The sequence below is a fragment of the Ciconia boyciana genome, chromosome 10 (genome assembly GCF_034638445.1).
Source record: "Ciconia boyciana chromosome 10, ASM3463844v1, whole genome shotgun sequence".
Lineage (NCBI taxonomy): Eukaryota > Metazoa > Chordata > Aves > Ciconiiformes > Ciconiidae > Ciconia > Ciconia boyciana.
In genome coordinates this window covers 21,160,704-21,304,882 of record NC_132943.1, presented here as the reverse complement: position 1 = coordinate 21,304,882, position 144,179 = coordinate 21,160,704, and the positions used below count along the sequence as shown (strand labels likewise).

Genomic DNA, 144,179 nt, shown 5'->3' with positions numbered 1-144,179 from the left:
CAGCAGCTTTCCCTCTAAATAAAAACAGAGCAATCGAAGTTAGCAGCAGACAACTTTTTAAGAGCAAGCTTCTCTGTAGTGTTCCTTTGTCTGTGCTTTAATATTACAAATATAATGTTCAACTGGCTTGTGAATTTCATTTGATATATTTAGCAAACTGTAGTTCTGGAAAAGGATGTTTAATGTCCTTCTTCTTTCCTTCATTTTTGGTTCTTTATCCAGAGAGGAAGTTCATGCATCAAGTAGATTTTAACAAAGTTTGCTGATGGTTTTCTGTGATCCTCCTCTAAGAATTACAATTACCACAGGTCCAAAATTGGGAGCATATCTTGGAGGAGCAGATGTGGGGGATATTACATTCTTGCCTGATTATAAAAGTCTCCATGTACTCTCTTTATTTTATCACTCCTTTGGGAACTAGCAGAATCCCTTTACTATGAGGAATAGTTGGAACAGGTGTAAAGAAAGGCAAACTGCCTCACTTGATTTGTAGCCTAGGAAGAAAGTAGCTCTCGACTGTATGGATTACATGTGGAAATTCAATGGAAGAAATTGCCTCTAAATAGTCAGAAGAGATTTTGGGTTGAGATAACCTCGGTCAGAATCAGTAACAGCTTTTACCTTCCCTGTTGCTGTTTCTTGGTATATGATGACTTGAAGAGTTTATTTACAAAACTGGTCACTGAAACAGGCTGACATTTTTGGCTGTAAAAACTGATTACAAAAATACTTTAATCAAAACAAGGGAGGTGAGAAGGGTATCTCCCTAGTTTCAACTTATTGTTGATTAACACTGTGGCCTACTTCAGAGAATTCTGGAGATCTGACTAGCAGTTCTGTATTACAGCATAGTATGTTAAATATTTTTTGATAACTGATAGTTGAAAAGAGGATAATCTATTAAAACAAATGTTTGGTTTAGACCCAAATCAGAAAATGCGTGGATATTTGCAAAATCAAATGCAGTACAAGCTGTTGGGGTGATGTCATTTGGTAAGTAATTTTTTTGTATTTTCAGTATTCAGATCAACTGTAAGAAATGACTTTATTAATATTTTGGACCTAGAAATTGCGTATTTTTAATTTTAATTCTTTTATATACATGTTAAGCTGGTTTAGAAAAAAATGAAGTTGACTTTGAGTCATCCGTAGGTGAATTTAATTGTTATGGTTTGAGAGATTATCCCCATCTGTTGCCCATCTGGCCCTAGAGGCTATTGCCACTGTAGCAGAGACAGTGATGTGGCACATGAATCCAGCTCAACTGTCCAGGTCATCTTAAAACACATGCACCAGTAGAGTTAGTCTAGTTGATAAACTGAGGAGGCTGTGATCGTTCTGCGTTCTTTTGGATAACCTCTAACAGAAAAATGTTAGGCTGCAAAGCATACGTACACTAGAGAGTGCCTGTTGCTTCCCGTTTCTCACAATGAACCATTCAGGTGCGTCTCAACTCACCTCCATTATCCTCATTCTAAAATCTGTTCCTGCCTGGAGGATCTGGTCTATTACTTCTTCTTAACGCTGTGGTAATCTGAGGCCTCCCAATGCTTGCTGCTGCCTAAAATGAATGTCATAGGAAGTCTGAAAGTAGCAAATGGCTTTGTGGATTTAAAAAAAATCTCAATACTGCTGTTGGATTCTTAAGCAAAAGAAGAGCAGGGTGAGGAAATAGAGGTGGAATGGAGGTGAGGAGGGTGGGAAACAGCATGGCATTTTAGGGTAATGTGATCAGAATCATGTCAGGGTTCTTCATCAAATCAAATAAGTAAGTAAAAGTTCAAGCCATTTATCTTTGCCACTCATTGCAGGTTTAATGTTTGTATTTAATAATGAGTGGACTCAAACTGTGCTGTCTCTCCCCTACCTTGGAATATACACTCCGTAAATTTATTTTATATGCATGAATTCATACATTTGCTTTAACTGTTATGTGTGTTTCAGCATTCATCTGCAACCATAACAGCTTTTTAATATATGGGTCTCTGGAAGAACCCACATTAAAGAACTGGTCTCGAGTCACACATGTGTCTGTTTCACTCGCTGTTGTTATCAGTGTAGTGTTTGCTGCATGTGGATATATGACTTTTACAGGATACACAGAAGGTAAACTGCTCGATACCCCAATTTTGGTGCTTGCTGTAATCCTTACATTTCCACCTTTCTGTCTGACTTTTGTTTTTAATATCTTAGTGACTGTAAAAATGCCAAAATCATACTATGTTTGGACAGAAATATTTAGGATATTCCGTGTAGTTACCCAACAACCAAAACAGGATACAAAGATGTCAGCTACATGCTAATAGGTGTCAGATTCCCAAATGTAGGCCTCACTGGTGAAAGCCCCCTTTGAATACTTCCATAATCAAAATACTTCTAAGTTCTAAACATCTATAATTTAGCCACATGGTCCACTAGCAGAGAACAGTAAGAACAAAAATGGCCTTGATTTTTCTACAGTGTGCCTGGCATATATTTTAGTACATTCTCCTGGATCTTTTCCTGTCTGTACTAATATAGCATCCTAGCTCTGTCTTAGAGATATTTCCTATCTTTACAATAGCTGTTCTGCTGTAACTAATCCTACTGTCACCTCTGTGTGTGTATGAATATACATATATGTATAAATGTATATAATCAGTTACATCATACTATTGAACATCATTTTATTGAAGTGGAAAAGGTGCTTTCAGAAGAACACGGCATAAATTTGTTCAGTGCATTAGCTTCTTCAGGAAAAATACACATTTCATAAGCAAGCAGATTTTTTGTTATTTAATAATGCTGTTCCAGATTGTAGGAGAAGGCTTCCAAGCTTTTTCTTTTCCTGATGACCAGCAGCATGTAGTTGAGAACAGAGGAATTGTAGGATGGGGGTTACTGGTTGATCTGTCCTCCTTTTTTCCTGCTTCCAGTGCTGTTTATGCATAATAACTTACTGTCCTAGCTGCAACTGTAGCTAGACTAAGTGCAAACTGGCTGAGGTATTTCACATACAGAAAGCTCTGACTGCAGCTATCCCTCAGGATATGACTACTGTAAGCAGGTTCCATCTTACCTTCTGTCTCCCCTGTCAAAATCTTTTGGCTGTTTTCTCTAAAGTACACCTTATTGCTTCTTCAGTGCCACTGTGATCCTAAAAGTAGTAAATCATAAGACAGTAATCGGGTAGAAAAGACCTGGTAGATCATCTGATCACTGTCTTGCAGTGTCTCTTGTGCCTCAGAGATCATTATTCCTGATTCTTTGTGGTAAGCACTAACCAAGATGATGATTTGAATTCTCTAGCAATGCTTTTGTTGTTAGATGTAACAAGATTTGCTAGATAATAATCCATATGTTTATAGTGGGCTTTCAGGGTCAGAATATTTGAAATTCTTCACTGCAGTTTACCAGCTATGATTAGATTCTAACAGGGAAATGCAGTTCTCCAGAGGTAACTCCCTAGTCTTCCTTGTGTAATTGTTGTTCTAGGAATTACATTTTTAAAGGAAATGTATCTTTTATACACAAGCTTTCTTTGTGAATCTGTCACATATTTATTTAAACAAACACCAGCATCTCGCACAAAACCTGTGCTAAGGGGAAGATAACAGATGACAAACTCTAATGTGTATATGTTAAAATGTTTTTGAAAGATAAATGCCACTTGAAATAAAACACTGCTACTAGCAGGATAGGGTGAAAATTCCTCCATGATGTAATTTGTGACTGTAACTACAGTTTCATGATATGTGTCAGGAGAGGGGATCAGAAAGTCTCAATTACTCCAGTAACTCCAGTAATTTACACTTCAGTTTGCAAATAGGCAAATGACATAAAGTTCAAACTAATTGATGTTTTGCTATGCCTCAGGAGATATATTTGAAAACTACTGTAGAGATGACAACCTTGCTACATTTGGAAGGTTTTGTTATGGAGTTACTGTAATTCTGACCTTCCCCCTTGAATGTTTTGTGACCAGAGAGGTAAGAATTTATTACATTCTCCCTTTAACAATGTTGATATATATTAATAATATTCTCACATTATTAATACATATTGTAGCTGAAGTCAATGGTTGATCTGTAATAAATATCAGCATATCCTATCCTGCTGCATGTAATGAGTATGAGGTACTAGTTGTACTGTTTAGATTCTGGCAATATAATGTTGTATTATATTTATTGTAATATTATCCAATATTATATTAATAATTACTTAATAATATCAGGACTGCTTAAAATTCCAAGTTTGGCACAAATGTCACTGTTGTCATGTTGAGAATAGCCAAAAATAGCATATTTATCATGCTTACTAATTTTGCTTTATGAAAGTATCTCCAACTAGGAAATCCATCTGTTCAATAAATAATTGTAGGTGGTTTTTATTCTGTAGTGGGCAAATGAGAAGAAAGTAAGTATACCCTAAATCCTGCAGGTATAACTAAGTCAATCTTGCAAGTGTTCTGCAATTTTAGTAATGCTTGTTATGAGTTATTTCTGGAAGCGGATGAAGATGTTTTCTTGAAGCAAGATAGGTAAAGTTCAGTCAGTGTATTCTCACCCATTCTTTTAGTTTCCTAAGGTTAGAAGGTTAGATTTGGAATAAGCTGTTTGTTAACATAAAGAGCAAAATCAAGGTTTAAAATTGTGGTTCTGTTTCAGGTGATTGCCAATGTGTTTTTCCATGGGAGCCTCTCAACAGTTTTCCATATTGTTGTGACAGTAGTTATCATTGCTGTGGCGACTGGTGTATCATTAGTGTATGATTGCCTTGGAATAGTTTTAGAGCTGAATGTAAGTGAACCTGTATACTCTTTTATTTAATAAATCACTTTTTTATAAAACAGAACTCTGAAAAATCCACAGCTCTACTGAAAATCTTACATAATTTGACATAGCAGTCAGTAGAAATGTTAGTAGGAAAAAAGAGAATTATTCACTGCTTCAAAATCAGATAATTAAAGGAGAAAGGAAATTCAGGAAGTAAAGTTCATATGGTTGGGAAGGGCTTTTAGAACAGTTCTGGAGATACGATAAGTGGCTGTGACTTACCAAATGTATTTAAACTGCAGTGGAAATCACTAAAATACTCATCCTAACTGTATTGCAGGACTGAATCTAACATTTCTTTCTCTAATCTCTGCTTCTGATGAAGTTGACAAATTACTAAACACTGGGGCAGATCCTAATGACTGCCTTGTGCCAAAGGGGCAAAAAACAACAGGGGGGGAGAGAAAGAACCAGTAGTAGTAAGATCACAGAGATAGTAACTAGAATTTTTCCCTGCTTTGGGCTTAACAAGGAGCAAAACTGAGTAATTTCATAACCTGAGTGTATGATTTTTAGGAGGAAACTGCTTTGTTTGCCAGTAAACATTACTGTGTCTGGTAGAGCCTCATAGCAGAGATGGAGCTTACCAGACAGGCCACACAAGGCACTTACTGACTTGAACCAGTTTTAACACATTTGTGTAACTTTTTTGGTTGGCTGGAACTGCCTTGTAGTCTACTGGAGTCCTAGACTACTAGTTAGCAAAGTAGACTTACCAGATGAAGTCAGTCTGTTTTGGCACAGAATGTACATTTAATCAAAGGAAATGTTAAAAAAAAAAAAAAATCAAATCTACATTAATGATAAATGTTGTTTGTCTTAACAGTTTACCTTCAATTTCAGGTCAGCTATTTTTAATAAATAAAGCAGATGTGGAAATATCATACTCCAGGATATAAAAGTTAGCAGGTGGAGAAAACGTTTTAAGGGCAGCCTTTGCTGCTTTATAGAAATATTTTAGAATTGCCTCTTTACGTCCCTGTCCACGCATTCATTGATAATTTCAAGCCATAAATTGCATGCTTACCTAAAACCGATGGAAAAAAATGGAGGGAGTTGTCCTTTATGCTATGTGATATGTGTACTTATATGTACATTATGATACATGGACACTGTTCTGATCCACAGTGCAGCTTATCTGCTAACGGAGCAGTAATGAGTGATTTTGTAGCAGTGATTTAGCAGGTCATGCTTGCACTAATATTATAGAACAGGTCTGAATAGTCAGATAAGTTATCCAATTACCCTCTATTTAAAATAATTACCTACATAGTTTCTTCTCAGTTAATCCTTTCCAAATTATAACTGGCTCAAAATAAACAATATTCTTATTGGTTTGGTCAGGATGCATATTTCCATTAAAATTCCCCATTCATGGCATCTGTTGGTAATTTCTTTTCCATCTTTTTTTCCTTTCTGTTTTTACATTACAAGTGCAGAAAATTCACCTGTGTGTGTATATACACACCAGTAAAAGTATTTAAATGTGTGCCTACATACACACATGCCTATTCTGACCAAATATCTGAATACTGGTATAATGAACCTAATTAACTACGTGTGCCCATATATATCTATATATGTATATTTGTTTTACATTTATTATATGGTATAATATGTTAAGAATAAATTTACACCAGAGGACTGCCAATGAGGCTTTCTAGCATGAATAAATATGTGTGATTCCTATTTGGAATTAAATTGTTTTAAAATAATCACTCAAAAGCAAGCATTCCATCAATGCAGTATCTTTACCCAGAGAGGCCTAAGCAATTACTCAAGAGTCAAGCTGTTAGCTCGATTCAGTTACAAATAGAAGTTGATAGCCAGGCATTTGAGTGAGTAGCTCATATCTTGTGGGGTTTTTTTCCTTTTTAAGAGAGAATTTGACAATACAGCTGTACGTATTTATTGGATGTAATTGTTGTGCTTAGAAAGATTGTTCAGTCTTGATATCCACCAGTAGAGAAAAATGAATAGGCAGAGTCTTTACATGTGAAAGAAAGATGAACTGTCTTCTCAGCAGGCTTTCTGTCCAGCAGAAGAGCTGTCTTTTGGCTCTTCACCACAGAGGGCATTTGCTGCTGTTTCTCTGACTCTGCTTACCTTTTCCCTGCTTTCTGGGAAACACAAGCCATTGTGTTTGCCCTGTGGTAATTCCCCAGGGAAACCGTTCAGTCATAGGAGAGTCAAGGGTCCAGGAGTTTTGCTGTGCTATCCTTTTACTGGGATGCTGATTTGTGTTGCTTCACATACTTCAGAGTCTCGGTTTTTATGAAGAAGATACTTTGTGCATGTATCTATTTTTGATGTCTGTACTGATCACTGTTAACAGGTTCTACCAGAAAAATATACAAAAGTTTGTACAAACAATGATGCAAAGCGATTCAGTAGGCTGTATTACTACCTCACCATAATTAAGTTGAAACATAGCATTTGTTAAGTATGTGACAAAGTAAATGTTCAAAATTTCTGCATAAAAATGCCCTGCTTTGGCATGTAACTCATATGTTAATCTGCAGTGGCTTTACTATAAAAAGCATTTAAGCAGGTGCTTTTTATCTGTCCCTATCTAAGAGAGCATTTAAAGAGGAGCTGAATTTTTAATAAGGGGGGGGGGGGTACTCTCTCAAAGGGAGCTTTGCTTTCACAGGGAAGTCAACCTAAATCAGGTCATAAATGTAGAAATTGATCAGAATTCTTTGAATTGCTACATGTTTCCACTTTTTTTTTTCTTTAAGGCAGTATTACATCTAGACTCCTACATGGAATGATCTTAAATATTTTAAGTCAGTTACAGTATTGGACAGCTATTATGTTTGGACTTTTACTGTACTTCTGAAGCTGAGAAACTTCTGGTAATCAGATTTAATAGTACTTGCAACATAAAATATTATTCTGTATCAGCAAAGCAAAAGCATTTAAATAAATCTGAATTATTTCAAATAGTTTTACAGATATTTTTGCCAGTTATTTGTGACTTTGAAAAGAAAGTTTTCCATATAGCAACACTGGAAAAGGCCTCTATTCTCTGGCTTTACTGTTGCATCAATCTAATCACAACCATTTAAAACTTTAGGGTTTTGTTCTTCACATCTAAATATACATGCTTATGAGGGTTTTTTGTATTGTTGTTTCCCACACACAGGGAGTTCTGAGTGCTACTCCACTTGTTTTTATCATCCCAACAGCGTGTTATCTAAGGCTGTCCAAAGAGCGATGGAACCATTCAGATAACCTCATATCCTGCCTGATTCTTGTTGTCGGTGTGCTAGTGATGACAGTTGGGTTTGTTTTGACTATCTTGCATCCCCAGGAATGTAGCCATGGAAAAGAAATGTTCTACTGCTTCCCTAGTAATGTTTCTTTTCACAACAGTACACTGCCACCGTAGGTAGCATGCCAATCTCCAGACTAGATCAGGTACATGTTGCAGCAAGCCATATGTGCCAGTTTAAAGGAGAGTGGAACAAAGAGCTTTTATGTTTTGATATGCACTAAGAATTTTAAACTGTATAACTGTATTTACATACTTGGTTTTGTGCTGCCATCCTTTTCCACATAAGACTTAAGTTTTAGCTGTTGAAACAGAAATTCTGTGCCTTTCAGTAGTCATTACTTGAATAACTTGCAAACCTATCAGAAAAGGCTACATTTTTTTTTTAACTTAGTCTGGAATGCTGTTTAAAAGCTATAAATGAAATGTTTAGGAATGTAAATATTTCCCATGTTTCATTGCTGTAATTTAGTTTTTATTAATTTTATAATCTTGTAATGTATATTTATTAGCACAGTATAGTATGGGGGGGTTTTTTTGAAGTCCTGAAAAAAAAGTATGTCTGGGTCTCTGTGTATTAAACTTCTGCTGTTAAATTGAAAGACCCCTATTAATTCTGTCTTTGAGTTTGCAGTAACTGTCCTTTAGTGCCAAAAGCATCCCTTGTACTGGCTCTTGAGTCAAGGGCAATTTTGTATTCTGACTGAACTGTAACTGATACAATTCAACTGTAACTGTTATAATTTGTGGTCTTCTAATTAAAAGACTTTGCATGAATAAATCCACACAGGGGAATTTAAAAAGATTCAAGTAAACGGTCTTTGTAAAAATTTCAAGATTGACAGAAGAAAATGATGTGCATAACAAACACATCTTACATTTATAACCCTATTTATTATTTCTGAAACTGGATTAAAACATTGCTATATGCCAGGCATGTGCAGCGTGAGCAAATTCTGGAAGAAAACATTCTAAACATGGCTGTCATTCTAGTCCTCTGATTCTTTTCAATATATGGCTATTGATTTCGTCATGGTTTGTTAAATTTTGGTGATTCATTATGTTCTCCAAAATTCATTGAACATTAAAGATTCATATATATATGTACATATATACATATGTATACATAAAAATACACACACACACATATGCCTAAAGAATATGAGTAATTTGAAGTTGAGAATGAGTAATATGAATATCGTCTATGTCAGTGCTGGGATTTTGAAAATGTTTTGTTATCAAGTCAAACTGTGTACTTTGAGTTAGTTTTTGCATTATTGTGATCATTGTGGTTCCTTTTGCAAACCATTCCTTGACAACTAGATGTATAATGCTACTCTATTTTTATGCTGCTAAATGAGGTGGTGATGATTTTTGTCTTCAGTTCATCCTACATGACAAAGCTATTTAATTCAAGACTTCTAGCTAAATAGATCTTTAAGGAAGGGTCACTAGATGATGATTATAATATTCATAAGAATAACACACTTTTTAAAAGCTGTGCTTTTGTAATATGTGTTTTAAGTATTGTTGGGGTTTTTGGGGGTGGTGGGGGGTTTTTGTTTTGTTTGTTTCTTTTTAAGTTGTAAAGGTATTAGAGAGAACTGGGAGTGTTATTCTGCTTTAATTTCCCTACATAGAGTTAACTTTGAGGGTGATAATTTATCTGCTGTCCAGGTACCTGGAGAATATTTGTCACCAGTTTAGACCCAGCAATAGCTGATTTTGTCTTAGCTGTGGGTGAGTAGTCACTGGATGGATTCCCCTTCTTTATGCCAAATGGAGTTAAATAGTATTTCCTCATGACAGCTGATGAGATCTTCCTGATAAATGAGAAATCTCTCATGAGCTTTTCTGTTCTTTTTTTCTGGGTTTTTTTTTTTAATTTATTTTGTTGACGTATGTTACCCTGTTTCAAGTATTAATTATAAGCTATCCTTACTTGAGAGGGTCAATGGAATAATTTAGGGGATGCATTGTAGTATTGCCTGTTCAACTTAAAGATTCTACTGAGGCTATGTCAATATTAAATCATGTTTACATGTCCTTTATGAAGGATGAGTCTTTCTATGCCTTTCTACTTTATAAATGCAGATTTAAAGAAAATTTATTTCAGGATGCTTTGTAATTTTAAAAGTGTAGAGTCTGAGGTAGTAATGGTCAGTTAAATGTTTTCATTGCTGATAAAGCTTCTTTTGCTCTTAGAACTTTCTTTTGCCAAAACTAATTGCATTCATGTAATCATATGCTCAGTGGTTTTCATTCATGAATTTGCCAGGTGACGATGGGGCTCTCCCAGCCATAAGTATACTGAAAAAGGGAAGCTGGACATCACAGATGCCAGAATTTAAAGTTAACTGCTATTTGGCTAATGGCTTTATAGAAGCTATGGTTCCTTCCTTTCCAGTATTACATAGTGTAACTTACCTTTATTGAAATGGCAAATAATAATAACAACCTGCTACATGCTTTCTTAGGACCTGGGAGGTCTGAATACGGAAAGAAGCACCTTTTTATTTCATAATAAAAATTGTGATAGTCAACTTTTTTGGAAATAGTTAAGACTCTCAAAAATAGAGTTGTAGCTATTATCAAAAGCATACAGAAAGCATTTAAGGGTATAAAAATAAAGCTGTTATAAATATGACAGTAGGTAAGTCTTGATGCAGTAGAAAAGAAAGATAGGTAAACTTAAAAGGAAACATTACAGCAAAGAAAGTAAACCACACTACAAAATTACTAGTAAATATACTTAATTTAAGCTTCAAACAGAAGTGTCTTTCTGTGACTAAAAAAAGTAAGGGAAAAGCAGCAATTTACAATGTGGTAGTTTTAACAGAGCTCACTGAGAATGAATGAAAACTAGTTACTGCCTGTGTTATACTATTGGACAGACTTTTGCACTGAAGAGTGTACTTTAGATTTGTAGTTGTAAAGCAGGTTTGGTTGGTAAGCTAGGGGTATTTAGCATTGCTTAACTACTGAATAAATCACAACCTTTGGCTCTTTATATTTTGGTATGTTAAAGTTTCCTTTTTCATCTCAGTATCTTTTCAGGTTTTTATCTTGGCTTGTTAACAGTGCATACTGGGGTTTGTTCTAACTTTGTAAAATCCATTGGGATGCTCTCACTGGCCTCAGCATGTGCAGGATCTCACTGCTACCATAGTACTTCAAGCAGAGGCGTGCTGTGCACAAAAGTGGAAGGAGTGCTGGAACTCAAAATGCTCTGGGGTGACAGGACTTCGCAGAGTCCAGGTGGAGGGAGAACAGCAATGTTCCACAAGCACTCACTGGCAGGGTTTTGACATCAAAAGCTGGTAGTGTGACTCACTATTTCTTCCAAGTTCCTCTCTCCAGCTGAGAAGGCATTTCAGGACACCAGATGTACAATTACCATTCTTACAGGAGCTAAGCAGACAGTTTCTAACTTTCTAGAGCACTGCGCTTCTTACCAATCACAGACTTCCACACATTCACAAAATATTTTCTCTCTGAAAGTTTGTTAGATGAGCAAACCTCGTGTACTATGGTGGACTCCCTAGAGAATTTTCCTTCCTCCTCAAGGTTCTCTATGGAGGGGGGGCAGAACGGCTCAGGTTTGCTAAATGGACATAATTCTATATATTTTTCACACACCAAATCTTTATATCTTATATCACACACATTATCTGGATCTGATACGGGAAGGATATTTATTAGTAGAGAAACTATTTAGTATTAGTGACTCAGCAGCAAACAAAACTTAAATGTAGTGCGAGGATTTATTTGGACTCTGTCTGGTGTGAACACTGAATAGAAGTTAGGGAGAAAGACAAAAAAGTGGCAGACTGAACAAATGTATTATGAGTGCAGAACATGAGACTGAACACATTCCCGTAGCAGGAAGGAGGGAGAAATCAAAAAACAAACATAATGCACATAAGGCTTATATTTTTATAGTAGTTCTTTTACATGGAGATATAATTTTAAAAAGCAATTCTTGAGTTTCAGCCTAGAAACTGTGTTGCAACATTTCTTGCTTGTATTTCTTTTAGAATTGGCATAAATTCTACAAAATAAAGGATATTAATTCAGGCCAATGAAGGAAATAAGTAGAAGCTTTCCAGTTTCTGTCATTCAGTGCTATTGGAGAAGATGAGATTCACGTACATGCTTAGTACAGATTCAACATTTGACTCAAAACTCTTCATGGAGAGAAATTAGATTATTTGATTATTCCTCTTTCTGCTTATTTTTCTGTTCCCTCCTAGCTAAATGTTGATCCTAGGTCCTTCATAAGACAATACCATATGGAAAAGCTATAGTTGCTGTATAGAATTCCAAAATTACATGCACCAGGCATTCAAGAAAACTTCAGGAAGGTCTGAATTTTCACATGTGGTTTCCTAAAGCAGACAATGGCCACTAAACACTGGAGATTCCCAATAAAATGCAGGGACTTACTGAATTCATACAAGTACTGAAGTAATGAGCTGAACACAAAAAGAAAGTTAGAAACTAAGTGAAAGTGACTATTAGACACTGTAGGAATAAGTTACAGATGTCATTCTGTAAAACCTGCATCAGGTGGGATTATGCAAATCAGCTTTCAATGGGAAGCTTATGTCTGCCACAAGCAGTACACGTGGCAGACTCAGCTGTAGCAAGTAGAAAGCTCTATACTGAAATGATTCCACACAGCCTACTCCAGTTGCCTCCTATTTTCCTTTGACTCTTCAGTGGTGTCCTTTGTCTTGATGGCAGCAGAAAAACTAATGGTGATATTGCTGTCTTGCCAAGACTGACTGACTGAGATTTCGTGGTGCTATGTTGTACACATCTCTCATGACTTCTGTTTCTACAGGCAGGGGCTATGTTATTTTTTTCTGTGTTCATATACTGCTTAGTACAGTGGCTTCTGATTGATGACAGGGCCTCCTAGGTGCTGTAGTAACATAAGCAGTAATTATTATACTTTGGCCATATTGTGCTGTTTCTCTATCATTATATTTTGTCCCTATCATGAATAAGCAATAAATATGTCACTGTGTGACAGAGGGTCCCTTTGCTTTTATTTTTGGTTCATATTTTGGGTGCAAAAAAGGCTTAGAAGATGTCTCCAGATGTGGTTCAATGCATTTTGTGCCTCTTCTGAAAAGGACACAGGTGTCAAATACCTTATTTATGTGACCAAAGTGGTTAGTAGCTAGTCTAGTTTTTGTAGTGCTGCATGAGAACTCTTGTGAAAAAGCAGTACCCTGCCTATTAAACAGAATATGTTCAAATATAGGGCAGCCCTCTTGGAACACTAATTAGCTCATCAAAGGAGGCATGGCTGGGGTCATGTGACATTTGGTGACGTGACATCTGTCTAATTTTGGCCTTCCTTCTTATCAGCTCATTTGGAAAGACAATTTTGAGAACAAAAGACAAGTATTTTCTTTTAAAGCCAAAACTGACTGCTTGGATAAAATTTAAATGATTAAGACAGATCTTACAAGGCAAAAAAGGTACATGATTACAGGGACTTATATTTAAAACTTTTTCCCTTATACTGAGCACTAGCTTTGTCTTTTCATCCTACCTTTATATATCATACAAAAGAAATGTTTCTAATGAACTTCAGCAAGTAAGGTTCAGGCTCTTTTCTATCATATTGCAAGAGATATGTTAGCTGAGAAGAGGCAAATATAAGTATCTTCCTATGCTGTTTGACTAAGTCACTTGACGAGGCACTAACATAAAAAAAAAAGCTGGAAAAGAGATGATAAAATGTGAGCATATTTAAACAACACTCAGGTGTCGTGGTTTAATCCCACCCGGCCACTAATCCCCACGCAGCCGCTCACTCACTCCCCCCCTGGTGGGATGGGGGAGAGAATCAGAAGAGTAAAAGGCAGAAAACTCGTGGGCTGAGATAAAGACAGTTTAATGGGGAAAGCAAAAGCCGCGCACGCAAGCAAAGCAAAACAAGGAATTCATTCACGCCTTCCCATGGGCAGGCAGGTGTTCAGCCATCTCCAGGAAAGCAGGGCTCCATCACGCGTAATGGTTACTTGGGAAGACAAATGCCATCACTCCAAACGTCCCCTCCTTCTTCCTTCTTCCCCCAGCTTTATATGCTGAGCATGAGGCCATATGGTATGGAATAGCCCTTTGGTCAGTTGGGTCAGCTGTCCCAGCTGTGCCCCCTCCCAGCTTCTTGTGCACCTGGCAGAGCATGGGAAGCTGAAAAGTCCTTGACTAGTGCAAACATTACTTAGCAACAACTAAAACATCCCTGTGTTATCAATGTTATTCTCATACTAAATCCAAAACATAGCACTATATCAGTTACTAGGAAGAAAATTAACTCTCTCCTAGCTGAAACCAGGACATCAGGTTACATAAATTCACTTCTGCTCATTTGCTCCTTCTCTTTCCATCTTTTCTGTTTTATTTTTTCACAGAAAGGATTGTCTGTCTTTTGAATCTGGTCCTTTTATATCCCAGCTCAGTGCTCTGATGTGTCAAGCACGAAGTCTTTTCCGTCTATTTTTCTTTACATTAAAATTCTCGGCATTGGCCTACTACAGAATAATAGATGTCCTAAAATAACATGCGTTTTCACAGAAGGATTATTACCTTCCCAAGACTATGTAGGTAGCTGTCTTCCAGAGAAGAGATAAATCCCTAATATTAAATTTTGAAGGCGGTAAGATATAAGACAATACAATAACACAGTGTTTTACAGCATTTTGAATTAGTGGCATGCTGTATGCTGACACCAAACATTTGTAACAGTGCTAGTCTGCCTGTAGTATGAGACAAATGATGCTCTTCGACTCCGTTGGTATATTTAACAGCGTATATTAAATCTGTTCCCATCCAATGACTGGGCAGTGGGATGAAAAAAAAAGATTGTTTCTTCTAATAAGACAGTAATTTTTAAACGATACAAAAAGATTATGGTATAGCCCATTTTGTGCAGAAATCTGATTGTCAAAGAACAGTTTATAGTGTGCTGGTCCTTCCAGAGACTTCATAAACCATCGTGAAGCCTGCCTGGAGAGGTGGGACAAGTGTGAAGTTACCCAGTTATCATAGGGTAATTGACACATTCAGTCTTTCAGAAATCAGACGTAATTTAATCCAGGTTTTATAAAAGAAGGGTAGGCCTCAGTGGTGAAATGCCAATATATAATTGGTGGCATATCAAATCATTGCTGGTAGGCTCTGTTGGACTTGTCCCAACTGTGGGAAAAACATGGATGCAGCAGTCTTAAACCAGCACGTTGGAGAGAGGAAGGGGAGCTAGACCCTAGACGTGTGAAGCACCACCAATTTTCTTAATTTAGGTTCACCTACAAAAGCAGTGGGAATCAATCATTTCTTCCTCATAATTCCTCCCTTCAGCCCTGTGTTCCCAGTCTATTGCATTAAGTGGTTTACAGGGCACTGTAATAGGAAAAGACCATGAGAGTGGGCAAGCTGGATCAGTATTCTAACTTTGTAGGTAGAGACATGAGAGTGTGAGAAGCTCTGACAGAAGGAATGGTGTAGCTGTCTATCCTGCAGATGCTGCAGGTGCACTGAAGACCCATGCCATTATACTTCAAGGAGAAGTTACTCATTGTGAAACCGGACAAGAGACCCTATTCCATTTCTTCCACATGCAAAATACAGATAACATGGGACAGGAAGCTTGTTATTTTAAATTAAGAACTGATATTTTTATTTGCTTTCTGCAAATATCCAATCTTGTATTGCCTAAGAATACCAATGATAAAGATACTAACAATTCTGCTTGCTGTAAACAAATTCAAGCTTTTGGAATTGATTTAATCACTTCTGTCTACTCTGAAGTCCACTGGAACTATTGACTAAAAAGTCAGGGAAATGCAGAAGGATGCAAGGAAGCTTGAAACTAGTCTTTCACTTTGGTAGCATCTGCTGTTATTAAATGTCAGCTGAACCAGGGAATAAATATAAGCATTTAAAATGCTAGTCTTCTTTAATAGGTAGGAATACTGTTTCCTCTAATACAGACATAACTCAATCTGTAACAGTAAAGATCTGTGGACTTCTTAGAGCAGAATTCGCTCTAAAAGATTCTCCAAGTTCTGTTGCATGCTACTTTGTGTTATTAATTGCTGGTAGTCTGTTCCACCTTCTTTTATTAGGATGCAGTTCTTCCTTAGATGGATATTCTATTGTAATTTCTTTCCTTGGAAGACTGTGAAACTTGTAGGGGGCTTCCAGGAGGGTTTATATCTTGGAACTAAAGCAGGATGCAACAAGAAAAACATCCTGAAACTTTAGTAGGGCATCAAAAGAGGAGCCTCCTGGAACTGAGGAAGGAACTTTGTTGAAAATTTGCAGATACTCCCAGCTGATGGTTAATGCTTCCAAAACTAGAGCTACCCCCCCCAACATTGTGCTTGTTGTGCTATAGTTAGATATAAGCTGGGAACTCACTTGGAACTTGTTCATGACATCAGTATTTTAACAATGTAAACTGCATTTCATTGGACTGTATTTTTAAATTGTTGAGATAACATTTTACAAGTAATTATTCCTTATGATGAGATTTGGTAATTTGTGCAACAGCTTCTAGCCATTTCCTGTAATAAGTGGGATGGTGCCAATGTAGAATTATAAAATAACAGATCCCGTGAATCAGGATGTCACTAGGTGCTAGACAGAGTATCATGGGACTGGTACAAGTTTATGAAGAATATCACTGTGACCCAAGGGAAGGAAGTTGTTAGTGTGGAAAGATGAAGAGAACTAGATACAACCAGGCAACTAGATAAACTGTTGTGTTAAAATTTTTAGTTAGCTTTCCTTCTCTATAGAACAATGATAAATAAAAAGTTGTTTATATATTTTCCTTGTAGTATACCTACCCCTGTTAGAAAAAAGAAAAGAACACTAGGCAAACAGTTAAACTGCTCTTTTGCAAATGCAAAAATAATTTCTTAATTGGAATATTAAAGGAATTGCAGAAACATTTCTATTTATGTTATTCCAGGATCTTAACTTTTGGACTAACTCTGCTATCAGTATTCTTGTAAATGAAACTCTGCCTTTGGGATTCCTGCAAATTACTAATGCGTATTAAGAATTCATTGCACTTTCTATTTTTAGAACCATCTTGATGCAGACTATCAACTTGGATTTAAATTTTTGTGAGCCTCCACAGGGCTCCAGAGTCTCAGCCCTGAACATATATGGTTAACTAAAAATGCAGAAGCAGTCCTATTCACTTCAACGTGAAAAAAGGAAAAAGGTTTAAATGTTTGTTGGAATATTGTAGGAATCGAGATTTTACTCTGACAACAGTCTACTGTGAGATATTGACCATTACACAGAACATACCCAGATTTACTACAATATTCTGGGCAGTAGACAAAGCAATTGCGGAATATGAATAAATTAATAATTCAATTGATAATTGTTAGTGACTATTCAATAATTCAATAATCAAATTAATTAAATAACTGTTCAGCATATCAATGGACCAGCATTTTATATCTAGGCCTTGATGATTGTACCTCCAGTTTGATACTGAAACTAATTTTTATTTAAATTAATTGATATTTAAACAATACCTTAGCTCATTAAGTGTGTGTGGTATTTAAGTGTATTTGTCGGAAGTGTGGGAAGAAAGTGACAAGATTCACATGCTCTCTTCTAAACTGGACGTTTACAAGGCAATTCAAGCTGGAAATAAATTTAGTATCTTTAACAGAAACAAAGTACAGATTTCTTATGTTACAAAATATTTTGGTAAGTGCAAAATTAAGCAAATATTTATTTAGTGTTCTAGGGAGAAGGAGAAAAGAATAAGGCTCCAGATTTGCTAATAGTTAACCCTGTCAGAATCCAGGCTCCTAACATGGGACCTTGTCATCTTGTCCTAGAGGAAATGTTAGGTCTTTCTCTTTCTGGAATGGAGTAAGGAGAAAGACAAGAAAAGCAGATGGCACTGTATTGCTAGGAGCAAGGGGCAAGCAAGAAGTAATCATGATGATATATTTGAGGGTGAGGTTCTGTCTTTGTAGATTTCTTTCCAGTAGTATCTGAGAATCTGCAAGAAATAAAAGATGGCAGTGGTATCTCTTCCTTCCTTGCTGACAAGAGTTGTGGTAGGGGTGGCAGATGGTACGTTAAGATGAAAACAGTGGCCAAGTTGCTTTCATTTTCAATGTACTTCAGAAACCTTTTCAGCTTAAAAACATCACCATGACAGGTTTATCTCAACCTGTGTTAACCACAGAGCAGCTATTTTAACCTTTCCAACACACCTCCTCTATAGCTGTCCTTTATTACATGAATTCTATTATTTCCTCTCGTATGATGGTAATGCATGACTCGTGGGAACTTTTAATAAATATGTAACAAAATAAGTGGTAAGTCTATACAGACCTGATATGTATCTAGATGTTACCAGCAGATGAGAAACTTGGTTGTTGTTTTAGAAGCAGACCAGCAGATGGTGCTCAAAAATTAATTGCAGCATAACTGAGTTGTGATGATGAATTTTAAATTCATATATATTTCTTTTTTGTTCTTTATTGAATGGTTATTACATACATTTCTTAATTAAATGGAAATGTGAGTAAGGATGGAAGAACAGAACACCCAACACTTCTTGGAAATCAATCTCTGAATCCTTACTAGTTTTCTTCTAGCGATAGTTGTTGGGTTTAATTTCAACATTTATCTTATTATATGACTTAATTTCAGTCCAAATGTTAACAGTTTTATCTTAAAACTCTAGCTTTCCTCCTAATCGGACTGAGATGGTTTGCCTTGTAGATTTAAGAATAATTGTAATGATATTTGGAGGGGTGATGGAAGCTGCAGATGATAGTTATTGAATTTAAAAAAAAAATAGAAAAAGTCCCTGCTTGAAGTGAAGTTAACCTGCAAAGATACACCAGTAATCTTAAGAGCCTTGGGAATTTTATACACAATATATTAACCATAAAACCTTCTGCAAATCAGAGAATTCAATGTTGATTTCTTATTCACAAAGCAAGCATCGGCCTGCGTTAAAATGCAGTAAACTTAACATGCTCTGCCATTCTGTTAAGTCTCAGTCTATGGCTGTGACAACCTGTTGACATGCTATATTCTGGATGCTGCGAATGATATGCCCAGGTACTTTGAAAGCTGGCAGCTTTACAGTCCCTGCTTTCTTGGATATTTCACTTGCAGACACCTTAATACCCACTTCAGTTTATGCAACAGAGTGTGAACAGGAACCTAGCTTGGGAACTTTGCTAAACCCCACCCAAGGTGTATAGTCTATTTTCTGTTAAATGTATTGGCAAGTTAATGAAGCTGGTTTGTTTCAATAGTAAAAGCTTAACATTGGCAGTAACTGCCTTGAGGTAGCTGTACTGGAAAGACGAGAGAGATTTGACAAAGAATCAAAAATGTGACAAATGGTATACTGGTGGTGGCATTTTGTGAAGGAAGAATGAATTAGACTGGTCTTTGGCAGGACAGGGACATATACAGTGCTAGCTTGCATATCAGTGGAGACAGCTACAGAACTCACAGTTAGTGTAAGAAGTATATGGCAAGTAACAAATTTTGGGTTATGTAAATTCCAGGAAAATGCAAGTAGAGTATGCACTACAGTGGAGTTAGGAAGTAGAAATTATATGTGTGCATACACACACACACATGCACACAAAACCAAACTAAAACCAAAACCACCCATACATTCTTTGGAAAGGAGAAAATGCAATTTAGAAACAGGAAAAACTTGCAAAACAGATAGTTTACACAGCATGCAAATAAAACAAGGTACCAGTCTTTGTCTGTAAAGTCTCTGTCTAAGCCCATTGTTATAGACTTACTCTTAAAGATAAACTTTCCATTAGTGTTTCAACAGATGCATCAGGGGAAAAAAGTAAAGATTTGTCTGCTCTCTGTTAGGTTGCACATAAAAGGAGAGGCATTGATACAGGACCTTCAAAAAAGCATTTTCAAATAATCGCAGCTCTTATAGTTGCTCTGTATAATCCTCAGTGCTTGGCACACCTGCAGCATCCATGAGAAGCATGTCTCTGTTAGATTTTCTGCTGTAAACTACGGAGATTGCTGCATTTCCAGCAGAATAAAATTAAATTACTAAAACGTAAATTAGAATTCAATTCAAAACTGTGTAAGCATACATACAATGTGATTTTCATGGACCTTAAGTATGACTTAAGATCTTTGATAGACTGAGAATGAATCGGACTACCCAGCAAGTCCAAAGCCATATATATGGAGACTGACTGACTTTCAAGTATGCTGTAGGCATGAACAGAAAAAGAAAGGTATTTTTGTAACTGCCAGTGTCACAATAATCCAGTTTGGAAGTTAAGTGTGCTGTGACATGTCTTTGAACTCAAAGCTGATCAAACAGTTTTCTGCTCCTCAGTTCTTATTCTGCTGGCAGCTTAGGCTCTGGTATGTAGAACATCTCTCTTCGCTTTCTCAAATATAGGAATGAAGTCACTTGTTCATGTTTTTAGTGAACAGACAAGCATTGTAATGGTGTATATTGATTTTGTGGACTGTATGTATTACCTGAACTTCCATGGCAGAGGTAGGGACAAATACAAGCAAGTCATTTATCTATACAGCTAGAGTCTTTGAATGCAGCCATTACTCTGTACTGCATGTGAAGTTAGCACTTCAGCTTGTGCAGCTTGAAATCAAGGCCATTCATTAGAGTGAATCTGCCCCGAAGCAAGATGTTTTGGGCATGTTCTCATGGAAGTGGTCAGGAGCTCCTTTGGAAACAACAAGGATGATGGTGACTGTTAAATTTAAGCATGGCCGTAGATTTTTCTTTGTCACGCTGCCATCCTTTCTTGGTTTTGATTTTTAGTACTTCTGTTGCTTTGTTACTCTTGTTGCATATGACATTTACTGCACTCCACATGGTGTCCATCAGTCCTCTTATTCCAGTAAAGACTGTGTTTAAAAGCCTTGTTTCCTGCTCTGAATTCATAATAGTCTTCAAACAGTTTTATTCACATTCATCTTTGGCTAGTGGATGAGATCATTCTTCTCTTAAACTGAGTCCATATATTTATTTTTTTGTTGATCTCATCCCCAGTAGACTTGGCCAATCAGAATACCAGCATGGATATGCTGAGGTGGAGGTCATGGGGCTGAATGTCACAGAGTTCAGGCATGCAATAGTTGCTGACTGCTGGGTTTTTTGTGGAGAACAGGAGATCGCTGTGACAGAGGCTCTGAAACCTCTGGCAACATGTAGTGGACAGAGACAGCAGTAGGCTCAGAGCAGGCCTATATAAGCCTGATGGTTTAGCATCTGTTTTGATAATAGCTTCAACAGAAAGCTATTTTCACCTGATGCTTGTGAGCTACACTAAATTGGTCCTTCAGGAAAATGCAGTACTGATTACCTCAAAACCTGGCTCGTCCAGTAGATTATTGAGGGTTTAGAGAGAGGGGACTGAGGCCAAATGGCACAGAACTGGTTATATCCACAATACATATCAGTATATATACTGGTTATATATCAGTATATATACTGGTTATATATCAGTATAATACTGGTTATATATCCACAATACATATCAGTTGGCCCTTGCTGTCCCCAGGACAAAACAGAGTACTGCTATGGCTCTAGGCATGATTTGTGTGTGCATGCACCTGTGTGTGTAAGAGAGAGGGAGATTTTTTTCACCTCAAAATATTGAAAATTATGTGAAGGATGTGCAGCAGCTCATGGGACTGGTAAAACACTCACAGATAGCATTATTCAGAGGGTGTGGGAAAGAATGCTAGCTGGTACAGTCAAACCACACCAGGAGTGTTGTAACAATTAAGCAGCACTGATGAACAAGGGTGCAGGGTTCAATCCTGCTCCATGTTCCTGTATAATTCAGCAGTATAGACACAGCCTGCCTTTATGACTGGTGAAAAGTCTCTGATAGATTATCTACTGTCTAGCAACGATATCGGGGAGATACCACTGTACCATTTACAATTTTCAGACAATGGCAGTAAAGGCTAATAAGGACTAATATAGACTTGTTTATTTAGTACCTACTTAATAAATAGACAAACTGAAGTCAATCCCAGAATTATGGCGGTTTCTTGTTCTGCCTGCAGAGGGCATTCATACTATTCAGTGCGCCATTCCCCTCCAGTTAGCAGTGATTCAAGGGATTATTTATGGTTATCTCAGTTCAGGGTGCATGAATCAGGAGCTTTGTGATACTTGGTTTACTGAGCATACCTGCCTTCTGTAAAGACTCTGAGAACCTGTAGCTGGGTGTATATGAAACAGCTGAAAAATGTGGTTCTGAGAAGAGGTTTAAGAGATTGTCAGAAATTTTCCTGAACAAAAATACCATTTTGCTTGTGGAACTACTTTTCCGTTTTAGTTATAAAGTTTCTAAAATTGTTGTTATTACTAATTTCTAACCTTTTACATTGTAATAATTTTTTACACTTAGTTTGTGTACAGTGCTAAACTCTTAAACTCCTTTTCAATAAAGCTACTCTACAGAGCCTGCACTGAACTTGCAGAGAGCAGCAAAAGTTGCAAATACAAAAATTTTGGAAAAGACATAATGAAATCAAGCTAGAGTGTAGAAAGATAGTATTTTATTTTCTTGGAACCAAGAAGCATAAGAGGAAAAAGATCATTATATCAGGGCTATTAATCAAAATATTTTTCAAAGCATTTGTTTCAGTTTTAAATTTATTCTGAAAGTGATTATTGTTGTTTTCTTGAAGAGGGAGCATGCCCCTTTGGGAGGCTCAGGAAGTATCTTCATAAAGGATCTCCCCATCCTGGAAGTGGAGAGGGCAAGGAATGTAGACTAGCTGGAAGAACAGGTCTGATAAATGGTAACCCAGGCCCATTGTATCAGACAATGGCAACTGCTGAACAAACACTGGCAGGGCAATATTAGTCTGCACAAGTGTCATGGATTAACCCCAGCTGGCAACTAAGCACCACACAGCCGCTCACTCACTCCCCTCACCCCCCGCCCCTGCTCCAGTGGGATGGGGGAGAGAATTGCAAGAGTAACAGTGAGAAAACTCGTGGGCTGAGGTAAAGACAGTTTAATAGGCAAAGCAAAAGCCGTGCACGCAAGCAAAGCAAAGCAAGGAATTCCTTCACTCCTTCCCATGGGCAGGCAGGTGTTCAGCCATCTCCAGCAAAGCAGGGCTCCATCACGCGTAATGGTTACTTGGGAAGACAAACGCCATAACTACGAACACCACCCCCTTCCTTCTTCTTCCCCAGCTTTATATGCTGAGCATGGCGTCATATGGTGTGGGGTATCCCTTTGGTCAGTTGGGGTCAGCTGTCCCAGCTGTGCCCCCTCCCAGCTTCTTGTGCACCCCCAGCCTGCTCGCTGGTGGGGTGGGGTGAGAAGCAGAAAAGGCCTTGACTGTGTGTAAGCACTGCTCATCAGTAACGAAAACATCCCTGTATTATCAATGCTGTCCCCACCACAAATCCAAAACATAGCCCCATACTAGCTACTATGAAGAAAATTAACTCTATCCCAGCCAAAATTAGCACATTCTCCGCCCTTTATTCCATACCATTTATGTCATGCTCAGGTACCACACTATCCGATACAACCTCATTAACCACCACCACCCTTCCCATCCTTTGATATAATACACAGATATCATTCCCTTAGTCTATGGACCACCCCTATAAAATGCCCATAAAATGTCCACAAACGTCCACAAAATGTCCATTGAGTTCATTTAGTCCATGACTTTGGGCTCCATCTGTTGTGGTCACTCGGGACAGGAGAGGCGATGCGTTGTGTGCAGATATTGGGCACCAAAGCCAGCTCAGGTCGGGTCACTGCTGCACTTGCACTGCATCTTGTAAGACTTGTCCTCCACTGGTTCAGGTGGTTCCTGCTATAGTAATTCCCATAACATGCAACTCAAATCCCGGGTTACAACAAGTTAAAGGTATTTCCATTACAATTTCCACCCCTGGTCTCTTTGAACCAGACCATTGGGTTTAACATTGCAATGAACTCCTCCCCTTGCCCCTGCTCCGGCTTGGACTTATCCACAGACTGCAGTGCCTTAGGGGTGTATGTGCTCCAAGTGGAGCCTTATCTATGAGCCACAGTCTCTCCAAGGGTATACCTGCTGTGGCATAGACTTATCCACAGCCACAGTCACTCTGAAGTGCACCTTTTCCAGCGTGGCCTACTCCATGGGCCACAATGTCTTCAGAGATATACCTGCTCCAGTGTGGCCTTACCCACAGCCACAGTCCCTTCAGAAGGAAGCCTGCTCCAACATGGCCTTACCCATGGCTGCAGTCCCTCCAGGAGTGTACCTGCTCTGTCATGGGCTTATCCATGGCCATATGCTTTGAGGTGCTCCAGCATGACCTCATGCACAGCCACTGATGCTTCAAGGTGTACCTGCTGCCCTGGTGTGGACTTATTCACAGCCACAGACGCTTCAGGATGTCCTGCTCCCATCAGGATGTCCTGCTCCCACGTGGACTCATCCACAGGTCACAGTCCCTTCGACTCAAGTTCATACCGGAGTTCCAGCCTGTCCAGTACAGCAGCACAGAAACAGCAGCAATGCCCTGGCCATGTGCCAGGCCAGGCGCATGGCCATTGCTGTTATCAAAATGTTCCCAGGCACAGCAGAGTAAGACGATAAGCAGTACAGCAGCACGGCAGGCAGCAAAAGCAAAAAGCAGCCACTAACAAGCATTAGACTCTAATATACAGTAAGGCAAGCAAGCCCCATGGCAAGTACAGGAGCCTGCCAATTAATAGCTAAACAGCAATAGCAGCTATACATTTGATCTAGCACATTCCAATCAAATCTGTCGTTATCTTGAACCCGTTGATCCCCATGTTGAGTGCCAAAAAAGACTGTTGTGGTTTAACCCCAGCCAGCAACTAAGCCCCACCCAGCCGCTCGCTCACTCTCCTCCAGTGGGATGGGGGAGAGAATCGGAAGAGTAAAAGTAAGAAAACTCATGAGTTGAGATAACAATAGTTTAATAGGTAAAGCAAAAGCCACGCACGCAAGCAAAGCAAAGCAAGGAATTCCTTTGCTCCTTCCCATGGGCAGGCAGGTGTTCAGCCATCTCCAGCAAAGCAGGGCTCCATCACGCGTAATGGTTACTTGGGAAGACAAACGCCATAACTCTGAACACGCCCCCCTTCCTTCTTCTTCCCCAGCTTTATATGCTGAGCATGGCGTCATATGGTGTGGGGTATCCCTTTGGTCAGTTGGGGTCAGCTGTCCCAGCTGTGCCCCCTCCCAGCTTCTTGTGCACCCCCAGCCTGCTCGCTGGTGGGGTGGGGTGAGAAGCAGAAAAGGCCTTGACTGTGTGTAAGCACTGCTCATCAGTAACGAAAACATCCCTGTATTATCAACGCTGTCCCACCACAAATCCAAAACATAGCCCCATATTAGCTACTGTGAAGAAAATTAACTCTATCCCAGCCAAAACCAGCACAACAAGAAACAAGCTGAAGCATGGAACACTTGAGATCCTATTCATGAGATAGTTGTTGATCCTCAGATGCCTCTGGAAGAGAAGATGACTGTTAGAAAGTTAGCAGTCTATAACAGTCGAGAATAGAGCTTTAAGAAGCAGAGAAAGAGAGGAATAAGAGGAGTTTCTGCCTCTTTTTTGAGACTAGTCATTCTACTTTTGGGCATTCATTCTTATCACAAGCCATAAGACAATATTCTGAGGAAGCCTGTATTCATTATGTCAAAGTGACTGTGAAGTATATCACTGAGAATCCAGGGCACTGAGATGAGGATAAGGTGCTTGTCAGGAAGGTCATCCTTGGCAGCAGATGCACCTGTATTGCAGAACACAGTATCGCTAGAACTGCAGTTTCCTTTCATGTAATAATCCAGCGTGTATTCATGAAAGTGAGAGTGACTGAATGCTGTATTCCAGCTTCTGAGTGCCTGACAGCTCTCCCCTTGGATGCATATATTTCTGTAGTCTCTTTATACTGTCACAAGCTGCTTGACACACAGCTTTCTCCTCTGAACTCTCATCAGCTCTGACAAAGTTTATTGATTATTCCTTAGTGGAACTTACATAATAAATATTTGAGTGCAATCACTGCAGATGGTGTGCTAAGACTTGCTGCTCTCAATCATATTTTTAATACAGAGGCCTTTCTGCTTATTCACACTCCCAGTAAAATAGTTTGTGAGCCTTAACAATTTGAAAAGTGACTAGGGTTACAGTGATTGCCAGGTGGAGGAAATTTCAGGAAAGTTTTTCTTGATGGCTGACAGAGAGATCTCTTTCTGTAGAATCCCCCCATCCTTACAGTGGGCTCTATAATACTCTAGTAAATTAGGCTTATGATGCCTAGTGCACGTATCTAGGTATGGGAATGCAAAAAATACTCTTAGGTCTGCTGGGTCAGATGTTGCTAAAGAGATTAAATTGCAACAGTTACCTGACTTCTGTGTGCCTCTGGGTAGTGAAAGGGTGGACGGGAGGAGTTGTTGGAACTTGCTGTTTGTTGTAAGTTTGGCAGGGGATTCTACCCATCTTATTATTCCTCTTTTCTGTTTCATGTACTGCAGCTTAAACGTGAGTACTGTTTAAGCAGGATCTGCTGGTGAAGTAGATCCTGAAGCAGATAAGGAGTGAGATTCCTAGCAGAAGTGGGAAAAGGCATTACCACCCCATTCCTTTACCACCAGTTCCATGGTGGCAATCATAAAAAAATTAATAGATTAGATTATCATTCCACTATTCCAAATAGGTCCCATTTTTTTGTCATGCCTACTATGTAAATTTGAGGCCTGTCTTAAGAGATATTGAGCTGACTTTTACAAATCAGTAAAATTGCCATGGTTTTTCTTTGGACAAGGTGAAACTGTTAATAATCTCTGGAAAGTATATTTGGTCCTGATGAGACTTGTCACATAAAAATGATAAGCTGTATGCAAAAGCTAAAACATATACTGCAATCAGGTCCGGAGGTTTCCCTGTAATTTCCAGCATGCCTTTTTTCATACCTTCCTTTTACTAGCTACTAATTTTCTTCAATAAATTAAATCCTTCCTGTTAATCTGTAACTGAAGTAGACTGTTTGCAAATGAAATGCTACAGTTCTAATCAGATTGCTGTCTACTATGGCATTTTGCAAGGTGTGATACTCGCTGGTATCTGGTGCAACCTGGAGAGATCTCTGGAAAGGCAGGTTTGCTGGATAAACACAAGGAGTAAGCTGTGGTGCATAGAAGGATTTAAGAAATATTATTTCACTTTCTTCTTCCCAGCATCAGGTTAAAGTTGTCATGACTGAAGCACATTACAGATCCCTGGTGTTCTCTGTCATATCATACTGTACTTGGATACCTTTTCTGTGCTGTACTCTTGTTTTTTACCTGGATGATATTTGACTTGCACGGTCATTAGAGAAAGCTTCCCGATTTTAGTCTTTTTTTAAGGAACTATATGCAACTTAGATTCCTGTTTGTAACACCTACATGCAATTGCTACAGCTCTTAAGAGAAGATTCTCTTCACAGTGGCTGTGATAATGAATTCTGAACACTGCCCTCACTATCTCCCCCATTTTCTATTTTGCTGAAGATTGCAAAGTGCTTCTTTTCTTATCATAGGCCCCAGATGTCTAGGATTCTTTCACAGAAGTAACTTTCAAAATATATCTCGTGATTTAATTTGGAGTTAAGAGAGAGACTCAGTTAAAACTAGAAAAATGGACATGTGTAAGGATAGAACTTCAATATATTACAAACCTGTTGCTCTGAAATCTACCTCCTGGCTTTTTTTCTCCTTCAGCACTGTGGTTCAAATCTTTCTCTGAACTTAGAGAAAACTGTGGAATGTGTTCAAAAATGACATTGAAAGAGCCATCAGTTAGGGATGATCTTTGCAATGATCAGTAATTGTTATTGGTACCCTTCCAGGCACGTATATACCACAGATGGAAATCCTGGTACAAATTCACTCAGAAGATAGGACAGCAGTTTCCAGCTGTCTGCCTTGTGCAGGTGAACAGGCTTCTGATTAAAGTCTCAGTCATAAACTATGCATGAAGAAACTGTTGTAAGTAGCATCAGGACTAGGAGTCTTAATAAAAGAAAAAATATACAAGTTAGTATGTCAGTATAAAGCAAGGTACATGTTGTCCACAATAATAAAATTTATTAGGAAAAAGAAAAAGCTTCCACATACATTTAAAATAGCTTAAGATAATTCCCCCTTCCTCATTATTCCTCATCTAAGTGATCCCTAAGTCCTGTCTTCTACCTGCTTTTGTGAACTAATTTAAAGAGAAATGGGGACTTAAATATCTGTGACCTTTGAAAAATTAGACTTAGCCTGAATGGTAGGAAGAAGGAAAACCTTGAAAACACCTATGCTTGAACCTTGAAACATCAGGTAAATTTGCACCCCTAAGAATCACAAAGGATCTTCTCCTTGAAGCCAGTAGGTTGGAGTTCATCCATGGTGTCTGACTGTTGTACATTGGTGAATCAGTAGAATAGGTTCTCTTCTTTGTAGAGAGTAATTTCTTTTGTGTTTTACTGGAGAAGCAATACGTGTTTCTGTGACTCCTTGACTCTTAGAATACAAGAGTCACTTCTATTGTTTGCTTTGCTTTCAACAGAACATATATTTAGTCTGATTTGCAATTCATAAGCATCATATTAACTGAATAAAGATGTTATTCAGGTTAACTATCAGTGGTTTAAATCTTTATGAACTAGAGTTTACTTTTTGTCAGCTACAAATTTATTCTGTAACAGATATAATTTTTATCATAAGAAGGATTAAAAATCTGTATTTTGTTGAAAAACATGGGCAAAATTAATTTCATTTTATCTTCAGGAATTCCAACCAAAAATTGCAGTGGTCTAGGTAATTAGAAATGTAGTTTTCTCTGCCATTTCAGTTTGAAAGACCTAAATTCAGATTCACATTCACTACCTTTCAGGTTTATGTAGGAACAATAGCTGCTTGATGAAGCTGCATCACTTTGCTTTTGTTCTTTTCATACATTAAGACAGTAACAAATCTGATTTCCTGACTCTGTCTTAGACAGTTGATCAAAGTCATCGGACCACAGACCTTGAAGAGTTAAAGGATTAAACTCTCATACTCTTGACTAAGGATTAAATCGTGGCAAAATTTGTACTGCACTTTTCTTTATGCACTCTGTATTTTTTTCATCAGTGGCATGTGAAGTGGAAAAAAAGGTGGCTTGAAAAAGCAAAAAAAAAGAATGGAATAGTTTATTTGCTACAAATGATGACAAATAGTTATATAGTCTAGCCTAATAGTCACTCTGATCTAGAGAGGACAGAGTGACTTGGGCATTAAAGCCTCAGTCTGCAAGGTTAACCATCTGTCCAGGCCAAGAACATTATTTTTACTTGTGCCATGGATCTGTTCCTGTACTTTCATGTTCCTTAACCAGGTAGTCTGGCCTTGCTGGACATTTTTACCTCTTGGTTCTCTTCCTCTCATCTCATTCTTCATATTTTATGCTGAAAAATGTTATGTTTCTTTTTAACGTTGATAATCACAGTCTATGTTTTAAAACAATTTCCTTCTGCCCTCACTGGAATCTATCTCCTGAGCCACCATGAAGCTTTATCTCCCTGTTCTTTTTCATTCACTTTAAATGTTTCAAAAATTTTCTGCCCTTGGGCCAAGGATTTTCTAAGGTGCATTTTGAATTACTTAAAACAGGTTATGCAGCAGGGTTCTGTCTGTAAAATCAAGAGACAAGAGCTACTTCATTTGAAAAATGGTTGTGTGACTCAACCCAAATTGATATCATGTTGACCAGAGTCTACAGCTGCTTATTTCTCAAATATAGTTTCATAAGTAGTAAAATAAAAAAGAGTACAAACCATTTAGGGTGACTCTTTATTTCCCTTATTTTCTCCTGCTTCTGCATCTGGGCAGCTCAACACTGTTTCAAACGTTTCTCTTTAACTGTTTGCCCTAAATAGACTCTGATGCATTTAATTAGCATATACATGTTTATCTTTGTGAATCTTAGCCTGGAATGAAGCCCAAGAACTTGTATCTGACTATAATGGGCTGACTTTTAAGGTTCAACCAGGTCAATAAGCATTTCATACACTGCTAGGGAAAGGTAAAACATCTCCTTGTCCCGGTGCTGTCACTTTCACACACACTGACCTCAGCGTTGTTAATAAGGCCATTCAGCATCGCCACTTTACATAGAGCTTCTAAAGTCAATATCCAAGCAAGCCATTCAGCAGAGCTGTAATTTACCTTCTAACACCACCAAACTGCCTTTACCAGCTCTTTGAATGCCTAATGCTTGAAAGGTGTGGGCTTTACAATGTAAAAAATAAGACTGAAGGCAAAATCTTGAAATAATAATTACAGTAGGTTCAAAGAAACCACAGACATCTATAGCACTCCTTTGCCTTTATTAAAAAATGAGGCCTTTCTGTTTTAAAGTCAGACCTCCAAATGTAGCTGAAGAACCTCAGAACATAAGAATGGCCTCTCTATATCAGACCGAAAGCCTTACCTAGCCTGGTATCCTGTCTCAGACAATGTCCAAAAATGGATGTTGAGGGAACAGTATAAATGAAGGGAAAGCATATATACTTCCACAAACATTCCTATCATCAAACAGTCTGTGGTTCAGGAACTTCCTGAGCCAGAGATGGTGCTTGGTATTTAATAACTCTTGATGGATTTCTTTGCCATTAACTTGCCCCGTCTTCTCCAGGAAGAGATAGGGGAGATAAAACTGGTGCTCTTTTCATTTTTTAACCTTTATTTCTGGGAAGAACATTGGCCCCATTCCACAAAGTCAGAAATAGCTGTAGTGCTGTTATAGCAGCTGAGTGGCCTATGGCTCCAGTATAGAATGACGATGGCAATTTCACATCTCCTGGCATAAATGGGTGACACTGGAGCTACACATTCATTGGTCATGGAGTGAGACTGACTGATGCATTCAAAATCTTTTTGCTATATTTAGTTGGGTTTTTCTTTTCAAAGTAAAAGGTTGAAAATACTTTTAACGAGCTACTTAAAAGTTGAATCTTCAGATCTTTTAATTGTGCAATTGTATTGCTGTACATAAAACATTGCACAGTCTTCTAAATCTGGTCTAATGCCCCAGTCAAATTGCTTGAGCTAAGGGCATTTCTGTTTGCTGTTTCCATATGGAGCATTTAAAGCTCTAGCCTAGCTTGTTTATTTTTTTACTTTATTTTTAATGAAAATATCTGGACAATTTCATGCAACCTTTGTCTTTGATTAGTACACAGTACCTGACTACAGTGAATTAATAGATGTTAATGTATAGTAAAAAGCAACGTAAACTGCTGCATGTGTACATAGTAATTAGCATGTGAGAATTCTAAGCATCATTATATTTGTTTTTATGCCATAGTAAACAGAACAAAACCAAACTAGATTGTTAAGCCTTTTTTTTTTTTCCTCCTGACTATGTCAAGATACGAATGAACCTTTCCAAGCCATGCCATACTCAGTGGATAGTAAGCAGTGACTTTAGCATAGCAGTTTGGAGGGAAGAAAGAATGAAATTAACAGCAGCTCTGATGCCAGGAAGAGTGCTTCCATGGTGTATGGACACAATCCCTCAATTAAAAAAATGGGAAAACTAGTGCTAGAAAATGCTCCATACATTTCTTAAATAAAATTAAACTTAGCTAAAACTTAACTGCTTAAGTTAGAAGCGTTTCAAGATGCTGAAGGTATACACTGCGGTTTGGTAAATCAATAGCAAACAGGTATGCATACAAGTTGTTTTTATACGACACACACAAAGGCTAGACAGCTTTCTCAGTCCGTGTTGCCATGGGCTTATTGTTATGTGTGAGACTACTTTGCTGCTTAATTACCATTTTTTGTTTACAGGGCAGATACAGTGATATATATACTGGTGCATACATACCAGAGAATATACTTGTGCTACCCTTGAGCTGTGCTGTCCTGTGTACTGCTGCTAAGTATAGCCAAAGACATAAAGAATTAAGCTTCTACATTCTCCAGGAAACCTGGCTCTGAAAATGAGTTGTTAGCCCATGCTGAGCTTCACGCAGCTGCTAGTTTCAAACTGTCTTTGACATGTCTGCACAAGCTATGTTGACTACACATAGATGCTCACTAATGAGTTAATTCTGTAAGGAGACACTGGCAAACTGCAGAAAAGCAACAGTCAAAGCTGGGCTTTGAAATGACTTGAAATTATTTATGCAAACTCTCAGACTCAGATCAGTAATAATTTTCATCTGAAGACCTCAAAGAATTTCTGCAACCGATGTTTCATCTCCCCCTGATGAGGCAAATACTAGACATAAAGCCAAATTCAGCTGTAATACACAGCCTTGAGCTCCCGCCCATGTTCATTCTTGCTTCTTAGAATCATAGCAATAAGTGACGTACTTGGAAAATGTGTTTGAAAAGGTTGTGGGAATTATCACAGCTGGTAAGCTCAGCCAGGTACTCTGACTGAAACCTTTATCTAAGTATCTGTTCATGACTTTTTTTCAAATGTTTATTGGAAAAAAAAATCCAGCTTTCTAAAAGATCCACTAATAATTTCTGGATCTATGAAGTGGCATATGTGCCTACAGTGTGACTTAAATGGAACTTGGTGCAGTGTGGTATTCTTGAAACTGCCACCATCTGAAGGTGGGATGAGCCTTTTTTATGACAAATAGATTTCTCCAGGTCCCTAGAATTCACGGTATGTACATATGTGACCAGAATTATCTTGGGTCTGTCTGTGCTGAACATCTCAGTACCATCTTGTGTTTAAAATAGACAAGATAAATACTTCCCTTTGGAGCTCTGTTGTGAGGTCCAATTCCAGCAGTAGGTCCCTAAAGCATACCTGAGTAAGCACGCTGCACACAGAGCAGCATCTCTTCTCTTGTTAGCGTTCCAGAGGAGGAGCGCCTCTTCCCTCTCTCCTCCCCGTTTATTCAGTTGTGTAATCAGAGCACTCATTTCGTAACATCTGAGTTAAGTATTTAACTCCCTCTCCATGCTTCAAAAGCATCTTAATATATGGCACTAGATTCCACCATAACGTATGTAGTGCCTCAGAGGATGTCCAGAAAGCATGAGCCCTGTAAAGTTACCCAGGCTAGTTCTGAGCAAGCTAGCTAAAGTACCAAGAGATTCAAATTTGTGCAGCATAAAGTTTCTCCTGTGCTAATATATCTTGCTTTCATGATACAGTACAACCATAGCAATATAGCTTTCAGGACCTAAGATAACTCCTCTACTGATAGCTTAGCTATTGCTACATTTTCTGTATCTCTGTTGAAGAAATTCCCAAATCTCTTGTGGATCTAAGTGTATTTTTCTAATAGAAAAAGGAGATTATGTTTCTTGTAGTGTTACTTTAGGATACAGTAAGACATAAGGTAATGCATTACTAATCACTTGAACAAATACTATGGATGTATTTTTTTTCCAAAGGTGTTTTTCTTCATAAGTATTTTTTAGTGTTTAGACTTTATAGACTTCAGTGTTGAGGATTTTTGCACAGCATACTTTCCTAGTTATATATGAACATTCGTAATTTGTAAATTTAGTGCATGATAGCAATTTAGTGAACTTGTAGTTTCTTCTAAACCCTAGGTAAGATTAACGTTTAAATTCACTCTTATCTATCCTTCATTGCAACTATAGTGGTTAACGTGATTTGAAAGTGCTAGACAAAGCTGTTTTGAAAAATAATTAACATTGCAACAGGATACTTCAGGGCATATGTGATCCGGTATCTTAAATCACTCACTACTCCGCATCATCTGAAGCCTTCTAATATTACTCAAATGCAAAGTTATTCCACATGAATACCTCACTAATTGTTATTTAATGCATTCCCAAAAATACTGTTCAGCAAGCAAAATAACTTACAAATCATGACATGTAATGTGGTAAAATATTCACCTTGATGATCCAAAGGCAAAAATAAAACACTAGCAGAGTAGAAACATAATGGTAGCAATGGGAATGCATCATAGTATCATGCTAATCTTAAATATGACCCAAAAGGACAATCTCTCTCTAAGAAAGTAAATGCCTGTAATGTACACATTAGGAGCAAAATATACTTGGGACAGTATTAATGAAAGAAGAAAATATTTTTGGATCTGACCCTGCATTTACTATTATATGTAGTAGCAACTATTGGGAAAACCCCCTATAAAATGCAAAAATTGCTTGGTCCTATATCTGACAGTATATGGGGTACCTTTTTGTAGTCTTATTTGTAGTTCATCTATCAGGCCAAAGCATTAAACAGACAACTGCATTGCTTACAATTTAGAATAACGTGATCTGTCTCCTTCTCAGGGTGAAACCTGTCTTTGTGTAGATGGCCAGCATAGATATGACCTACATATAAATTATTAAAATATAACATTAAACACAAAGACCTGTGTAATCCTGTTTAGGTTAGCGGAGTCTGCGATGCTTTAGTTACTGTAATTGGACTCGATTGCAAAGCAGTACACCAGTACAAACCCACCTGGAGGGTAATTTTAATATTACTTTGGGTCATATAGATAGGACAGTCCTAACTTGAACTATTTTCTACTTTTTCCTTGTGTAAGAGGAGATAAATTATTCTTTTATATACTCCATTACACTTCAACAATCAGCTAGTCCAAGTGGTCAGGCAGTTGGACTACATGATCATTGTAGGTCCCTCCCAACTGAACTATTCTATTCTATTCTAATTAAAAAAAATCAGTAGCCCTACCATAAACTGAATATAAATCCATCAGCATATTGCATAGGATGTCGTTAAGCTCAGATGTTTATCAAATCCATGTATCAGTGCCCTACTTGGTAAATCTCTGATGCAAATTTTGAGCCAACTCATTTTAAAACCAGTTTTATAATTTTCCATGTACTTAAAAATATAGGATCCACCCAGGCAGATGCCTTTTATTATTGTCATCCAGTTTTCTTTAAGATCATCTGCTGAGAATACAGCTAGTTGTGATATAAAGGAGTGGTATCCCAGTTGTGCTGTTAACTAGCTGTGATTTTAGCAAACTGCATAATCTCCAGGCACCGAGGTTATTTAACATGGGAAATAGAAATAATAATTTTAACTTCTTTATGGTGGTAACATTTTACTATTTAGAAATGCTCCCTGAGCTCCTTAGAAAAAAGGTGTTAGCAAAATGCTTACTATTCCTCTTGTGTATTTATAGATGAGATGTGTATAGTGTTCTTCAATTAAGCGCACAGTTTAGATGGGCTCAAACCCCTCTCCCTGTGCCTACAGCAATGCTTTCAGTGGCTATATGCATGTGTGTGCATGCTTCCCAAAACCTCACCCACATGCTGGAATGCAAACACAGAAAAGGCAACTGTTGAACAGGATGCGATGTAAGCTGATTGCCTGCTCTGTAGAAAAAAATTACATACAGATTTAGTTTGCATTTAAACAAAAGCAAGAGTCATATAATAATTCCTTGTTTTATGTTTATACTCTAAGGGTAAAAACCTCATTTTTGTAATGTCTGCTATACTGGCAGAATAAAACAGCTCAGCTTTCTAATATATTTTAATTATGCATCATAAAATTAATTTAACAAGGAAAACACTCTTCAATTCCATATTGTATTTCACACCTACATTGCACAATATTATTCAAAACAACTATTGTGTGGTACAGTATGATTTTCTATGTACAAAACTATGTTAAGAGAGCATTCAGGTTGCATCCTTAAATCATGAAATGCCACGAATACGCTGTTATATATGAATAAATGTAAAAAGAAAGACCTTGTAAACAGACCTTTACAATAGTGAAAAATATCGTAAGACTCCTGTGGTCTATTTAACACTTCTAATAGCTTTCACCACAGGCAATAATGGGTATACCTGTTTGAAAATCTTACCGTCTATTACATTTCTACAGCATCTTTCATCCCAAAATATTTGTATTCCACATTTCTGGCACCCTCTTGAACAGTGGATAGCAACCACCAGCACTATCCTACTGTGTGGGCAGAGGCATGGAGATTTTCCCAAAGCCATCTAGGACAACTCCTGACTGTTACAAAAAATGCCATGGGATATTACTGCTTTTTCAGAACAGGCAGGACTTTGTTTTTAGTACTTTAACTTGTATGGAAAACCCGTACTTAGTAAGCCACCTGGAACTCCACGTCTCTACCTAAGATAGAGGTTCTCCTTCAAATAGCAGTTGGAATTAACAGTTCTTACTACAAGCATAACTTGAAGGTTATGCTAACAGTAATCAGAACTGGGTATTAATCTGCAAACATTTATACGGAACGTGCAATGGCACCAAGTACAGTCACTGAGTGCAGCGGATGGTGGCTTGTCACACGGGTTAGTGCCCCCGGCTAAATGATTGTTTTACCTCAAACCATAGACAAAGGATGACATTATTGCAACTGTGCGATTAATAACCTGCCACTTTGTTAACTGCTACAATGATATCTTCATAGATCAGCTTGAAAAAGCTAGGGAACTTTTCTTTAAATGTTCTTTCTTTCGACTATTCAGTTGAAGAGACAGGAATAGTGTATTAATAGCCCAGTTACTTGGTATTCTCTCTTGCAGCCTTCTGCTTATTGTGTACGAGAGTTACATTTGCTTTATATGAGCAACATTTTGAGTTCAGGACAAAGTTGTGAACATTTTAAGAATAGAACAAAAAAAGAAGAGAGTTTGACTCTGTCAACTTCTTATGAAACTCAAACACAGAACTGATTTTCTATTGTTAAAAAACAAAGTGCCATAGGAGTCTAGAATTTGTTTTTAAAAACTGAGATCCCTAGGACAAATGGTATCTCCAGCATCTCATAAAACCCGCTATTTTAAGTCTAGTCATCATAAAACTGTCACTGCAGAACATGGCCTGCAGGCACTCAAGTTTAGAGCCTATAGTGTTTCTAGTGATCAGCATTTCAGATGTGCTTAGTTAACAACCGAGATTTGAGTAAGAGAAGTGGTAGTGTAAGAAGATAAGCATAACCTCTCCCCTCTTAAGTGAGATGGGCATTATTCAGTGAACTGCTTTTTTAGATAATCCCCCAGTGCCTATTGGAAATTGCCACCGCTAACAAATTTTTTTAGGTTATTTCCCTGATGTCACTTTTCTCCCTGGCATTGCTGAGTTTCTATTATTAGCCCATGTGAGCTATTCAATAGATTGCAATCTTCATGGCATTAGTACTTGCCAAAAGAATTAGACTATAGCATATAGTGGTTTTCAAATGAGATTTAAAAGAGAATGGTACAACAGTTCCTTGTCTGTTGGTGGTCCAGCAAAGTTTATTAGAAGGGATGACAACATCACACCAACTTACATAATTATTCTGACTAACATACAATCAGCTATGATGGTCTTCAGTTCAGTTGAAACAGCACTGTAGTGTTGAATCATTTCACACCTTTGCAACATGGGAATTTCATTACCATTTAGAAGACGCAGTTACTTAATGGTTTTGCCCAAGAAGTAGCTGGTTGGAAACATTAAGTTCTTTTGTACTGAAACTGAGGCTGCGCTCTGAATGCAGAAAGTTACCCTGCCCTTACTGCAGGAACAGTCAACATACAAAGGAATTATTTTTCAGCCTTCATCCTAATCTAGGAGGTGGCCAAACATTTTGAGGAGCCTGAGAAAAGAAAGTGGACTGTTGAAAGAGAAAAAGGGTCAGAGACTTACATAGGGTCTTCAGTGGGTTTGTTTTTGCAGTTCTTCTTATTGATCAATTCGTTGAACACCATCTCTTTGAAAACTGCACCATGGAAAATCCATCTGACTCATCAGTGATTAAGTTTTTGGTTTAAGAAACGTACACAGATGAATGGGGCGTGCCTGATAATGGCATGTGGTTAGTCAGGACGTGAACAACCTCTAGGGTCTGTCAAAACAAACAGCTTCAGGGTTATTTAATCTCTATTGAAGAGGCAGAAAATAAAAGCAGAAGAAAATCTTTATTGAAGAAGCACAGTACAAATGAGAAGGGCATACAGGGAGCAGCAGAATGTTATTAAAGTACAATATCTGTATTATGCTATATGCAGTGTTATACTAGACAATGTCCATACTAGGAATAACATTAACACAGAATGGTCAATTATAATATTTTTTCCAGATAGAAAACTTAGAACCAGATAGAAAACTTAGAATCTTAGAACTAGTCAGAAAAAGGGCATTTATACTAGAGTGCAATGTTCTACTTTTTCCCTATGGGAAAAAAAAAGGTATAAATGCTTTGTCGTTGGCTATTTTTCAACTTCTGTTAACCTCTGGCCAAAATATTACCTGCATAAAGAGTTGTCTTTTACTGTGCAACATCATCTCCTGATCACACGGCACAGCTGGAAAGGTGCTCTGGGCTGACACGGGTACTGCCAGATCTGCTCGCTAGATATTGCAAAGGAGCAGCTTGTCACACAGAAAAGACCGAAGTGCCGTCATGCTCAAGGAGCAAACTGAACATCTAGCTGAAACCACTCGTAACACCGGTAGTTAGTTACCCGTGACACGAGTAGGTCACCCTGTGGTTCAGCCCCTGCAGCCAGCTCGGCGGCCCCAGGCACCCGCGGGGCGCGCCGCTGCCCGCCCCGGGGCCGAGGCCGCCCGGCGGCGGCCGGGGATGAGGGGTGGGGGGCGAGCCTGGGGGTGCGGGGGACAACCGCAAGGAAACTTGAACGCACGCACCCGGGACAAGTCCCCGGCGCGCTCGACAAGGGGCACAGGGCGACGTAGCTTTGACCCCTGAGCAGAACAGTTGGCCTGAGGGCGCTGGGTCCCGCCGCGGGGTCTGACCGCCGCCCCTGCCCCCGGGCCCGCCCCGGGCTCCCCGCCTGGCGCTCCCCACCTGTAGGGATTTCGCCCCGCGCCCTGGTGGCTGGAATGGGGAAGGGCTGAGTCCGAGGCGGCCGCCGGGACGCTTTGCTCGGGGAGAGGAAAATTCCAGCCGAGAGGACCGGCCCTGCCCCCGCTGGCCGCTGACAGCCCGCGGCCGGGGCCGAGCGGAGTCCCCGCACCGGCCCGGCCGCCGCTGGAGGGAGAGCCGGGTGTGTGGAGGCGGGCAGGCAGCGAGAGAGAGAGGGAGGGAGGAGCTGGGACGGGAACAGGGAGTCTCTGTTTCTCCGCGGGTGCCGGAGCGGGGAACGTTCCGCGTTTCAAGTTTCTCGCCGCGAACTTTGTTGGTGGTGGTTTTTTTTTTTTTTTTTCCCTTTGTGTTTCTTTTCCCCTCCGCCCAAGGTGTGGTTCAGCGAGCGGCTGCCCCGGCGCAGGCAGCTCAGCGGAGCCGTGTGCGTGGCCGCGGCCGCCGCCCCGGGAAGGCACCCCATGGCCGCGCTGTAAACAGCGGGGAATGCCTGGGCGCGGGGGCAAGGCGGCGCTGGCGGCGGCAGAGCGGGGCCGTCTTCCTCAGCCCGCCCCGAGCAGGTGAGGCGGGGAGCAGAGGCGCTGCGCGGGCGGATCCCAGCGGCTGCGCCCGCCCTGCCCCGAGAGCCGACCTGCGCTCACCCAGCCGCCGGTATGGACGGCCGCGCTCAGCTGGCGGCCGCCCCGCCGCCCTCAGGGTAAGCACAGCTGGCCGCACGGGTGGGAGGCCCAGGCGCCCCCCGGCTCCAGAGGGGCAGCCGGCGGGGAGCCGCGGTCATGCCGGGCCGTGTGCGAGGCCGGGTGAGGTGAGGTGCGAGGGGGTAGCTCAGGACGGGGAGGCCGGCGCTGTGCGCGTCCGGCTGCGCGGTGCGGCGCTTGGGAGGCAGCCAGGGGCGAGAGGCAGCTCCCCAGCGCCGGGGGGCGAGTGCGTGGGCCCCTTCCCCTGCCTTCGGCGGCGGAGGGCGCGAGGCGGAAGCTCCGCGCGGGACCGCAGCGCCTCGGCCGCGCCGGGAGCGGGGAGGCAGAGGCAGATGGAGCGGCGCGACCGTTAAACGGCTGCCGGCGCGGCGGGAACAGGCGGGCAGAGCGCCGTCTCCCTCGCCTCGAGGGCATCTCGGCTGGTTCCCCTGGCTGAAAGCGGGCTCTCCGGCGGGACGGGGCTGCGGCACAAGTCCGTCTGGCCCTCGGGTCGCCGGCGCCCTCCTCGGCGGTGCCTGGCTGAGCAGCGGCGTGCGTGTGCGGGCTGCACCGCCAGCCCTCGCCCCTCGCCGGGGGCATTTCCGCAGGGACGAGCCGTAACCTGCCTGCCGGCGTCGCCGTCCGGGTGACTCTGCCGGGCTGCAGTATTGCCAGAAGCCGCTAGTGCAATACCTGTCGGGGAGCACTTCGTTATCGGGATCGCCTCCGCTGTGAAATCTCTGAAACGCAAAATGTACCGGTCTGACCATCCGTGGGGTGTGCGCATGTCAGCTTTCGGTTCCCTGTGTAAAGTGGTGGTAGCGGTGGGGAGCTGGGCACTTCTCAGTGCTTTGGTAACGGCCCACGTTGGAAGAGAAAAAAAAATAAACAGGCAGCATCTGTTGGGAGAGGTAAAAGGGTTTGTTTTTAAATGTTAGGCTCCTCTGACGAATTGCTTATAATCTGTCAGAAGATGTAACTTTAAAGAATGTATTTTTAAATCTAAGTAGAACTACCCCAACTGTAGATCAGGAGGAGGACTTCCCTTTGAGTGAAATAGTCAGGTATGTTTGAAGAAAATTAATTCGCCCAATAACTTCAGTAGCAACTTGAGGGATTCAAAATACTGACAAAACTGCTGGAGTTATTTGTAAATAGAAGGGACAAAATACATGGTGAGTGTATCTTTTAACACCAAGACTTTCCTGAAGCTTCCATATTATATGCAAAAATGGATTAACTGGATTTCTGACCAAATGAATACAAGATAAACAGGTGCAGCTGATGGTCATTTACTGTAGTATTTGCAGTAGCAATCGGATCAGTTTCGAGTCATGGCTGTAGCGAATATGGAAGACTTATAGAGGGAGGGGTATTTATTCACTTAGGGCCTTGTGGCAATTCCACATTTATGTATGGCCATTGAGAAACAAAGTTTATATTGTTAATCAATGTGGAAGGTATAATTACAGTATAGATAATTACTGCATTTTTAAGACTTTGGGTACGTAAGCATAGTTGAAAGGAGTGACCATATGATAATAGAGCATGATACCAGGTTAGGAAGTGACGAAAACAGTATGTCTTCATGGTCCTCAGTTTTACTTGTGGGGAGGAACATGAAAACAAGCAAAAAGGCAGAATTAAAATTTTGGCTGTCCTGACAGCTTCTCTGGGCCTGCCATAAAGCTGTTGGTTATACCAAATTTTGGCTGCTGCTTGACTTCTTTGAGTCAGGAAAAGTAGTCTGTTCCCTTAATGTGACTTCAAGCATCCGTCAGCGTTGACGTCTCAGTTTTGAAAAACATGTAGCTGACGGCAGTGCTTATTTGCGTTAGCCCTGCAGATATATTTTCAGGCCTTTTATCAGCTGTTCCCATATAATTTGGTACTTAGGAAATCAATTTACCGTTCCTTTCTTGTTACAACAGGAGTTCTTTATTGACAGTCTTAATTATTTCCTGAAGATGATCTCATTTGCTCATCCAAACACGGGATTTGAGGAAAGAAATCTGGATATACCAGCAAAAATGGCAACTCCCAGTTTACTGAAAACGATCCACAGATATGTTTTTGAATAGTAAGCAGTACTGCAGTTCTCTCTGAGATGATAGGAAAAATTGTGCAATCTGGGAAGAATTTCAGTTGAAATAGCAATTTTCTTTAAATGAATTACCAAATGATAAGGTACTGCATTATATATCTTCTTAACCTGTCTAGCCAGGTGGAGAATGTTGTTAACCTGCAGCTGAAAATTGTTTACCAGTAAATGTGTTCTTAAATCACTGTTTGAAGTTACGTGGTGCAATTACTAACTCTTCACGGCTTAGTCTATTTATGCTAACTGCCAAAAAGGCTAGAGGTGTTGAAGGTGTTTTGTGAGTTTTTAAGCACTGATGTTTATTTAGCCTTGGAAATTCTATATAACTTAATCATTGCTGGCTCTTGAATATGGAATTTTATCAGTTTTATGGGACAAGCTTTGGAAAAGGATCCTGTAATTATATCCTGGAAGACAATGTTTTTGCATGCAGGATTATGCTTTCCTATTGAAAAATTGTTTATTAAAACTCGTTGTGGATAAAAATGTTTGCTTGAATTTGGGGAAAAAATGCAGGGGTATATGCCAGTGTTATTCTCACCATGCAATCAAAATAAACCAAAATATTTTTAAAAACAGCCTCTGCTGGATTTTTTTTGAATATGGTGAATAGAAGGTGTGCCCAGTAACTGGCTGGAATTTTTTGGAATATGAATAGGAGGTGTGTCCAGTTACTGGCTGGACATGACACATAGTTTCTTCTGGTAGCAGAAGAAACTTGGCTGGACCTACTTTTAAGGCATTTTATAGCTCATCTATCTTGCCTTGAGTCTGAGCAGCACTCATGACAGTGTGCTCCTGCCAGGCCAGTTGACACAGTCTGCTCCTGTTCATCACAGAGCTGAATTGGCTTTACGTATTGGCTGCGTTATGGGATGATAGGAAAATGTGTGTTTTAATACTTAAAAAAAAAAAAGTGTCTGTGGTTGGTATCCTGCCTCTTGAACACACTTTTCCTGCTGTTGCTGGACAGCAATCCTGTACCCTGGAGTAAATAAATTTTTACATTACCAAGTAGATTTCACTACTTGACACCGGCTTTTACCATGAAAAACTGTATTGTAAGTTAATATGCTGTTAAAATATTGGAGCAAATTTGGATTTTGGTAAATGGAAGATTGATTTCCTTTGAAATATTAGAATGCACACTGAGGTCCACCTTTAATTCAATTCTAATTGGTTTCTGATAACTTTATATTATTTCTTTTGTTCCTTTAAATCATATTTAAAGCTATATGCTTACTTTCAAAATAACAGCTTCTGACCTGCTTTACCTAAACAAATCCCCTTTGTTTTGTCATTTTCTTTTTGTGTGTCTAATGAAAACATGCTTAGGAGATACAGCTGCTCTCCAGGGGCTGAAGATAGAGATGGTTGTATGGGGTGGGGGGGGCGCAGAGCCAAAATGAGCTTTGGTTAGCTTGCTGCCAGAAACACTCCTCACATGTGTCTTCATGTTCCCATTCCCTGGTTGCTTGGCCTAGTGAATGTATTTGAAAAGTTTAATAAGAACAACAGGAGAGAAGTCTTTTTCACATGGTTAGGGCTGTCTGAGGAAGTGAGAGATGTTTTCAGAAAGAACAAGAAATTTAGCTTTTCTCTTGTGTGTGTAACCATTGAGTTTTTATCAAATCATTTCAGTCAGATTACGGATCTCTGGAGACATCAGCTGTGTCTCAGTGTTGAGAAGTGTCTGGCATAAGGCTTAGAATACTAATTTGAGCTCTCTTCCTCTCTTTCCCGTCGGTTGAGTCAGTTCACAACATAGCCACAGGTTTGTTCAAGTATAAATGAAAGTCTTCCCTGTTGTGGAGTGTGTGGGCTGGGACAGAAAGTGTAGCAATAGCTTCAAACCAAGCATTCTATTGCCAAGCCACAGCAGCAGATTGGGGGGAGGGAGACTATATTTGCTCAGTTTGGTGAAATTTAGGTCAGGGCCAAAAATACATTTTTATCTTGCAACTACATTATTGTATACATACATTTCTGAATAAATGCAAGACCTTTTGTGCTTGTGATACTAAATGGTAGCACTATCTAGGATCGGAAGTTAGGCTGGCATGGGCCTAATGAGTAGTCCAGTCTTAGATGTGCTTTATCTCTTAGACTGAAGACTTCAAGATTAATAGTTAGGTCATTTTTTTTCTCACCACCGTGACCCTGATGAAGATCAACTAATTGAGCAATAACAAAATGGAAAGAACTTTGAGAATTTGTGACCATAGAGTTTGCTGGATGTTTGAAACAGGGAGTTAGCCTCTTTGTGGGTGGATCCCCATCAGGAGCCACTTGAATGCTAATCATTCCAGGGGGTGATTTGCCAACTGAGTTCTGAACATACATGTAATACTTCTTGAGGTGATTATATTGTTCTTTTTAATGTATCTGCCTTAACCAAGGCAATGTCCAATGCATGACACAGTGGTGCCATGAACTGAATGCTGTATTTAAAAGCTGGTTTGATTACTCAAACTCTGTCAAGTCTGAAGTCATAGCTGGGTGCCTATTGAGTAGTCAGTGGTAATGTTCACTGTCGAGTGTGTTGCTGTGGGAATGAGATCAAGGAAACTTTAGGGGGGTGAGGAATGTTGATACTAGGGTGAAAAAATGTGTGGGAGGGTAATACACAAATAGAGAAATCAGCAGAGTTATTTCAAAGCTTTGTCCAAGTGTGATGGTATCCTGCAAAAAGGAAAAGTGAGAGCTAGTTTGTTAGTGAGGTATCAAAAGCATGTGAGGGGAAAAAGTGCTTGAGACTGGAAGGTGGGTTTTAGTGTTACCTTAGGATAAGTTCTTTTCTTTCTGTTGTAACTGGATTTTTTTTGGTGAACTTTAAAGGCGATTACAGTGTTTATATAAACCTGAAGATGACTGTTTATGTTGAGTAGGCGCATCTGTGCTGGGTGGAAGAAGAAAAGAGCCCATTGTAGGGGACCAAAAGCTTAGATTCCAGAGGAAACTGGAGATCTTTACAGGATTCCTGTCATCCGACAGATAAATTAACTCACTAGAAATATTTTAAAGTTAAAAATAAATGGTTTCTCCTGTAATCTGGCAACATCTAAATAGGTCTCCCTTCATGAAGTCCAGTACTGCTTCTGACTTTCTTGACTGTAGCTTGGAAGAAAGTTTCTAAGCATGCAAGTTTTTCTAGCTTGGTTGCTGTTGTTTCTAGCTGACAGTGTTGTAGTTTTATGTGTGCTGGGGAGCAGCAGATGCCAAATTATCCAGCCAGCCATGGGAGTTGTAACAATGTTAGCGCCTCCTCAACTAAATATTTTTTTTTCTAGAAATTAACAAGTCAATATGATGAGTTGCTCTGTTAATGGAGTGGATACAAGGAATGCAGGGTGTTCTCTTTTATGGCTGCCTGCAAGTTAAACCAGATCTGATTGTGCTCTTTCTTTCCTTTTCACCTGGCTCTCACTTGCTTCCCCAACAGCTGACCTGCTACTCTGGCTTAAGTTCACGTAGCTGCCTGCTGTTTGGGAAAGAGTTGCTCTTTACTGTGAGTATTTGCTGTCACTATGTGCTGCTCTAAAACTCGGAGAGTTGACGTCAGGGCGTTAGAGGATGAGAAGAGGCTGAGATGTTGGCTCCTAGGCTCCTGTAGGGTTCTGTGGCCATGCCCGGCACTAGCGCAGTGAAGAGGAAACTGACTGTGCAGCATGTGACAATGGAGAGTTCAAGGGGGAAAACCACCCCCTGCTGTTTAGAGCTGTAACAACCAATTAAAAACTTCAGGTTTCACCTGAATCTCTCCTAAGGTAAGGTCCCACAATTAAAAATGCAACTCTTTGTATGAAAGTAAACTTAAACATTTGCTAACTGGAGTTCCAGTAGATGCGTTCTGACTTACAATCTGCATGGTGATGGACTAGTGGATAAACATGCGTTTTTTTCATGGTTTAAGCAACATTTTTTTATGCATCAGAAGCAGAATACCATGGGAATCTTTACAGAATTGACAGTTCCTGGATTTGTTTTTTATTTGCTAGGAGGTTATCCAGTTCAAAAGGAGCATGTACGTTTATATGTGTCTTTTGGCGGTTGTAAATGATCAAAGTGCTGTAGGTGGTTAAAGGATGGATCCTTAATCTAGCTATGAAATGTCTCCCTGGGGAGCTTGCATATATGTCGGCTGTGCTGCCAGACTAGAGTTGTCAGGATTGCTATTTTCAGTTAAAGAAAATAGAGCACATGAATATTTTTAGCTAGGCATAAGCTTTCTTCTGTGAGAAAGCATTGGTTTTGTTGGAAGCTTTAGTTCTACAGAGGTCTTCATTGAAGAAATAGCTTCCAAGTGTACTTTCTTAGCTGTATTTTAAAAATCCTTTCTGCACATTTTTTTGAATTTTATTTCTGTTCTGGAAATATAGCTACTTGGTTTGGAAAACATAGATCAATCTTATTTAAAAACAAACAAACCTTCCTCCCTGAACAATGCGAACAGTTACTCTATGCTAAACAAGAAATGTTGTGAGCTTGAATTTTTCTCAAATATCAACAATGGTACGGGTTTTGTTCTTTGCCCTACATCTCTCCTACAAAGTGATATTGTCTTAATTTAAAAAACCCTCACCACTCCATCTCAAAATAACAGCATTAGAAATGTGGGTATTTTTCTTTAAAATCAAATCACTTTTCAATTTAATATTCCTGAATATTGATTTATTGTTTTAAAAATCTTGTTCTTTTCATGGGCCTTGGTTTCCTGTTGGGAATTAATTTTCCCTTTTGGTATTTTACCTGGCTTTCATGTCAGACCTTCAGATGCATTTTGTTCCAAAGACTAGGGCTCTGTACATGGGTTTTTTGCAGGCAACTTTTAAATGTCTTGCTATGGGAAAGGCACAAGCATCTCTTTCAGTTGTCCCTATAATACAAACATATTATTGACAAAGTTGCCTGGAGGGACTGCTTTTTCTGTAATTTTCATAAAATTAATTGGTTTTTTTATTATATGTTGCATCCAATTTGACTTTTTTTTTTTCCAGTTTGACATGCTGGGAGCTTTGCTGAATGTAGTGAGTTAAATAAGAACGTTCCAGTATATAGGACCATCAGTAGGGTAGCAGTGGAAACTTTGTGTTACTATTGCCCGGATACTTTTTATGTGTAAGTCTCAAGGTAATTAGAAGGGCAATAGGGAAGAATAGTGTGTCAAGTTTGGGTTTTGCCATTTACTATTTTATGATGTGTTTTAAGTATTGTTGCATCGCTCCTGACCTTTGTAAAACCTAGTACAGTCCTTCTGTACTGTCAAACTGGACTGACAAAACGACTGGATGTAATACTGCAGGTAGAAGATAATCTACTGAGGTGTCTGTTGTTTAAGTGTCCTTATCACAGCAACGTTGAAAGCATTTTTTACTTGGGGGGAACAATGTTTTGTCTCTGGATCTAGTAAAAAAAAAAAAGGGCAGCCAAAATGTCTGTTAGTAACAAAGTTGAGAAAACAAATGTTTACAGCTCGTCATGCTGGGTTGTAACCCCTTCAGGCAAAAATGATGTACCTCTTTCTTCACTACTAGCTGTGGACTTAAATCTTTTGTTCTTTTCATTAGAAATGCATCCTGTGCAGAATTAAATATGAAACCATTCTGACTTTAAGAGCATAGAAACTATTTGCATGGATGGATGGTTTTTTTAGTTCTTTAGTTTGCAAGACAAACAAGGTGTTACTTAGTTGATGGTGATTGTGTAGTAGTAGGATTTTCCAGAGGTGGAATTTCTGATGATTTTCAGGAGTTTGTGTAAAATCATAAATTCAAGCCATAACAGAAATCTGGGCTTTGACAATTTTTTTTTGTTGTTTTTAATTCAGAAACTTTAATTCCTCAAAAATCAGGTACCGTTATGTGTTGAAAGTTGTCCCTAGGTTCCCAAACTTTCATTCCTTAAGAGTTATTGCTTTCTCCATGTACTCTATGAAGTCTCCAGACATAAACTTTTCTGTATCCCCTGCTGGTCTCTGATTCATGGTCTCACTTCCCCTTGCCTGCAATTTTGATCCTCTCCTTCCACCCACACTACAAAGTAGCCTCACTAATTCCATCCTTGAGCTATTTTTACCTCATTCAGTTTTTAAAGTACTCACTACTTGGAGAAAGTCCTGTTTCGCTGAATCTTAAACTTCAGTGTGCTACTACTTCTTTTCTAAAAGCTTTTCTCATAGATCATGCTTAGGAACTTTGAAGAATTGTAACAATTCCTAAGGCAACTTAACCATTGTGGTTTTAAACGTTTGGAAGCTAAAGTGGTCTTTCCCCATCTGCTTTTGTTGGTGGCAGATGCTCTTGAAGACAACACTTCTGTTTTGGGGTTGTTTTTTTTCTTCCTTTATGGGGAGAGGAGATTCCTTCCTCCTGTTACCTTAAACTGTGTTGCAATGTATGACCTTGTCCTTAAACTCTTTCATAGAGTCGTTCTGCTTTTAGCTTTTTGGATTCTGGTTTTGTGCATTCCTTTAAATTTTGAGATTTAAAAAGAACCTGTCCCTTCAGCTTGGTCCTTCCATCTGTTATTTTTTTTTCTTGTGTCCCATACTGCCTGTATCTGATTTCTCTTCCCCTGACTTCACCCTGAAACTATAGATTCTTCTTTTTCTAAATGTGGCTTTGTGTTTAAATATTATGTATCACATTTTACCTACGTTAATGCTTCTTATTCCCTTGTACTTACATGGGCATGGAGACTGTTTTCGCTACAGTGTTTAAGGGGAGAAGGGCTTCCCAGGCCCTTTCATATGGCACTTTAAAGAGGGGTCATTGGCTGTCTTTGCAGTTGCTGTTCTCGTCTGCTCACTTATCTATGGTTGAGTAATGCCTTAGACATCGCAGGACTTGGAGCTGAGATCTTAAGGCAGCAGTAATAGCTAGAGACGTGAAATAAGATTTATTTTATTATTTTTCTCCTTCCAAGTGAGTCAGAGTTTACTTATGACTTTGTTGGGCCAGTAGCAGTAATTTTCTTAAGGTATTATGTGCTGTCCTTCCTCAGAATTAGACATATTTAATTTGATGTCTGCATGTCAGGTTATCAGGGCATTTATTGTAGAAATGAACTGATGGAACTGGGTCAGATGTGTCTTTATTCCTTCAGCTCCGTAATGCTTCTCTTTTGTGTCTTGTTGGTTGGTTGGTTGGGTTGTTTGGGGGGTGGGGAGAGGGGTCTGCTTTTCTTACAAGTGATACGTACAGGGATCAGAGGATTCTGAAATCTAGGTGACTTTTTGAGTTTTGTTTTGATTGTTCTCTTGCAGTGTAGGGCACATATCCTGCTCCCCCCCCATAGGTGCTATTGCAATAGTCTTGACACACCAGGCAGTGCTTGTTCACTTTTATAGAAAAGCAAGGTGAAAATCCAGAAGGTATGGAAAACCAAAGCATTTTATAAGCACTCCTTCAGAGCTGATTGTCAATAGTGAGGGGGATAGGAGAGAATCTGAAGCAGCTTATTTTGGAAGAGTAATAAGGATCTGACATCATTGTCTGAACTGTTGGAATCTCTGTCTTACTTCTAAGCATCTTTGACTGTTCTCATATTTCCACTGCCCAAACATTCTTACAAACTTTCCAGTCTTCTTCCCAAAATACACTGCTGTAATGCCTCTTTATCCGTAAATCTCAAATGAATAAAGAGAAGGAGGGAAACACAATGAATTGCAAATGTTTAATGAAACCTTAAAAATATACAATGATTTATTTTAGAAAAATAATGGGGTTTGGTGCTATGATAATTTTAGAAATATTCAAACAAATTTTTTCTTTCTGATGGTGTTCTTTAAGATACTGCTTAGCTTATAGGCTTCTGTCGTTTTTTTTTTTTTTTCCTTCCTACTTTTACTTACCAAAAATTTTCCTGGATTCTGTAGCTCTAATATGTAAAGCCTGCCAGCTAACGGGTTTACAGGATTTTTTTTAATTTTTTTTTTTTTTTTTTGAAGACTGCTTGCCAGCACTTAATCCAGAATAAGTTTTTATGGTAGAATTGAGAATGTTTGGAAATAATAACACATAACATAAATGCTGAAATTTCATCCTGTACAGTGCCAAGCAGTATTTTATATGTGTTGACTGTAGATGGAGATTTTAAAATTACTTGGTACCCTGACTGAATGGTCTCGTGGAAATATCTGTATGGTGTCAGTCAAAGCTCTGCCCCTCTGCAGAATAGACAGATGTCCTGCATGCTATCTCCACTAAAGAAGAACTTCTGGATTTTCCTTCACATTTGCTGAATGAAATCTGTCTATACTCCAACAAGCTGATGCTGCCTCTTCCTGTTTGTGGTGCAAAGATCTGTAGTAGGAAATGAAGTGCCCAGTGAATTGTTTATTTTGTAAACAAATGTTTGTCAGTGCCACTTGGAAGAACTTCAGCAAGTTAAGATAGAAATATCCTTGCAAAATCCTACCCTGATTAATCGAGAAGTGTGGACGTCATTTGCCAACAACATACTCTCAGAAGGGAAAAATGGTTGAGTATGTAGAGTTCTTCTGTTACATGTAAACAAAAGCTCCAAGATTAGAAGTAATAATTTTTTTAGTTTTTAACTTTCATTTAAAGATAAAATAAAAACCAATGAGATCTGGAAAACTCTATCTACAGTTATTGGCCTTTCCCACATCCTGTCACATCACGTTTCACATCTCAGTCATACACTGAGAGTAAGTGTTTCCTTGAGTCAGTTTGTGGTATCATGTGAATAAATGGTCAACGTGGTAGAAAGATCTCCAGTCTGTTTGTAAAAGAGCATGTGATACTTTATGAAAGATAGGAAGGGATAGCTAAACATGGCATAGCATTTGTTGAAATTGTAAAAATTCACTCATTAAGCTCAGCCCATTAAAAAACTTTTGGCTTCTGACAGTAAAATGAGATCTGTCAGAAAATGTGAATCACATCCTCAAACTGACGTAGCTGTACCAGTATTATGTACCATTGTGTTTATCTGTGGCTTTGATTAGCAAATATTTTCAGTTAAATATTTAAGTGGCAGTGAGAAAGAAGTGGTTTGGTGACTATGAGAAAGACTGATTCATTCAGAGATCTGGTGCGGGATATGGAGATTCATTCTTCCCACCCACCGCCCTTTTTTTTTGTTTGTTTGTATACCTCCCTCCCTTATGGGTTGAGGTTGTATACCTCCCTCCCTTATGGACAATCTAGGTGGAAGGAAGTTTCAGTGTCATCTTCTGAACTGAGTAAGTTTGCTGCTGCTCTTGAGCTGGTGGAGTAAGCTTGTTGCCGCTTCTTTATGTCCTTTTCTTCAGTTAGAAGAAGTTTGTGATAAGCTGTTTGTAATCACAAAAGTCTGAGGTAATTGGTTTTTCTCTTTTTAAGGTTAGGCAGGGCTTTTGTTGCTTTAGGCTCTCTTCCCTTGCCTATATTCACCTTAGGATATTCTTTTAGTTGGGGGATGTTTTTGAAGTGTCAGCTTTGAATTTCTGGATCCAAAGAGAGCCTTTCTTATTTAAGCTAGCAGTGCTATGGTAGTGACTTTATAGCCATGTAATAAAAATTCCAAAAATTCTGGTGGTGGTTGTTTTATGTGTGTCAAAGGAACAGCTGGATGGCCATTAGCCACAACTTGAATCTCTTCTCCAATATGAAGCCAGAGTTCTTTCCATGGATTTCCTCCTTTGGGTGACATTCGAAACCCAACCCTTACTTACTAGGAGAGAGAAAATGTGGCACTTAGGAGAGGTCGGTGGGGTTTAGGTTACTGGCACTTAAGAGTTTTACTCTGTAGAGTGAGGGTGAAGTTTTCAATTTCACAGAGTTTGCAGCTAAATTTTAGCGCTCTCTTGTTTGTGTCTCTTTCTGCTTCTGTCATCTGTGTAGATAGCTGTCCATGAACTTTTTTTCCAGGTTGACTACCTGCTCTGTTTTTCAGCATGTTAACTTCAGTTTTATAACAACATTCTGTGAAGCACTGATCTACTGCAGTTAAGTTTGGAGAAATTGGGAAAAATTTTGGAGAGACTCTAGCAAATGAACTATCTGTAGCTTGTCCCTGACCTAGCTCCTACCACTAAGGACAAGAGTAGAAGCGCTGGTCCAGCTGATGTTCTGATCTACACACCTTGTTACTGGAGCTTCTATTGCTGTAGCTGTGTTGGTGGTAATTTTGCCTATACTTCCTCCTTGACCGCCACCGCCCACCCCACTCCAGGCCTTTTTTGGCCAGTGTAGGCAAATTCAAGGTTTTCTAGTGCTCTTGAATCAGGGTCAGTAGTTTCTAATTAAGAAGTTTGCCCTATATTGGTATTAGTAACGGCCTTTTTGTTTCTACTGACATTCTGCTGGCATGGTGCTTACTACTTGCTTGAAGATAAATTGGTAAAAAATGTGGATGTCTTGGAGATATAACTAGCAATACATTCCTCATTTTATAAGTTTTTAGCGATTTAAGGTATCCAACAAGCAACAGTTTCTTCTACAACTGTTTTGAACAAGTACAGTGGTTAACAGTTAAGCGCTCTTGGTCTTTCTATTTCTAAAGTGTGACAACATGTGAGTGGCATGTTCATGAGTTACTGCATGGTCACAGAGTTTGAGCATGTAAATCAGTCAAAATGCCATTTGGCTGGTTACTTTCAAGGATGTGGAAAATACTGGATTTCTGACAGGATTCTGACTGTTGTGATAACACAGGATACAGAATTATTAAATACTGAAAATAATCTGAGAGGTGTCTAATGAAAATTTTTTATACAGATATTCTTTTAGGCATTTTACAGAGATTCTCTGTTATATTCAGGGAAAACTTCTAAATCCGGGGAGAACTTACAGAGACGGTTTCAGATCTCAGGAATTTGTGTGTGTATTTTAAGGGCTTTGTGAGATCTTACAGCGTAGATCATTCGAGCAGTATTTCTGTCCTTTCCTCTGAAAGCGATAAAGTAAGACAATCCTTTTCCTCTGAATTTTCTTGGGTGTTTTTACATGACTTCCTGGGTGGGAGAAGTGTGTTACTTTTTTTAGTTAATATTTATAACTTGAGTCACATTGTTTCAAAGCACTTAGTATACATCTATATACTCTATAGATCATGTAGGTACCATATTAGAGTTTTCAGAAGGAAAGAACTAGGAAGATAAAATGCTTCTAAATTGGAGGGTGCTGTTTCTCATGATGAGAAGGGACTCAGTTATAGGAACTCTGATAATTAAAGCCCCTAGACAAACTGCCCAGCTGTACTTCAAGATGAAAACAGGATGTTGGTTGTATTGCAGGAGGACTACTGCATAAATCAAAGGATATGCTATTATTGCTGTTTAAGGAAGCTGTACTCCCTTAGAGTAGTTCTGTATATAAAAGAATGGTAATTGCCATGCTTATCAAGGACTGGCAGTTCTCCTTTTCCAATTGTGACCTGGTGAATCCACGTCTAGTTCATGACTTAAAACGCTGCCAGTTATTTTAATCCCCTATTCAATAGGACAAACAGAATGTGGTTATTTTTATCCCTTTATGGTTCCTTAGATTATACAAATAGAAAACCCCTTTCCTATATTCAAGCCAAAGGTGGATTACTGAGGGGGATGTGGATGTTAAACCCTGCCTGTTAAACCCTGCCAGTTCAAGTTGTGTCCACTTACTTATGTCATCTGGAAGTGGCCCAGTGGCTTTCTCCCCTTGTCGATGTCTGACCTTTCCTTCTCCTAACTGGTTTTTTTTTTTTTTTAGAGTTCACTTATAGCCCCTTTAAATTTTTGTTTGGTAGGCTAAGCTGTTTTTAGTTTATTCTCATAAGGTCTTTTAAAGCACTTCTCTGCCCCTGTTCCACTCAGTGTACTGTTCTAGTGTTCCTCAATGCCGACTAGAATGGTGTTGCCTTTAATTTTGTTTTTAAAATTCATTTAATAGTTTCTGTGCTTCTAAGCGCTATATCCAAGTACACTTTCTCTCTTGAGGAAGGAAGCATGTCAAATTACTTTTCTGCCTTTGGTTTCTACCAGTTTATTTTTCTCTTCAGGGAAATCATAGAATCATAGAATTTTTGGGGTTGGAAGGGACCTCTGAAGATCATCTAGTCCACGGTAGATCTGTAATACACTGTAGGATAGCCTAGATTGTTATTTAAGAAATATAAGTAAGTTTCTCTTAGGCAGAAGTACCTGAATCTGGAACAACAGTAAGTATAGGAATAAAGGTTAAATTGATGTTCCTGTAATGTTCCATGTGTTTTTACAGAAAAATTTTTGGGATAAGTCCTCAAAACCAGAACTATTTTGGTAGAATGATTTTAGCATAGCAGTTTACACTGGTTAGTAGAGAGCTGTCAGCCTTGTAGTATTTGTACTCAAGTGCAGAGTTAGCCTCCCTGCAGTAAGACTCCTGACCGTGAACCAGATTTGAAACCAGTCCATGCTGCTGATGCCTACGTGGTAGAGGAACAGGGTCTGATAAGAAAGGGAGAAGGCGACAGTGGTGAGTCAGTTATGCAGAACTGTAAGGGAAAGCAGATATGCTTCACTCTTGAAAGAATCTTCACTCTTGAAGGCTTTACAGCATAAACTTAATATTGTTTTAATATTGATTTTACTCTATACTGAATTATAAATTCATCTTTCAAATTTATAGTTTTCATGAAGTTTGATATTCAGAATGACTTCTCTATTATTTACCATCGCTTATCTACATTTCCCTGAAGTTCTGTAAGACAAGGATGTTGCAGGAGCTGTTGAGGCTTATGTAACAAGTCGTCGTAATACCTAAGGAAAAATATGTCTATAATATAATGTTCCAAAAGACATTTCAGTCTTGTTGTTCAGCCGGTAGCACATTTGAAATAGCAACTTCTTTAAAAGGCTGTTATTTAAATAGTGCTGTTATTTTGGAACATTACTCGTTACTCTTATAAATTTTCACAGTTGAGAGAAGTGGTTGTATTAGGTTAAACAAGCTACACTCCTGGCGTTGGAGCTATTTTCTAAATCACACTTATGTAGTGTACACATTATTTGCATACACTAGAAAACCATTCAGTCGAAAGTACTGGAGGTGAGATGCTCTCAGGGGATACCTATTGGAGCACTTTCCATTATTTTTTAACATAAATGCTGATATAATAACTTTAGATTTAAAACTGGCATGTAAGTGTATGCCAATATCAATTAACGGATGTATTTCTTCAGAAGCAGGGCATCACTAATCTGCTTCTTTCTGCTTTCTCGCGGGGATGGAATAGGAGGAAGAAGTCTCAAAATCTTGAATTTGTTTCATGTCTTTACTAAACAGTTGTAGGAATTAATCAGCAGTGAAGTCTTTTTGTTGAAACACAATGAGTTCTGTAGTACAGAGCGAGTTACATTGGATGTACTTGGGAGGGTACCATATTACATGTAGAGAAATGTAATTTCTGTGGAGGGAGAACCTTTTCTGGGGCCAGAAACTAATTTATTTGAAAACATGTTTGTCAGTTGTTAGATGTCTTAGTGTCTGTAGCAGCGGTTCATCAAATAAGGGTAGGTAATGATTTAGGGTAGACCAGTGATTTTGGAAAACGCATATAACTTTCTAGTAGTCATGCCCTATTTAAAGATAAATTTTAAATTCTAGCTGTTCATACAAATGCATGGTGTTCTTTAACAGCCCAGAAGCGTGGTTATCAGGAGACATGCTGGGAATTACCCTGATGTGACCTTGTAACTGCTGGATTTGAAAAGCATTAAGCATTATTTGAACTGGTTCAGTACTCTGAAGGCCTCTTAATTATACTGCCAGTATTATTTTTCTTAAAACTTCTAATGAAGGGGGATGTATTCTGGAGTTCTTGTCTCAGTTGTGCACTCACACAGACAGTTCTCATTGTGCAGGTTGTATTGTACCTTAAAATGATTGTGATTTTTTTGTTTGTTTGTTTTTTTACATTTTTAAGCAAGTATCACAACTTTTCATCCACAAAGCAAATAGCTGTTGCTTTTGATTAGTAACTTAAACCTTGGCAAGTATGTAAATTCCTCAGCAGGGCACTGGTTTTGAAGAGCTACTTATGTTCTGGTGAGAAATCTTCTGAACAGATTGTTTTAGAACATGTGATTTATTTTTTTTTAAAACTTTTTTCCTGCTTCTGTACTACATTATCTGCCCTGATTTACTCCTTTCCTCCAGGAAACACATTTGCATTGAACATCCGGTCTTCTGTTTATTTAGTTCCTGCTGCTTATTGCTTCCATGAGGTCCTCTTTGACCTTACAATTAACAGAAAAATAACTGATATCCTGGGAATTAAATCAAGAAGAAATTAAATAAAAGGAGCTGATAAATTCTGATCAATTCTTTCACTAATCAAGCTTCTGTTTTGACATGCAAAGATCCTCAGTAATAAAAATAAATAAAAAGATTAAAAAACCCCATAAAGAGCATGTTTTTCACAGCATCTCTGGTGCTTCATGGAAGGCTTTAAACTATAACAGTCAGGGATACCACTGGTTCCTATTGTTAATGTTGGCTTTGTCATCAGAAAAAGTTCAAGTGCATTTGCTGGAAGGTACTCTAACCTGGCCTGAGCCAATTTTTATTTATCTGATCTGTTTTGGCTAATTGCCTTTTAGGTAGAATATTTGCATTATAATAGCATTTCATAGTCCCAGCTGATAACCCCCAGCTTCTATTTTAAATTGGGCTGCTGGCGTAAGGATTCTTGCTTCAATTAGTGCAATACTGAAATAGTAGTAAATAAGAGATCACTCAACTTGCTTTTAAGCTTAATCACATACACCAAATCCAGTGAAATAAGAGTAATAGTTCTGAGATCTGCTTTGTTTGCTTCTTTATATTGTATTATATTATTATAATTTTGTTGGAAATAAAGACGACTGGTGAGAGACAAAACTGGCATATCAAAGGATTGAAAGGGTTGATTGCAATGTTGTCTGCTTAATGTCACTTTAAATATCTAGACTTGCTAATTTGGTTTGATTTGAACATGACAGTGTCACATTCAAAGGCAGAGGATGCCAAGAAAGGAGGGAGATTATTTACATCCCTTGAGCTTCCATAAGTGGGAGTTTCAGATTGGAATTTGGCTATAAAATATTCAGATTTTTCAGAAAGAGCTATATGATAAAACAGAATGGGGTACCAAGGCCTGTAACTGGATCCTCTGGCAACTGAGCTTGTACGTACCTTTTCCAAAATGTAGGAAAGGGTCTGCTCTGTCTTGGCAAACAGCCAGCTTGTTTCAGTTTCTACTGTCTTGCGTTTTACAATGTACTTAGATGTTTAAAAAAGCCAAAAAAACTTCAGGCTAGTATCATAAACAAGTTCTACTGTACAACTTGAGACTGGGCTCTCCTGCTACTAACTTAGACTAATCTTAAATTCTGGGTAGAAGACCAGACATAACAATACCAAGCCTTCGTATTGGTGAATATATGGAATTGTGTTTCATTGTGCTGATGAAATTAAGCTATCCATTCATCCATCCATATTTGTTTGTGGCATATAAGCAAGAGTATGTTTCACAGGTGAAAGGATCTACCTCTAAATACTACTAGAATTGCTGTTTACTTATTTGACTCCTTCTGTTGATTTACATATGCTTACACATACTTATATATGTATACTCACTGACAGTGTTTGATTCAAGGATTTTCCTTTGTTTTCTAAAGCTTAATCTTACAAGTTCTGAATATTTTCAGATAACAATGTTGTTTATGTTGTCACTGTTGGTAGTTGCCAACAGTAGAAATAATCTGCCAAACATTAAATTAATTCTGATTACACACTTTCCTTAGCATAGCTTCTAAAGAAAGCTAAGTGTCTTGAATTCCAAATACACAAACCAGTACGCTCAATATACATATTCTTCTTCAGGAATCTGTGGTGAGAGCTGTCACTGACCACAGCGTGGAGCTTCACATAAGCTCAAGAAGAGCAGAAAGATTGTTCTTTCTAGTTTCAGTTTGTGTTCTTGTTCACTTCCAGCCCCCTCACATGAGAAGCGTGGAAGGCTGGGACTGCTAGCCAGTGTTAGCCAGCAGGATGTTGCAGGTTTGCCCACTATGAGCAAGTGGGGACAATTTCCTTTCTTCTTTTTCTTATTTAAAAAAAAATTAAAAGAATATGAACAGGAGTGGACAACCTGAAGAGGCGGTTTCACCCCTTCAATGAAGAAGGTGAGGACTTGGCAGTGTTAGGTTTACGGTTGGACTAGATCATCTTAAGGGTCTTTTCCAACCTAAATGATTCTATGATCCTGTCTTTTCCTTCACCAGTCACTTAGCTGCATCACTTAACATCAGTTGTGATAAAGTTATGCATCCATGTAATTGGGGCTAAAAAAGACCAGTAAAGATAGAGAAATGATAGCTTGGCCTAGCTGTAAAACTTGTCTTGCAGTTTTCTCAGAAGCTTATGTCCTTGTTATGATTCTTTGCTTTTGACAGCCACCTGGTGTCCCTATTAGCCATGTTTGACCCCAGAAGGCTAATGGTATAGAATATCTTTAAAGGCTGCTGGATCATACTTAAACTTATGGTCTAAAAAAATGTTTCACATAGTTGTGTTTCACACAATGTTTCACAATGTTACTGTGACAGATGTATCCCCCATTCAACCCTGTTGTTTCACATCAGCAAATGTGCAGAAAATAGAATTAGGAGACTAAAAATGATGGTGAGCTTGAGAAACCATGTGACTGCACACACAGAAATAGTGCACTGGTGTGAGGTGTTTTGTGACCAACCATTATCTAGCCATGTTAATTTTCTTTTTTGTTTAGAAAACAGATTCAGCCAGGCTGTTGGTGAGTAGTTAGAAGGTGTGGTCTAGTAATTAATATCGTGATTAGCAGTGGGATCCAGTGAGATTGTGTAGCCAGTGGCTGGTCCTTAGGTACAGAAGATGGTGAAAGACCTTATGAAGAGGAGGAGGGTGAAGGCATCCAGAATCACGCAGTCTGTTTCCTCTGTCTTTACCTGCTGTAATCCCTAATTTGACAGGTGAATTTTGGTGTCTCCTGGCAGTCAGTCACAGCTTGTTTGGTCTTCTGTACACATCTGAAGTGACAAATAAAGCCATAGCCTATTTTTCTGATCCCTATCTGTATGTCTGAGTCAATACTAGACCAACTTTGTCTAACCAACTTAATTTGTGGCTGTCCCAGCACTTTCAACACAAAACCACTTATGTATTATGGTAGCTGCAGTTACATGATTACATCCATTTTCCATGCACGTTCACTCCCCAGTTCTACTGAAATTGTTAAAGAAGTCTTCATGCATGCAGGCTGCATTTTAAAACTGAGTAGAAATCCAGGAGTGGAAATACCTTTTTGATCCATTAGGTAATCTTGATAGCTGTTGTTAATCTCTAAGTAGATGATAAAATAAATTTATTTCCCCTAGAAAAATGCAGAAAGTTAGCATAAGTTTTAGTCGTATGTCAGCAAGAGACAGAGACGAGATTGTCATAGTGTGATGGGGCTTCTGCAACATAGTTTTTGGACTCCTGGGAGTGATCTGATAATAATAGTCACCTGTCTAAACTCTTGAGTTTTTAATTTGGCAGAATTTGTACTCATAAGTTACTCTTGTACTGTTCAGTGAAATAGCAGCTTTGCATATGTTTTTAGCTTATGTTGTCAAGCATACCATACTAGCAATACAGATATTTTTGTCTTCTCTGGATTTCTTTTTTTTTTTTTTTTTGATCTTGCAGTAATTGGTTGTTTGTTTAAAGGAAGACATTTGTGTTCTAAATACAAATGATACACACAGCTGTGTAGCCAAGTGACCCAGAGAAAATTAGTTCCCATGATCTATGTGTATGTGCAAGTGATGGGGACCAGAACTTGTTCTTTGTCCAATGGTTCAGTTGTGCATGGCCTCAAGGGAACCTGCAGCCATGCTCCTTGTACTGGTAACTTTCCATGGGAATGTAAGAATGTGTCTCACAGTGCTGGCTAGGAATAGTTGTGCGGGAGGTTTTGTTTTGCTTTTTAAAATTTGTTTTCTTATATCTAAATTCCCGTGGGTTGTATAGAAATTTGGGCTACATATTGATTGCGCTTCTGAGGAAAAGCGTAAAATTGTGTGATACTGTAGTTGTTAAGAATTGGACATAAATGTTTTGCGTTGCAGTGACAAAAGCTATGCAGCCGTTTAATTTCTGTTCTTTGCGTTCTTGAACAAATACTTCTGTTCTAGGATATCTGAAAAACACAGGGAATGTCTTAGTCATCTGCATAAATAAATACATACAAAGTTCTCGGGTACCTGAGATGTGAAAACATGGGGGGGTGGGGGATGGGTTTGGTTTGGCTTGGTTTTTTTGTTTGTTTTTTGTTTTGTTCTACAGTGGGTGAGGCAGGACTAGGATTGGCAGAATCCTTTCTTTGGTATTTGATTTTTGTAAGTTAAAATTTTAGTATTTGAATTTTTTTTTTTCCCTGGGGGGGTGTGTGTGTGTAACCTCTCATCTAGAATTGAAAAGTTCCGTAATGCCATTTCAAGTAACCAGTTCAAGTTAATAATGACCAACTATGGAAACTTAATGCATTGGCTAGTTTAAAAATTATGATTAGCAATTTGATTATTAGCAATATGATTAGCAAAATTAGCAATTGCATAGAGTTCCTAGTGCCATCCTGAGGCATTATTCCAAACCTGTGCAAAATATGTACAAATTAACTATGAACACTTCTCTGCCTTAAGTAAGGAAATTAAAAAGCAGAAGAAAATAGAACTCACGTAGAGAAAGACTTGCTAGTTACTTCATATATCTCCTTACACACAGTTTTCTCAGAGGCCATACTTTTAAGAGTATGGCCTTGAAGAGCAAAGTACCTGCTTCCTGAATTTGTACAGTTCCTTTCTATTAGCTTGCTATTAATAATGGTATAGGTGGCAATAGAGGTGGGCAGAAAACCGATTTGAAGCACTATTAGATTGCATCTAGTATGTCTGGTTTTAACTTAAATGGTTTATTTTATTTAGAATTAATGGAGCTCACTTCCATTAGTTGCATCAGCACATGACCTTGCTGTGTTATATGTAAACAATATTATAGTTTATGTAATTGACGAACTGGGAAGTTACTGTATGAAGCGTTGTGAGTATACTCAGTGTCTACAGGCAGACACTTCAGCAGAAGCCCTTGCTCTCCAAACCCAAGCAGAGGAAATAATAATAGCTAAATCTTTTCAGTAATAAGTATTTTCCTTTGTGTTTTGCTGTTGCTTGGTGGGATTTTTTGGGGGGTCTTAAATACTTTTCTATTAAATATATAATTTTTAAGAAATACTGACTCCAGGCACTGAGTTTTTCGTACCAAAATCAATTATTTTAGCAGGTCACTAACTTGTTAATTTAATATTTGTCAGGCACATGTTCTGAAACAGTTTATTAGAATGTAGAGTGTTTTAGTATAAGAGTCAGTAAAACAGGCAAATAATATGCTCAAATCAAATTTGTATAGCTTCAAAAATCGATACTGTTACATAATCGTCTGCATTATCGAATGTTAAAGTCCCTGCTATATAGGCGTATTTCTGTGCCAATATATTAATGTCATGCTATGTAATGGCGAAATAATCTCCATATACAAACAGTTTAAGAAATAGAAGGAGCAATCTTGTAGCAGAAAGAATGGTTTATAGTTACTTGGCAGTTGAAACAATTACCAATCCACGCTTGAAATTCTGTCTGAGGGAATAAAACTTTCTATTTTTTAGAATTCTTGCACTCTGGGGTAAGAATAATGACAGCAGATAAATTGGTGTTCTAGTTTATAATATGACACAACTGAACTAAAATACAACTTTTTACTTATTTTCATTTATTATTAGACACATTGACAGGGAAGACTGTTGCTGATCATACTTTCAAACTGAAAACTTAAAATGATCTAGGACTTCAGATGACTAAAATGGTTGTGCGTAGTCATATATTATCTGTTAGTTTAGAATCTACTGAAATATCAGTTTTATACCTTGAAGGAACCTTTTGTGTGATAAAGTGGAAAGTAACTGTTGCAATCCTGGATGACCTCCAAATCTTTGAAAATCAGTTTCTTCACTAAATGAACAGGAATAGCTTTTCTTGCAAATGTTTTGGCTTTTAACTCAAATGCCAAGGATTTGAAATTCGGGGGAGAAGAAGCCCACAAAGCAGATTAAATAGACTCCTAAATCTAGCTTTGAAATATTGCTGTACCAAGTCTTCTATTTTGGATGAAATGATGGATGATTCTTTTATACTTGAGAAGGAAAATGTGTTAAAAGGATGTGATAGTGTTGAATGCAGTATTAAGACTTTTCACAAACGTCCATTCACTTTCTCAGAAGTTAATACTGTCTTTCGTTTCAGAGGAAGAGAGAACTGTTTAGACATTTTTGCCATCTCAATACTGATAAAAAGTCATGGTACAAAGAAAATTCTTTAGCTTTTGTATGAAAATGCACATGCTTTATGAAGATTTTTTTTTCCTTAAATTATTTCAGAATTGTGACAAACCCAAAATACATATCAATTCTTAAGGGTATCTTTACAATAGCATTCTTGTGTTATGGTCTTAAATACCATTTAATGAATTTATAAAATACCCTGATATCTTTGCAGTGGAGTACCTCTTTCAAGATGTGACTTATATTCTAGGGATCTTTGTTGCTGGACAATACAATGCTTGCAGAAAAACTAATGAACCAGTCTCCTGTTTTATACAGATGGGATTAGACATGCTCTGATTTGCCTGGAAAAGAGTAAGAAGCCAAGTAGTTTCAAAATACAGCCTACCTGCAGTGCCACCCCGTGGCTTTTCTTTTCATGGCTTCTCTTAAACCAGCCAGTTTCTGTTCCCTCATCCCCAGCAGGAAGATTACTTGTGAACTTCTAAAGTGGCTGTGCTCCTGGCTGCAGACCTGGTCTAACCAGAGGAGTACAGCACATTTCTTCGCCTGTCTTCTGTGAGGCAGCGTTATTTGTCCCTGCTGAAACCTGCTTAGATGGAGAACCAGAAAGAGGATTTCTGAGCGATACCGGTTCATTCACCTACTGCATCAAATCACGAAGCGTTTGTTGTCATAAGCAAGGTCATTGAAAAGGAAAGATCACTTTGGAGCAGGAAAGCAAAAAAAAATGACAATTCAGAGCAGTAACTTGAAGAAGCATGTTAATTGGTCTCGTCTGTTCCAGCAATGCTACGTATGCATATAGTTTATTTCCAGGTAGTCAGTTTTCTAGGAAGATGGTTTCATTTTAAAATTAGATTGTCTAGGTAGACACAGTGTTTCTTGTGGAGATAGTTGATATTATTTTGCATTCAAGACTTCTATATTTTTGTTGCCTTTAGTTGAAGGATGTCAGAGAGACTTCGTTCTTAAAAGCAGCATTATGCTTGGAGGGATATGTTGTGCTTTGCCTTGCACCATTTGAAAGAGTCGCTCAGATCTTGGTGGGTAAGTACCTGCAGGTTTAAGACTGTGGTTTTCACGTATAGGAAGTAATACAGCCTTGAGGATATTTCAGGCATATAGGAAGGAACTTCTCAGCACTTCACCTGCTGGCCTGCCTCAGAGAGCAGAACCTGTTTTCTTCCTCACAGCCAGCTTAGTCTTACCAATGTCTCTGGATGAAAAGCAGGGGGTTTTTTACCTATCTGTACTTTCTTCCTGCCATTCTGGCAGGGCACAGAACGAACTCTCTTGCCCCTCCTGCGAGGTGCAGCGCTGACATCATCGCTCCGTGCAGGAGCGTCAGCAGCGGTTCCCCGGGCTCAGCGCACAGCCCGCCGCCTGTCCCCAGCGTACCGAAAGCTGGCCTGCCACTCTCCAGTCCAAGGAGGGTGTTTGGCTACATTTTTGAGCGTTTAAAATGGGTGCTTTTAATGTTGTAAGAGTTCTTATTGTAATGCTTTGAACGCGCTTTCAGTATTTTCTTGCTACAAAAGTAGTTACTTATTTTCATGAAATGAACTTTCCACGCTTGCATTGCTCTGCTGTTGGCCTGGTTGCGCGGCCTCGGTTCCTCGCTTTCACAGAGCACTTGCTGCCTGCCCCAGAGCTACTCGGGCTGTGCGGAGGCAGGATGAGTGACTAAGGGGACAAATCGAGCCTGGGCTAGCAAAGCCTCGTCATGTGTTGTGCAGACACCTCTGGGCTTTGGCGTCTTCATTAAGGGCTTTGTATCTTTCTGTAATAGAACCGTAAAATGTGAGAGCATGGTAAGTATCAAGCGGTATATTTAATGTATATAGGCTTTCTCTCATAAGCAGGTGCTTATGTTCACATTTGTGTCCTAATTATAGAAATTATACTTGGCCTTTTCTAGAAGGCAAATGTTTCTTTTTCTGAATTCACATATCTTGCTTGTAAACTGTAAGTAGAGGCGTGTGAATGTGGGGTCTGAGTTCTTCCAGAATCTTAAAGCCGGCAGTAGAAATATCTGATACTACAGTCCCTACCTGTAGGTTGCACTGTTTGTTATATGGAGTTGGAAAGTCTTAAATATTGCGAATTAAAAATGCAGAGTTGTCTTCTTCCAGTGTTGGCAGAAGGATTTCCATTCTTTGACAAGAAGTGTAGCATTTTTTAAAATTATGTTTAATATAAATGCAGTGTATATCTAAGCAAAATGATGAACAAAAGACTTAAAAAGAAACAGTTAAAAGACTGTACTTTATTTTCATAAAACTGTTTTGAGTAGTTTAATACTTGCAGTTAAATGCATCCTTTGGAAGCCTGGATTTCCAGGTAGTAACAACCAAAGGTAGAAGAAGTGGATGTGAGGGAAAGTAATGGAGAAGTTTTTGATTACTTGTCTTTATTTAGGAAGCTTGTTTGTTCTTTTTACCACACATCGGGCTTCTGCAGTATTGGGGATGTGTAAACTCAGACGCCTGTGATTTAAGGTAGTTGTTGCAGAATCTCTTCAGGCTGCTATAAATTGCAATGGAAGGAACAACTTCATTGGACTTTAGATCTTGGTTTTTGTTCAGTGGATGTTTTTCAAATGACTCGCATGTAAGTCATGGACAATTCTGATTACTCTTTCTTAAAACAGAAAACAGAATATTGAAATGTACGCATGCATGTACATTCTTGTGTATCACAGGTCCTGACTTGAGTCCTTCCTGTATTAGATATATTATATTCCTGTATTGTATACTGTGTGATTCAAGCTCTGGTAAGACTTCAGCATTGTGAATAAAAGCCTGTTAGTGTCTGTGATGGCACTTTATTTCACTGGGAAAGAAAATCTGTGCTTGCTGTTGTGAAAGTGAAATTCATGGCCATGCTGTATGCCCTTCCATATCTTTTTAATAGGTACTTTTGTTTATATCTTTCTTTAAAATAAAATTTTAAAAATTGTCAATGAGCTCATCTGTAAAACCTTCTATCTTTAGGAACCTTTATGAAAAGATGCTTTTTGGTTTCTACAGACAGTCCACAAGGGAAGGGGAAAACAAGACAAAACAAAAACCCAAACAGAACCCCCCAGTTTTGATACATGCTGTTCCTTCAGTTCTGTGATATGCTGTGTCTAACTTGGACTGTTTGAAAGAAAAAAAATTGCCAGAAATAGCCACCTACCGTAACTGTTTGCCTTTGTGTTGAAGGCTTGCAAAGTTTACAGGGCTAAAGTAAAACACTAAATCATAAAAATTTGGTGTATTGTATGCGTAAGTTTAAAAGTAGATAATATCAGGTAAGCAGACCAAATGTTCTGTGGCTGGTATATCACTCTACAATAATGTAATGGTTTTTTAGCAGTACATCAGGACAAGACACCTCAAAACATTGTGGACTTGCTAGGGCATAAGAGGCCTCTTACTGCATAAGTAAATATTTCCCTTTATATCTCTCTCTCTCTCTGGTGGGTTCTTTTTTTGGTTTTTAGGCTTTTTTTTTTTTTGTCCAGCAGAGCTCAGCTTCGTTAAACTGTGCTGTTGGCATTTCTTCTTTCCTCCTACTTTCATTCATTTTGTTCTTTGTAAGCCTTTTCATTTGATGGGATTTCAGTATTTGTACTCCACACAAATAGAAGTGTTTGAATACTTACATCACCTCTTTTTTTAATCTTTTCTGAGTAGGTAGAAAATCAAGCTGACAGTCCTGCTCTGTGAAGAGCTTTTAAGAATTTGGGATGTTTTAACATACAGAGTTTTGTTAAGCATCTGTTTTGTACTATTGCACAGAGGAGACAGTCTGCACAAGTGGTATAGCACTGTGTGATGGGCTGTACACCCATGCAATAGAGGGTGTTGTACCTAGTTTCTAGAATATCTGGTTTATCTAGTAGCAATTTCAAGGAGCCTATGAGCTACTGTTGAGGCAGCGCAAGGAGGGTTTCTACATTCAAGTGGGCGTTCCAGCAAAATATTAGAATGGTGGAAGATGAAACATGAGCTCTGTCAATTTTTGCCAATGTAATGTACATTTTTTTTTTTTCCCCCCCACATGATAGCCATGGCAGGACATTTTTCTAGGATTATACTGTAGATTTTTTAAAATTAAAAAAGTAAATTCCCCAATACTATAACGTGTGTAATAGAGATTGAGTATGACCGGAGCACTTGCACTTCTGAATATTACTCTAGAATTATGGTTTGAAGCAGACAAAACTGAACTTGAGCCTTTTTTTTTTAATATTTTAAATCATAATGGCACAAATAGCACTTTCAGGGTCCTAACCTGTTATGTTTGATCTTCTTGGAGATATTTTAAACAGTTTTGTTAACGGTACCGTACTGTCCCTGCTATATCTAGAATGAAGTCTGTATTTTGGAAGGCATATTTTCTTCTCTTTTTTCCCAACGTTGTTGATTTGAGCTTTCTTCTTTTGAATGCTAGAGAGAACCCCAAGCATGACTAGCCGCCCCTTCCAGAAGTTGGTGTGGTACACTCCCAGTTTAGTTGTCAGTGATACTGATTCCAAAGATACGTGCTTATGTGAATTAAGGAGTTTGTGTGTGTGCATATTAAGTAAGAAAGAACACTGTATTTTTGTTCCTCATTCCTGTCTTATGGGTAGCAGGGAACCTGTGGCGTGTTTCTTCCCGTGTGTCCTCTTTGCAACTGTGGGCTTTTATTCCCCAGATGGCTTCTTACCCTTTTGGAACGAAGGCCCTCCTCTAAATCAGTGTCAGCTCCTGTAAAACAAACTCTGATCTGAATTATGTGATGTCATCATTAAAAAGGGGAGGGCTTTTGATTACAAATTTTAGTGTTGATCCCAGTGCAATTAACTGTATAATTTTTCCATTGTCTCGTGTTTACTTCACTTTGAGGAAATACCTGAAACTTGCATGACAAAGTTTATAACTGTAGTGTAATGTTTGCTTTTGTTCTTTTTTTTCTTTTTTTTTCTTTTCTTCTCTTTTTTTTTTTTTCTTTCTTTCTCATTTATCATCTAGTAAGCACAGGAACTCAAAAGACTAAGACACCACCACCAGATACGCAGTTCTGAAGAATGGAGTGAGTGAGTGCTGGATGAAGCAAACACAAGATGTCCTTGCTTCACAAACTGTTTAGCAATGAAACATTGCAATTATTTTTAACTTTTTGTTTTGGGAGGAGAAGAGTGAGTGTTAAACTGAACTTGACCAGAGGTACAGGTTTTTAAAAACAGCATTATACTATGTGTAAACATTCAGAACAAGAAACTTGTTCAGCTTCTTATTAAAGCTACATCTGAATTCCTCACAGCAACAGTGCCATAAAAAGATCTGTCAAAGTACAGACTATTCTGTCAAGGAATGGATATGATTATGAAAACTTGTATGTGAAACTGGATCTGAAGGTTTCTGAATTAAAGCATGGGGACTTCCAGAAGAAAATCACTGTGGGAGCTTTATTTTGTCTGTCATTCTTTGATTAACTGTGTAGGCCTCTGAGAGTGATTTAAGGAAGCACAGTAACTCTGTTTGGAGCTGTAATTCTCAGATTTCCAAAAACACTACGGCGTTTTTTCAGTTGTTTGGGTTTGGGTACATTTGATTGTTGAATCCCATAGTGACATTTAGTGTTCCAGAAAGTCTTTGTTGTGCATGGCTCCCGCTTCTGCTGGTTAAGGAAGATGATACTGTTTCAGTTCTCCTTAACATTGTCTAAATAAATTGTGAAGAAATAGGAGGGCTCCAGAATCTTACTCAAATAGTCATAATAATAATGTGTTTGTTAAATAATAAGGTGTTTGTTAGAAAATCCAAATTCTCTTTCCCTGCAGTTCTCTGTCACAAGTGAGTTTGGGGGCTTAAAAGATATTTTTAGCATTACAACTTTCAAATAGTTGGATACTGTCTCTCTTTAACTATGTAACTTCAGTCACAAGTCAAGTTTTCCACATTATGTTCCTTTCAAATGGCTTGGCAGTAGCTATCCTCTTTTGAACCTCTAGCACTTCAAAGGGTGGTATGGTGGTTTCCATTGGTCTTTGCCTGGTGACTCAGTATGTTACCACGTGTACAAGAGTGCTGCATTTTCTCAGTGTAGATTTTTGGTGAAAAGAAAAAACCCAACGACAACATTCAATGCTATTTCGGGACCTGGTTCTGCCAAGCTGCCAGTTTCCTTGTGCCACAGCACCAGCACAGGTATCAGTTATCTGGGGATACGCCTGTATCACCCAGTGAAGGCATGACTGGAGCGTGGGGACGGCTGTTCACTGCAGCTTTCATCTTGTCGCATAAGTAACACAGTAATGAAGGCGCCATGTCATCAGTTAGTACTAGAGTGGGGATTACTAAACCCCAGAGGGCTTTTAGCTGTGGATACCACATCCTTCACTACTATTTTAATCATATTGTTTAACTTGCAGCTTAGCGTTATGCCTGTTTGTGTTACAGCAGCAGCTTCATTTGTGGAAATAACCTGAGTACAAGTTTGTGGTGATTCTTTTTTTTTTTTTTTTCTCTTTCTAGATCCCAGATTTAGTGATATGTTGGTGTGCTGCTAAGCATATGTCACATTTCAAGCTTTTGTGGAGGATTATAAACTGGGATTTAAAAAAAAAAAAGGAATTATTTAAGCTTTAATCAATGATCTTATGATAACATTGTAGCAATAGACCAAGAGTTGTTGATCCTAGCTTTTCTGTAGAGTGTTTGGTGTAATGTGTATTTGAAGAATTCTGTTAAGTGTAAGTTGGTATCTCTAAAATAAAAACAAGCTGAAACTTCCCAGAGGCAGCTGAATGATGCCTGTTCATGGCTTTCCTGCCTACACACTCTGCTAAATAAAATAATACAGTTGTTTCACAAACAGAGGGAGGGTTATAAAGGTAGCTTTACTGTGACATTAAATCTGTCTTGAGAGCTTTCCCAGAAATATGAATGTAGTAATTATATGATTAAACAATAAGGAAACTTTTTGGGTTGTGCACTTCCTCAGGCTATTAACCCAACCACTAATTAACCAACAGGAAATTCCAGACCTGAAAGTTTCATTATTGCTATACTAAACTGTGAAAATATAAGTGTGTTAATGAGGATTTCATTATAGCCATCTGTAGCTTGTTTTTAAATTGTGTCAAAGCAGGAAAAACATAATATGCCATCTGTTACCTAGCCATATCAAATTGACACAAAAAATATTAAGAGAAAAAAATCCCCCAATTTACAAGCCCGGTTGTCTCTTATTTCTTGTATCTTATTTGTGGCAACTACTAGTGCCATGGTAGTACCACCACTGTAGTAATGTGTCACCCCTTAAATGATGCATTTTGTTTAGTTTACAATTCCTATATTGTAACTTCAATATTTGGGGAGGAAGAGGTGCTTTCTGAAGTGGTAATTTCTGGGCAATTAATGACCCCTCAATTTCAGTGTCATATTGTCTCAAACATGTCTGAATTGCCAAAACTCAGAAGCTGAGGATTGTCTTGTGATTTACAGTTCTTTTTGGTTTAAAGTAAATAAAAACTTCTGGATAACATCTATTAGTATTCTCTCTTTCTCTGAATAGTGAGCATGAATTGAACCATTTTGCTCTCATAAGACGCTGGGGTTTTTCCTGCTTCTTTTACCTTAACCCGTGTGTTCCTCTGTAGGGCTTAGTCCATACAAACTTTCCCAAGTCCCTTGATTGGTGGTTCTCTTTGACCTTAAAAAGGAGGGAAGTTGTAATCTATTACCATGCACTTACCAATAAATATTATGGATTCTTAATTGTCAGATGTTTGTAGGTGTAATGCAGGTAGAGCCTTAGGTGAGAGGAAGGTGGTGGTCCCATGGAGAAAGTTACAAAAATTCTTCTCGGGAAGAGAATTGGCACAGAAGAAAATACGAAAACGACTGTGGGATAGTGAGGCAGGTCCTTAGCAGCCAAGATGAAATATGACTCAGTAAGATCATCAAATGTGCTAATGTTTGCATATTACCTTTTGTGCTGAGTAGAGAGAGGAGTGATGTATAATGTGAAAATGGGGATAAAAGGTTGTAATTGGGATAGAGAGGTGGAAGGGTTGTGCAGCAGTTTCAGGGAAGTCACGCTGTGGACAGGCAGCCCAAAATATGGGCTTGTCCTTTTGTCCCCAAAAGTTTTTTGAGTAGGCGCTCTCTTTTTGTCCTGAATTTGCACACAGCAAATAGCACAGCTTTAGTGAGGGCTCTTAAGTACTACCTTAGTATTCAAGAAAAACTATAAATTTGGTGGCTGAACTTACAAACAAAATGTGTTTCTCTGCAGACTGTGATGCAATGAGCACAGTTAGAATAAAATGAGGAACTCTTTGATGTAGCAGTATATCTACAATGTAAATGTCTTAATGGTGTAAAAATATAAAAAGAATCTAAGTGCTGTGCTGACCAAACGGATGAGGAAAAGCCAGCCGATGCAGTCTTTCTGGTCTTTCAAAAGGCTTCTGCTAGTCTCTAACCTAAGCCTTTTAGGAAAACTAAACAAACATGGCATAAGACAGTATACCTTGCATGGTGAAATAATTTGCCCAAAAATAACAGCAGAGGTATGGGAAATGTTCTACTGTGAAAGCGAAGGGAGGCCACCTTGGAGTTCTACAGGGATCTGTGCTGGAACTCTTATTTCAACATGTTAATAATCTAGAAAAGTGGCTGAATAGTGAGGTGGCAGTTTGGTGACAGTAAAAAGTTATTATTCGTAGTAATTAGAGGAGACATGACTCTGAAGACTTGCAGAAGGATTTTACAAAAATAAATGGATAATAAAATGAGATTAAATTCACTTTAGATAAATTTAACACGAATCAGTTTGCCATGTGTATTAGTAAAGGAATAGAGAAGAAAAGAGAAAACGTGATTATGCCACTGTATAAATCTATAATGACAATACAGTGCCCAGTTCTGGTCTCTGTCGTCTCCAAAAGGATATAGTAGAACTGGAGAAGGTTCAGAGAAGATCAACAGGGGTGGTCAAAGGTATGATATGGCTTTCATGTAAGGGACATAATGACGTCTCTCAGCTCTCGTGTTCTTATGTTTACCTTTTGTACATGGACCAGTTTGTTGTGTTCTAACTGTTCCAAGTAAGTGAAAAGAGAACATGCAACAGAATTGTCTAATGATGCTGCATAAAATCCTTAAACCAAATGTTAAATAATGGAAAAATAATTAAGTCCTCCTTAACGCTGAGTGATTATACAATCTATAATCAACTTTCCTTGTTGATGTGTGACTTGCATAAGAAAAACAAGTTCTTGGTCTGCTTCCAAGCCATTTGGAAGCCTCTTGTCTATGCTCTCTTCTCCAGTTCTTTTTGATAGAACAAAACTATTTGCCTTTCCCTGGAGACTTGACTGTGTTGATCCATCACAGATGAGATGTCATCTCAGTAGGTACAAAGCAACTGAAGAAACAGTATTTAATAAAGCAGGAATTTAATCTGGAAGAATGCCTATTCTTAGCCTAGTAATGCAGGTTTCCTGCTATTCTTGCTGCTTTCAGACTTTAGTTTCTCATGGATATTATTTAAAAAAAATAATCATTACTATTTCAGGGTTAGATGAAATATCAGATAGTTTTTTAAGAAGTGTTTTGTTTATAACAATAGAGACAATAGGTTCAAAGAGCTCCCAGCTTCACAGATATGTCCCTATTGGGGATTTTTAAAAACAGATAATAATTCTGACCAGCTTTTCCATATGCAGATAATTGATATGCATCCGTTGAGTTCTAACAGCCTATTGGGCTTTTGGAGTTTTTTGTTTGTGGTTTTTTTACCCAATGCAGAAGTACTCAGTGCTCTGGGTAATCACAGAGAAGTGAATCTGAAGGTATTAAAGATCTAAAAAAGAGTATTAGGAAGCTTTTGTTTTGCTGCCCTCACTAGTATATGCAAGTCTTCATATCCTTTTGGTCTTGGAAACAATTCTATGGATTAAAGAGCATGAAACATCTGTACTAAAAATGACGTATACAGGGACCTCTTTAGAAAGTGTTTTGTCTTTAGCACTATAGTGTCATTGTATTTAGCAAAATTAGATTGTTTACTTACTTTAAAGCATATACACAAAAATTAAAATAAATTCCATGTCTCTGATCCATTCACATGCATTTCCTTTTGCTGCTGGTACTAGTCAGTTGATGTTTCCTTTTTAGGCAGTGTTTGCTAATACAGCAATGCCAAGATGAGTATTTTAAGTAGATGCTTTATGGAAAAATGAGAAGCATTTTAAAATTCTAATCCTAAAGAAATTCTAACAAAACATTTTAATTCCATTCCCTTAGAATTTTTTTTTTCCCCCTAATAACCTAAGCTCTCCCCCCACTCCGTCTTTTAAAATTCTCAACATTCTACCTTTCACAAGTGTTCTAGGAACTTACACGAAAAAAAACCCCCACCAACCAAAACCCAAAAACTACTAGTAGCCTATGCTGAGTGGTATCGGTGCGGGAAAAAGTGAAAGTAACCTCTGTGAGATGCAGGGGAAATAGCCAGGTACATACTTGTAGAAATGGAAAACCTTTACTTTCTTCCCTTTCAGGTTATCTGAAATGTTGGGCACTTGCTTATCATGATTGGTAGTATTAAATTCCATTGGTGACTCCCTGAGTGAAAGCCACATGATTTTTCAACAGTGATAAATTTACTGCTTAATATGTGAAAGCCATAAGAGGGGGAATTGCTAAGTAGATAAACAGTATGTAAAATTTAGTACCACAAGATATCAGTGGGACTAAAAAAAAATCAGATATTATTGTGAATAATAATTGAATATTTTTAGCTACAGCCCTTAGACCTGGGTAGTAATTAATGCCTCCAAGTGGAATTCCCAAATGTTTTGTCCTGTGTAGGACACACTAGCCATACAGAATGTGTTGGTATTTTAGGCAACATTGATACCCTGTCTGCACTGAAACTTTTACTACTGGCAGTCTAGTCCTGCAAGTCTGGCTGCAGGACCATCGCTGCAGCATTATTGCTGTCCCCAGCTTTTCAAGCAATTAAAATTTCTATTTAATTCGTATTGTTATTCTCTTCTTCGTATTGTTTCTATTCTATTTCTGTTCTTTGTATTGTTAACTCTTGAAGCTTGGTTGCAGAGTGCAGTTGGCTTGGAACACAGCCAACGATTGATCTAACTGTTTGTTTCATTCAACCTCACATATATTAGGTAAAACTGACTTAGATTTCTGTTTCGTCTGACATAATGGGGGATGGATGCTGGTGATAAGACTTCTCAGATAAGAGAGGCTAGATAAGGAATTGTCAGTAATGCTGTTCACTCAGCACACATGCACTCACGCAGATGTTATCCTCTCACTGAAGTGGTACGCAAGCCACTTCAGTGTGGCCTGATACAGATCTAGAAGCAACATTTACCAATGATAGGAACCTGCAGGATGTTGCTGTTTATGATAGCGCTTGCCCAAAAGAGTTTGTTGACGGCATTCCTTCCCATTCCCTGGGCAGACATAATTGTAAGCAGTCCTCACATGGCTCTGTGTATTAGGTTTGACTTTGGGAAGAGGTAACTGAGTTGAGAATTGCTTTTAAGCAGCTTCTGTTTTTAATTGACAATGAGGTCAAGCTTCTCTAAATTATCCTGCCTCAAACACTGCGAAGTTGTTTTTTGTTTTCCTGATAGCATAAATATTGTACTTTTGTTTGCAAAATTGATTTGTCAAGATCTTAAGCTTCAATAATTTTGTAGATAGTACTGATGATCAAATTAACTGGATGTAAATGGGTATTTGCCTCTGTTGCCTGAGTATTCCACTGAGCTCTAAAATGTGCTCACCTGAACTGTTTAGTCAGGAGTCTTACAGACAGAAATAGGGAAGGCTAAAAAGCGTGGAGGGAAGGAAGAGTCCTAATTCTAAAACTTCTCATTAAACTTCTCTTGCAAAAATAGAAGGGGCGCGGAAAACAGGCTTGGATTCTTTTTATGGCATAAAGCCACAGAAGACATAATAAAGCCACTTAATACTCTCTTTTGAATTGGCTGAAGTAGATATGTCAGGATTAATGGCTATACAAATCTCTAGATGTACTCTGTAGGCTGTTTGGTCAGGTGGTGGGATTATAAATAGGTAGGCTTACTGCTGTCACCAGTAGCAGAAGGGAACAACAGTGAGCTTGCCATGCACACACACACTCCGTCCCTTCTACCTCCATATACTATTGAAAGACATTCACTTGATTTTAATGGAGAAGGAAAACCTGTATTATCTTGGAGGTAAGCAGAAAAGCAGTTTCATCAATTTTAGCTATTCTTTTTCCCTCTCCTTGTTTAGATGATCAGCAGAATGGCTTCAAATTAATACTTGTATTATCTTACTGGGGAGTGTCATACTAACAATTATTTTGTCTGCTACATGTGGATAAAACTTTAACCCACAGAACTGTTCTGGTTGGTGTAAGTGGGAATTCTGGAAGTGTTTGTTGATGTAAAGTGACACATATTTTGCAAGACTAAGGATGCAAGTGTTGGTATTTACACAGCATTTCCTTGCTTGTTTGGTTGAACTTGTCCTAACACCTTCTGCGAGGAAAAATATTTACCAATAATTATGTATCCACAGCAGTATTTGAGTCATTGCTCTTTGAGGGAAGGCAGAATTTGGGTGAAGGCAGTACATAAATTGCCAGAACTCAAACATAGGCCTGTGAAAAGAAAGAAGAATTAATGTCTGTTTTCAGAGAAAGTATGTAATTCTTCCAATCCAAGGTACAAAAGCTTTTTTTATCCCCTTTTGGCTCAAAGATTAGGGTGTATAAAGACCTGTAAATTTATCCATGTGGATGGACTGCGGAAATTTGAGTGGTGCATTTCTGGGTATAGAAGCTGTTCCATATTTTAGTTTGATGACTGGGGCCTAGAAGTTCAAATGAGGTTATTGAGATTATTTTAAATGAGGAATGTTGTGATTTCATGCAGACTATAAGACTTTTCTGACTTTGTCTTTTATCTGATTTTGATCTAACATTTTGTTTGGAAGAAAAACACTTGTTGTTTGTAATAACTTGTAAAAGTCAATGCCTTTAGTGTTTAATATAGTAGAGTCCTTGCTGTGTATTCTATTCCTTGAATATTATAGATTACTTTCATTTATCATGGAAAGCATTAAAACAATTTTGTAATACCTAAATAGACTAAATACCTAAATAACTGCACAATGCCAAGATGCACTTTGCTTACAGCAACAAAGAAAGAATTTAAGAAATCTTGTTCAGTTGAACAACTTGTAAAAGTCAGTATGCTTCTGGCACTGAATCATATGTTAATATGTTAAAAACTCAGCACTGAAAAATACTGGGTGTAAACTTGCAATAGTGGAACTTGAAAAGGATGAGGGGCTGAATACAGGAGTGAAGCATAGTAGTTGCAGCAAATTACTCATCAGCACAGTTGTATAGGAAAGTTTCTCTACATTCCCCAGAGCAGACTGCTGCTGATGATTATAATTGTTATAAAGGTTAGTAAGAAGTATGCTTCTCCCTTTCCTAAAGGATTTTTTCCTACTTTATAGTTAATGCTGAAGTCCTGTACCCTTTTTCAGAAAAGCAGAGGCTTTCTAATAGCAGTAATGGGTCATCCAAAATAGCTTCGGTGTTACCACCATCATGCAGGGAGCCAGCTTTCTTTGAAGAAATATCTTCTTCCCTCCTTGCCTGTTGCAAGAATCCAGTAAGAAATGGATCTAGGGGATTTTGAGTGTGCAGAAGAATGCGGAGAAGGGAGCTAATGACAGCTCTTGTATGTAGATGGGGATGAGTTTGGGGAGGAAATAACAGCATTCATCTGGGGCCCTGAATTGCCAACCAATGAGGGAGTTTAAGTTAAAGTAGGGCAAAGGGGAGGGAGCTTGTGCTGTCAGTGGCAGCAAAGGTGGCTATGAAAACTGCTGGTCGGGCTTATGCTATGATGAGAGCTGGGATAGGACTTCTGGCTGTGCTTCGTACCACCCATCTCCCCTCACACAGTGCAGAAGAGATTAGGCTTGGGCTCCAGCAGCAGCACTGACATTTGAGGAGGCAGTAAATGCAACCCTGTTCCTGAAGGTAAGAGGGTTTCCCACTTTGCTTTCTGAGGAGGATGCAGGGAGTGGAGTGAGTGTTGAGGCAGAAGCTGTGAAAGATGAGCAGAAGAATCTGGTGGCAGGTAGGTACTCAAAGGATTTCTTCTTAGTTTTGCAAGGAGTGTTAGCCCGAGGTGCCTGGTGCTTCTCTTTGGGGAACTAAAGCTACGTTGTTCATACTTTGGGAGAAACCTCTTTATTACATCCTAGCTTTCAGGATAATAACTGCCAAGATGCTTCTCTTGCAATCTAGTAAAGAAAATGCTTGTTTTAATACAATTTCTTAGCCTGAACTTAACTTTTTTTCTCTTTCATTTTCTTTCCTGTAATGAACTAGGATGCCTCATTTGCTGACATGCTTGTCTGTGTAGGAGCTCTCTGTCGATTCTTCATATGTCACATAGCGTGTGTGTGTGTGTATATTTTTTTTTTTTAAGCTTCTTGCTCAGGATAAGAAACTTTCCCTGCTTCCCATTCTCTTCCAATGTTTAGTATCATATCTGTTTTCCAATTTACTAAACCTTCCTATTTCTTGGTTATGCAAGTGTACAACACATTTTGAAGTTTCCTAGCTGCTGTCCTGCATTATTTTGTCTATTACCCACCCGCACCTACACCCACATACCTATATTTGAAGCATGTGTGTATGTGAGGAAAAAGGGAAGGGTTCGTATTAGCCTCTTTCCTGGCCGCTGTGTGGCTCTGCTTTTCTTTTCCTTACTTTTTCCAACCTCTAAATCCATCCAGTGCCTGCCTCCAGTGTTACTTCTAAAACACTATTTTGAACAGGAGAGAAAAGCAGCAGCAGCAAAGCTCAGATAAATTGTCAATTCTTACCTCTATTGATGTTCAGAATAGCAGCTGAAAAAGCCATGAGCAGAGCTAGGTGTTTCATCTGCAGGCTTTGAAAAGACAGTGGTGTTATACCTGCTTTCATGACTAGGAGATAACGGCCAGAAGGGCAGATTCAGGTTTTGCTCTATTTGAGAGCCCTTAATTGAACTTTTCTTACTGGTCGTGGGAGAAAAACATCTGTATGAGTATCCTTTTATAGCAGTTCTTGAAAAAGATTTGAGGGTTTGTTCCTAGTGGAGGTAATATGTTTGCTTGAGTTTTAAGCATTTGTTAGATTTATTAGTGTATCAAAGGTTAAGCTCCCCCTTTCAGTTCAAGCTGTTCTTTGTTTTCTTTTCCTGTTTATTCAGCCAGTTATATATTAGTCAATTACTGTTACAGATTTACTACTTTCTCTTCCCTGCTCTCCTTCCTTTCTGTCAGGCTGTTTTCATAACTGTAAATATAATAAAGGCTAAGTGAGTCATATGAAGTTTTAATAGTTTTGAATGTCATTCAAGTTTTTTGTACTTTCTTTTGGTAGTAAATCTGGGTTATTTTTTGCATTTGATACTTTGTGAAAAGGTTGCAAATAGATACAGGTATCTGCTTACTGCAGAGGTACATTGCACATGGACATGCCAAGTTTGTATTTGTATTTTGTGTCAGTCCTATTTACTTCAGAAGTCTAAGTTCTTAACCTCCTTAGAAGTGACATCGTTGGAACTAACTTTCCTCTACCCCTCTTCTTTTTTGTTTGTTTTGGGTTTTTTTGGCGAAAAAGAAATACTTTTTTTGGCACAACAGAATGTGCTGTAAAGGAACTTTTGTATCAGAACACATTTCTATAATTCCTCAGTAATAATAACAAACTTTGTGCTAATTTATAGCATAACATATTTTTTATCCTCTGTTGCCTGCTAGAATTCTGAGCTCTTGACTGTCTTCCTAACAGCGAGGCAGTTCTTATGCCTAGAGAGGAGCTAACTATGTTTGTTGGATGGTGTAAGACAACACTAAGTCAGTGACTGTCTGTGCTCAGGAGTTGGGTAGTCTTTCATATGTTTTAAGTGAGCTTGAAAAGGTCATTATAATAGTTACGATTTGGCTTTGAACGGCAATGAATGAATCATTTTTCTAGAAAAGTTTTAAATTTGTACTTAATTACATTACATAAGCTTATACTGGAGTTGGTGCCCCTTTAATTCTAAGAGGGGCACAATTAAAAACATGCCCGTACCATAGAGATTTGTGTTTACATTGCCTCTGAATCTCCCCTTTTTCCTTGTAATAAGAGAAAACATTGAATGAATTATGGCTCAAATACAGTCTCTTCTGTTTTCAAGACTGCCACTGCCATGGGGACAGACAATCAGACGGGCAAGTGTCTGTTCCAAATGGTCTGGAGGGAACTGGAGGATTCATTTGCTGCTTTCTTGCTTTTAGTGAACCAGACGTCCAAAGATTCCATTAAGCTTTTACCTTACTGTCATGGTTACCATCCCAGTCCTGTGATTTATTTCTCTGTAGAATAAGACTTTTTAAAAAAAATTTATTTTCTTCAGAGCTATGAGGCTAGTTAGGGGGGGATTCCACACATCCCATTGACTACGAAAAACTTTTCTCTAGCAAGAGCTTTGAAAACATGTCTTGATTCCAGGGATGCTTCGTTTTCTTGATCCAATTTATTTATGGAAAGAGAGTGGAAACGTAGGTATTTTACTTTTTTTGCTTTTGTTGTAGCAGTCATCTGAATATAGGCATAAGTAAGAGAACATCTGCAGATGATTTGTTGTTTGCTGGAACCTCACTGAGTAAACTCATAGAGATAATCTTCAAAGCTCAGTTTATTAATAATCTTATCACCAGTAGTGTTACTACTGGCGTGTCAGTTGGTATATCAGTTGCACAACACGTTTTTGTGTTGGGAGAACTATTTACCTAGTGCCTCATTTCTAGTACCATCTTATTCTTGTGTAATATTTTTAGAATACCAGTATTATTTGCAATGTTGGTCTCCTTTCAGCCTTGGGAATCTGTATAGAGAAGTGCACTGTGAAATACCCCATTATCACAAAAGATTTACAAATTGTTCATATTTGTTCTTCTACCTGAAAATTGAACTTAAAATGTGTTTCTGACCTTTGGTTTTTTTGGCACCTATGGAGCCACCTGCTAGACACAATATCAATACAATATAACCTCAGAATCTTCCCCAAATAACTAAGCGGATGAGTTTAGAAAATGAAAGCTCATAGTTCTCTATCGAGCAGGTACAGAAAATATTTGTCCTTTGTTTTGCCCTACCCGTATCATAAGCTTGGCTTGAAGGGGTAACCTATGAATGGACAGTGCTTGGCTCTCATTGATCCCTACCTTGATCTTAACATCCAGCTGGTGCTTTTATCATAGAAGTAGACTGTGTATCAAACAGTGATATTGATCTAGAGTTGAAAGCCTAGTATCAAGGCTGATAGGCACGTTATATGGATGCCACGAGGCTGGTACAGCAAATACTTGGGCTGCTTAATGTTAAGGATAAATATTAGAATACTACAGTATGTTGAAACTGACTTACAAGTAACCTTTTTTGCAGCACTTGTGGCAACCCAAATTTTATGTAGAAACCTACGTGCCTGGTAATAACTTAGTCAAAATGAATAGAATGTGACATTTCAACTAGCCAAACTCCAGTTAAAAATTATTATTTTAAGTTCCACCAAAAGGAGAGGTGCTTTTCATGAGCAACAGCAGACTGTTGTTTGAGCATGATTTAGGTAAAGTAGAGGTGATGGCAAGTTAGAGACTCAGTGGAAGTCTTCAGATAAATGTTAAATGTTTTCAAGTTAATCTTAGTGCGAGAATGCCAGACATGGTGAAAAAGGTCCATTAGGAATTACATGAGAATAGTTCTTAAACAAATTTTTTATTTACAGTCCCTTGTGGGTCTCTGTTCTTACAAAACATCAGCCACAGACCTCAGTAGGAAGTTCAGACATTCAGTTAGAGGGTGGGAAGAGGTGTTTCCACTTTAGAAACTGCTCATTATGGTCTGCTAATACTTTTAAAAAAAATTTTAAGTCTTCTAATATGTAGAACAAATCTTAGTGTTTTGGAATAGCTTTTCTGTCATGTGCCAGAAGTTGTCTGGTCTTAAGAATTGTGATTAAGAAAACTATATTGTTTTAAGGCTTTCATTAAATAATGAATGTGGACAATGTATTACAGCATTAGAGAAGAAAGCAACATACTGCTGAGGAGTCTCTTTTCTGTGATCCAAATGCAGTTATGTGAAAACAAAGTAATCAATGTCCAGAAGAAAACACAATCAGTTTTTTGGGGTTGGGGGGGGGGGGGGGTGTTGTTTTGTTTTGTTTTTGTTTGTTTTTTTTTATTTTTAGATTCTTGGCAAGCAGTGCTGGAATTGAAAGCAAAAGTTGAATGTGCCACTCAAGACTACCTTCAGTGTTTAACTTTAATTTCCTTGCATAAGAACAATTTAGAGACTGTTTTCTGTAAGAAGGGGGGAACAAAGAATTTTGATGGTGTATACATACAGCCATAGATCTTAAGCAAAGGTAAAGATTCATGCTATGTCTAATGATTGTATACCTATTTCATGTATTACAAAAAGGTGAGTCAAAGCTGGGAGTGGTTGTGATGCTTTTGGTGTCTGCCATTCTGTGATACTTGTTTGAGGTGAGATGTCTGGACTCTTCAGTTCAATCATCTTTACAACAGACATACAATGACCAGGAAAAAGTGGTTTCTGGTTTTTTCCTTCACATTTTTAGCATTTTGGGGTTTTTGTTTGGTTGGTTTGCTTAGTTTCTCTAGTCTATAGTTTATTTCAAGCTTGGTTTTTGGTCTCCTTGCAGGTTGTTGTGGTTTGCTTTCCCAGTTTATCTGAGCCTTTTTCCCTGCTCAGATATTCATTTGTCTTAGTCTCTCAGTTCAAGACCCAAACACACAATGGGCTCTACCAGTAGACAGTAACTTTACCTGAAGGAAGGATACATGTTGTCAAATGGCAGCTGCTTAACTTGATCCGTTGCATGGGCTTCTGCTGTAAACCCTAGACTCCACTAAGGGTAGTTTTCAGAATTTGCCTCACTTTTGTATCTTTGTATCTATCTATCACTTTGTATCTATCTCACTTTGGGAACTCTGTTCTTCAGGAGCGAAGTCTACTTGTTGACTATTAGTTCTGGGAGTTTGCCTTCATAGCTTTATGTGCTTAGCAAGTTGTAAAGATTCAAGGAAATGTCTTGGTCAGTTCATGTACCTCTACTGCGTAGTGCCCATTTCCCACTATGGGATGGTCATGGAATGAATTCTGTTTTGTGGCAGCTTTGGGGCAAACCAGCACTGAACATTTGGAACTGACGGAGTGACTCTGAAGAAAATAGGATGAGGAGTTGAGATGTTATATTAGTCTCTGAATGGTTTATTTGACATTATTTGACTCAGAGATTTTCTTTAATCTGGAGGTACTCCTAAAAGCATACTCTTTTCTGCAATCATTGTTGTCCATTAGATTTGGCTGATGGCTTGCAGTCTTATTTGGAGGAGTATTGGAGTTAAAACTGGGACAATGCAACTGTAAAGGTAGCTGAAGGTAAGTAAATTTAGGGACTTCTCATTGCAAGCCCTGATCAGAGAATCTAAGCAGTGAACTGTACGTTGCCGATGAGTGTGCCATAACGTAAAATGTGTTGTATAGAAGCAACTCTACTTTTGCTGAAAGGAGCATTTTGTGAGTCCTTGTCCTTACTGAAGATTAAAATACTTAGACTTTTGCTGATACTAGTTAGTGTTAAAGTCAGTTGCTGATTCACAAGAGCAATACAGCTGTGCAAAGAGTGTTTTGATACAACTATAGCATAACTTTTGACTTATTGATCTAAAACTTTAAGTGACTGAAAAAATTCTATAATTTGTTTCAAGCAACTTGTTAGAAATGTGTGTGTGTATGGAGGAGGTAAGATGCAGCAAACAGCAGTGAAAGGTGGTTAAGATGTAGTGTAGTAGTTATGGGTGATGTTCTCAGTTCCATTCTCTGAGTGTAACAGTCATTAAGGGGGAGAATCTCTAGAAGCTTATAAACAAAATAGACTTTTCTGGTTTTGGAAAAAGCTAAAATTGGGCTTTTTTTGTGAGACTAGTTCCAATTCATTGGGCAGTATAAAGCAAAGGACTTCCAGTTGGTTCTTTTTCTGTCAACTTCAGATTTGGGCTGGAAGAAGACAGAATGGGAATGGGTGAATCCAAGATGTGAAAGAGAAGTCTCTCTGAAAATGAGAAAAACAGATAACCTTGTGTTGTGGTATGAAAGAAATATCATTTTAAAGATGGGTTAGCAAGTGGACTTACCACCAAGTATTGCAAAATGTTGTGTGCTTGCAATAAGCACGTACATATGCTGTTGTAGCTATACGTACTATGACACTGTTGACTTTAACTGATATCATGCAATGTTTCCACATAATGATGAACAGATAACTTAGGGACTCAGGAATTTTCCGCTCTTTGCTAATAGCACACAGGAAAACAGAAATTAATCTATTGTAGGATGTTAGCTGTTAAGGTTTTGTTTTTAAAAACAGATTTGTAATGAAATATCTAATGAAAATATAGACCTTATTACATATTACTCATTGTTAAATTCTGTTTCCACTGATCTCTGGAAGGTTTTTTTGCTTTAAGAGACTAGATACCAAGTATCAGATCATAGGGAAAAAAGCTTCGGGTGCATAGAAGATAAATCGTGTGCTCGTATATAGGCTGTTGTGCTGTGCTGGTGGGGGTAGGGGTGGGAAGAGTAATGGTCCTATTTCCTGAGTGTTTTCATTTCAGTCTATCACAAGGTTATGTAGAGTGGCTTTACAACATCTCTGTAGCTACTCTAACAAGAAAAGCTGTGCATTCCAGTTCTCAAGCTAAAAGAAAAATACTCCATGTGGAATAGATAGGTCAATGTGATTTTTAGTATTCAGATTAAGAACAATAAAAATGAAAATTGAGCTGCTTTTCACTAAAGAAAAAAACCAAAAATATCATCCATAATTATCGTCCAATATCATCCATCATCCCCGTAGACAATAGACGCTATTGTAAATTACTCCATTTTTCACGTTTGATTATGTAATTATCAAGTCCCAATTTGGGAGCTCCAACTTGCAAACTAACTTAAAATGTGGATTACTGAACATTTATGTCTTATGAAATACTTCCCCTCCTCCTTCTCCCGCCCCAAAGAGTTTATCTATACATATGCCCTGAAACATATAGCAGTGATTTTTTTGAGTGACTTGCATTGATAACTTCAGTCATTTGCTGGACTGTGATGAGCAGAATCATATAGTAATGCTGCAGTTGTCTCCAAGCTTTTTCCTAGCAAGTAGTGTTTGATCTTGAAGATGTGCAGTGGTGATGCTGTGAAACCATAATCCCCAAAGAGGGAACTGAATAAACAGGAGGAAAGTTGGTACTTTCATGGTTTTTGCTTAGTGCAGAAGACAAATTTGTTCTGTGAGTATTAAAGATGAGTACTGGGCTGGGAATGCTTATAGGTGAAATTAGGGGCCTAAATATTTTGTATACCTGTTGGCCAAAACTGATATATCATTGTAAACAAAACAAATTAATGTACTTAATGTAGGCCTGAACTCTTGTTCAGCTGTTCCTGGATTGCGCAGATGATGTGCAAGGTTTTGGCTGTCTGCTAGTACGGCGTAGCAGTGGAGCAGCATTATTGTAATAATCGAGAAAGCATTACAATAATTGCTTGGGGTGCGGGGTCAAAGGCAAGAAAAGCTCTAGAAGAAGCTTTATTGCAGTGGCCTTTTTCCTCTCGTGACGTGATGTTAGAACTAGATCCTTTTCTGACTTTGAGTGAAAATAAAATGAAGTGCTGCTTGTACTTTTGGCATATATAATTTTGTAAAGTTTGATATAAAAAAATGTGTAGTTGCTCTTTGTATAAACCAGTGTTCTTCATGGTCCCATAAGTCAAATTAACAAACTTAAGTCTATCTGTTATGCATTAGAAGGCTTTTATTCTACTATGTTTAATGAACTTTTTCAGTCCCTGAGAGATGACTGAATTGCAGGTGAGGTCCCTTGTGACCTTTCCTGTCCTAGGTGATTGCTATAGAAAGCTTGAGAGATGGTTCTGATGTTGGAGGTTAGATCCAAAATAATTTCAGTGAGAAATGATTCAGTGAGACAAAGCTGTCTTTGTATAGTGTCTCATGTAATTGTGTTCAAAATGGGAAGTTAAGTGCTGTAAACGTTAATATTCCTTGATATCAAGGTTTGAAGAGATGGATTTTTTTATGCTGTCACCTTTGGTTGTGCACAAATCTAGCAGATTTCCTCTTTTTTTCTCCTTTTTTTTTGGGGGGAAAGTGATCCTTATCGAAAGGAAGTGCTGGTGATAACTGGAATATCCAGGTCACTGTCAGTTCAAGTATTTCTCATTATTTTAAAGTGCCTTTCTCGAGTTACTGATAGTTAAAAATATACAGCTTGTAACTTTCTAACAGGAATTTTTTTGAAAATCAAATAAACAGATGCTTTATTTATTTACTGTGCCAGAACTTTATTTTAAAAAGGGCTTCCACACATTCAGATCACTGACACGATTATTTTTTTTGGCAAGCAGGAAATATGTTGAGATACAGCAATGACACTTTATTCTGTAGAAGTGGGATCTGAAGCACATAAAATATTGACTTTGTGGCCTTGCATTTGATTTTAAAAGATGTATTGTTTTACTTAACAAAATGATGAGGTCTTCTATCTGCATTTGTCTGAAAGAATTATTTAATGTCTTTACAGGAACTGTATTCTGTCACAAAGACTGGTGAGAATTGCAGGTGGGACTTCAGAAATTTAAATTTCTGAGTGATATGAATCAATTCTCTTGGGAACAATATCATCTCACAAGATGAGGGCTAGCTGAAAGACTTGGCATAAGCAGTGGGCTCCAGGTGCACTGGTAACAAGGGAAATACAAACTCTGCCCGGCTGCACCAGCTTGTGTTTGTGGGACCACGTGAGGGTGTTGTGGGTGTCCCTCTGGCTGCCTTTTCTAGGGCTAGGAAGAATTGGAGAAGATTTCCCCCCACCCTCCCCTTCCTGCTTTGTCTTAAGCAACTGATTAAACAGAAGATGACATTTAAGCTGTTGCAGCGTAATAGGTAGCTGGAATTGTTGATCTGGTGATAAACAGTGGGGAGCACATCCCTTCAGGTGAGTTGAGACTGGCAGTTTTAATGTCTGGTGTAGGGAAGGTCAGTCAGTTGGCGGGGCTGGGACCTACGGAGACAAGGAAGGAGTGAGGACCCGCATTGTGTAGGATAGATACTGCAGCACAATTTCCAGAGGAGTTCTTATTATGGGTTGTGTCCTTATTTGGTTAAAATGTCTCTTTTAACTCCCTTTATGTCATAGCTAAATAAGCTGTAGTTTGATTCTTCCCGCAGCTTTCCTTTAGTTCTATAGTAGCCATGAAAATAAAGAGTGTGGTTTTGGTTGTCCTAACTCCTTCTAATGTTTACTTTGAAAATTAGAAAGCTCCTAGCACATCTGGAAGCTATCTGAACAGGAAAGGTGCTGTGAGTGAGAACATTTACAGAATGCTTTTTTTCTGACCTCTGAAGTGTTTTCTTAATATGATTGGGAGTTTATTCTCTTTGTTATGGTTGTATTTGTCATACTAAAAATCAAGGGTTTCCTCGTTTTTAGGAGAAGAAACTACCGTAACCACTCTCTCTGTCTTTTTAGCAAATTCATTAAAAACCTGCAGCTCTTCTGGTTTGCTGGGTACCTGGTAGAGGTGAAAAGGCAAGAGAGAACTGGGCTTTTGTTTGTTTGTTCTTTACGGTGGATAAGTGTTTGAAATGATGGCGTAGAGTTGGAGTTACTTGGATAATGCTGATTTTACTTTTTTGTGTTTGAATAAAATGGTGTGTGGAGGATGCCTTTGTGAGAGAAATCACCTGTGTCACCTGGCTTCTTGGAGGCCCCATAGCGCAAAAGAGTAGGGGAGGGTTTGTAGGATAAAACTACCCCTGCAAGTGTATTTCCACCATCCTGTCACTTGGTGCTTTTGATTTGCACCTCGAGATGTAATCATGGTAACTCGAATTGTTCTTGCTGCCCAGTACCAGCTGGGATGTGGGGTGCTGGGCGTGCAGGGCTTCTGTTACCTGTCAGGCAGCCTCTCCTGTGGCAAGGCAGAGACACAAACTCAAGAAACAAAAAAGCTGTAAGACCAAATGTGAATACTTTAGGCTAAGAATGAGAGATGAGAGAACTGGTGAAAAATGAATTAAAAAGAGACACAGCATCTGGAAACAGAAAATGAAAGTACTGGGATCCCTGTTGTTTTTAAGACGTTGCCAAAAACTTGGCATAACTTGTGAGAAGGTATACTTGGAGACTTTTCATCCTTTGTGTGGGGTGGGAAACGAAAGCATAACTAACCATAAAGAACATGCAGATGTGCTAGAGATGGGTAGGGTACGTAGCTCTGCAGTGGTGTATGTGGGGATTCAGCCAGCCTTGTTAGACTGCCTGACCCCGTGTGTGTGTGTATGTGTTCTTTATAAATACATGGAACTTCATCTATATAGCTGTTGCACACAAGTTTTGACAAGTATTTTATCAGTTCTAGCTCTCTACAGTGTAAGTTAGACGCTGTATAAATAAAGCCGCATTTTACTGATGTGGACCGTATTGCTGTGTGTGATTGAGCACTCTCTAGTGATAGTAGAGTTCCAGCCATGAAATTGCATTCGTCTGCTTAATGGAAAATAGAGTCCACTAGCATTTGCAAACAAATCTTTCTGTGGCATGTAGTCTTCAAGGATTAAATTCTGAGTTCAGTTGCAATAAGTATCCTTTAACAGTCATTTGAAGTCACTTAAAGATGTAAGAATGAGTATAGAAGGGGAAAAGCAGTTCTGCTTCACTTCGGGTTTGGATTTCTTTTGGTATTAATAACATGTCATAGGGGGAGTGTTTAGTTTGGGGGGGGGTTAATAGTTGTACTGATGTTCTGTATTGGCTAATAATTTCTTTTTGGCAGTTATATGAAAGCTAAAAATCATGTAAAAAAAAAAAAAATAGTGGGGGAGGAGTAAAAAGAAGTTTGATTCATACATTTTGCAATGTTCACATAACCCAGAAACAACCCAGGCGAGTTGCTGTAGAGACCAAAGTTAAATTTGCAGCTAACGCCACACGTCTCAAATTGTACGTGGAGTGCACCAAAACTAATTTAAAACATTAACAGAGAGGAGGTATCAATTTTGATGGTGAATCCTCATTCAGCGTGTTTAGAGGTCTGTAAGTACTCCTGACTAGCTCTGAGAGGCTGTGAATAGTTAATTATTCAGCATGGAGTTCTGAAGTTCAAAACTCTAAGCACTTTCAGCAACAGATCGGTCATGTGAAGTCTCATTACACAGTCGTCTTGCAATGCTGCTCTGGACCTTGTTTGTTCTTTATTGTGAGTGACTTTAAACTTTGTTTTTCCAAGAAAGATGTGTGTTTCTAATTGTTGTACACTAGATCTTTTGTTTTAATTCTGTAGGGCAATTACAGAAGTTAATTTCTTTGGTTATGTTTAAAGTAAAGAAACCTTGGTACAGCTCCAGAATCCAAAGTGCAAGCATATTTTTGGAACCTTTATTTATTATGTTTGAAATGTATTTTAACTTCCTGTGAATGTGGCTCCATTCAAGCTTTTTAAAAGAATGTTTATAAGAAATTGGAAAGTTCTCATGAGGTAATACATCTCCACAGTGTGTTTTGGTTTTGTTTCTAATGGTGAAATTCATAATAATAGTATATTTTCCTTGTGACAATGTTGGTGAATTGTGGAAAGTTATTTGAATAAAAGGGGATGCTGGACTATATGTTGTAGGACATGAGTCCTGCCTTCAGAATTTACTGTAACATAAACATATTAAGAGATGTAGAGAGTTTTCCTTTTATACCATTTTGGATTTTTTTTTTTTAAGTGAATTAAGTGAAAATTATTTAGTGATCACTCTTTGCATTCAACAGTACACTGGCTTGTCACTAAGGTGGGAAAGGATAGTGAGAAAATTAAAATAGGAAATCAGCATAGGTGAGGGGAAAATACGAAAGCATATTGTGACTGAAATGTCAAGAAATATTACAACACAGTAGTATTGGTTATACTGCTATTTTTTTACTGTACAGAAGTAAGTTGACTAGAGCTGGTAGGATTTGTTTGAATGATTTTAATAATAAAAAGAAAAATTTGGGGAGGAAAAGTGAAATTATTCCCTTGCCTGTCTATCCTATATATTAAACATACTGTCAGTGCAATTTGGCTTCATACTGCATGGTATGGTATTTCTGTTTATACTAATCCAGTAGATGTATTTGGAGAAAGCACAAATAGGGTCCTTTGCATAACCCAAGGGAGAAAAAAAGTAATCAATTCACTTTTTTTAATATATATTAAAAAAACCTTTTTGTTTTGGGCTTGATGTTTATTGGGCTTGATTTTTTAAATCTGTATGATAGAAGATACAATAGACTAAGGTATCTATCACCACTGATAGCATGTTTAAAATATTCTCTCATCCCTTCCTTGCACATATCACTTACACAGTCTGAGTGAAAAGAATTAAGTGTGGTTCATTCCTGTTCTGAGACTTGTTAGTTTGCCAGTATGGAATCATATGTATAAATACATACTTGACTTTTCATTTTTATCCATTTATTTCAGAAGAAAATCAAAAGCACCACCTCCTCCATCTGAAACAAAACCCATTGCTGTTTCTCCATTTGATGACACAGCATCAGCTAACCTCATCATGGAACAGAAAGAGAATGTAATCGATAAAGATATTGAACTACCAGTGGTCCTACCAGGAGATGTGACCAAGTATACTACAGTTAACGGGAGGTAAGCTACACAGAATGGCATTTTTGTTTAATTTTCTTTTCTTGCTGTAGCTTACTTCAGCTTTCATCCAGGTTTTAATCACTCAGAAAAATACATGAGTTGTGTAAGCCTGAACATTGAGTGTGTCCAAAGAAGAGCGATGAAGCTGGTGAAGGGTCTAGAGCAGAAGTCTGATGAGGAGCGGCTGAGGGAACTGGGGTTGTTTAGTCTGGAGAAAAGGAGGCTGAGGGGAGACCTTATTGCTCTCTACAACTACCTGAAAGGAGGGTGTAGTGCGGTGGGGGTCGGTCTCTTCTCCCAGGTAACAAGCCATAGGACAAGAGGAAATGGCCTCAAGTTGTGCCAGGGGAGGTTTAGACTGGATATTAGGAACAATTTCTTCACTGACAGGGTTGTCAAGCATTGGAACAGGCTGCCCAGGGAAGTGGTTGAGTCACCGTCCCTGGGAGTATTTAAAAGGCGTGAAGATGTGGTGCTTAAGGACAGGGTTTAGTGGTGGACTTGGCAGTGCTAGGTTAATGGTTGGCCGTGATGATCTTAAAGGTCTTTTCCAACCTAAACGATTCTGTGATTCTACTATGATTTTTGGGTAGGTGTGGAAACATATACTTTATACATTTACCTACCTTTTGGGAAGACTGTTTTTTGAGATTCAGAAATTCTGTATGGCACCTATCGGGATGCGTACCCATACCTGTTGTTCTCTCCAGTCACTGCAAATCTCTAGAAAAATACTGGTTTGTATGAGTCACTGAATTTTCCCACATAAGTTTTCCTTGTTAGACTTAAAGATGAGTTCCTGCATCCTATTTGGGTACAAAATCAGGTGTTCAGCACTTGCTCCGCACTACTACCTATAGACTACTAGCAGTCCTAAAAAAAGGTGTCATCGCTTCAGACAAAATCTATAATGCTTCAAAGAAATAGTTTCCAACTACAGCTTTGGAAAACTTTTAACAAATATATTTTGCTTAAGCTGGTTTTAATTTGAAATACATATTTCAGTCTGCTAATTGGTAGTATAGATTGTGCATATAACTCTCAAGTCACCTTTAGTTCAGAAAGACCTCGACATTGACTGGTGAGTTGAAATCATAAATCCTGGGACTTAAAATGTTACATTAATTATCATAGCAGGTCTACTAAGAAGGCTCCTATGCAAGGCCTTGTATGGATCAGAGCTATTAGGATGCAAGTTTGTTGCTTTCCGAAGCTGAAATGAAGAAACTATTTGTATATTATGCTTGTGTTAGTGTATTACCAGTGTCCTTGCTACTGAAAGCAAACACGCCGGATTTATTTATTTATTTAAACCAGGTAATGTAAATGTGTAGTTACACCTACTTCACTTCTTAATGAGAGATAAAGACTTTTGTGGCTCGAGTCTGTTTGCACGCTTTGTCATTTGCTAGAGTTCATGAGCTCGTTGCTTAGACATCAAATACCAGCTTGTTCACTAGAGCTGCAGTGGATGAGCTTTTGTGGATTCCACTCCCCACCCCCCGCCCCAGACTCCGTGTGATTTTTCAGGATAACTTAAATCTGAGGTTATATTTCTCAGCAGAAATTTTCTGAAATAATTGGTGACTACTATGACGCTTTATGGTGTTCTTGCTAGCTCGTTTACAGCAAGGAATATTGCCGTCTGTAAATATCGTGCCGCCTTCTGTTTTTAAAATTTCTTAAAGGTGAGACTGCATGTGTACACTGTCATGCAGTTCTCTTTCTTCTTTCTCATTCCCTTTGTCCACACTTATGTGTACTGTGTGCCCTCTATCTTTGCTCAGAACAAAGTGCCAGAAAGGAACGTTGCATGTATCTTCATTCGGTCAAATTACATTGTGTAGAATTACTCAGTGTTCAAGACAGGCCTCACAGGCTTTCAGGAAGCACGCACATTTCCCAATCAGTTTTATTATCCCGCAGTTACTGTTGTTTTGGTTTTTTTCCAATCAAGATACTGTATGTGATTGATTTCATAAATGGCCCTCTTGCAAACAGGAACCTATATTAGCACTGCTAGGCTCACTCAGAATGAGGGGAGATACTGTGCAGGACCTGCAGTCCACTGTGAAACATACTTCAAACTATCTTCTTCTAGTTTTGCTCTGCCTTGATAGTCGTATTTTGTGGACAAATAGGCAAGATCCCTCTAGAAATGACATAAGCAGATAAACTGCTAATTTGTCTCTTCCCTGTTCATAACAAGAGATGAGCAGCTTCAAAGGTCCCGAGGTGAGAATATCTTTTAAAATCTCATAGTAGAAAAACCAAAACTGTGACTTTATACAGCCATGTGCTCAAATGCTTTTAGTCCACTAGAAGAAACTTCTCTACTGTTCTCAGATGAAGTTGGGTTGGTTTGATCCTTGCTTGGGCATAGTGGATAGCAAAAGCTATGTAGAACAAAGCAAGACGTTACATAGATAAATATTCTGAGTGAGTAGAAGTAGGCAGAAGAGGATCAGAATGAAATCCAAAGGGGGTTTTAGAGGAAAAGATTACAAGAAAAAACAATTTTTGATCTTTGAGTTGTTCTATGGGCAACTAAAGCAAAAAAATGAGAGACTGAGAAAAGGAAGGAGGACTGAAATAGCTCATTCCGAAATTTCAGGCATGGATGGATTCTCTTATTTAAGCCTAGACACCGGTTTGTATTTTGTAGTAGTTGGTGATAGTGATTCAGTTCATCTGTTCAGAATCTGACAGTGGCATTTGCACTTCCCTATCACCAGGATTCCTGTAGTGGGGTCCAGGCAAACAGTTATTTAAAAACAAAGAAACAACCCCCCCAAAAGAAAACATGTTAAGAGCAAGGAGTGGCAGGAATTGCAGGTACACTGTTCAGAGGAAGGAATGAGTGAAGCTTTTTTTTTTTTTTTTTTTTTTTTTAATTGGAATGTTTTTCAGAGTGAAGTTTCTGAATCTTCTCCACTGGTTCTAAATACAGCATAGGACTGAAGAATTTTCTGCAGCCAAAGAAGAAAAATATAACTTGAACTATTTTATTTAGCAGCCTGATAATTTTAAGTTAGTTTTTTGTTTTCCCACAAGGAAGAAATGCAGAGTTTGACAAAGTTTTCTCGAAATTGACTAATTATTTTCAGTTGTATGCATCAGTAAATGAACTTAGAGATTTCAAGGGCCAATATGATAGTGACATGCATTTTATTTGGAAATGGTATGTCAAACGAATAGTTTTACGGGGTAGCATATTTAGGGCTTCAGTTTCAGATGCCTTTCAGAGAGACCTTAGCTTTGCTGAATTTGTTTTCTTAGAGTCCTTTGTGAGTTTCCATTTGATCCGTTCTTGAGTATTTTCAGTCATTAGGGTATTCTTAATAAACTGTTGGTTTACTCCGTATAGCTAGCTAGTGAATAACAAGCTTTGTGGTGTTGCCCTACTTTTCAAAACCTATTGTACTTACATTTGTTAGTAACAAATTCTGGGGGTTTTGGTGGGTTTTTTGTTGTTCTCCATGAAAACAAATGTCTCTTTCTCTTTAGAGAATAGGATTAGTAAATATTTTTGCAAGAAAGGCCATGAAGCTATAGGCCTATAGGCTTAAGTAATCAGAGGTCTATAGAAAGGGAAACTCTGTGTAGGTTTGATTTTTGGGTTTGGGTTTTTTTTTTCATCCCCTACCTAGGAATACTTTTGGTGGTTACTGACAGAATTTTGTTTGTTCAGTGGTGCTTACTGGAGTCTCATGATGGGAAGACCTTGTTCCTGAAGTTTGATTGTGTAAGAATGTCAACTTTTTTTTAAAGTAGCAAGTTTCTAGCCCTCGTTTTTGGAGAGGAGTGTAGAAACTTGATGCATTTTTCCTTTAAACACTTGATCCAGTATTTGAAGTGACACCTTTCGCTGTTGGTTACAAACATAACATGGTTTGATACATTCTAGATGAAGGTCATCGTTTAACTATCAGTTATGTGATGTAACGAGAGGCTGCTATTAGCCGCTTTTTATTTAGTCATGTTATTTAGTCAGGTAGGAATAACCAGAGGAAAATAGATGAGGGATGAAGGGGTGTAGGAATACATAAATAGATTTATGATCAAAGATTTCCAGAAAACTAAGTAATGTAATGAAGTTAAAGAAGTTGCAAATAAAGATTGTACTGAAATTAGATAAAGGAGGACAAGCAGCTGATGTACTCTGAGGCAGCTGATGAGCACTTTTTGGAGTTTTACTAAATATTATTTATGGAAGTGGTTAAATTTACTGTCGTATATGTATTCGCAAAAAATAGTTTTACAAGTTTTGGAGGATGTGATTACAAAAAAAGATTGCTTTTTGTATCACTGTAGGAATATCTGTGTAAAGCAGTTGTTGAAGGTGTCTTGGCCCCCAGTGGAGGGGGGGACTTAGTCTAGCATCCTCCAGTCAAGCAGGTCATTTCTGGAAGTACCAATGGAAAGCAAATTTGCACTGAATCACTGTGCTCATGTACTCATTTGCATGTACCTGTCTGTTGTTTGTGAGCAGCTATGTTTCTCACTTATCATTCTGTCACTTCTTGTGACTCTGGTGAACGTGAGGGCTTGCCCCTGTCATGGTGGTGCATTTCCATAGGACGGCTTTCTGCGATCTTTGCTTGTGAATTCTCGTCCTGGTCATCTTCGGTGGTCTTACCCTTCTCCGATAACTGAAGGGCAGCTTTTTAAAGCTAGTCAGTGTATAAAAATGCACCAGAAAAGAAGTAATGGGTAACTTACTGGATAGGCTGATAACCAGAAGGGTCATTGCAGAAGTAGTGTCTGCTGTCTGCTCTGGCTCCCTCCTCCCCTCCCCTGCCCTGCCCTCAGTGAAATGGGAGAATGACAGGATTTGCATTTGCAGCTCTGCTCTTATTAGGGTGAGATGGATGTACTTGTTCTATTAGGGGTTAGAAGTACAAGAAATAAAGTAGTTCCTTCTTCTTTCTTCTAATTGCAGCAGGTTGTGATATATGCGAGAGAAGAATTGAAATAAACTCTCTGGTGTAGCTATGTGAAAAGGGAGGAATAGTTATTTTTCTGCAGTGCTCAATGCATTTCTCATGGTATTCCTCAGGCTGATAGAAATCATCTAGATGAAGGCACAGGAGTATATTACATTCTTCTATACCTCTTCAGACCATCTGCTAGCTGCTTTTTGACACCCTGGAGCATCATTTCTGTATGTTTTTTGGTTTTATTGTTCCTCCTGCCTTTGTCTCCTGAGGCGAGTATTCTGCCACTTAATCAAGCAGAAACTCTCCTCTGGGAAAAAAAAAAAGTAACAGGTCTACAGTAACTGTATCTATCAGCTTTCAAACTGTTTCCATCTTCTGGAAGTGCAGCATGTGCCCCAGAGAGTCCAGCCCTGCTTCTAGAAATCAGAGGACAGTTTGCTTAAGGAGCACTTGTTCTTTAAGACCAAGTGAAAACAGGAATGATATCCTAGGGTTAATTTAAGGGGGGGAGAGGGGGGGAGCAGTGTTCACAGTAATTTCTGACATTGAGTCATTCTTAATTCTTCTTACAAAACCATATCATATAGAAGTCTTTTTTAACTTCTCTCTTAATAAATGTATTCACAATCTTTATATTATCTAGAATTCTGTGTAGCTTGATGCCTCTTTGTAGAAGCTATCTATTTCCACATTTGGCTGTGCTACCAGAATACTTGCATCTGTTATGAGATTACATCTAGAATTTAAGATTTCTGATAAAGCCATACCAGCCAAACCCTGTATTAATTTTCTCTTAGACACTTCAGTGTTCTTTTCAACATAGCATTTGATTGCTTCACAGACTTTTAAGTCATTTTCATAATATCCTTGTGAGACAGAGCAGGTGATAGATTTCCCTGTTTGTAGCTGTAACTGAGAGATGCAGAGGGTGTTGAAATTAAATGCTCCTTACAGATGATTACCCAACTCTGAAAATTATTGACAAATGACCAGTTCCAGTGACCTGATAGTACTATAACCTTATTCAGTTGCTGTGACATACAAAGTTAGGGTACTCTCCTTACCTTTGGTCTATTTAAACTTCTTTGACACTTCTGTTTAAAGTACAGCTTTAATAAATTTATTCCAGTAGCAACTGGGAATGTTCAGCCTATCTTAATATGCTGTCCTGCATGTTCTTCATTGAGCACTGAGAGAACAAGGACATACAGTTAGTGACTACGTACAAAAGATTTGGTTTGCCATACTTCATTGTGAAAAGGACATCCATTGCATCACACAGAGTTTCTCAAGAAATGGTATTCAACTACTATATTGTCATTTAGGTTCTTTTCCCCTGTCTGTATTAAACACCTGGCTCTCATTTTGGGATACCTAATGCAAGACCTCCTTAAAAGGTGACTTCCTCAAACTTCATTTCTCCTGCTTCCTCCAAATGGCTCATGCTCAGAATTTCTGGAAATAAAGTCCCTTGTAACCTCAGAATGGATATAAAAATTTCAAGCTTTGGAAGGAAACTGTTCTTAATGAATAGCAGGGCATTTATCACCACTGCTACAGTTTCCATTAAATGTCAAATGAGGTGGCTAATCCACATCTCCCTGCTGACCTCAGGAAAAGCATCTCTTCACACAAGCAAAAAATTTCCCCCTTTGCTCAAGCACTTGGCATACTTTTGTGCAAGCTGGTTTCTTTTCTTTTTAGTGGTGTTTTTTGGAGGCTGGCGCTTTTTTTTTTTTTTTTTTTATGTTGAAGATATTTAAAGTTGGTGCCTGGCAGTAATTATTTAGTCATGGAAGGGAAAGGATGACTTGAGTTAAATGTTTAGCAGCACGTTTTGTTATCGCCTGCTTAATTGTCGTCTGTTGTGACAGTTCCATTTGTCTTTTACAGGAAGCCCATGATGGACTTGCTGATCTTTCTCTGTGCACAGTATCATTTAAATCCATCAAGTTATACTATAGAGTTGGTATCAGCAGAAAATAGCCAGATTAAATTCAAACCCAACACACCAGTGGGAATGCTTGAAGTGGAAAAGGTGATTGTAAAGCCAAAACAAATGGATAAGAAGAAACCTGCTCCAGTTATACCAGAGGTGAGAACTAAAATGAAAGCATATTGAGAAATTAGAATCACTGTTGTATACAACAAGTTGAGCAGGTAGCTCAGCCTCTTGTTTCAGCTTTTCCTCTTGTCTCTCATCGTCTCACCATGCACTCCTGTGAAATGCTTGGCTCCATGTTCTTGATAACCTTCTCTTAGGTAAAATATATCTCGATTTGTTGCAGCAAACGTCTTTGCTGCCGAAAGAAGGAAACGTTACAATATTATTTGAAATCCCACGCCTTACTGTCCTTTTGACAAATTCTGCAGATGAAGCGTGGCTGAATACAGCCTTCCACAAACTGAAAATCACTAACTTGTACCATCTGTCATGCTGTGATATATATGCCCTTTTGATTGTATGTTCATTTTCCTTTAATACATACTGTACTTTTTTGTTGTTACTCGACTTTTTTTATATACCCTTAAGAAAGAAGGACCTTTTAGAAGTACTAAAGTAACTTCTGGGTGTTCTTTCCTCCCACCTTGTCAGCTGTATAGAAAAATACTCTTTCTTAATTTATCTAAAGCACTTACACAGGGCCGGGGGAGCTCTTCTGCTGCCCTTTTGCCTTCGTCCTCCGTGCGTGCACACACGGGCACTTGGGGCTCCTTGCCCGACTTCCACAGCTGCCTGATGTAAGCAGCAGGGCCTCTCGCTCCAGACCTGCACCCTGCTGGACAGGCAAGTGACAGATGCTAAAGGAGGAGCAGACTCTTCCAGGTGTTCTTTTCTTGAGTAGAAGGGAATCGCAAACTGGGTCTTAGTTTCTCTTGTAATGTTACTGAATCTGTAACACTGGTGAAGGTGGCCATAAGGGGAATCCGTGTGATTACTGTAAGGATGTTATAAAAATGCCAGTTGTTTCAGAATTTGTGCTGGTATTTATTGGAACTTTCTTCTCTTTAGCAAACGGTCAGGGTAGTGATAAACTACAAGAAGACACAGAAGACGGTAGTAAGAGTTAGTCCACATTCACCCCTTCAAGAACTCATACCAATTATCTGTAGTAAATGCGAGTTTGATCCTTCACACACTCTGCTGTTGAAGAATTACCAGTCTCAAGAACCCCTTGATGTGACAAAATCTCTTAATGACCTTGGACTAAGAGAATTATATGCCATGGATATCAGTCGAGGTAAGATAACTTTTGTAAATTGCACTTATAGAAAAGATAATTGCTTACTATTTCAATAATGTATACATTTTGTTGGGTTTTTTTACTTACGAAGAAATTAATTTCTAGCAATTTAGTACATATTTCATTAGTCTTCCACAAAAGTGAAACTGGAACAAGTTTACCTGTACTTATGTTTGAGAAGTGTTATATAAAGGTTTTCTTTTCTAACAAAGTGTTAGGTACCAGCAAAGGTGGCTAAGTACACATCATCACTTAAAAGCAACCCCTTCCTTCCCTTCCCCACCCCTTCCCCAAAAAGACCAACAACACTGTATTTCCCTTAGCTCATAGAAAAGACATAGAATCATGATGAGCTGAAAAGCACAGAAACATTAGAGAATTTTAGTTTTGTTTTAAAATTATTTAAAATTTTAAAAGTCTTAGAACATTCTGATGGTGTTTGTGTATATTTCCGAGTGCTGTTTGCTAATTTTACAGATTGTGAAGGAATGATAATTCTCTTTTTAATCGTGGTCCAACAGGGGCACTATGAACTAACTTCCTTATATTTGTACAGAAATTCCTATGCCTGGTTTTAACTTCGGGTGTAAGCCTGTCTTTTTCATGAAGGGTTTCTTGTACTGTGATTAAAAATTCTATACAGTGTGGTTTGTTCTGTTTCAGGCATATTGCACAGGAAATTTTACCTCAATATAGAATGCCGTAATATTGGCTCATTCCTGTTCTTGACCACTGTTCTATTTGCATGTTTTCCTTTCTGCTCTAAAACTTGGGGGGGTTTGTTGGGTTTTTTTGTTTGTGTCTCTTCCCCCCTTCTACCTAAATACAGTAACCTTATCACTTGGTGGTTACGGTTTCAAGAGTGCTCTCAATTACTTCCCAAAGGCCAGTTATCTTGAAGAACAGGAGAATGACAGATTTGGAAAATATGTCCTTTTCCCATGGAGAAAACAAGAATGAAATATCTTTATCTTCTTCACTGGAAAACAACATATTTTTACTTGCCTAAAGATGTTACTTGGACTGCATGTGCCCATAGTGCATTGTCTTGTTTGTTGTCTGGCTACTGCTTTCATCTCCAGATTGGCAGAGCTGCCTTTTGCACAGTATGATGTGTGCTTCATTGGAATGAACAGGCAAAAATCCTTAGGAGGGAATGCAAGGGCATATACGCTTTCTACAAGGCAGTGCCCCACTAGGAAATTTAGATACGCTTCAGTTCTCATGACACAAAATAGTGCATTTCAATTTTGCAGACAACTTCGAAGCTCTGAATTTTCAGCTTTGTTTATGAAAGTAAATGGTAAGGTATACCTTTACTTAATAGAATTTAATTTCAAATCTTATTTTATTCAGATTATATTTTAATTATACATTTCTCTTTGTTTTCCAAGTTTGGACTGCCTGACAATCCAAAACTTACAGAGCAAACTCTTCTATATACTAGTTTTCCTCTTTCCTTTGGAAATATAAGTGGACCCTTTCTCCTTATTTACAAGATTCCAGTCTGTGTTGCATGTCTTCAGGCTCAAGTGCTTAAATGGCTTATAGCATTAGGTAGTAAAGATACACATCCTTGTACCTCAGGAAAGTACCCAGTTAGTTTTTCCTAATGTTGAAGATTCAGCTTGGCTTTCTGTGTTTGTAACTTATAACTGCATCCTTGATTCAGAATCACATTTTCTGTCTTTCTTTTTGTCTTTCTGTAGCCACATCACCAGTTGATTTAAATTTACCGTCTTTGCAAGGTACGATTTACTGAAATAGGCAGTGAAACTGTAGCACTTAAGTGACATTACCATCCATTCCTATTATAAGATCTGCTTAACTGTGACATGAGTAATTATCTCTGTCCTATCATAAATGCATATTTAAAAAGATAATACAGAAGTGGATATACCCAGCTATATATAAAGTATTTCTGCATAGTTTTACCCTAGATCGATTGATTAAATTTACAGTCACGTTTATATTGATACTTGTACCAAGAGCCCATCGTGGCCTTGCTGATTTCTGTTGCTTATTGCATTTGCATTCAGTAGGATTTCTTTAAGAAAGTCAAATCAAAAAAGTCAAAGTAAAAATTAAAAGAAGACAACCTTTAGATTCACAGTTTGTCTGCATGAATAAGATGATGTAAAGAGGATAAATTCTGCACGATACCAGAATGGACTTGACTGTCTTTGCTATGACTGCCATGCAGTTACGTGTGCAGCACCTATCAGGTGTTTCAGTGATCTTTCTCCATAGTCATACCATGTGCAGGCTTGTGCCTCACTTGTCCCACTTCACACTTTGCTGTGAATTTAAACTGTTAGGAATCGAGAGCTGGAGAGGCTGATCCTCTTTTTCCCTTCTACAGCCTTTGTGATACGAACCAGAACATATGACAAGTGGGATGGGCTGGATTAAGTGCTGGGGGTATTAATAGCAGCTGAAACTCATCTATTCCGAGTTCTGAGAAAGACAGGAAGAACAAGGATGGTAGGAAACCTGTTCATTTTGCACCGTTTAGAAAAACTATTAATATAGGTGATTTATGATGTGTTTTGTATATCCTTCCAGGAGGCTTATGACAGACAGTGAAATAGTAAGAATGCAGGAGAAATAATCTGTGCAGTAAATAACATCTAGAACTATTGTTTTCTGTTTTAGACTCCTACCAATCTGAAAACTTAGATGTGAAAGAGAAAGAAAACAAAGGATTTTTCAGCTTTTTTCAACGAAGCAAGAAGAAAAGAGAACAAGTAAGATGTAACTTTGTATAAGCAAAACTTCTAGAAACATATTCATATTGAGCAATCAATACCGTTGCTTGTTCTCCAGAAAGTATAAGTAACTTGGATTTTTTTTTTTTCTTCCCCTGCACCCCAAGGCTGCGAGTGCCCCAGCAACTCCATTGATGAGCAAGCCAAGGCCAACATTTATCACAAGATCTAACACTGTTAGCAAGCAGTATGATTCAAACACTCTGCCATCTGAAATGCCGAAGAAACGGAGAGCTCCTTTACCGCCTATGCCAAACTCTCAGAGTGCTCCCCAGGAACTTGCACAAGCCCAAGTCAGTCCGGCATCTGATATTGTGAAATCTAACAGCCTTGATAGCAATGAACAGGTTAGTTACATTTGCTTCACTTTCTTAAATCAAGAAGTTTAGATGACATAATCCTGATAACCCTGTTAATGTCTGCTGAGGCTTGAAATAAATGTGAAATAAAAGTGTAGTACTTGCTTTTAAAAATTTTAGTTTGAAAATAACTACCTAAATTGAAAGATTCGTTCCTTTTAAACTGTATATCCTGTATCCAAAGTAGCTGCTGTATTTTGAAAAGGCAAAACCAACTTCTTATGTAAGTTGGTATTGTGAGCACCTTTTTGTTCTTTTCAATGAATAGTTTATCTATTTAAATGTGAGAACATTGTCTCACTTCATCATATCTAGTAATTTATGTTTTGATATTTCCAGTCATTTTTAATGTTTTGGTTACATGTGATAGAGTGGTTTGTTCTTTACATTACATTACTAGAAAAAGGTGGAAGTCTTGGGAAGTAGTCTTAACGTTCTTGTGCTCCCAGCAAGTTAAAGTAAGGTTTTATTTTAATCAAATAGGGATGTATTTAATTGAAGCTATGAGATGAGGGCTACATATTTAAGTAACCTATATATTCCATGCAATGCAGAAAGTCTGCCAACAGAATTTGGGAGAATGCATTAAGTATCACCCTGGTATTGCACATATTGTCAATTGTGAATTCCAATTAAAGATCAAGGCTAAAATTGTCATAATTTTTTTTTTATTTCATACTTTGCTTAGAGTTCAGTATATAAAGGTGGCCTTTAATAAATGAGGTTATTTATTAAAAATACAATACAGAACTAAATGAAATACAAGTCTGAGGGATTAATTTTGTGTTAGTCGGAGACAAGAAATTTCAAACCATGACTTCCTTTATCTTTATACAATGATTTACTCTTTCACTGATGCACAGAACCACAAGAGAGCACTGTTTAACAGAAGTTCTGAATTTGTGTATTGTGTCCTGCTGAAAAGCTTTATCATTTGAAGAAGACAAAGGTTTCTTTCTGTATTTTAATAAAGGGAACTTTGGGGGAAAAAAATCATGATCTTTTTTTACCTCATCATGTTTGTCTTTTAATTGAATTCAAATTTTTTGAAAATAATTTATTAATGTCAACATGCTTTAAATGATTAATATCCTGTTATGTCTAACAGTAATGTATGACTGCTGGGCTAGGATCTGTCACTCAACAAAATTGCTTAGATTTATTATTTTGTACTGACATTTCTTATTCATCTAAAGTGATTTGACTGAAGTTGAATAGCTCATGAAGAAAGGACAGAAGTCCAGATTAATTTATATTTTTGTGTGTATTTTCTATTTTGTACTACTTTGTGCAGCTCCCTTAGAACTTAGAAGCCTTTGGCATGTGTTTTTTAAGATGACTCCTGTTTCATTCTGATTTGATTGCACAGTGATTTATCAGATAATACAGAGCTTGGGACTTAAATATGGGCAAATATTTGCTCTGTGCTTTGAATTTTATTAATTCATGTAAAATATTTTGTCTTTTTAATATGTACTTTCCAATAAATATCATCTAATGAATGAATTTGGACTGCATAGTACATATTGCTCAACTTGATCAGGGAACTCTTAGGAGGGATCCTATGAGGGACTTCCTTGGATGATAAAGCTACTCCTTGCAAGAGTGCTGAGATATTTTCAGACAGCCTTCCTGCAGCACAAGAGTGGTCCACTCCCCTAAGTGGGAAAAGGACTTGGCATAAAAATAAACAGTACCATTTAAATGTGCTACTGAGAGAGCTCAAGTGCAAAAATAAGGATGTGAGGGATGGAAAGGGGACAGAGCAATTCCCAAAAAGAAATACAGAGATACTTCTTAGACATGCAGAGATGCAGTTAGGAATGCAAAGGCAAGGCTGGAGCTCGAAGCGGCAGGAGATGTCAAGAATAACAAGAAAGGCTTTTGTAAGTTAGTGGCAAGAAGGCGGCCAAGGATGAAGGATGAGGTCATCTACCTTCATTTTAGCAAGGTGTTTGTCGCAGTCTACCACAACATTTTTTGTTGAAAAGCTAGTAAGGTATGAACTAGACAGATGAACGACAAGGTAGGACAAAAACTGGCTAAACAGCTCAAATGGTGGTGGTTAATGGCTCAAAGTCAGACTGGTTGTCAGGTGGAGTTCTTGAGGATTTGGTAGTATGGGCAATACTGTTAAATATCTTTATAAACAACCTAGATGATGGAATTGAATGCATCCTCAACAAACTTGAAGCTGACACCAAACTGGGTGGAGAGGTATGTACACCAGAAGAGCCACCATTCAGGGATACAGTGACAGGCTGGAACTGCATGAGGTTTAAAAAAGATGCATGTGAGATTCTCTATCTAGAATGAAATAATCCCAAGCACCAGTACAGGCTGGGGTCTGGCTATGTGATCCACCTTGAATCCAGTGTACTCAATACTTTTTAGGCCACACCTGTACTACTATGTCCAGATTTGGTTCCTGCAGTTGAGGATAGAGATTAAAAACAGACAAGATGACAACAACAACAACAAGTCCAGTGCAGGGCTACCGTGATGTTTAAAGTCTGGAGAACGTAAATGTTCAAAGAAGGCTCAGATGGCATCTAATTGCATTCTTCTCGTACCTAGAAGGTGTTACAGGGAAAGTAGAGGTATACTTTTCACAAGGATGCATGGTGACAGGGTGAGGACCAATGGGCACTAGTTGCTTCAGGGGAAATTCCATTCAGATACAAGAATAAAACTAATCACTGTGAGAACAATTGAATATGGGAATAGGTCACTCAAGAGAAGTGGTAGAAGCTCCCTCGCTGGAAATATTGAAGCTGTGTCTTGACAGGCTCTGGCAATAACCTCATCTAAGACCTTGTGTTCAACAGAAGCTTGGACCAAATGATCTCCAAAGGTCCCTTCCAACTTAGACTTTTCTGTTTTGCATGGGCGAATCAGACTCCTGATTATGTGCATACGGTTTTGAAAATCAGGAGAACAGGAAAAACAGAATATCTCCATCACTAAGAGAAACCAACAAATACTTGTATTTGCTGTGAGATCAAGCACTGCTTGAGTAATGCTGGCAAGGGGAAGATTTGAAAGCTTGTTTCTCAGCGCTTCCACTGAAGTCTCTAAAATAAACGAAAAGGTATCTCCAGCTATTGAGACTTCTGGTTTCAATTAATTGTAAAATAAAGGACAGTTCCCTTAAAAACATAAGGTGCTAGGCGAGGGACAATGTAAAATAATTTTATTTACATAAAAATGTCATTTACAGGATTCGCAACTTTATAAATGAAATTGGACACTATTTAAATACATAGTAAGAATCAGTCTTTATTCCAAGAATTGACATTCTAAATACAGAATTTGAAATGAAACATACAAGCATTGTAGAAAAAAGTCAGTTTTGATGGTTGCACAGCATTTCATCATCTGTATCGTGTGCATTAATGTTTTCTCAACCCAAAGTGACCAATTTATACTCATTTAATCCAAGTCAGTTCTCAGTAGTGCAGCAAGTACAATGGTCACACTAGATCACAATTAGTTCATGTAAACAATATAAGAATTTGGTCTCTCATATTCTCCACTGTTGAAAATGTGCGTCCTTCTGGTAGGATTTAAAGTCTCTTTCGGGTTGCTCCCCAGGCTGATTGGTGTGTTTGCTGGGCTAGTTAGTATGTCTGGGAGTTTCACTGTTACTGCAGTGTCCCATGAGTTAATTTACAAAAGTTAGGATATACTTTTTTTTTCTTAAGGGTTACTTTTTATCTGCTTTTCCCATACAAGAAGCATTTCCTTGCAAATCATACTGCTTTTAAGAAGGCCTAAGTTCTGAAGCCTGCCCTTCAGTTTATTTGGCAGACTGGATACATACTTTTATTTCTTCTGTGCACCAGGATGACCTTCTGCATGTGCCTTATTATGAACAAATCTCTTTTGTAACATCCACAAGGAAGACAAAGTGAAATGTCAGTTTTGCCTGGATAAACTGTTTGCCTGGCTTTGATAGAAACATGCCAAAGTAGTAACATCAGACAACAGTGAAATGAGCCAACTTTAAGGGAACAGTGTTCTCACTGTTGTCTTCCTTCAAATTCACAGTGTATTGTAGTCCAATTTCTCACAGTATGAAAAAGGGTTTTAATGTTTACCTCCTACAGCTTCTCCACTTCTTTTCCCTTAAAAAAGAAACTGCTTTCTCTTTATATGAGCAGTTACACTCTGGTATGAGGGTTGGAATTTTTTCTGCCTCAATTTCAGAGTGATTATAGAATTAGTTTTTGGAGATATGTTCCATAGGGGAGTGTTCCCCTATTTTTAGGGGAGAATTTAGTACAATGGATGTAAGGGTAGCTTTACAAGTTATTACATAGCATGATTTGCTCATTCAATGAGAGACTTGGAAGATGACTAGTAAGCTTAAATAGTTAATGTTTGTCCAGCAAATTTCTACGTTAAATCAGATTGGAAATGAGCATGTTAGTGTCTAATACTGAAATCCCTCACTTATTTGTCAGTTCTAATTTTGGGCAAGATGACTCTTGCCAGAAGTATGTTTAGAACTAGCAAGTTTAAATACACTTGCAAGTAGAGAGGACTCTCAAGGGTATTTGCAAAGTGCTGTTGTATAATGCAGTATATGTATCTTCACAGTTTTCATAAAAGTGGATGCAATTTTCTAGTAATAACACTTCTTTAAAAGAAAATTTCTTTTAAAAGAAAAGCATTTGATTATGTCCAAAATGCCATTGCTGATTTTCTTCCTAATGCTTTATTTATAAAAACTAGACTGTGATATCTTCATTTGATCCCATGAATGTTTGTCTCCTTGCACTGTTTTCAGTTATTGTAAAGGAGTGTACGTAAACTATGCTTGGGTAGGAACAATTAAGTGGAGATTTTTAGTCAAAACATTTACAGTTTTGAATGATGGATAGAACTTCTCAACTGTAGAAATATAGCTTGCTTTTATTTACACAATCCTAACTCCTAAAGAAATTGAAATCTCCAGTCTACACCTTAGAAAAGAAAGGGAAGGAGAAGATGGGAGAATGGGGGAAGCGTGGGAAGCAACTAAACTATGCAGTATTTCTGAAAAGATTTATTAGCCACTGTCACAGAACAGCTTAGTTAAGATTTCTGGGAGGGATGAGTTCCATGCTTAAGAAGTTACACCAGAGGCTCGGTTGCCTGAAACTTGATGGTCAGCCCTTTAAAGGAGAAGTTGGGCAATGATGCAGCGAGCACTATGATCAGGGAGGTCTTGAATAGAGCCAGTGTTACCTGGGAGAAGACAATGCTCAGGACTACCTGTTTGCTCTTGCTGAAGTTTGCATGAAGATCACTTGATATGATTTGGATGTCATTCAGAATTGGTGGTGAACATTGCATGCATCTACTTTTCAGTATACCAAATGCGTAACCTTGTCCCTTGGTTGTATTTACTTCTGTACCGGCAAGTACGTAGATAAATCGTAAGTAAAGAGAGAATAGTAATATCGGGTGTTTGGACAGAGTAACACCAGCTGAGTTTCTCCAAATATATTCTGTATGTCCTTTCTTTCCAAGAGATCAGAGGTGTATTGCTTTCTCTGTAGTACTTTGGCTAAGTTTAAGTATTTTGGGAAGCTTAAGTTATGTAATAGAAATTGAGTTCATTAATCATTGTAAGAGCAAATGCAATTTTTTTTCCTGTTACTCCTTGGACATCTATTTGCTGCATGCTTGTACAAAGGGAAGAAAGAAATACTAGCAACAAGGCTAGCAATGTGCTTTGCTATCCCAGTCACCTGTATATCTTCTGTTAAACCTAGTTATCTATGGAGCAAGAGCGCTAGGTACTAGTGGTATGAAAATGTGTATATAGTGGCCCTTGGTGTAAGGTAGCTTTCCAGCACACTGAAGTGCTCCACTGCCACTACGTTCTTTCCTAAGTACTTTTCTTTTTTTTGCCTTCCATTCCAGCTGCAAAATTACTGTGGCTTAATTACCTTTCCTTTGCTTTTTGAAATGATAAGAAGGGCTGGGCACCATGTCTGCCACTGCTTACAGAAGCTGGAACATGAGAAGCACTGGCCTCTACGAGTGTCTGCTTGGGGTGGTGTGGGATTTGGTGCCAAATTTGTCTGTACACATTTGAGGCTAAAAAGCTTCATATCCACCCTTGCTTGTTCCAGGATGAGGAGGGTGTACAGTGTTAAAAGTGGAACTCCTGCATATGTTGTGGAAGTTATGACAGAGTTCACTGGTGTTTCTGCACAAGGACGGTTAATTACTTTAGTGATTCTAACATGATTTTTAATTTAAGTGTAACTGATAAAGCACTGGTTATCATTGGCAGTTGGTATGACACATGAACACCCAGATGTATATTGCAAAACTTTGTCAGATACGTCTTAATAACACTATTTTATTTTTTTTTCCATCTGTTTAAAGTACTATTTTCACATTACAGCCTTTGTTAGGATTTGAAAGCTCTTAATATTCATATGTTGAATAATTCCTGAGAAAATCTGTTCAACACTTGAACCTTAACTGGAACATTTAGTATTTTCTCAAAATCTCTCTTTGCAAATTGCTTGTTTCTTTGGATGCAAAGGGCAGTAGAAAGGCTTATAAAAATCTTCTAGTAGCATTTGTGCTCTTATGCTGAGAACATTATTTCCCCCCTACACACATACTCTTTCTGTGCAGGAGGGAACTCTGGTGACATCTGTTTAGCTGAGCGAGTATGCGCAGAACTCGGTGCCAGCCAAGTCAGCTGAGGGAGCCTGTGCGAAGCAGATGAGGGTGCAGACCTTTGAACAGAGAAGCAGTGTCTTTGTGCAGAACAGAGGGGCTGCAGCTACCGCAGAGGAGAAAAACAGAACTGCCCAACAGCAAGGAGGAAAGTGATTTAACAGTAAAAAAAGCCTCATTTGGGGGAATAATACTATATTTGGCATCCCCTCCTGCATAAATTCACATGCTGAATACTATTCATTCATTTTCTTGTAGAACTATTTGGGAACTGTGAATAAGAAAGTATAAAAGTGTAAAGCGATTTTTATTGTGTGACGTTTTAATCTAGAAACTGTTTAAAAACTATTCAAGCATGCAAGTATTTTTAATCAGGTGTGGAGTGCTATGTCCATATCCTCTGCTGTTCCTAAAAGAACATTTCGCCTTTTGCTTTGTTTTTTCTCGTAAAAAACCTTGAGTCCTGCTTTACTGTAAAAGGTTTGAGTTGCTTGCTTTGGCATTAAAGTGATAGGTAGAAGAATTGTGTGAACATTTTGGACAGTGTTGCTCCTTACAGTGCAGTAAAGTATCCAAGGGATCTGTCATACCTGACATCGAGATGGGACAAAACAGATGACTGAGTATGCCCAGGGTAGCTCAGAGGATGGTTTTCACTGTCCCAGTTCGTTCATTCAGGTATTCTGTTGAGATCTGACAGGAGCTGCCGAACACTGCTGCACAGACATCTTGTGCTAGTATCTTTTCTCTTGCAATTTTCTTTATAGTTTTGATTGTGTACAACCAAATACTCTAGCTTTTGGTCTTCAATATTTCCCTTACTGTAGGACGTGTATCTGTTAGGTGGTAGCTTTCTGTGATAAGCATCCTATTCCATGGATATTGACATGGTCAACAATTCTGTTGTCAGTGATGTTTTTGAAAGGATCGTCAGTGAAACAAAAATTTGTAGGTGGATTTATGCCATCTCTGTTCCTCGATACTCTGCTTTGTGAAGTGGGCTGGTTAATTGAAGCACAGAGAAGTTCTCTGAAGATGGCCCCACGTCCAGTTCCCGTGTGGATCCTTCTAGCGAGAAATGAATGTCACTGCTGGATTTTGTTATATCATCGAATAGACAAGTGATAGGGATCAGAATTACTACAGAAACAGGCAGCTGTGTGTAATGCCAAAATACACTCCTTTATTGCTGGGATCCTGAACGTTACCATTCTAATAGATGTGGAAATACAAGGTTTCTTCAGCATAAGGCAAGCTGCAGTTAAGAGTGGTAGGCAAATCTACAGCCACTGTCTTTTTGAGACAAAGAAAGTATTTTAAAAAAAATTTAAAATGCAATCGGACTGCTATATTGTAAAACCATGAAGTCTTCAGTAGATAGCCTTTCTCCATTTTTTAACAGTTTTGATTATTTGTGAATTAAGAAAATTTTTTTGTCTTTTGCTACAATAACGAGGACATTATTACAATTTAACATCAGTAGGTATTATAATTATTGCTATTACAACTTACTACAATTTAACTTCAGTAAGTATTATGATTATAAGACAGTTCTACTTTCCAAGATAAGTTTTGAAAGCTGGCATTCAAAAAATTTCTATAAAAGTTCAAGTATTTCAAGTAGAGAAACAAAATCCTAACAATTATGTATACAGCCCAATTAGGACTGCTCTTGAAGGAATGGAGAAGGAAACGTTGTGTCGTGTCATTGCACTGGCGTGTAGCTGAAGCTTCTTTCCACAATGATTTTTAGCTACTTTTAGAAAAGAATTATTTGGGGTTTGTAGAATAGCCTTCAGGCATAAAAGAATTCAAATTCTCTTTTATACTATATGTAACAACTGATTTTTTTTAATTATTATTATTTTTTTTACTGCTGTGTCTTGTACCTTGTAATTGAATATATTCAATTACTCTAGAAAATCTTTTTTTTTGAAAACTGCTCCTTGGAGGAATTAAGATGAGAAACATAATACGTTTGCTAATAGGTATATACTCTCTCTTTCCCAGATGTATATTATAAATACTTTTGGAGAATAATTACTAGAGCTATTTGGCTGTTTTTCTTTGATTGCTAATAATCTTCTTCCTCCCCTGTCTCCCTTCTTAGGCCCCTCCAGGATTAGTACGGAAAGGTTCTCTGCCGCTCAGTGACACCGCTTCCGTGAACTCCTCTCTACGGAGGACGAAGCGCAAAGCACCCTCACCACCCTCTAGAGCACCAGAAGACCAAAGTGAAAGCAGTAATGAGACTGGTAATCTTTTTATGCTGTTTAATTGGGAGGCAACAGAAAGTATGGCAATTTGGCTAAACATTAAAGAAATACTACCTTATGAGATAAGAACTTCAAGTAAAAATATGAGTGCCAAACATCTTCAGATTGTAAGGAGCGGTAATACTACTTTATGAGATTGGCTCATGTAGTGTGAGAAAGTAGGCAGGTTTTAGGGCATGCAGATCATAAAAAAGCAGAAAATACCAAATTAATTATAGTTAGGTTAACTATAGCAATTGTGTTTGTGTTAATCAGATGGACAGCTTGGGGTGGGGAAAAAAGATTAGCTTCCCTGGATCAGAGAAGGCTTAATAGGAAATGGGCTGAGAAGAAGAGTTTTAGAGAAAGTTTTATATTGTTCTTCTGTAATTCTTCTGTTTGAACAAAAATTCAATTCTCTTTGGTTCAAAAATACCTCAGAGTTGAGATTAAATTATCTGGGAAATGTGACAATGAGCACTGGTTGCTTAACAGAAGGTGCATTTCTTGAAGAACTTGCCAGCCTGTAAGATCACAATTTAACATTTTATCTAGAACTTTTGTTGGTGCAGAAATTGAGAGGCAGTAAAAAAGCTTGTTACTCGACTTTTTGCAGTAACAGAGTCGACAGAATCAGCCCCTACTAAAGTGGAAGAAAGAGCCACCGAAATGCAGTCTGAAACAGGTTGGTTCTATTTCCAAATGCAGTGATAAAATCTACCTCATAGCAAGCGGTGATAATTCATAGGAATAAATTACTGTACTATAGATGTGTCCTAAGCATAGAACTAATATTAACACTTCAGTTCAATTAACTTTTCCTTTGAAGTACAAATATGGCTTTCTAAAATACAGATATTTTACCTTTACTGTCTACAGAAACACATGAAATATATTTTATATTGGTCTCTGTGCTTTACATTTAAGAAACTAAACATTATCCCTGTTTTCCCTCCTCCCTCACAAGCTGTAGACAAGAACAAGCCAGAACTTCTGTGATTTTTGTATACCTCATAACAAGCCTTTCAAAAGCTAAAGCCCAGTCTTGCTTTCAGAACTCCTCCTTGTGCTGCCCTTGACCTGCATAACCTCAGGGTAGGAGCAAATCTGTGCCTGCCTTTTGGTTTGCATCTGAACAGCCTTTGAAAACATAAGTTGTAAATATAAACTGTATGCATAAATAGTGTATACATTAAATCATTTGTCAGGTCGTATGGAAAAAATGTAATATATAGAAGTATAGCTGTTTAAAATACAATTCTTTAGCTGCTGAACATACTTTTTTAATTTATGCAGTTTGTACTGTTAAGTACTGTTGTTTGTAAGCATCAGACTGTAGGGTTCAGTACAAGAAATGGCATCTAGGAGTCTTCTAAAATTTTAAAAGCTTTTAGAATAATCAGTGCCAGTGCAGTCTGGAAAAATCACTCTTCAATGTATTTCACTAAGAACGAAATATATAAACACTAAGCATGTGGAGTGCCACTGGCATTATATGAGACTAAACACTCAGTTTCTGTGCTAGTTGACAGGAACTCTTAAGCAATTTTCCACCTATTTTATTCGGGATGCCAATCAAATTGGTTGGAGTGGTAAAACACAAATGTACCACAACAAGAGCTGAAAAAGTCACCTGCCATCCTAGTTCTCTGGCAAAGGGGGGGGGAGGGGGAAGAAGATCAGTAATCAGTAAAATTGGGCTTGGCTTGTGTTTAGGCCAATTTATGTAAATTGTCAGAAAAGACCTTTAATAGAAATAGTATGTAACTTAATAAATGGGAAGTATGAACCTATACTGTGCAGTCTGAAGATGTAATGAAGCGATAACCTTTCCTTTTCCTAGTTGTTGTAGCAGATGAAGGAGGGTAGTCACTTCTAAGTGAATGGTTCTTAATGATGTCTATTAATACTTAATTTTCTGTGTTGAAAACTGTTTATTTGCATGTGATGGGTCTAAGATGATGAGCAAAGTTATCTTACTATGATTTAAAATCAAGTTTTTTTGGTTTTCTTGAGCTTGTTTCTATCTTAAGATTGTAGATCCATGCTAGAATTTCTGCATTTCCCATCACTGTAATGTCCGAGTGCTGCATAGATGAACAGCCCTGAACTTCATAGAAATGGCTTATTTGCTTTTCCATAGATTTAGGAACCTCTGCTTGAGGCATTTGAGTTTTGTAATTAAATATTTCAATATAAGCTGTAATGGAAAGAAATAGAAAAATGTAGCCATCTTCACTGGGCTTGGAACAGTCTGTATTGAGCCCCAGGACTTAATTCTGCAGTTAGTGACAGTCTCCACTCTCTAGTTCTGCTGCTGATGTCTTCGTGCAATGTCCTTTGCTGAAGACTTAATGCAATGTATTTTTTTAAATGTAGAGACAAGTCGCATAGCACAGCTTCATTGCCTTTTTTTTCTTTTTCTCATGGGATACTGCTGCTCTCTGGTGGCATCTCTGAAACTGTCCTGAGGCCTATTTATAAAGGGTCCTTTTAGCAAAGCCCACCATGCTGTGAGAATTAATATTCACCTGCAGCAAAATAATTGCAGTACACTTGTCCTATTCCTAGTCTGAAAATTATGCAGATTTGGGTATTGTTTTAAATAGATAAAGTAGTTCAATATCTCTTTCATTGCTAAGTTGGACATAATTTTAACTTTACATAAACTCAGTAGTTCCTTCCGTTTGGATTAATGCTGCTTTGATTGTCAGGCTTCTGGAAGCATTGTGAGGTTTTGTTCAGCTGTGACTGGCATTCCCAAAGGAGTTCTGTTATGCATTGCTACTTTAGCAAATATAGTATTGCCTTCTGTCCTATAATGAACCATTGCAAATGTTCAATAAATGTTATTTGGTGTCTAAGTAGCGCATAGCTAATAGACATGTGTACATCAAGTGGAACTACGCTATATAATTTGGAACAGGCAACATTTCTGTTGTGAAATGACAGTTTTCCCATAGTGTAAAAACAGACTGTACCTTGACAAAAGTAGTTTGAAGGCATACATCTACTAGAATAAACATTTAGAGAGAATTAATTTGAACATTTGGGATTATAAACAACAATTTTTTTTTCAGTTATGATTTTTGTTCCCCTTCCCAAAGCTTAATTAATGCTCAGTCTTTTTTTTCTAAGGAAGAGGGTGAAATGGTGTTTTAAAAAACATAATTAAAAAATTTCAGATTTTTAAATATTTTCTCATCAAACCAGTCCCTTGATATAATCATCTTGGTTACAGTATCTCTTAAGCACCTTTTTAAAGACTATGGAGTCAAGAGCAAAAACACTGGCAGATTTGCATGATGCAGTCAGGCTTTCTGGCTTTGGTACTTAGAAGCATAACGGCTCAGAGAGCAGTGTCAGCCTGTTCCCTGTTGTGCAGAGAGTATTCCTACTGACTCCAAGGAGACTTGCAGTTGGTACGACAGTCACCTTATCAGGTACGTCTTCACAATGGCATCCTGTAGGTTTTAACAATGTTCTCCTAGGGCTAATTAAAACTCAATGACTAATGTTCATAGAGAAGAAATCATACACAGACAAAAATGCGATTTATGTTATATATGTACTTACATACAGAGTATATAAGCAATAAGGCAACAGTATTTAGCCAGTATTGCCATAAGTACTTCCTAGTGGTATGTTGCATATAAAAACTCGAAACTGAGGATTTGGAAACAAGTCATAAAATCTGAACTGTTCCTCTGGGGAGTTAACTGCATGATGTAAGTGAAGGATGGCTGTTAAACGTTGTTTGTGTATCAAATGCATTCAGACTTTATTCTGCTGCAGCAGTGGTGGCCCAGGTCTAGAACGAGATCCAGTAACAGACGAAAACCCACAAGTTGAAATTAACTCCAAGCAAGGCTGATATCATGCTGACAAATGAAGTAGAGCACTTTGGAAAAAGTGTGAGGGTTGGTTTTGTTTGGTATTACACATTTGTAGGTCAGGTTAGTCCACTCCAAAGCTTGGAAGTGTTCCTAGCACAGCAAAGGACAGACTTTCACGTAGCAGGAATGTCAGCAATGTCTCCTACCAACTCAAGCTAAGTTTCCGTCCCATCAGTATAGATACAACTCAGCCTTTGTTATACTTCTCTCCAGAGGAAAAGCGACAGAGATGACAGCAATGGCTGTCCATGAAGCCATAGCAACTCCAGAATGCTTCCATTTGTCTTGTCAGAAGTCCTGGCTGTGCTTTGTTGTATAATTTGGGTTTCCACAGAGTATTTAGACTGAAGGTCTTAGTCTTTGTTCGTGTGGCTGTTGATGGCTCAGGCCCATGGCATAATAGCTCTCATCGGTGAAGGAGACAGTGTTCTTGAGAGCTGGTTATAGGCTGTGGAATAGTCTCAGCAGGTTTGATGTTTGCCCACGTTCTGTCATGCTTTGTTTGTGCCTTGTGACATACATATTTACCTTTGCACGCATAAAATCGTTCTGCTATCGCTAAAACCATCTCCCAAAGTATTAGGCTGCTGGCATGACTCTTCCCTAGATGGAGATGAAAGGGTTTGGCAGGGGGGGAAAGGAAGAGAAGGCCCTTACTGATAGTAAATTCCTAAGGAGTCCCTTTAATACCAGTGTGGCATATTGGTATGTACCTGTGCTTAAATCACATGGAAAGAGCTCACCTGCACCACTTTGCTGTCTTGCCCCTCTTTCCCTGGGGATCTAAATCACCTCTGCATTCAGCGCTATGACACATGTTGATCACATTGCTTAATGTGTAACTACAAAGCATTATTACAAGAGTGCAATACAAAAAAGTAGAATTAAATAGTAAAATGTTTGGCTTTTGTAGTTGCTCTGTAACTGAATGAGTAACTTTGGTATTACTGAACTCTTAACTAATGACCCTATTGGAAAAATCAAAGGTTCTGTTCTGTGCTGAGATTTTCTCCAATATATACAGTCCTCTATTATGTTTCTATAACAGTCTACTTCTAGAGAAGTACTGGAAGCATTGCAGGATACCGGTCTGTACAAAAAAAGGCAATGTAAGATTTTTTTCGTACTCTGGGATCTGCTACTTTCCAGCATTGCTTGCCTTAAGCCAGTATTTTGTTTTCATTGTTAGCCTTGGTTTACACTTGGAAATTTACTGATACAACTTAGAGAAGTCTGAAACCTAATTGCCCAAGTGCAAGGCTTGTGCCTAACAGGTATTGGTGCATGCAGAGCTGACAGGAATACCCTGGTCAGGTCCGGCAGAGTGCACTGCTTGTGGGGCTCAGTTGTTGCCAGTAGCCTTCCATGGCACCATATTGCACTATAGGGATGGAATTACTATTTTCTTTGTGTTATAGAATGCAAGTTGCAAAGCCAAGAGGTTAATTGTATGGTCTACTTACTAATATTTGAAAAATGTGAATCATCATCTTGTTGTAGGAAGACTCCTGGCAAGGAAGTAAAACTAGAGATGGTTAGTTCCTCTGGAAATCAAAATAGGTGGATTTATTAGTTTAACTTCAGGTACACTGACTTACGTGTGTCCTAATCCAGTAACTAAACTTTTTAGTTTAACTATGCTCTAGCTGAAAACTTAATTATTTTTATGGATTAACTCTTTTCTATGTGCTTTATTTTTGTGCACTTCTACTCTAATGCAGGGCACTGCACAAGATGCTTCTAACTATGTTTTAATACACTTAAGATAATTATGGGAAATTTTTGGTAGTGGTGAGCAAACTTGTTCAAACCATGCAAAACTGAGATTTGGTTTGCTCTTTAGTTCTCTAACATACCTACTCTGATATAAAGGAACGATGTATTTTAAACCTCATTGGAGAGCTAATAGAAGTATTAAGAAATCTGGGCAAGATAAACTGTCTACCTTCATGAAATTTAGAATTATGATATTGTTAAATATATTTTGATCTATCCTAATCCAGTACTTGGGTTAAACAAGGAAAATGTTGTACAGTAGTTACAGATGCAGAAACAGATGGACAGTAGCATGGCGATGAGCATATTCTCACATGTAAAGAGAGAGAATTGGAAAGAACCAGAAAATACTGTGAAGTTAAAATTCTGAATGAGTCTTTTTTTTTTTTTTTTTGTGACCCGAATTATGAAGAGAAGTCTCAATTTTCCATCTTCAAACTACTTAGGCTGACTTCACCAGTCCCTTTGTATTTACACCCTGCATTGAGAGTTGTGGATTGTTCTGGTTTTTGGTTTTTGGTTTTGTCTTGTTTTGTTTTTTCTTTCTGTGAGTGTAGGTGTAAGGAGCACAGAATACAACCTGGAAGAAATTGATGAAAGGGAAGAGATGAGTGTGCAACAGAGAGAGGACAGGGAAAGTACCAATACCTCTCTCAGGATAGGAGAGGTTACTGCAGCCTTCAGCTCTGCTGAGGTACCACTGGAAACTGAAAAAAAAGATCCTGCTTCATCAGCTCCAGTTCCTGGCAGTGTTTCTGTAGACAACTCACAAAGCTTCAAGGAAGAAAAACAAGAAAATATGAGCACAGATGGCAAGTAAGTACGTCTTGTGACAAAGAAAGGAGCATTGGGGAGGGAATGGAGGAGGCAAATAAAACGTAGAGTGCTGTTTCATTGTGGAGCGCAGAGTAGAGAATTGTGAGAGAGGAATGAGCTTAATATGCTTAGCTTTCATTGTAGCACTCTTCTGTGCAACAGTAATTCATGAAGCTTTTCAACAAAAATGACAAAGAAGCGTTCTGCAGGCTATTCTGTTTAAGCCTCCCTTTCCTTACTACTCAAACAGCCGGCCCCCAGAAAAGCCAAACCCAGCTCTAAAATACCCCGCATATTTACTACAGCAGTGTGCTGCGAAAAAAATTGGATTGATTAGTCAAATGAGAATTTACAAATTCATTCTTACAGTTGGGGAAAAACAGGTAGATTGGCCATTTCTGTTCTTCTGGGCATAGTTATCTACTGCTTGCATAGTTGTTTTGGTTTCAGTTTTTCTTTTGTCTTTTCCTTATATGTTAGCCAGTTGTCTTGACCTGACTCGATCCATCTGCTCTCAGGAAAATGAGTTAATTCTGCCTTTTCAAAGAATAAACAGATTAGTTTCCTTAACTGCTCTTTTTCCCTTCTGGTGATGCTGCCCTTCAGCATGTTTGTTAAACTACCTGGCTCAGCAGGTTTCCAACATGAGTTAGTGCCTGCTTGAAATAAATGTTGATTGTCCAGAGAAGTCCCATTGTGTTAATGTAATTCACTATTTCTCTGTTCCCTGGGGCAACTAAACTGGCTACTGTTCCCAATTTAAATTGAAAGAACTATTTCAATTATTGTACTGAAGCCAAAATGTGTGAATGCTCTAGTAGCCAAGAACTTTCAAGGTAGTATGGAGAGCTTTAACTTGTATTTCAAGGGGCTTTTTTGTCAGTCCAAGGCCAAATGGGGCTTTGCAAAAATCTTTGATGCTCTGTCCTGACACATATTGTGCCAGTTGCTTGGGTGTGTCTGCTCTATGGGGAACAACGAGGAGGAGGATCAGCCAAATGTTATTTTTAAGTTGTCTTGAACCTGCAAATTATCAGCCCTGTGTTATGGGGCCAGTTTGCCCCATTGTCCAGGGGATGTTTCTTTTTTCCCCCCACTCACTTGTAATAGCCTTTCATGGCCTATAATCCTGGTGAGTATCATCTAGCATGCACTGCACTCTAACTTTAGTTTGGCAATCCTTTCTTTCCTGAAATATCACAGGGTTTTCAGAATGAGGACTAGGGTTTCTCTGACGTTATATTTCTGGAAACCTTTTGATAATTCAGATCTTATATAAAAGATGTAGTTACTTTGAACAAGTGCTTTTTAATCAAACCAGGGATATGTGTAATATTGCAGTCAAAACCCCTGATTCCTCTAATGGTCCTCCATGGTGTTCTGTGGCTTTTGGGTTTCTTGTTTGTTTTTTGGTTGTTTTTTTTTTTAACAGTTCAGCCTGTTGTGAATACTTGTAGTTCAGTCCCTCAGCTGTGTTCAAGGGAATGGAGATAGGCAAGAATACGGAGTGCAGGACTGAGCTTTAACTTTCTTCCAACAATAATTTTGAGAGCGTATGCTCCTGTTTAGTGGTTTATTGGACACTTACAGTATATTTGGGACTGTAAAAGCAACATGAGGATGGATGGTTATTGAGGAATTTATCATTTTAAATAATTCAAAGCAGATGTTTCAGCTCAAGGCACTGGTTCCTGACAACTAATACATTTGATGTGGCAAATTAATTGGAATCTTCATAATGCCAGCATTTGTAACTACAGAAAATAAAAGTATCTTAAACAGAGATGTAAGTTTGAAGGTCTAATATTTTTTTTTAAAGAGAAATGTCAAGTATTTTGGCCTTTTTCATTTACCTTTTGAAGCCAAGGACTAAATAATCCTCCCCCCTCCGGCTCCCCCAAAGATGAGGGGTTTATTCAGCATTTGTGCAGTTCTCTTTTCCCCCATGATCTGAGGACAGAAATTGTATGCATTTGCAAAATGTTTAGTATGCAAGTAACACGTTTGATGCATGTTTCTTTGTTGTTCTCAAGGTACTTCTTGAAAGGGACAGAAAATTTTTCATTACTATTTTGAAAAGTCTTTACTGCACAGTTCCCGTGTTCATATGCAGTCAGCATCTTGTGCAGCTTCCTGTATATCACACTGGGGACAAAATCAAGGACACGTTTGAAATGTTGGGGGTGTCAGAACACTTCACACTAAGAACACTTTTATATGAATGATAACCCATCACCGTTGTGGCTTCACTGAAACCGAGTTGTTACTGGAAAGGGGCTTGTTCAAACTGCAGGAGTAAACAAAAGGAGGGGGAGAAGGGAAAGGAAAACTGATCATCTGCTTACACAGAACGGAGTGAAGCTGCATGTCATTTTGGTAAAATATCATAGCAGCATTTCCTCTTGTTTTTTAAAAAAATAAAATAATCTATTCTGTTGAGCGCCCCAGTGTTTGGCAGAGTGATTCTATTTTGTCCATCTGTGTTTGGAGAATATTGCCAGTTCTCTTGCATCGTTTCTTGTGTTTACTGAAATGAATGATACCAGCATATTTAATGTGCTGTTGTGCTTTGCAGAGGACTACAGACTAAGATAAGCAGTGAGCAAGCTGCATTTGAAAAAGACAGGAAGCTTAGAGTTTCGGATCAAAATAAAAACGATGGTGAGTAGTTCCCACTCATTTTTAATACTTCAAAACAAGGTTGAAGAGAACTTTTCTATTCCTTTGAAAAAAATGACAATACAGTCAACTCTTGAATTGCTAACATCAGATTATTTTCTTTATACTTTCTCTAGCTCTGGAGTATCCTCTTTGAGATGAGGTGACAAGAATTGACTGCAGTTGTGGTTTTTAGGGTTTTTATTTTTAATGGTTTTTTATGACTTCCTATAGCAGCAAAGCTGCATCGCAGTGTTGTAGGGCAGCATGGGTGGAGCAGCGCAAGGCTGGGCACAGAGGGTATCCTGCCACGTGGTGTGACATGGGCACCGCACCGCAGCAGGGAAGGAGAGGCCATCGGTTGTTCTTCGTTACGAAATTAGCATGAGTTTTCTGCATGAAAATGCAAATATTTTTAAACACAAATAGAACAAAGTGACATGCTGCTTTGAAAAGAAATGACAACATCCTGTGCATCTAATGGATCATAAATTTTTCAGTGGATTTAGTGACCTGACATTTATTTTACCCTTTTGTGACACTGATTTTCAGATTTATATATTAGGCCTTCCATAGTCTTTTATATTCAATGCACCTCTGTTTATAAATCATAACAACATACTGCATGCGTCCTGTTTATATGTGACATAAGTTTTAACTGCCGTTTTATAACATACTTGAAATGAGGAGAGACTTTTTTTTTTTTGCAAAATACCACCCCAAATGATTATTCCTAAAGAATTTAATTTTTCCCAATATTGTATTTAAAACAATTTGACCCAAATATTCCTGTATTTTGGAGAGGACTACATGTGTTTAGTCTGGGGGTAGAAAATTGAATTATCAGACCTGCTAAACAGTTGGAAAAATAGGGTTGGAAAATTGCTTTTGTCCATATGTTTTCCAATTATTCCCTTGTACAAATATATAAGACGTAGTTGACAAAAAACATTTGTAATGTTAAAACTAAAGAAGAGAAGCCACAAAGGTGCGGAACTAATATAACTAACTATAACTAATATAACTAATAACTAAAGGTGCGGAACATAAATAAGAATTGCATATAACTTAATATTGAATAGTTCTTGAGCTCTTGAGTCACTGATGCCTACCTATATAATCAACTGAAATTCATTAGCACTTTTTAAATTATTCTAGAATAGATTTTTCTATTAAGTTGATGCATGGCACCAGCAGCCTGTTAATTAAGGAAGAATACCTGAGTTAGAATACTATTATTTGGCAATACTAGTCAAAGACAAATATATCTTTAAATAGCTTTTAAGGAAAATTTTAATATCGGTGAGGAGCCAGTCCTTGTAGTTAAATACATTGGATGCAGGGCTTTGTGATGTAAGGGGGAAGGTTGAATCTTTTTGGCATTTGTATTAATTTTAGAATCTCTCTTTAACTTAAAGATCACAGTGATACAAAACTCCTTCCAACAACAGAAGAAGGGAAAGAACTTCAGACAGCCGAAACTGGAACAGTAGATTTTAGAGAAAATAATAAGCTTGAAGTTGACAGACTATCAAACTGCCAGGCATGTAAAAATGACATCTCTGTAAGTCATAGGATTTATCCTCAACTGATTCCAGAAAATCAAGATCAGAAAACAAATCAAACCAGCTTGGACACAGTAAAAACTCAGGATGTTGCAATCCAGACAGGTCCATCAGACAGCAATTTGGGAAGGACTACACATAAAGAAATTATTGTTCCTCAAGGTTGTGAATCATCCACATTCAGAGGACTGGTCCCTCAACACAATACAGATACAAACAACCCCCTTCTTCAAGTGATGCATGGAATACAAGAGGATGAAGATACTTCAGCAGAACAAAATCATGAGAGACAAGAAGTTACCCGTGAAAAAGTAATTCCCATAAAAGATCAGAGTCATGTTTGTATAAATGGCAGTAATTTTGCTTCACCAGAAACAACTGCAAAAACTCCAGATGGCTCTCCTGTAAAAGGTTACCCTCTTTATAGACAGGACATCAAACCTAAACCCAAGCCTGCTAATGAAATTACAAGAGATTACATACCAAAAATTGGAATGACTACTTATAAAATAGTGCCTCCAAAATCCTTAGAAATAATGAAGAGCTGGGAATCAGAAATTCCATCAGATTATAAGAATCAAGAGGTATCTACTTTGGAAAACTCTCTGAAGCCTGAAGACCCCAAAGAATTCATAGTGCAAGCTGAAATTCCTCATCTTCCAAAAAGTGTGAGTCTTTTACAGGTTGGTTCACAAAAGGAACCTGCAACAGCAAATGATCTGCTGCACAGAGTGAACAGCATTTCTGAGCACGTTGTGATGTCTGGAGCTGAGATTACTACTGAGAGCAATCGGATGGAAACAGAGTCTTCCAAACAGCGTGTCCCACTGATGCTAAGCTTGGATAATACAAATGCTTCTTCTGAGACTCAGGACAAGTCAAATGCATTAAGTCCTACAACAAAGCCTAGTTCTTTTTATCTGCAGATGCAACGAAGAGCTTCAGGTCATTATGTGACATCTGCAATTGCCAGAAGTACTCTTTGTGCTCCTAATTCTGTTCAAAATGAAGCTAAAAATACAGAGATGGGAAAAAAAATCTCATCACCTGATGCAACTTCTTTGTCTTTACATAAAACAAGTACTTCCTCTCCTCCAGCAGATGAAGAAAAAGTTGATGATGGAAAAAAACTTGAATCCTCCACTTGTCCTGTTAAAAGCAATAAACCTTCAAGTTTTCCCTCTTGTCCACCAGCACCGTTGAACCTAAGAACTCTAAGAACTTTTGCAGTTCCAAAGCCGTACTCCAGTTCAAGACCATCCCCTTTTGCTCTTGCTGTCTCATCTGCAGTCAAAAGGTCACAATCATTCAATAAGACACGTACAATCACTAGCCAGGCACCAAGAGAGGAATTTCCTGTTGAACTCTCCTCCGCTGCTTCGGCAGCTGAATTCTCCTCAGCTACCTCCGTGCCTCCAGTGAAAAACCCTTCCTTACAGGCTGTAACAGGGGGGTCACCAAACAGTCTAATGGATGAGGTAAACTTTATTTCTAATATTGCTTGACTATTGATCCACTGTCATCCAGTGTGACTAGTCTCGAGGCTAGTCTCTGAACTGCTCCCTGATCAGAACGCGCTGTATTCATACAGTGTAAACACCTTGTGGTGTCTAGCAGTAGCACAGCATCATAACAAAATACAGGAAAACAGGGAATGTTAAAGTGAAACCAATCTCATTCAGATTACTGGAAATAATTATTTCTTGCCATAATTAGCATATTAGTACTTCAAAGAATAGTAAATTAAATAGAATAATTTCTATTTAGAATCATATACCTATTTACATTTAGAATCATAATACCTATCATTTATATTTAGAATCATATACCTATTTTTATGTTGGGAGTGCTTATGATTTGTTCTTTATGGTTCTGTGTGTTGATTTCTTAAATTTAATTCTGAGTAGCGCGATCAGTTTGGCTTCAAGTGATCATGGCACAAACACACTTGAATGGGGGCATAAAATTTTGCTGGCATAATTATCTGAGGGAGAAACTATGTGCTATAGTGGAAATATGGCTGATCTCTGAAATCTTGAATGAAGCAAACACTAGAACGGTGGCAGTTTGCTACGCAACCTTGTGCCAGGTTGACTTAGTTCTCCATTTATGACTAATTCAGATTAAAAGGTTTCATTTTGTTTTTCCTCCCACTTCCTCCCTTTACAGAAAGGCAGCAATGTGAATAGTGAGCAGAAGAGTCAGGCGCAGTCAGGTGCTTCCACTGACCACCCACCCCCTGTCACTAAGAGCCAAACTGCGATGACGTTCCAGCGCTCTGACCCAGAACAGATCCACCAGAGCTTGCTGGCTGCAATCCGCTCTGGGGAAGCTGCTGCCAAATTGAAAAGGGTGAGTTTTCATCATTGCATCCGTAACAATGAACTCATGGTACTTCCTTCAAAATTACCATATTAATGCCTGACACTGAAAGCAGCTAGCCTTGGCACAAAGGAGGTCTCTTAACAATGGGAAGGGAGGTGGGGAAGAGAGTTCAGTTTTGCGGAATAAACTGGTGAATGCACACGCAAAGCTTCATATGTCCGTATTTTCAACCAGTACAAATCCAATCGGAAATCTTCCTGAAATGAAGTAGAAATCTCTAGGTTATCAATTAAGTATCTCTCTCATAAAATCGGGAACATATTCAATTATTTGTTTGTGTTTATATGGTTTGAAGGGGTATGGTTTTAGACACATGCTAAGCAGCTTCACCCTAGACCTGAAGTAGCTGCAATCTTTTGCAGGCAGATAACACACAGAAGTTCCAAAGATTGTATTTTTTTTATTTATTAGACTCTATCAGGTCCTTAATTCTTCTTAAATGTACTTCAAGCCTCCTGCTGCTGTTTGGTATCATTAGGAAGATATTTCTCAATGTTTTGTCAACAGTCCTGGTAGGACCATCTTCCCCCACCCCTTCAGGTTAAAACTGTGGCTTAATTTTTCTTTTCTCTCTCCTGCAGTTCACCTATACTTCTCTCATTGGGTAAAATATTGAACACTTTAAAAATCTGTATTGTTTTAAATTTGTAACCAGACAACTTAATTATATCTCACACAAAGCTTTCTTGACCCAGCATTAGTATTTTGCATTCTGGATAGAGGAAAAATTTCTCATTGCAGAAGGTTGAAGAAATTCAGTAGGTTTTGTTTCTCTTCCCTTTCCCACTTGAAACGTGAAAGAAACAAATGATGTGTGGTGGGCGGATGTGAGGGGTTTTTTGGTTTTATGGAAGTCTTTGATTCCCTAGGGTCAAAATCTCTCAGTGGATGGTCAGATTTTAGAACAACCCATTTCGTAGATAAGGTTTTGTTTCAGTGTAGCACTGCAGCAGCCTCTCTGAGACTTGTAGACCTCCCATCATTTCTACACTGAATAGGAAGATTCAGTTTCCCGAAAGGTTACAAGCATGCTTAAGTAGTTTTTGACCTCTAGTCAGTAAAAGCGGTACATAATACACCATAGTATTATTTCTAACTACATGTCACTAACCACAGCCACTTTAAAAACAGGCTAAGATTAAGCAAATGCTGTATTGTTCAGAGTCACTTAGAGGTAAAATCTATCTGTTCTACTAGAAATATTGTTTGGATTTCGTTTGCATATATTTTTATTAAGGTTGGGGTTTTTTCCTCCAATGCATAATTACATTCTGAATAATACTGAACTTCATTTATTTTGCATAGTTCATTAACTTTGTTTTATGATTCTATGGGAAATAGGCATGGCTGTTGGCGCAGTAGCTTATAACTGTTTTAAAAAATAAAGTTCCTAATGTGCTTTTCAAAATTCGAGAAGTCTCTTTCTACTAGAAAGAAAACAAAACCCCCCTTCATTATGTGGTTATTCATTCTTTTCTAATAGACATGTTCTTAGGGTAGATTTGACCCATATAATCTTTATCAGCGTAGATACAAGAATGGCATGGGGAAGAAGAGAGAGATGACGATTTAAGTCCTTTTTCCCCTCCCTTCCTCTTCTGTGGGTGGGAGATGTTCTTTCTCAGTATAGTATCTGTTGAGGCTGGGGGTGAGGAGAGGGCTATACTTTTTGAGGAGAAATTTTAATAATGAAGATGCTTTAAGCATAAAGAAAAGCATTCTGCAACACAAAAACCTGCCACGGGGTTCAAAATACCTGAAACACACACACAGAAAATGCAATGAAGAACCCACTGAAATTTTGCCAAACATAAAATGGTACACGCTGTTCTTTTCACTCTTACCCAGAGCACACAGGCTGTGGTACAGGTATGTCTCACAGCAGAAGGAGGTTTTTTGGCCTACGGCAAATTTAATTAAAACATGGTCTCATTTTAGGTTTAATGTGGACAACTGGCAGTAGTAGGACAAAGAGAGAAATGAAGCATTTTGTATCAATAAAGCACACAAAAGTGATTCCCAGTATTGAAAGGACTCTTTAAATGCTTTCACCTCATAGCTTCCACCTTCCTGCTGCACTCAGTAAAAAGAGCAGTAACTTGATCCATTTGAATTATGAAAGCGGTCTGTCAGGTGCTTGCTTCTCTTTTTACCTCTTACCATACTCTCCCTTCTTTCAGCTCTGTGAGGGAATCATTAAAAAACTAAAATGCTGGCACACTAGCCAAACTATTTTTTCCCGTTTTACTTAATATGTTGTGAGTATGCAGTGCCGAGATCTGTGGCCTTTTGTGTTGCTGGTCTTTTCTGTTCAATAAGGCCCTCAGTAATTATTAATCTAAAATGGGTCAAGTGGGGTTTCTTTTTAACCATCTTTCTCTTCAGAATGTTTTCATTGTGTTTAGTAAACTGTGTGCTGTGGTATGTGGTTCGCATGGCTGTGGAGCATCCACAGCTCCCATTAACTCCAACTGGAGTTGTTGGTTTATGCAGCTCCCCTGAAAATCGGGTCTTTGCTATCTATCCTAGAAGTTATAGTTTGCTCTTGATGAAGGAAACATTACCATGGTATAAAGGAATGTTAGAAGATTTTGTTAGAAATCAGCTCTATTCAATATTTAATAAAAAATGTTGGTTTAGTGATGTTTTTTCAAGTATTTCTTTGCAACCAGGTCTGGAGAAGGACTAAAAATTATGCGTGTTTTGAATAGCTATACACGGAATTTTTAGATAGGTTAAAATATGTTTTTAAGTAATTTCTTATATTTCCACTTCTGTAGCATATGGGCTTTGTTCAGAAATCACATAGGAAGTCTTTCATTGCGATGAGAAAAATGCTTCTGAAGTAACAGTATGTCTGTTTCCTTGAAGTAATACCGTGTAACATACTTTGGAGAGAAGAATCTGAAAAGTTGGGTTAATATTTCTTTTTTCTTTTCCCTCTTTTTTTTTTTTTTTTTCTCCTGCCTCCAGGTTGGTCCTCCATCAAACACCATATCTGTCAATGGAAGAGCCAGGCTTACTCATTTGTATTCTACAGAAGCAAAAGCTAATCGCTAGATATTATACCAAATATTTTGCACTTTACTACTGCTTCATAGGCCAACTTAATACTAACTACAAATTTTTGAAAGTGTAAATGCAAGTATATGTTAATATATTTTTGTCAATTGTTATAGGAATTTCAAGCTGGGTCCTTTGATGCCTTGGGAAGATTATTAGAATATGTAAATTATGGTAACATTTTGCCTTTTTTTCTTTATAAAGCTGACTATGCTGCTAAAAAGGTTTAAGAGAAGGTGCAAATGAGCTTTGCTTATGTTAGAATGAGATTCAAAAATTCTTGATTTTAGCCTTCCAAGACTGAACAATATGTAGCACTATGCTGAAATTAGATTTAAAGCAATCTAAGAATTTTAGATCATTAATTTTCAATTGTGTATTACTTTAACAGATTGTATGAATTTAAATCTACCACATGCTGCCTCCATATTACTTTGTTAAATTAAATTTGTAATTAGTAGAAAATTGTAATTATATGCAATACTTTGTTTCTCTTTAAAAAATGGATAGTTTTGTTCCTTCCGTTGAGAGTAGTTGGGATAAGTATTTTGCTTTTTTTATCTCCTTTAATTTTTTCCTGGTAGCACACACACACACAAAAATCAGGACATAAATTATTGGAAATTTTTGTACTACTTAAAAACTTTTCTTAACAGTAGCACTACATGACATTTCTCATCTGCTCTTTGACTACCTGTATATAGTATTGACCTAGCACTCAGATAAGCAATACTTTTTGTGAACTATATATATTTTAATGTAGTCATAAGCATATAGTCACTTACTGACAAAATGCAAATACCACGTTTGATACTTAATGAACTAGAAGAAACTTTTTTTTCACTGGAAGTATGACTAAAGAATGAACTGCTTTGGACTTATTTGTGTAAAATATTTTAATCTTAAAACAGCACAATAACACACTTATAAAGCATTCTTGTGTCTGAGAGTGTCTATTTATAGATTAAGCATTAAATACCAAAATGGGAATATATATTAAAAGAAAATGCTTCATGCTATATTTTATCTATTTTCCATTTCTTGTCAAGGTTATACATTTTGGGGAGAGGGGTGGAAATATGATCACGCTCATGATGAAATAGCTAGATTATGGATGCATGCAGCAAGTGCTGGGGTATTTGCCATATTAAAATATTTTCTTGCTGGAGTTGATTTAAATAAAAGTAATTGTATTTAGTTTCTATTCTTTAACAATATATTTATTTTGTACTTCAGAGACATTCTGTAACTCAGTTTCAGAAACTGATCTATATGTGCATTTCAAAGGGTTATTAATGATTTGCTGCCAGGTTTTTGTGCAATAATCTCGGAGGTCTCATTACTTTTCTAGCACAGAGTCAATTATTGATTACAAATAACAGTGTTAATGCTGAAACCGTTCAAGGAATGTTTTAGTAAATAAAAATTCATAGAGAGCTGATGAACATTTGTTCACTGCTGTTCCCTCATGTGTTCTCTCCTATATCTTAGTCCCCTGTCAGTGTGTATTACCACTTCCTTCTCCACCTTGTTCTTGCCTCCAATCAAGGGCTAATTCCAACGGTGGGGGGAACCCACGTGGTAGTTCAAAAGATCTGTTTTGGGGTCTGACTGCAAAAGAACGCTTCATCCTTCACTTGAAAATGGTGAGGTAGAAGAGAGAGGGCTTTTTTCTAGTTTCTAACTGGGGCTTACATTCTAGATTTCACTGTGTCTTGAGGGACAGACTTGAAAATTGTAACTTTCCCAGGATTCTAGTGTCTGTGTTCATTGTGATGTTTGAAGTCCATCTTTTAAGCATTCCTGTACAACACGCTGATCTGTAACTGCCATGGAGAGGTTGCACTGCGAAAGGAATCTCCTTGTTTGTACTTTGGGTGGGAGGGGGTTACATGTTTTTTCTCAAACCTTTGTATTCTCTGCCAAGGTGACTAAAGTAATTTCATAGGACTAATTTAATCTCCATCTGTGGTAATACAAGTCTACGTGACATTTCACTATTTCAACCAAATCGGTGGAGTCCAATTATTTTGGTTTGGGGGAAAGATCAAATAACCTTGCTTTGTTGTTGTTTTCTTTGGGTTTGACTACAGAACTGTACTACTGTATGTTCCTTAGTCCTGTATATTAAAAGTACATTACCCTTTTGTGTGAACTCCTGAAGGCAAATATCATCTTATGTAACAGATTAAAACTAAAAACACCTTGCTTGAATTTTAGGGTTTCTTGTCTTTGTAACTGAACTTGCTTGATAATTAACTGAAATGTCTACACACAATAGTACTGTGAAACTCTTCAATGAGATTTTCTGTTACCAGCTGGCAATATTGTTTAGCGAAACTTTCTCTTTCCCCCTTCTTCCGACATGTATATGTAAGACATTTTTAAATCTTGCTATTGTATATCTAGAGACTAATTTTTCTTCTTCTACTCTTGTATTAAATTCTACCAGAAAAACTCTTGTTGATTAACGTGATGTGTTTATTCATTGTTCAAACAAGAAAACATTTCTGCTCAAGTAACAAGTGAGTGTTTCTAGCAACTGCAAGCCCAAGTTACACAGCAGTAAATTTTTGTTGTGGATGCCTTACATGAGGGAAAACAGACTTTTTTTTGGCCCAAGAATACTTACAGTTTGGGCAACCCGTACTACAGATGTCTTCCAACAGAAGGCAACTAGTTATGCCATACCACTTACAATCCCTTGCTGCTTTTGAATGGCAGTCAAAACGTTTAGGGAAGGAGAGTCAGGATATTGCAGTAAATGAATGTCAGTGTAATTATGCAGACAAAATAGCAGACCCCAATAATGGTGTGCTATGACTTACTGTCATGAGCTCTCTGAAGAAGCAGCAGATACCCATGTAGCACAGTGGGATCTTGGTCTATCTCAGGCTCCAGGACTTTATAAGTAAAGGAGGGCTAGAAAAAAGAAGAGACATAGTAAAAATGATCTCATTAGTTATTATAGATGATATCATTTTTATTTATTCTACAGAAGAATAAAATTAAGACTACAGATGTACCTGGAGAAGGGAGCAGTGTTGCTGGGAAAGCATCACCAGATAATATTTGGAAATATTGTTGTGACTAGAGGTGTTAAGGCCAAGGCAAGAGCTCTCATACTTGAAGCTGAAAGATGTTAAACCACTGGATGTCTCAATTTTGGGGAAGTATATTTAGTAATCGGTGCCCCGGTTTTTCCTAGATACTTGTTATTTGTGCCCTAGCACATTGTAGCATGCATGAAGATCTCTAAGAGCAAGGAAGACATTAAAAGGACATGGATACGGACCAAGAGGCATGGGATCACACATACTAGGTAAAGGATAAGAATATAACATGAGAGCAGCTAATGCTTTTAATTTTAAGTTTGTACAGGCACCTGTTACCAGCCAAAACAAACATTTTCCGCTGGAGCTGCTTAGAATCCTATTTTAATACACAGTTGTGAAGAAGGTTGAAAGAATTCTGTTAAATAGAAACAAAGAAGAGATGCTGTTGAGCAGTAGGGTGTACATCCTCGAATGTAATGCTTGGCCAGAGTGTATCTATCAGGTGTTGGACAACTACAGCTAGATTGAAGAGTAACTATAAATCACTAAGTTGATGGGTTGGTAGCCAAGCAAACAGAGCTCTTTGCAGAAGGGAAAATGTGTCTTAATTTAATTGTCTGTGTCGGTGTTAACAGAATGTGAGGCTGGAGTCAAAAGAGTGTGTTTGGACCGCAGCTGCCTTCTTCACAGGCACAACAACTGTTTCTGGGTGCTGTGAGTGGTCTGAGGTTCTGAGGCTGCGATGTTCTGTTGAGGTTGGCTGCTGACTGGATAGCTGAATCTGAAACATCACTTGTTATAGATGGATTTCTTACAAAGTCTATTTCGATGATTAAGCAAAACTGTAGCACTATCAATGGAAATGTTTCACAGCTTTTAATTGAAAAGGAAGAAGCTTTCTATGTGGATTATTTTATACAATCCAATTGCAAATCACAGGTAAGGTGGACTTTTTTTTATTATTTTAAAATGTCTGATTAGGTAGCTTTGTGAGAGGGAAGGTGTCCTTGTTAAAATGACATGAAATTTGCAAGTAACAGGATACTACACTTTTTAAAAAGACTTAATTTTGGTTTGTCTTCCTTGCAAAACCTATGTGACACGGTAACAACACAGAAACTGTGTGTCAAGAATCTATCGCAATGTATTGTACATAAAGTTGCATTATTTTTTGTCAGCTGTTCCTGCTCGTTAACACAAGCACTTAACACCTTAACATTTTTGGTGTCTATATGTCTTCAAGGAGCATATTTGGAAGAGACAGATAGTTTTCTCTTTCTAGCTGTATTAAACCTCACATTCACATAAGAGTACAACAGCTAGTGTTTAAGTGAAAGAGGAGTAGATGAACACTTCCTTCCCCCCTCCCTCCATCACGCTGGAAAGACCGCTAAAACTGTGAATGGACTTCGTTATTCCTAAATTATTCAAGACACTTAAGAGAATAAAATTAAGGGGGGGGGAGGGGGGGGAAGGAGAGGGGATGAGGTGAAGAAAAGAAGAGGAATTCTGCTTTTCTTGATCTGGAGAATCACTACTTCTGTGAGGACAAGCAGAAGGATATTTCTCCTCCTCCCCTGTTTACTGCACAAAGGAATAATCTTCTACAGGCAAATTATCAGTTGAGGAATGACTTCACTAGCTTCCCAGCGGAAGATGTTGACTGAATTCATGTCCTACAATAGGAAGTGCTGCTTCTCCCCCCACCTTTCATATTTTATGTTTTCTGTTTTGGCTTCAGGGTTCTACGAATATTGTACCATTTTGGAACGTGTTGGGTACAAAGCCAGAAACTAAAAGCTTAACTCCGAAAGCCTGATAACTTGTGATCCCCATTCATGCAATCAGTACGATGATGAAAATGCAATCCTGTGCAGGACGGGCACTGTTCTGCATTTGCTAATATAAAAGAAAATCTCTTAGCATTGGGAAAGGGAGAAACAACTGTATCTGAAAAGGACACTAAAACTATTAGGAAATTTTAACTACATCTATTGGCAATCATTATTTCAGAGTGACTATGCGTGTATAACTTAGGGCCTGGAAATAACAAGGGCTGTGTCATCTCCAACAGAAATAGATACAGCTCCAGTGCCAAAAAGAATCCAAAACAGTTGGATTTGGATCTAAGTTGCTAATTCCTCTGTGAACTTCTCAAACTTTGAGAATGGTCTTGTGCCAATAACATACTACAGCCAATGTGATTATACACAAATGCCAGTGACGTTTACTAGTTATCAGTTTGTGATTGTATAATGAGTGTATGTTTAGTAGCTTTTTTGTTGATATCAGCTGCTGCATGTGAAGAACAACTGTCTTCTGTTTCAACAAATGATCTGCTTGGCTATTTCTAAAGCATTTGTTTCCATGAGCGCATGGGCATTCCCAAACAATGCTTAAAACAGGAGTTTAGGGGTGGGAAGCTAATTCTGAGGTTCCTCCTTAGTCATTTGAATACTCCTCAGAGCAACTGGTAAAATAGATGAAGAGGCTGAAGAAAACTTACTCAATCAGAGTGGAAGACTAGGCATTTATGAAGAATACACTCTAGTCTTGTCTTATATGAAATGGAAGGTGGCATTGTTTCATTGTTTGTATTAACAGTGACCCAACTCTCTCAGGAAAAAGTGAGCATCAAGAGGTGGGGGAGGTTGGGGTGAGGGAGGGGAAGCTTCAAGATCAATGTAGTTAACTCCTCCAGAAAGAACCCACAACTTGCTGACGGACCATTCCCTTGTTCCTTCCATTGGAGAGAATACAACAAAATACCTAAAACTCAAAGCCTTAATCTTTTATTTCATTGGATTGGCATGATTGTTCATAGTATACCTAACTATGTGCCATGTATGAATTAAGTATCATATTCCCTTAGTTATTTAGTGGCAAAAAATGGAGATAGATCACTATGTGGAATATTCAAAAGTATTTACGTAGCTATCAAACACTCATGGATTTAATCTTACGATTTGTCTGCATTTTTATGCAGCTGTGGTATCCAGTTGCATCAGGTTATGTGAACTGTAAATCTGTAAAAGTGTCCTATATCTCAGTTTACTGTGAAGATAAGAATTTGCAGCATGCCAAGAAATGCTCATTAAATATTCCATCAGTCTTCAAAGTTTCAAGTTAAACTTTAAAAATAGAGCAATTGTCTGTATAGGGGGTTCTGCTTCTGCTGTTCATGCTCAGAGAATGTCAAAGCAATGGGGCATCACCTTTTTATAGTTTTAAGTCTCTATTTGGATTTTTTTTCACCTGAATTCCATATTGAACTTAAATGTTGAACAAATGTGCAATTGTTAAAATGTTTTAACATCTTTAAGTATGAAGGATCCCCAGATGTTTAACAGTATATAATTAGGTGGACCCAATCACTTTATTCATTAATGAAATACTGTCACTTAAGGTATACAGTGGCTTTGATTAGAGGCATTCCCTTATTAAATAGACTAGAACAGCACCTGAGGATGTCTATGCTGTGTCAGTGATTCTTGAAATACTAAGCTGTTCCTGTTTTAGTAGTCATGGCTCCTTTACAATTGTCTTCGGTCATTTTTAAGATGTAAATTCAAGCCTGCTCTGATTTATGAATGAGAACATTGTGTGCTGCTGACACTAATGTGAGAGTAAGTGCTGCTCTGTAACTTGCATAAGGAAGTCAACTTTACTAATATGAAAGAAATTAATTAACCATTAAAGGAACTTCCCACAGAAACTTAGGTTTAGTTGTTATTTACATTCTGTATGTGAACTGAGATCTAACTTGATCACAAATTATAGGCTTGATGCAGAGGTTACTGCATGAGGTTATATAGTATTAGCGCTGCATAGGGTTAGATGGTCATAGTGGTACCTTATTTTCATGTGGGTATCAGACAGCTGAATTCCTACAGGTAACAATAGAAAAAAAGAGTGTACTCCATCAATATACATATCAGAAAATTTTGTTAATTTTGAAGTAAGCTGATACTGAAGCAGGGAGGGGAAAACACAGAACATAGTGATGTATTATAAATAGTGAGGTTTAACTAAAAAGACAAAACATCAGGTTATGTGAGTACTTTAAAGAAGTCTACCAGCTGACAGTTTTTTGTTCAAATAAGGATTGGAATTATTTGAAATACCAAAACTGAAGTTTGTGGATAATTGTTTTGTACTTACTAGTTAGGTGTAGACTGTAGCACTAAAGTGTTGTAGAACAGTCTTTTGAAAGTGTCAAAGGAAAGCTGCGTATGGAGAATATATAAGCCTAGAATACAGTATGGCTAGAGAGCTGATGCTTCTACCTCTACAGAACTGACTTTGTCATGTCTAGTGACTGAACAGAGCTCTTAGTCCTCCTTTTGTGTCCTGTTTTTTATAAATAAGCAAACTTTAATGCAGCAGGGTTTTCTAGTACTGTTTACCAATCTGTAATGCAGTTAAGTCAAAAAGCAAAATACCAGCTACAAATAATGCAGTACCCTCTCCTGTACCACACTGAGCGTAATTACACTTGTCTTCCCTCTGAGTACTAAGCAGGGCTGAGCTTGCTTAGCCTGTGATATTTGATATCATTTATAGCCAGAGCAACAAGAACACACTAAAGTACAGCACATACAAGGAAATTTTCACAAGTGACAGAATAGTTAAAAGAATGGGAATGTTAAAGAATGGGCTTGCATATGTGATAGTGAACATCCAGAGGAGTAAAGGAGTTGAAGCATACAATCAGCTCAGGGCAGGGGGAGAATTAAGTCCACAGAACCTGCAGTTGCAACAGCTGTTAAAGAATAAATCTGGCCAACAGTGGCTATTTGCAAGTACTAGTGTACTTAGTGTACTAGTGCTGGTGTACATTAACCACTAGTGTACTTACTAATGGTTAATATATTTCTAGTTGAAAAAATAATTAATAAACTATTGTTGGACTCAGAATTTCATAATTTCCCCCCAGCTGTATGTGTCTGTCTGCCTGTTTGTTTACTCCCCCCCCCATGTGATCCTGAGCGAGAACTAAGACATGATGGCTACAGTCACACTTAATCTGAAGTGGTAAAGCAAGGACAAATGAATTTATTTCACAGTTGCTTAAGGCTTTATATAGCTCTGATTTATCAAAAATACAGTGAAAATCATCTTTAAGATAGTTAAGCTGATTGCAATTTTCTAAATGAAACACTCAAACTAAACAGGGAGACAGGAAGGAATGTGGCCAGAGCTGCAATTGGTCACCTTGGTTAAACAACATGATTGATCCCATCAGCAGATGCTATTCCATTTCTTCAAGTGCTAAAAACTAATTAAACACTTGCGTTCTGCAAACTGAAGTGTATTTGGCCACACAAATGTGGATCACATCGGGGATACCTGCAGCTACAAAGTGCATGTACTGAGCAAATAAGTCCCTTCGGTATGTATGCCAAGCTGCTGCAATTCTAAACTCCAGCACCTAACTGATACAAAGAGGTGAAGCAAAGGCTGAAAAAGTGGATTGCAGATGACTTCCTTTTTAAATTGTAAAGGAGTGGGAGAAAGATGGGCACCCAGGCAGCTGCACAGTTAGGTGCCTCATTTTCAAGGATTAGCATACCGTTAGCCCTTATTAAAAGCTGCAGTACTGCCAGGGTTAATTCTTGAATGGTCAGAAGGTCTGTTGGGAGACAGCTAACAGGCAGTCGAGCTGCTGGTGGCCCCAGCTCTTACAGCTAGCATGTTTTAACCATCTCCAGAGTGCTGAGGACAGAAAGCTCTCTGATAGAGACACTGTTTACCTGAGTCTCTCTTTACCAAGACGACCGAGGGGTAGGAAGAGGAGAGCCTTAGAGTTTGTGTAGTTGCTGGTAACGGTGTGGTAACTCTCTTACACAGCTGTGTGTTAAGCGAGCTCTAGCAGAGCCCTACTGTGAGCTGTGTAGGAGAGCTCTACCAGAAGCTATCAGACACAGGCATGAGCTGTATGCATGGAGTTCACCGGGGGCTGGCCCATCAGGACAAGGGACCCTGAGAGAGGAGGGTTTGGGGGAAGTGGGCTTCAGAGTTCTGCCTGGAAATGGTGGGTTTAATTTTTTTTTTAATTCAAACTGTGTCTCCTATTAATGCTTTTTTTAAAAACGATAATTTTCAAGATGGAAAAAAAAAAGAAATATTCTAGGCTGTCAGGTATGTTTGGAAGTTCAGTAGATGTAAAAGGCATATTCTTTGGTGCCCACTAAAGACAAAAGGCTGAAAAGAGAGGTAAGGGTCTGCTAGACCATATTGTCAAGAAAAGGAAGTAGGTGAGTCTTTTTTTGTGTAACTATTACATTAATTTAAAAACATAATTTGGTGGCGATGTGATATGTAAGTTGCCTGATCATCAGTGGGGAAAACAACATAGCAGAAATCAAGCTGCAACCCAGCAGGACCGATTTTTGTCTCAGAAAGTGGGGGGGAAAAAAGCAGTTAAAAGCAGCAGATATTTTAGATTGAATTCTGCCTCTTTAGATTGATAATCTAAAGGTGGAAGGCAATTTGGGCAAGAGAGAGAATAAAACAAGAGTTATAAGACCTTTGGAAAACATGTCAAGAAAGATTAAAGGAATGAGGTTGGTTTAGTGTAAAAAAAAAAATGGAAGACTGATTAGGATGACATAACCATGTTTCAACACAAAAATGTTGCTACACCAAGGCAAGTGATTAATCATTGTATCTTCAAGCAATAGTCTGTTCCAGCTTTAGAGCATAATGGAAGAATGGCTGTACTGGGTCAAACTGAAGGTGCATTTAGCCTGTTACCTGGCTTTTGACGATCAAAAATTCATGCCTAGGGAAAAACATAAGATTATAAAACACACAAAGTAATACTTAGCCAGGTATGCTCAACCTTCAAAAATTTTTGAAGCTCTGAGAATGCCTAAGTGAAGATGATTTCTATGTCTTAGTCTTCTTGGTTGAGAACTCGGCTACTCATTCTTTCAACTCCTGTAAACTTTGAGCAGTGACGGTACTGTGTGACAAGGAGTTTCTTGACTTAATGGCACACTATCTGAAGAACATCTTTTTTTGTTTGTTGTGAACTTCCACTTGCTAGCTTAATTTTATCCTCTGCTATTCTTTTTCTGGAAGAGACTGATTGATGAACTCATCAATCCCCATGCATGCTCTCTATGCCACTCATATCTTTACATAACGTAAGGGGTTGTACCATAGCCATTTGAGACTTGTACGCGTTTGCCATTTTATCTGTTAGATGTCATTGAGGTTTGTCAAAACAAAGATGTAGGTCTGAGCATGCCTTCTGATTCACTTCTCTCAATATCTTGGGAAGAGGATATTTTCTCTTAGCCACATTTATTTTTCAAATCTGTCTCCTTTTGCAGCTATTTGCCATAGTGAGTCACCTGCAGGGTATGCCTATCTTCTGTACAAGATGAAGAGTTTGAGAGACGTTTGTGTCACATTTCTAGAGTACTAAATATCCAGCTGAATAGAACCTTGCTAAGTCCTATTTATTCACAGATGTGATCATCTGATTCACAGATGACCATTGCGGTTCTCTGGCCAGTGAACAAAAGAGTTTAAAAACTTGAGGATATGATACATAGGTTGCTCAGTTTACTGTGATAGTTGTTCATTAGTTTCAACTTAAAATAATGAGATTGCTTTGGCAGCTAAAATGTGTCACCTTTACATGTGAAATTTCAATCCATTTTTCTCATAGGAATTTCTATTGAAATCCACTACCAACATACTATGATTAGAATAGCTCATCTAACCTTTCTAATTCAGCCATTAGCAATTTTCCTAGGAAGTTATCAAGGCATAAATATATAAGATTTCCAACATTGAGATGAGACATGAAGAAGCTTAACAACAACAACCCAGCAAACCCCTTGCCAAGCAAACATTCATGCTACCTCCCACCTGAGCACCAAGAGCTGTTGCTCCCAAAGGGATGGCAAGTCAGAACCCAGCATGGTAACACAGGGACACTGCTGGGCAGGGCCCCGTCCCACCATCCCCGAGTGAGGGAGCAGGGCACGCCTGGAGATAGCAGCCAGGGTCAGCCAAGAGTCCACATGACCAGACAAGTTCATAGTGAGGAGGAGAAGTCTGTGGCTCTGGGTGCAGACCAGCAGGTTCATGGCCAGACACAGGCATGGATGCAGCAGGAACTGTAGCTCAAGCGGGGACAAAGCACCAGAGCCTCAGATCAAGAGCAGCTTCCCAGGAAGGGGACAGTCCTGACCACAGCCTCCCCACCGAGCTGTCTGAAGAGCTCTTCCCAAGGTCACCAGCGGCAATGGCCTGGCCTTGAGCTCAGGCAGCCAAACCCACAAGACAGGGGAGGATGTGCTTATGGCCGTGATACCTGGCTCTGATGGAAAGTATGCCCCTGAGTGGAAGGAGCTACAGGAATGTAATACTTGAGATATGCTAGAGTTCACCCCTGGAAAAAATTTTGCTAGTGGATGTGCACCAGCCCTAGCAGGAAAAGCAGGGAGCTGTGGACAAGTTACTAATGCTGCTGTGGTTTTCTCATCCCCCTTCAATCCCCATCCACCAAACTGAATGCAGTAGGCAATATGCCCATAATTAGTACTCCCTCTCCCCTTTTTAAAAATCATATTTTCACTATAGTCAGTCACTATGCTGAAGGTTACTGTAAAGCATCAGCTGAATGAAGACCGTGTACTTGCACGATGAGCACTTTTGCCTACAAATACAGGTAGCTGTCCAGAAATCTAGAACAGGGAGGATGTATTGCCTTTGGTTCAAATATTCTTTCTACTCTGGCTTGCAATCAAACACAGTGTTTTCTCCTGAATTGTTTCTGCTGATTCATTATTAACTTACTTTGTACTGCAATGTTAAAGTGAAACATGTTTCTTTAACTCTCTTTAAATGAACTACCTTTGTGGCAGTATTTTTAGATGGGTCTTTTGATGCCTTTTTAATGGTACATTAAAACTTAATGAATGCTGAGTAAAAGTAGAATCCCTATGGAAGCACATATGGTATCTACATTAATACTGAATGAATGCATAATGATCAGTAAAATTTCTGTGATTTCCACATGAATCAACAGTGATGAGCCACTTAGTGTTACACTCAATTACATCATGTTTAATTTATGTAGCATTGTTTGGACATTATGTTTAAAATGTCTTTAGTAAATCATCGAGACTCTAATTGAGCCTCCATTTCAGTGACAAATTGCACTGTAAACATTAAATTCAGTTTTTTACACAACAATTAATTTACATTGAAGCCTGCTTGCAAAGGATCAACAATTTGATATATTCTCACTATCACTCCCCGAAAAATGGAATCCTAGTATGAAAAAAAAAATTGCGGTACCTGTTAAATTATTTCTGTTCCCTTAGTTATGCATCAGCTGGACACTAGAAATAATATATTAATTCCCTGAACTCTGGAAACAATGGCAATACCTCAACTGCTCTCTATGACTGCTGCCAAGCAGTTCAGAAGACCTTTTCAAGTCAGAGTACCTCATCCACATCTATGCAGCAGACTCAGAAGAGTTCTCCACGATGCCTGCCTCACCACGGTGTCACACTACCTCTCATGTATTTGGGAGGCCATTCTAACACCTCCATGACTCACTTGCAGTGCATATATAGCACAGCAAGGTGGACCAAGAGCTTTTGAAGAGTGACCATGCCACTGGTCTGCCAGAGGTAGCCAAAGAGGTGGTAAGGGAACCTACACCAAACACAGACACCGTCTTTCAGCTGTTCTCCCATCCCATGCAGGACAAGGAAGCAAACATTCCCATGGTGTTGATTACCTAACAGCCTGTGCAGAGAAATATAATCTTGCCTCACTTCCAAAGCAAGAGTGTGAGGACCCACCATCTCACTTCATCTCTCCTGTTCTACCTTGTAACACACTGAACATGGGCAGTTGGTTGCACAGGCCCTGGGGTGAAGGCTCTGTGAAAGGCTGTCAGTGGCAAGAGGACCATCTGTAGCTGTAGCCCTCCACTGAAGTCTTCCACAGTAACTGCTGCAGCAACAGAATTTGGAGTGAAACAGAGAAGAGACTTATCAGAGGATGCTATGCGAGACTCCATCTTTCCAGACTGTCTTCACAGGAAGACTAGGGATATGCGCATATCTGATCACAGTGAAAAATAATACAAGTAAATACACTTTGTAAGGGAAAACTGGAAATAAAATACGCATACTTCAAACCTCCCTAGGTAAATTTCTGTTTGACTTTCACTTTTTCCTCTCAGGTACTTCTAGCAGATAAGCTCCTGACACACTGTTTCAGTGGGTGTCTGCTTGAGCTGGCTTTGGAGATGTTCCATGGCAGGTCTGTAAAGATTCATTCATAGAGTAAGACTGGGGTTGCCTATTTTACTCAATCAGCTCAGTTACCTGAAGAGCCATCTGAACTTGTCTGACTTTTGGCAGAGAAGATACCCTCTTCCACTACTCCAGAAGGGATCTTGCACTCTCTATTCTCCCAAGTTGGTCCTTCTCCCTGGTAGTTCAGGCCAGCAAGGTCTTATCAAGAGTCTTTCTGTCTTTAACATTCTTCCTCAAATAACTGTTTAAAATACAGTAAGCTTGAGGGGTCTTGGCTTAGGGGAGTTTTTAGTACTGAGAGGTTGTCTAGTCCAGGTGTCTCAACAAGAAGGACTGGGGGGAAAGAGAACCAGGTTTGGAGACAGAATCCTATCAGCTATTTACAAACAAATTCATCAATATATTTTTAGCTTCTTCAAATTTCCTGCATTAGCTTCTAGCACTAGGCACTGCATCCAGTTGCTTTAGTTTATAGAGGATTTACCGTCTGTGAGTACATAAAGCTATCATTTTAATTTGCTGTTCTTTTTGATCTACTATGAGATTATCTGATAACCGGCAAGGCATCTAACAAACAGCTGACCAACAACTTTGTTAGACCTACAGACAAAGAACTTTATAATGATAATGATAATAACAATAGCTGCTCTCACTTCTCTGGATTGCTGAAAAATGCAAATTCAGACCTTTAATAATTGCAGCTCAGGCTTTCATTTCTGACAGCAAAGTGAGAGAGAAAAAAATCTTTCCATCCTAAGAAGCTGTAAAAGAGGCTATCAGCGTCTTTTTTTAAAAAATTATAATTCACTTCATTCTTGTTAGAAGAATTGAATAAACAAAGTATAAGAGAGAAAAGATACTTACGGAGAACCTTTTCATTTTGCTTTTAAAAGTCCTTTTTTGGTTTATGTTGATCTTTTTAATGATTCTGTTCTCATGATTCAGGAATTCTATGCTGTGTTAATTTAATTCAGCTTTAATTTGAATTGAACAAAATACTGGCTAGCTTGCTGGCTATGATGATAAAATGCATGTACTGCTTAAACAGAAAGTGTTTGAAATATATAAAATAATCTGAAATACACTTCTCTTCAATGTATGCCTAATAGATTTTAGTGATGTAATTATTTCTAATTTGTTATGTAGCTATATATTTTTAGAGCCTGCCGCATAAGAATATTTTTTTAAATTAGATGTAATGAGGTTATAATACCACTATAGCCTTTGGAATAATACCAATATAAGAAACAGTACAAGAAAATAATCAAATGTATGCCTTGAGCTATGTGATGACTGTACAAACAGACTTCACAGCAAATTACATTTCCTTGACTAGTTTTGTGGTTACAGTGATATAATTCATGTTTCATAACTCTGAAGAAATAATGAAGACATTGTAACCAGAAATGTGTCAATTTGAATAAATTTATTATGAATTGCTTTGGTTCTAAAAGCTCCCAATATGTTATAATAGAAGCCTACGTTCTTGCTTGAGAGCCAGCCAAACTATCTGTAGAAAATGGAATGGGTTTTTAACATCTTAACAAATCACTTACTGGTAGATTTTCCCTTCAAATAAACAAAAGGAGAAATGTTCTGAAGGGACTGTGCTAATAAAAGAGATTGGAATGTACCTTTTTTTTTTAAAGCCACTTTGAAAGTAGAATGTTTGGAAGCCTTATATTTAGATGGTGGCCTCTTACTCCCCGGAGAAACTCAAAACATTGTTAAAACTGTACATCCATTTCCACCTGAATCCAAGTTGCAATGAAGTAAAACTTAGCCCATGCAACAATTAACTGTCTTCACCCATTGCTGAACTGCAATTACATTTGGACCGAATGTAATATTCAACAGGCTACCTCCAGCTACAGTGCAAACCCACTTCTCCAACTAAAACCATGCAGGCTGGCGGAATGTAAATTGGAATTTAGTTAAGGCATGACCTAACACTTGCACAAAGTACAATTTATCAGTTAGGAAGTTTCATTTATCACTTTCACTGATGCATTCTGGCTTTAATATGATTTCTTGGTCAGAGGCTTGGTATTGGCTCTGAGGCCATGGCTTGACAACATGCTAAAATGGGCTTTAGGCCTTGAAGAGTTGCCACAGGAAGGAGAATCCTCATACTCACTTTGTTAGTTCAAATTTGTTAAGAGATTTTCAATGGGTTGAATTTTTACCAGTAGGCTTTTTGCCAGATCAGATATTGTCTGTTCTCCCACAGCCTACATAAAGTCACCACAGCAATATTGCTACAGATTCTCTATCATGTGCTGTGGCCAATTTGACAGAAATGTGACTGCATGCTTATTCCTTCTGTGGAATGGGTATGTCATCCTGAGCGATCCAGTAGCACAGAAATCCAGTCATGAGAAAGAATACCAACTTTCTCGTCTAGTGTGGATTTATAAGAAGATGGACTTCATGAAAAGGGAACATATTAGTCCAGTAGTTCTTCTTGGATGATAGGATGAAAGTTCAAGTGGGTTAGAAGTCTGAAAACTGCATTGCTATTGTTTTATAAAATAAGTTCAAAGAATGTAAAAAAACCACAAAACATGTATTGCTTTCTCATATTTGAATTCTCAAACAAGTACAATGGATTGAGCTAAATTTATGGAACTGACGGAGAACACTGAAGGTTGAATTTAAAAGGACTGAGTGGCTATAACAATTTTACTAATTTTAGATGTGATCTCAGTTTGTACTCCTGCTTCCCAAATGCTTCAGATACATCAGATGTTAAATTTCTTTGAAGTCAGGTGCAAATTATTTATGAACTTGTTCAGTAGCCAGCATTCTTCTCATTTCCCCTCCCACCCCAAGGGAAAATTTTGTAAGACTTTTTGACTTTTAAGTAGAATTTACAGGGCCACTGTGTGTAACACAATTGCCTGGAATTATCTTGTATGTTATTATTCATGTATTGTGTAATGTCTCCATAAATACACAAAAGTGAACTGGAAGGTTGCTTATGTTCAGTGTTACGAAATTGTTCTATTTGTCATGGTAAAATTAGGACTATTACAAAAAAAATCACTTTTTAAATGAAGTACAGTAGCTACTAAAAACAACTCCAGAGCACAGCTTCAATAAACATGAAATCAAAGGAAAAGGTACTTTTTTCTCCAGCTCAAAGGAAAATCACCTTTTGGACCAGATTTAAAGCTGGCTTATTGTCAGAAGTACTGAAGTATTAATACATTTTACTTTTTTTATTTTTAGAAACAAGAAACCTTCATTATAGTTACAAAGAAGGATGGCCTGATTGTTAGAGTACTAATTTTGGACTCAGAGTTTGCATTCCTTACTGAGCCACAAATTCCATTAGATCTTAAGAAAATCATTTAGCAAATTAATTGCATTGTCTAATTTTCAACAGCCAACTGAGACGCTTAAGTCAGGAAACAGTTCTCCCTAGGTTTCCCATGTAGTCAGAGGAAACAAAAAGTTACTTTGGGATGGTTGTCAGTGCTAAAACCCCTTTGTGTTTTTTAGTTGACCTCTGGAGTCTTCTGTTTCTCTCCATGGAAGTTCTATGCCTCTGTGTTAAATGGCCAGCCTAACTTGGTATAGTGTCTAAAGTCAGGTACTCTGAATACACACTTAGGGTTAATTTTTAAACATGTTCAGGCACATAAAGATGCAAACATTTACTCATCCGTATGAAGGGAATAAATACATTAAAATGTTAGGTGCACTGATGTTGTGATAATTAGGTTCATAATAAGTGCTGAGATTGTTGTTGTTAGATAGGGTTCCTGAATTACAGACATTTGCATCTAATAACCTTTTAATATAACAACTTCCAAGTAGTCAGCACAATGCTTTTAAAACATGAACGGTAGGTTGGTTTTTCAAAGCTTTATTGAATACCTCATTGCCTGAATATAGATTTCTTGGAAAAACTCTTGAGACAGAGCAAATGCCCCTTCTCTGTGTAAACCCTGTGGGATTAATTCATTCCAAACAGTACTAAATGCCCTACCAGGTGATGTATTAAAATGGTGGCAGCTATGTCATCATACAGTGGCACTACCTTAGGAATTCCAGCTGGCCAGATGAGCATTTGTTTTTTTTACTTTCTGTCATCTGGGAAGAACTTAAGGAGTCCATCATTACGGTTCAGCAGAGCTTTCCATTTCAGAGCCCATTTTCAAGGCATTCTAATTGCACATGCACAGGTAGGTTGATTTGGAAATTGCTTTGCTCAATCAGGGCTGGTGCAAATTTGAAGGTGCAAATCTGGGCTAAGTTATTCTAGTGATTTTGGAAGAGAAAAACTCCTCCTCCCCTCACATGTATGCAGATATGCATAAAATCACATTTTAAATTTCTTACTATTCCCAGAATTAGAGAAAAATCTCCTTAGATCTAATGAAATCTTCCAAACTCTGATTTCACAATGCAATATGTCCGAAGTTATTAGACTTTAATTTTGTTTCCTAAAATCATGGATAGTCTATTGTGAGCTGCATGTTACAGATGCAGAAAAGAAACAATATGAGTGAAATTCAGGCACCTAAATATGAGTGTCTGGTGCCATATTAAATGTCCAAGGATATCTGAAACATCTACACTGGGTTGTCACATCTGACATAGGATGAACAGGAAACCCATGCCTTCTTAGGGCATGGTAGAATAGGTATCTAAATTGGTATTAGATGCCTGCATTTAGGCAAACAAATCTCCATACATCAATTTTTCAAAATACATAATTCATTTTGTCTTTAAATTTCACGTATCAGCCTTGTATTCTGCTAACAAAAGTGGAATGCTGCCTGCCTTGAGTCTGACCAGGTATGTTGTTTCTTTTTTCCCAAAATAACTCTACATCTGCCTTCCTCTTTGCATGTATCTGGAGACTCTTACTGTGCTTTGTCTGGCAATATTGCTTCAGTGTCCTTGGCAGCAGCTCAGAAATGGCTGAGACTTATGAGTGGTGTGGCTGTTTGTGAAAAGTCATTTTAGCTCTACATTTCTTGTTGGGTTTTTTGTTGTTGGGTTGGGTTTTTTTTAATGCTTGTATTTTGTTTCCCACTCTACAAAATGACTAGTGTTAAAGGATCTTGAATCCGATTTCCCAACAACTCACATTACGGAAGCTGAACTTCTGTGTGCTGGATAAACACAAGGAGTACCAGATAGCATAGTCACCTGCACCCTTCCCTCCATAATAATTACATGTTTGTGTGCAGTATTCTGAAGGTATATAAGGTCAGAGATTTGTTCTTTGTGTAAGGTGGAGTTCCAGAAAAAGGGCTATAAAAAGTATCAGCAGTACTCTGCTGTTGTGAAACATCGCCCATTTATATATTATATATTTGTCTATATATTTTATCACTTATGTTGTAAAGTTGTCCACTCTTCACAGTAGTTATTTCAGAGGAACTAATAAGG

At 38.2% G+C, this 144,179-nt stretch overlaps 2 protein-coding genes across 7 annotated transcripts in view; both read left to right on the top strand.

Annotated features, from left to right (window-relative positions):
* The window catches only part of SLC38A11 (solute carrier family 38 member 11), a 25,714-nt gene extending 17,282 nt beyond the window's left edge, over nucleotides 1-8,432 (top strand). The window contains exons 8-12 of the mRNA XM_072874571.1: nucleotides 923-993; nucleotides 1,945-2,106; nucleotides 3,856-3,968; nucleotides 4,647-4,778; nucleotides 7,963-8,432. Coding sequence (XP_072730672.1) covers nucleotides 923-993; nucleotides 1,945-2,106; nucleotides 3,856-3,968; nucleotides 4,647-4,778; nucleotides 7,963-8,208 — 724 coding nt within the window. The 3' untranslated portion in view covers nucleotides 8,209-8,432. The remainder of the gene's footprint in view (nucleotides 1-922; nucleotides 994-1,944; nucleotides 2,107-3,855; nucleotides 3,969-4,646; nucleotides 4,779-7,962) is intronic.
* A 30,635-nt stretch (nucleotides 8,433-39,067) lies between these two features.
* Nucleotides 39,068-127,862, top strand: COBLL1 (cordon-bleu WH2 repeat protein like 1). Of its 6 annotated transcripts, none has more exons than XM_072874543.1 (14): nucleotides 39,068-39,177; nucleotides 88,827-89,006; nucleotides 95,840-96,041; nucleotides 96,960-97,188; nucleotides 98,901-98,939; nucleotides 99,847-99,938; nucleotides 100,067-100,306; nucleotides 109,116-109,260; nucleotides 109,877-109,945; nucleotides 115,481-115,748; nucleotides 118,324-118,409; nucleotides 119,825-121,449; nucleotides 122,141-122,323; nucleotides 125,330-127,862. In XM_072874543.1, exons 2-14 carry the CDS (start codon nucleotides 88,915-88,917, stop codon nucleotides 125,414-125,416), a joined length of 3,357 nt encoding a protein of 1,118 aa, XP_072730644.1. In that variant the 5' UTR covers nucleotides 39,068-39,177; nucleotides 88,827-88,914; the 3' UTR covers nucleotides 125,417-127,862. The 6 variants fall into 6 exon arrangements, with proteins under 6 accessions (XP_072730644.1, XP_072730640.1, XP_072730642.1 ...); XM_072874539.1 differs by lacking the exon at nucleotides 39,068-39,177 and adding an exon at nucleotides 39,323-39,690; XM_072874540.1 differs by lacking the exon at nucleotides 39,068-39,177 and adding an exon at nucleotides 39,325-39,690 and having other exon boundaries at nucleotides 115,490-115,748.
* The last annotated feature ends 16,317 nt before the right edge of the window (nucleotides 127,863-144,179 follow it).

Bases quoted from the DNA above. Each gene is read 5' to 3' on its own strand.
- COBLL1 (XM_072874539.1), top strand. From the start codon at position 39,647: ATGGACGGCCGCGCTCAGCTGGCGGCCGCCCCGCCGCCCTCAGG. The intron at 96,042-96,959 runs GTGAGAACTAAA...TCTTCTCTTTAG, and splicing joins CTGCTCCAGTTATACCAGAG to CAAACGGTCAGGGTAGTGAT. The intron at 99,939-100,066 runs GTAAGATGTAAC...CTGCACCCCAAG, and splicing joins GCAAGAAGAAAAGAGAACAA to GCTGCGAGTGCCCCAGCAAC.